Consider the following 116,105-nt stretch of genomic DNA (forward strand, 5'->3'; position numbering starts at 1 on the left):
TTTCATTATAAGGCTCAAATAAGTTTTGCGGCCCCAGGCAGATTTTTTATTTATTATTACTTTTTGATAGTAATGGTTGCCGACCCCTCCAGTAATTTACCAGATGCATGAAAGATTTCAGCGCTGCACTGGAAGAGATCGGATGTGTTCATATTCCTTCCTGACTAGTGTGTGTAAACCTCTATTAGAGTGGATAGAGAGTCATCACTGATATGAGATTACAGTGTTCAAGTTCAAATCCCTTTATTTGTCATATACACATTCATAAGAATAGTAACATATATTCATAAAGATAAATACAGAATAAAAATAAAAATCAATAGTAAAAATAGAAAAACGCAAGTTAGGAGGAAATCATAATAAGAAAATGTGTTCATCACTCAGAAAGTTTGTTTTAAAATTTGTCTCAGGTCTTGGATGGACAAACCAAAATGTCCATAATCTGCTCTTCAAACATGTCAAATGTTTTTTGTGTGTGTGGCGGTTTCCAGATCTGTGGATTATGGAAGCACCTATTCCAAACTCAATGACAAAGTGGGTTCAAGGACGGTTCTGAGCTACCTCTACGTCTGCCCCACCAACAAACGGAAGGTCGGCCATTTCTCTCTTTCTCTCTTTCTTTCTTTCTCTGGCTCATCTTTTATAAGATTAGTCCTGACATCAAATTGCTGAATTTCAAATAGCTGTAAAACGACAGCATATTATCTCTATTCTTCTCTCTCTCCCCTCTCGCTCTCTCTAATACTGTATCTCTCTTCTGGCCCTCTGTACTTTAGATAATGATGCTTAGCGACCCAGAGGTAGAGAGCGCTGTTCTCATCAGTTCAGATGAAGGGGCGAGCTTTGAGAAGCATCCCGTTAACTTCTATATCCAGAGCCTCCTCTTCCACCCTGCACAGGAGAACTGGATCCTGGCTTACAGTCACGACAACAAGGTAGCAGGAGAGTGAATCTTTTACATAGAAATGATCAAATATTATATGTAACCTGCTCTGTTTTGCCCATCCCCCCCCCCCCCCCATTCTGCTCTGGATCTGATCATAAGCTCGGTGTTCATTCACATTGAAGCGTTTAAATGCACACAATAAACGGATAACTGAGAATATTCAGGTAACTAGCAATAATCTGATATCCGTGTTTACATGCATTTAGTAAATAGAGGGAACTCACCTCAAAGTCTGTGAGTGGACATTTGACTGCAATGAATAAACCTGATGTTTCAGCAGAAACCTAGGTGTGTTAATCGGTTTTCTCATAAACTGATAATGGCCGTTATCCGGTAAAGGATGCCGTTTACATGACACTGGAATAATCAGGAAACTGTAGAAATCCGATAATAAGCGGTTTATTAGTGTGCATGTAAACACACTTGTTTCTCTCCGGAGAATGTTCCCCTGATGGTCGGTGCCCTTTCCTGTTGCAGTTGTACAGTTCACTGGACTTTGGGAGAAAATGGCAGCTGGTTCATGATGACGTGATGCCAGGGCGATTCTACTGGTAGGATTATGTGGATTCTACTCCTCCATGTGTTTTCTGCATCTGCGCGGTGATTGATTGTAATTTGCATAATTATAGCGTTCATGACCTTCTGCTGTCAAAAGGATCCCCGCGATCTCTTGTCAGACGCGCATCTTTTCCGGAGACAATCAACCATAAAAGTGCCTGCATGGTTCATATCCATGTCACGTACAGCCTGAACAAATATTGTGCTGCTGTTTCTATAGCGCAAATATGACATGCTGTTTTTGTTGCCGCTGTCATTTGGTAATCTCAGCCGCTCGGGCACAAGGCAGTGAATATTGATGCGCGCCCGTTTATCCCTGTTTGCCACGGTACATGTCAAGCCTAAGTGCGTTTTGAGCGGAGAAAGGAAGGACGTTGTTTGGAGGACATCTTCTCCACATGCACAGCAAGACATTTGATAAACAGGAGCAGCATGGCTTGCATTGTGGCACTTGCCCTGGAAAACCAATGCTTAGATGCAATATTTCCAATATTATTAATATATATATATATATATATATATATATATATATATATATATATATATATATATACAGCTATATATAGCTATACAGTATATATATATATATATATATATATATATATATATATATATATATATATATATATATATATATATATATGAAGAGTTGTTGATTTGCAAAAACAGGTATCCCCGTCTGTATTATTTCATTTTATATTATATATTGATGTATTCATTTTGTAATCCATTTATTTTTGGTACACACACACACACACACACATACATACTGTATATATAAGGAGTATAGACCTTATTTCGCTAACCCCGGACAGCGCCATATTGTTGACATACCGTCCTGCAGCTGACAACTATAGTAACGGCCTTATTGTCGTTTCTGTTCCATTACAAAATAGCGATAGTGATGACAGCAATAAAAAACCCAGAGTTGTTGTTTGTATGCTGCCGTTAATGCCTGTAATAATAAACAAAAGAAAAAACGAGGTGAACAGACTTTGCTGTGAGGAGCTATCAGAAAGTTTCACCTGTCTCTCCTAACTATCCACACATCTCCTGTGCTGCTGACGTATCCTCCGTCTCGCTCCCTTCACGTCTGTGGACGGTAGAGATAGAAACAAACCACGGGGACTTTATTGCTGTCATTACTACAGCTGTGTGTAACGCAGGTCACCATCCGAACACAATTGGAACGATACAGGTAACGCTAACGGCGGCTAGCTTCCTATAAACGCTGCTCTTACATAGGCTGTCACTTAAAGCGGCTGCGCTATGTCAACAACATGGCGGCAGTGGGCGTGCCCGTACGTGAGTGACGTCAATCGAATAAGGTCTATAGGACATCATGACAGCAAAAAAGTAGAAAGAAACTAGTATGAAATAAAGCTGAAAAGCTATACATCTTATTGCTTATATACAAACATGCTCATCCATCCTATCGAAAACGTGCAATTTCCTAAAAATGTACGTTTGCTATAGTAGATATTTTGGGGAATTGCTGATCTCATTTTGTTTTCTAAATCCACACCCCTCTCCGCTCCTTGTCATTTTATGCTCTTACAAATTGAGATTAATTGCCGCTGGTGGCACAAATTCTATGTCCAATACATTGAGCGATTCACAAGAGGTTACAGCTTATAGTTCTGGCTTTCACAGAGCAGGGAAGCCCAACCTCACCCTCCTCTCTCAACTGCCTCTCCCCCTCTTCACCTTTGCTCTTCCTCCTCCTCCTCCTCCTCCTCCTCCTCCTCCTCCTCCTCCTCCTCCTCCTCCTCCTCCTCCTCCTCCCCCTGCTCCTTCAAGGGCGGTAATGGGCCTGGACAGAGAAGCGGACGTGGTCCACATCGAGACGCGCATCGCCAAAGGCCGTGAGTTCTGTAATCCAGTAGCAAGACCCAGAGGACCCCTCGCCTCTCATTTAGAGCGAGGTCACTGGGAAGATGAGACTTGTTCTGCTGGTCAGATTGGTCCCAGAAGTCTTGTAAAGGAGAATGGGTGTCTCCTGACAAAAACGGGGAGTTATAATGGGTTGATCGATGTTTCTGCTCCTTAATCTATCCCCGGCGTCCCATAGAAGAACCTCAACTCTCCCATCCAAAACAGAAGACTATATTCTGTCAACGCAATTATAGGGTTTTCCTAGATTCCTCTTGTGGTGAGGAAAAGCTATGTCTGAAGCAGCCAAACAAATTTGGTCTTGCATGAAAACGTTCTTTTCCTACGTCTTTATTGTCTCTCACGGTGTGTTATATAAGATCTTCTGTTTGTCTTGCCGAGGATCTGCTAAACTAATTTAAATTGTAAACGACTGTTGTGTTCATTAGGGCGCCAACATTTATTTTCTTCTTTTTCTTTTATACAATTGTCCAACCTTAACGTGATTAAAACCTGTGAGCTTAAAGTCCCAGTGAAACCCCATTTTGAGAGCATCTTGCCTCCTTAATTTGATGTATCTCCTGTGGAAACAGGATGTTGGGGCGGGACATGAGGCGGGGAGGGATCGTTCAAAAGTGTCAACCAATGCAGGGCGTCCGGGTAGTGTAGCGGTAGATTCCCTGCCTACCAACACAAGGGTCGCAGGTTCACATCCCCGTGTTGCCTCCAGCTCGGTCGGGCGTTCATACAGGCACGATTGGCTGTGTCTGCGGGTGGGAAGCCGGAATGAGGGTATGTGTCCTGGTCGTTGCACTAGCACGACGGTTGGTGCGCCTGTTCTGGGCGGAAGGGAACTGGTGGGAATAGCATGATCCTCCCACGTGCTATGTCCTGTCGGTGAAGCTCCCCGCTGTTGGGTGAATAGAAGCGGCTGGCAACTGAACATGTATTGGTATGGTGCTAGTCTACGACTCTCCCCAGATCGGCAGAGGGGGGTGGGGCAGCGACCGGGGCAGCAGGGGGAATTGGCCAAGTACAATTGGGGAGAAAAGGGGTGGGGGCCGTCAGAAAAAAAACAATGGAATATCAGTTGGGGAGAGAAAGAGAATTGTATTTGACAGGAGGAGCGGAGGGGCGGGATTCTTCAAAAATCTGATGGTTTTATTGGAGTTTTTATTTATGCCTACTGGTACAGCATGAGGTCACTCCTAAAGATATACTGTTTTCCGGGGATTTAAACTAATGTGATTTCTATGTAAAAAATGCAAGAAAATTGCACACACACAAAAGGGAGTGTAGTCGAATATAAATTATCATTTCCTTGTGCATATTGCATATTGAGTGACTCCAATGCATACAAAGTACTGTTTTAAAGTAAAGTGATTGTAATTTACTGCCGATTGATTTGCCTTTGCCCTTTTTGCAGGCGCGCAGTATGTGAAGTGCCGAGCCCAGCGGTGTGCAGACGCCCACAGGCAGTACCTCTTCCCCGGACACGTCGACACCAACTCCCTGGTCGTGCAGGACGAATATGTTTTCACACAGGTTTGCCTGCTCATAACTTCGTTATGTTTTCCTTTCAGCTTTTGTAAGTCAATACTTGATCAAAATTAGACCACGTGTTTTCATCTCTCCCCACAAAGGCTGCGCTTTCCGTGATCTTTTGATTTGCTGGTTTTCTCCCTCGTGCATCCAATTCATGCTTTTCCATCAAAACTTGCATAATGGCTTTTTTCCCAACACACCTGTGCACCACCGTGCGTTTTGATGATGGCTTATTTTCCTGCTCGTGCACACTCTGACTCTGTATTGGAGCCTCTGCACACACACACACACACCCCCTGGCTGTAATGTGCGTGTGCATGGCATGGCAGGGAAACTGTGAATAGACAGGTTGGTGTCCTTATTACCATTCACATCGACTTTGACTCCCATTAGACAAGTGTCATTATCAGAGATTTAATTTCAAGTGCCCTCTGCTGTCATTGATTTTCATCTACAACCCAGTCGTTTTTCTGTCTGTATCGGTCAGCCTTGATACAGTGCATTCCCTGAGCTCTGTTAGGCTTCTAGTCCAAATAAGTTTCACGAAAAACAATCAAACCGTAATCTTTTCTGGGTTTGTCGTGAGTCACGCTGCATGCACTCCTTCGTCGTGAACTGTACGTTTTCTTTATTTATTTATCCATAGATTGAATCTTTTGATATGATAATATAATATCAAAACATCAAATTATGATGTTGCTCAGCAGCATAATACTTTAACGGCGGTGACCCAGTTTTACTTTCAACACACTTTCAATCCACAGACTTGATTGGAATGGTTTGCAATTTATGAATGAAAATGTATGAAGGGGGGGAAAAAAAGCACACAGTGCAATTTAAAAAATAAATAAATAAAATGTCCAAATTGAATTGACAGTAGCGGAGATGAGATTGAGGCAGGCACGAGGAAGATGTCGGTGAGAAGAACTGGACACATGCAAGCCAGTGTGTCGGCAGGGAGCTGTGGCGCGGTGGCACAGATGACTTTCTTGTGACTTTCATTGCTCGGGGCAGTTGGATTTAACTTGACAAAGAGTAATGAGGTTATCGATTGGGCTACAACGAAATAAGCAGTCCTCAACACCTCCAAAGTCTCTTGGGAGAGAAGGAACAGCCAAGTGCAACATCCTCAAAAATGTGGCCTGGGAAAATGCAGCTCATTGATTTTCGATAGATTATTCCATTAGAGCCCTAATGTAGTGTGTTGGGGGACAAACACCATCCTTCTAGTTGATTAGAAAATAAGCAATCAAGGAGTGTCGCGCGATGCCCCATAAGTGGATGGGAAAGTGGTAGTGCATTAAGATCTTCCAGACGCATTGTAGATAAAGCCAACCCAATGTTGTCTTTAGCTTCATTTCCTCGATTACAATAGGATTACGTGTTGGACCACGGTGTCTGGCCTTCCATCCGCGGTGTTTGTTTTGTTTCAAAGAGCATGGTCTAGGTTAGAGACCACTTTGCATTAATATGTGGGACTTGTATGTAGCAATAGGATTCTCTTTTGTTTTTTCTTTCCCCCCCACACATAGCTGCATCTAGACTGTTTTTTGTAAAGCAGCTGGCACCCGTGCCTGAAAACCCGCAAATCAAACATAACACGTGACGTTCCCTCGGATCACTACCCCCGTCCCCGTATGCCGAGTGTCTGTTATCCGCCTCAGACCAGCCTGGAGTCGGGTTCTGTCAGCTGAGATGGCCGGTCGGGTGCGCGGTCTCTGGTCCTACAAAATTATATATTTCCAAATAGGCGTTATTTTGCTAAACCGATTGCATATTGGGGGTCTACTAGTTACGTTTGTCTACTAACACTTCATAAAGTGCCATATTAACCATAGATATTAACCCCCAAGTAAACAGTTGCCTTGGGGGAAAAATGGCGTCACGGATTTTTCTCTTGCTCCTTCGTTGCCGAAATGCATTCTGGGCAGTGTTGAATTATCGTACCAGAGGATCAAAATGATCGTTGTTGGAGGTAAATTATCGTACAAAATACGATAATTATCGTATGTCTGGTGTTTTGGAAGGTTTTCTGCTGTACACATTGACTGTATTATTATTACAGTAGATACAGTAGCCTGAGTGATGCCACAGGTGTTATCTGTCCAGATGTCTTTTTTTAGCACGTGCATTATAATGCCACCTTTCTCTCCATATGTCTGCCCTGGGGGCATGTTTTAATTTTGTTTTTGTCTTTTGGGGGTATTTTCATAAGAATCTTGAGCCAAAAAAATTAAAAAAGCACCACGCTCTGCATAGTTCACAGTCTATGTAGCCCTTTAGAAATAATTTCATGCCCATGGGACCAATCAAAATCAAAATATTAAATTCAACCTAACCAAACTGCTTTTCTGTGTTTCTGTACAAACAGTAGGTCTTCTGTTTGATAAAGCCTCTCTGACTTCATTGTACAGGTGACCAAGACGGGACGAGCCAGCTACTTTGTGTCCTACATGAGAGAATCATTCAAGCGGATGAAGTTACCTAAATACTGTCTACCCAAGGTAAGTTACCTAAATACTGTCTACCCAAGGTAAGTTACCTAAATACTTGTCTACCCAAGGTAAGTTACCTAAATACTGTCTACCCAAGCTAAACACCTAAATACTGTCTACCCAAGGTAAGTTACCTAAATACTGTCTACCCAAGCTAAGCACCTAAATACTGTCTACCCAAGCTAAGCACCTAAATACTGTCTACCCAAGGTAAGCACCTAAATACTGTCTACCCAAGCTAAGCACCTAAATACTGTCTACCCAAGGTAAGAGTTACCTAAATACTGTCTACGCAAGGTACGTTACCTAAATTCTGTCTACCAAAGGTAAGAGTTACCTAAATACTGTCTACCCAAGGTAAGTTACCTAAATACTGTCTACCCAAGGTAAGAGTTACCTAAATACTGTCTACCCAAGGTAAACACCTAATTGTCTACCCAAGGTAAGAGTTACCTAAATACTGTCTACCCAAGGTAAGTTACCTAAATACTGTCTACCCAAGGTAAGAGTTACCTAAATACTGTCTACCCAAGGTAAGCACCTAATTGTCTACCCAAGGTAAGAGTTACCTAAATACTGTCTACCCAAGGTAAGTTACCTAAATACTGTCTACCCAAGGTAAGCGTTACCTAAATAGTCTACCCAAGGTACATTACCTAAATACTGTCTACCAAAGGTAAGAGTTACCTAAATACTGTCTACCCAAGGTAAGTTACCTAAACACTGTCTACCCAAGGTAAGAGTTACCTAAATACTGTCTACCCAAGGTAAGAGTTACCTAAATACTGTCTACCCAAGGTAAGCACCTAATTGTCTACCCAAGGTAAGAGTTACCTAAATACTGTCTACCCAAGGTAAGAGTTACCTAAATAGTCTACCCAAGGTACATTACCTAAATACTGTCTACCAAAGGTAAGAGTTACCTAAATACTGTCTACCCAAGGTAAGTTACCTAAACACTGTCTACCCAAGGTAAGAGTTACCTAAATACTGTCTACCCAAGGTAAGAGTTACCTAAATACTGTCTACCCAAGGTAAGCACCTAATTGTCTACCCAAGGTAAGAGTTACCTAAATACTGTCTACCCAAGGTAAGCACCTAATTGTCTACCCAAGGTAAGAGTTACCTAAATACTGTCTACCCAAGGTAAGCACCGAAGAAACAAAGATTGACATATCGCAAGCCAACATGAAGCTCGTTTTTGTTCAGAACGGTTTTGAGTGTTTTTTTCTTCTCCTTTCTTTGGCAGACTGGTGTTCTATTATGCAGAAATGTCGCCATTTGTTAAACAGCGCATCAGCAGTAGATGGCCTCTCTTTTAAGTATCTTTTTCTGTCTCTTTTGTGTTTGCTTGCTTGTCCTTTCTTCTCTCTCTCTCTCTCTCTCTCTCTCTCTCTCTCTGTGCCTGTCACTGTCTCTCACTCACACATTCGTACAGGACATGCATATCATCAGCACAGATGAGAAGCAGGTGTTTGCGGCGGTTCAGGAGTGGAATCAGAACAACACTTACAGCCTGTACATCTCAGACTCCCCTGGGGTCTACTTCACCCTCTCGCTGGAGAATCTGAGGACTGGCAGAGGACCCTCAGGCAACCTTCTGGTCGACTTTTATAAGGTGCATATAATCAGTTTCTCCTTTCGCTCTACACTTTACTACCCTCTTAGTGCAAACAGTATGAGGTTTCACAGTACGGTACGGTATCTATCAAAATGCCACGGTGTGCAGTATTTCACAGTATTAATACCCCCTTTTAATTAAACATATGATCCCCCCCCCCCTCCTGTTTTTTTTCTTTTTTGCACAGTTTTGTCTGCCCTGTTGCCGATTGCAACCCTGATTTCATTGCTTACTGTACAGCCAAATTAGCATGTCCATATGTGCCCGGCGTCGTGTTGACAGCGCTGGCAGCAGCCCATGTTAAGGGCTTGGCCAGGGGGAGCGGGATTCCATTCACCGGCCTCCCGCTTGCAAAGCGCACGCACTAACGACTATGCCAAGAGAGCTCGCTCCCTTAGCAAACCTACTGTACTCTGCTACTCGCTACCGCTCGGGACTCATGAGGAGTCAGTCAGCATGTGCTGGGGATGAGCATGAGCATGTGCTGGGGATGAGCATGAGCGGTTGAGATGTGGGGAAATAAACCTGAAACCAAACCTTGTTGACTGAACAATGGAGATAATAATGACTGGCTAATGACCGATTGTTGGCCCTTTTCACAGCAGCCATGTTGTGTCTAAAAGACAGGGTAAAGACAGGTGCAACCAAACATTAATGGGGGTTTCCAACTTCCAATCGATTTAGGTGCTCCAGTGCTGGGGCCCTCTTTAAAGGTCCCATTCCGTGCAAAAGCTGTTTTTACTTGTAAATGCGTATATACTGCTGTCATCCCTCCCTGTAATGAGTGGTCACAAGCTCAGAACTGCCACAGTTGGATTTGTCCCTATCCAGCTTCCCCCTGCAGTCTCCTTCAAGCCACGCCCCCTAACGCTCTGTTCCCCCAGACGGGTTAATGTGACGTCAGTCGCTTCCTCAAGCATACTGCGCGCGTCTCTCTCACACAAGCTACCTGCACCATTTTGTCTATAGCCACAAAATTAACACTTCTAGCTGGAGCGACGCCAACTGTACGTGATCCAGCAACTGCGGAGGTGCATTTGGTAAGTCTAGGCATTTTGAGATGTCCTCTTTAGCGTAGCAACCGTTAAGTTAGCGATAGCTCGTTGCTAACGTTAGTTGTGGACACAACCTAGCGTGCTGGTCCACAGACGCTAATCTGATTGGCCGCTGGGAGCCTGGGGCGGGCTCTCCCTCAGCAGCCAATGGGAACTGTTAGTTCTGAATATATTATAGAAACAGACCATTCTTGGGACGCAACGAGATGAGGAAGTGACAACTCCATCACAACAAACGGGGTTGCTATATTTTCGACAAATTAATCCAGAATCATGTTTTATGGACCAGAGACACACGTTTTTAAGAGGTTACAGCTGCACGAATTGGGACCTTTAATGTTTTGGTTGCACCTGTGTATACTGTGCGTTTTAGACACAAAATGGCTGCTGTGAAAAAGGCCCATTAATAGGAAATCACTAATATGCCCCACCCCAGTTCATTCCCATCATGTCAGGTGACACTGACAATGCTATGACGAAAAAATACAGGCAAAAAAGATTTACTTAGCCTACTAAATAATTGTATTGTCATTGTATACTTTGATTTCATGACATGCTTTCTGTGTGCATCCCCCCCCCCCCCCCCCCCCCCCCCACACACACACACACACATGCACCAACCCTCTAAAACAATAAAAAATAAAAATCATTTTTGTTTGCCTTGATGGCACATGCTTTTATTTTTCTGTTTTTGGCTGAATTCCCAGAAAGAAGAAAGTGGGTCTAGCTAGCAGATTAGCTGTATAGGCTATTGTAGGTGCTAGTAGTAGACTGAAATAATTACGCTACTTTTCTAAAACTAAAAAAATATTTACAGAGAAGGAAAAGGTCAGTCTGGACTCTTCCTGAGGTGGAGTAGGACAGTGTGGACCAGAGCTGCTCAGCAGTGAAGCCGAGTAGATAACGTTAAAGGCTAGGAACAATGTGAAGATACAGGTGAGACTGACAGCACAGAGAGATGGAGCAGGCAGAGGGGCGGAAAATACATTTCTCTCTAAAAGGGGCCTCATTTCTAGACAAAAGCAAGCAACAGACTGTGCACTGTTTATATTTTTATTAAGTGATGTTATCTTAGACACAAAGTACATGAAAGGGAGCACCTACTTCAGAGTTATTTGTTTGACAAATGGAACTATTTAAATGGCATAGTCGATTACTTTTAAGCCATGCAGGTATCCTTTATTGATAATAGCCTGTACAGTACAAAAGGCAGGAATGTGTGTATGTCTGTGTTTCCTTCGCATATCTCGAGAACCGTTCGTCCCGTCGACTTCACACTTGGCGGAAGTGCATGTCGAATTTGGTGCAATTTAGATATGTTGCCAAGTTCAATCATACATTTTGACTCCGCAGCGTACGCAGTGTACTGTCCCCCCCTCCCCTCCCCTCCCCTCCCCATTTTAAAATGTCATAAAAAAAACAATATAGAACACAAACATAAAAACAGAAACACACACCAAAGACGTCAGCTATCAATTTTTTGTTCCATTCAGTTCTGTATTGTACTCTGACTGCTGTAGGCAGGGTTGCTGCTTTCAGCCTGTTCTGTACTCGATGTGCATACGAGTGCTGTCAAATACAAAGGCTAAAATGATCACGACTTCTGCTATTATGTCTCTGCTTTGATTCTCTGTTGTTTCTCCTTGCTAGGTTGAGGGGATCAATGGCATGTATCTCGCCAACAAACTAGTGGATCATGAAGTGAAGACCTTCATCACATACAACAAGGGGCAGACCTGGGCCCTGCTGCCAGCGCCTCCCACTGACAGAGCGGGAAATAACCTTCACTGCATTCTGGTGAGATGGAATCAATGTTCTTCTTCATGGGAAATTAAGCTTTTGACAAGAGCGTGTGTCATTCATCAAATGTTTCAAACCCCATCGGCTGCACTTTGGAATATTCCTTGATTTAGAGCCCATATTTTGCCCAAGGCCGGCTGCCAGCTTCAGCACCGGTTTGCCTTTTTAGTTTCCCTCAAGGGCCAAGGAAATGCTCAGCTGAGAATGTTCTTATTTTAAGGTCTACGCCTTTAGTGTTGTCACGCTTAGCTTCGAGGGTTCAGACTTTCCATTAACCCCAGTGATTTCAATTTAGTACCTGCAGTCACTGTCGGCATCGTACTAATGAATGTTAGATGACATTGAATTACAGTAAGTGGCGCATGTTGTTATGCGGCAGACATGTTTAATATTCACCTACCACGCTAATCCAGTCAGCATGTTCTTTAGAGACTGTGTTTGCACAAAGCAATACAAAAATACTTTGCATTGCTAGCAGGTTACAAGATTCCCCCCCCCCCCCCCCCCACTGACATACAAATGTCCATTATGCTCTTGGCCCCCTCCAGCCTTCGCCGTTTGAAAAAGCCTTATTGATGTGTTCAAAGTGCTCGAGTCGGAGAGATGAGTCAAAATGATTTGAATCAATTTTGCCAGATTTATCAGCGATCGTTGGGAATTTTAATTACATGCCTTGTTTGCTTTAGAATGAAACAATTCAAATGCCCTCCTTGTCCTCTCAGCCATTTTCATTTTGCTGGCAGAGGAGATGCGGGAGGGGGGGGAAACGCATCTTTGTTTTATAAACGCTCTGTGAATATGTTGGCACTTTCCTTTCAAAAGGGAGAATACTTTGAAGGCCGAGCCAATTAAAATTGCGTCTGTTAAGATCTGTCTGATTCGTATTGTCTCGACTTGTGCTCGATTTGACTTGATTTTGTTGACAGCCATTTTGTTCGCTGCATCTGCATTTGGAGATGTCAGAGAACCCCTACACGTCCGGACGCATCTCCAGCAAAGACTCTGTACCTGGGATCATCGTGGCTACAGGTACAACTGCCAAAAGGTCATGGAATCGCAGGTGTTATTGATCAGACTTAATCAGTTAACTGAGGTAAAGTGTTAACTTAATTTAGCATCAGCAGAACTATCCTTGGTTTCTCAGGTTAAGTGCATTATGTGCACCAAGTGCAGCCACCAAAAACGAATCAGACCGCGCCCTGTCGCTGTCATGCTAATTTGAAATGTAGCTGGAAATTTGATCAAATCTCATATCTTGGGTTAGATGATTTGGCTGCAGTCAGCGACAAAGTTGTCCTCCAGCGGAGGAAGAGGACACGCACAAATTCACTAAATAGCTAAACGACTCTTATCAGATGACGCGGGTGCACAGGTGTGTTACAGCTCCCCAGTTAGCAGAGTCTTTACTATGTAAATATATATGAAATTATTCATGTTTTTGTGCTCAGGGAATATCGGAACAGAGCTGTCCTCCACCAACCTTGGAATGTTTATAACATCTGATGCGGGGAATAGCTGGAGACAGGTGAGACCCCGCTGGGCTGACAGAATACCGTTTGTTTACGTTGAACAGATTATATGCATTCATATTGAACGTGTGCTATTATTAGCGGAGCAAATGTGTTTGATGTTTATCAAATGTTTATCAATGCAGATTTTTGAGGAAGAGCACAACATTTGGTTCCTTGACAATGGAGGTGCTTTGCTGGCAGTCTTACACGCGACGGCACCGATTCGACACTTATGGTAGGTGTAGCTCCTGTCAAGCAATGGTTGATTTCATAATTAGGTGTGCAAAACATGCCAGCGAATCTGTAGTGTGGCAAATTACCTGCAGACAATCCATTTCTGTGCGGTTGTATTTTTTCCCGGCGTTGATGTAGCATGCGATTACACTTACACGCGTTTTGAAATGCAGATGGGATAAGTTGCATTATTACTGCATCGGCACAATGGCTTCAAACCGGTCTGAATCATTTCCAACAGAAAAGTGTCTTTGTGCTCTTGGTGGCTATGATGGTTTGAGTGCTTTTATGTAAATGAGGAGTGGAGCATGGTGGAAATATGAGACTCTGAAGGTCCCAAGTCCTCATATCGTTGGTAACACGATATACTTTGATGTGCCCACACACTACAGCCCTGTCAAAAATGATTAAGCTCTATATGCCAGATGATTTGAAATCTCTCAAATGTCCTGCGATATGAGTCATACCTCTGTTTTTGGTTTTTGGTTTGTCGCCTTTAAACATTTACCACAGGGAGCGTTGATTATATTGTTGAATGTGTTTAGATGTTTAGATTGTTCGCATTAAAAAGTGTCTGGGATGCATTTTATTGATTTGATTTACTTTATTGTCCATACTGTGATAATACTGATAATACTAAATGACATGAAATGGATGTTTTATTGGCTTTCTTTGTGTTTTGTTTTCCATTGCTGAGCTGATGAATGTTTATTTAAGTTTATACCTGCAGAATATATATGTAGCCTGTACATTGTGGCTCACCAGGTAGCACGTGTACCACGGAGGCTCAGTCCTTCGTGTGGCCGACGCGGGTTCGAATCCCACCCGAGGTCCTTTGTTGCATGTCATCCCCTCTCTCTCCCCACTTTTCCTGTCTGCCTATTGTCCCATCTAATAAAGGTGCCAAAAAAATGCCCAAAGAATAATCTAAAAAATAAAAACTAATTATATATAATTATGTAGGTACTACATTATGAAAACATAACTAACTATAAACCTTTTTTAGCAGTCAAACAGGGATGGATGGATGGATGGATGGACGGACAGAGGGATAGATAGATAGATAGATAGATAGATAGATAGATAGATAGATAGATAGATAGATAGATGTGCATTGTTATACTGTATCTCAGGCACTAACTCCTTGTTTTTTTTGTATGCCGTATAGGATCAGTCTAGACGAAGGGAAGAAATGGGAGCGCCACAGTTTCTCCTTGGCACCTCTGTATGTGGATGGAGTTTTAATGGAACCAGAGACAGAAAATCACATTATCACGTAAGTAGAGAGAAAACGTAGTCCGGGAGGAATAAAAGAAGTATCAAGCTTGAGGAATGAGGTGTACTGTTGGAATAAACAGAGAAAGGTTGGCATGGTTCTGCTTTGTGTTTGGTCCCCAGTGAATAAACCCAGTTCAAACTTCTCATCGGAGGCAATGCTATCTTGTTTGTCATCATGGATATCACATTTAAGGATTGCCGGTCTTGTTGTCAGACTATCGTGTCAGATGAACGTCTATATCCCCTCGTCGTTTCTCATGAATCTCGCATTGTTCTCTAATCTTCTCTCAGTTTCTTCGGACACTTCAGCCATCGGTCAGAGTGGCAGCTGATCAAGATAGACTACAAGGGCATCTTTAACAGGAGATGCATGGATGGAGATTACCAGACGTGGCACCTCCACAACAAGGTAGCAGACGTATTGAACGCTATTGATTTCTTGTCAACATCAAGGCATGCATGTTTGGCTACCGTCAACTGTAAACACAGAACACTCACATATATGCAAGAATCTGTTTCTCTCTTTCTTGCTTTGTTTCTCTAACCCCCTAGGCCATTGATCTGCTAACAAACCAGGCTGTTGTGGTTTGTTTTTGGTAGGACGAAGCGTGCGTGATGGGTGAGAAACAGATCTATATGAAGCGCAGGCCAGGCATCCGGTGCATGCTGGCCCAGGATTACTCCAGGATCTATTCCTCCGAGCCGTGCCCCTGCACAGCCTATGATTTTGAATGGTAATGACTCCTTCTGTCAGCCTTCACACCAGGGAATATCTCGCACGTACTGTATCCCCAGCCTTCCTTCTCTCCTCTCATTATACATGTTTACCAGATACTAGCCCGTCTTCTTTGAGCATCTCATTTAATCGTATTTAATTATGGTCATTTGCAGGCGTTTTGTCATCAAAAATAGAAGTATCAGTTTGCTCAACTTTCGAAATTATAACTTGCGTCGTCGATGCGAGCGAGGGACTTTTCATAGTGCCACTGCAATTTGCATAGCGTTCAAATGACTTATTAGAATTCAATTAATAATGAATGAATTGCTAAATGAATTTTAAATGTCTTTTACCCATCTGTCGGAAATTCTGTTTGATCCCGCTTGTCTGACAATCATGTCTCTAGTTATGGCTTTGAAATATGTCATGAAGCTCTGCCGGGAGGCATGTGCCTGACTACAAAAGCCTGTTGCCGATATTACTTGAGTAGTAACAGTCTTAACCATTTGATGCACGGTGGTGTTTTGGCAGTGACTACGGGTATGAGCGCCAGGCGGATGGGAAGTGCTCCCCTGCTTTTTGGTTTAATCCAAATGGCGCGGCTAAAAGCTGCAGCAGCAGCCAGAGCTTCCTGAACAGCACAGGGTAAGTGGCCCCCACTGCTCCATCCATCACAAAACAATATCCTCCCTGTCCTGCTTGTTTGCTGTGTAGGCCAGGACACATGCAGGAAATAGCGCTTTACCCGCTCGTCGCTCTGATTGGAGCAGCATTGCTTACACTGACTCGTTGTGCTTGGAAGGTATCGGAAGGTTTTGTCCAACAACTGCAAGGAGGGAGGGAGGAACCTGTACTCGCCCAGGAGGCAGGCGTGCCGTCCCAGACCGCCCCGAGGCCTCCGCTTGTCTACGGGGCACGGAGAGCTCACCGCTAACATCGGAAGCAACGTTACTTTCCTGGTCTATCTGGACGATGTGAGTCGTGTCACCTAAGGGCACTGTGCATCGTAGTCGACTAATTGTTCATCTGTGGTTTTAGGAATAAACAATTATCAGAAAGGAGAAAAAAGGAGCTTCTTGGATACTTATAGACAGGTTTTAATTTACGAAGTAAAGTACATGTCTACTACAATAGTTAAACAAGCAATGTACATCTTCAATGAACAGGGGCACAAAACGCAACGCGTTTCAACCTCTCTGGTCTTCGTCAGGCTGTATCTATCTATAAGTATCCGAGAAGCTCCTTTTTTCTCCTTTCTGATTCACTTTTGGCCTGCTGACCTTCCTTGTGCTACATTTTTACTTCTTCCAGGAATAAACAATATAAATAAATAGATAAATAAATTGAACATAGATTTGTTTGAACGATCATCTTCTACATTATGCCATGCCAACATAATTGAAGGTATTTAGAGACGTCTATGTTGTCGCTATCTCCAGCTTAGACAAGTTTCTGGGGTTTAGCGGCTCATTTGTAAACAGCCTCTCAGAGCCAATCAGGACTCTGCTATTTTCACACACCCCCAGGTTGGTCCCGCCTACATTAGTTAACCCTTCACTGGCTGGTTTTGAGACCTTTTTGATGAGAACACATCAATATGATATCTCTCCTTACTTTTTGGGAGTAGTTGAGCACTAAACTGCAGTAGTGGTGAATGCCCACTAAAGAGCGGCCGGCTTCATTGTTATTGGAAGCAGCAGCAGGAGCTTGATGATGATGGCATTTAAAATCCCCATGAAATGAACTGTCATTACTTTGTGTGACTAGCAGACGTAAATCTAAACGTCTTACCAATAAAACCATCAGCTTTTTTTCAAACAATCCCGCACCCCTCCCCATCAAATGAAATTGCCTTTCTCTCCCCGACTAGACTTTTGAATGATCTCTCCCGGCATCACATCCCACAATACCATCCTGCTTCAGGTGCCATTTCATCCGGTCTTTTTTTATTGTTTGTTTTGAAGGATCTTATCAGATGACAAGATGTCCCCGCAATATGAACTGCTCCTTCCTCGTTTTGGACAGGTGTACTTCCTCACAGACTGTCTGGCTGTCTAGCTCTACAGTTGACTTTCTCCTCCATCGTTTCTCCATCAAGCGTCTTTCTCCTCCTCCTCCTCCTCCTCCTCCCGTTCTATTGTGAAGTATTTGTGACATGACTTTTACAAGTAGGACATGTGACCCCGAGCCCGTTAGCCGACCGCACCTCGTATGCCTCGGTCTCGGAGCAATATCTTGACCTAAGCCATCTTGACATATTAGAGTATGCCATGTCTTACCTTTCGTCCGCAGGGAGACTCGCTGAGGACCAATATCCAGCTCGACTTCGGGGACGGCATCAAGATCACATACTCTAATCTGAGCAGGACAGACGATGGAATCAAACACATCTACAGAGCGACTGGGATTTACCGAGTGACAGCTTATGCCGAAAACCTCCAAGGATCTGACAGCAGCTCGCTGTTTTTACACATCACTAGTATGTGAAGAAGAAATGCCATTACCCACTTCCTGCCACAGTGCATGCAGCATGAAACTCTTGTCTCTTACGCACACGCCGTCTCCCGGCTCTGTGGAATTCCATTTCATTCATGTCACTAGTAGTAGCCTTTTATCACTATCATGCGTTACCTGTACAGTAGTTAATGTTTTAGCTTCAAAACAAAAACACGGCCACAAAAACACGCAAAACCGTAGAACTACATAACAAAATATGTAGCAGCTGAAATCAACAAAACTAATAACTATTATTATTATTATTATTACTACTATCAGTATTTGCTAAATACTCTCTGTGTGTGTGTGTGTGTGTGTGTGTGTGTGTGTGTGTGTGTGTGTGTGTGTGTGTGTGTGTGTGTGAGAGAGTGCGTGCTTGCATGCATGCAAATACTTGGGCGTGTGTGTGTATGTGTGTGTGTGTGCATGCCTGCGTGTGTGAATGTGTGTGTTCTGGTGTGTGGTGATGCCGCCTCAGGTCCGGTGGAGCGTGTGTATCTCTCAGCTCCTATTGTAGCCATCAGGGGGAAGGAGGCTAATCTCACTGCAGTGGTTTGGCCGAGCCTCTCCAGAACGTTGACCTTCTTCTGGTGGTTTGAAAACAGCTCCGAGGTGAGATGCTTCCTCCTCCTCCTCCTCAGTCTCCTCTTGCTCAGGCTATAGTTCCACACGGACTCGTTTTTTTTGCTCCTGATTACTGCAATTATTCTCCCCCCCTTTTCTCTTGACGTCCTTGTGTTGTTTACACTCTAAAAATGTTTCAGGCAAATCATGTAAAAAAGCGTGCTGCAATCCACCTTGGATGGCTGGTCGCATTTATTTATCACGTTGATTGTGTTCCCCGCATAACCCATTATTATCCAGTATGTCAAGGGCCCTATGCCAGTACGGCTGAGAGGATGCGGATTTCTTCAGTGCAATTTTCTGTATTTTTCTCCCTTTTGAAAACCCAGCCCATCATGACCTTGGAGGGAAGCGTCTCGTACACGTTTCTGAGAGAGGGAGTAAACAAGGTCACGGTCCAAGTTGCTTCTGGGAGCTCCGTGATGCAGGATTCAAAAGTTATCACTGTTAAAGGTGAGTTGGGGGAGGCGGTCTTTCTTCACAACATTAATTGGTAGGATGTATGTTACATTAATATGCAATATGCCAGTTGAGGGGAGATGCATCTCGGTCCACGTCAAGCGCTGCCACTTTGATGCCGACTTATCGAATGAATATACTGTAAGTCGCTTTGGATAAAAGCGTCTGCTAAATGATGTAATGTACACTAATATAAAATGACACGATCTAGAGGTGCAATTAACTTCAAGTGTTCTGCTATCAAATGGAAAAAGACGTAAAGCGACGACACGCCAGATTAATCAAAAGCGAAAATAGTGCCTTCATATCCTAACAGCCGGCCTGTCATCTTTTCCCAGAGTTCTTCAGGTCGCTGTTGTTATCATTCTCACCGGCTCTTGACGAGCACAACCCTGACATCCCAGAGTGGAGGGAGGACGTGGGGCGCGTGGTGCGGACAGCTCTGTCACAGGTACAGGACGTCCCCCTTGCTCCGGGGTGTGTCCCCGGAGCCACCGCGGGCCAGCAGCCGCTCGCTAGCCCATTATATTTTCATACCATGCAGCACGGCATGGCTGTCTGCCTGCAGTGGAGATACAGCATTCATGACGTTTTATGGTCAATGTGAAAAATGTGTTCTTTTTTTTTATTGACCTATGAAGACGGGATAGGACGGGAATAACTGGACACATGGTATTATATGAGTTGAACCCAATGTCAAAACGTTTGCCACGTGACAGTTTGAGATTTATGTATGAAATCTACCTCTGGATAGCCTAAAGTTTATCCTCCATATAGACAGTCTGTTGTCCCTGACCTGTTGTTGCAGGTGTCGGGGTTTCCTGAAGACCAGCTGCTGGTGTCTCTGTATCCTGGTCTTCCCACTGCAGCAGAACTCTTCATCTTGCCTGATGTACAAACTCCATCTGAACACAGGAGGAGGAGTGAGGAGGCACTGGAGAGGGTAAGAACCACAGCAGCTCACTCATGGTGTTTAACCTTCAACTGATGTTGAACCTTGGTTGTACCTTGGGTTGTGTGGTTACCTGACCATGATCTGTTGCTCCGCGGCTCTGGTAGAGGAGATTGGATAATTGCATTATTCCCCCATTCACTGTCATTATGTGGCCAAACAGGTCTGAATATCACATTTCTGGCACATAAATGAATGTGAGCAAAGCGGATTCTGACAATTCAATTTACTTGAATTGCTTTCTTCATTGTGTGTGTTTTATACAGTAAAACCTAAAGTGTGTTGGTACAGTAACACGTCCAGGAGTGAAGATAACACGTATTGTGGACTGTCCACAAGTGTGGACTGGAGCACAACCTAACACTACCAAAGTTCAACGTCACGTTAACTTTCAGATATTAGTGTTTACTGTGGCATATAACGTGTCATGTTTTGTGTCAAACATCTTAAACAGATATCAGACATTTTCGTCACTGCCCTGAACCAAGACTCGGTCCAGTTTGAGTTGAAAGCTGATATTCGCATCATTGTGTACATCACGCAGCAAACTTTGGGTAAGTTTTTGCAATCGTAACCAGTTAGTTTTGCTCAGTTGGAACGATATAGTTTTGACATTTAAAGGCCTTGAGCAGTAACTATTAAGAAAAGCAGAAAAACAGACGGAAAGTGTAATTTATTCCAGCTTAGCTCCACAAAAGCACGATGCATTAGTTCTGCTTTATCTTTGCCTTTGTTGATGAACATAAGATAAGACAGGTGTCTTGATGATTTGACATTCTTTTCTACCCATACTGAAATGATAAAACAGGAGATAGTCAACAGAATTCCCTGGCAGCGATTTAATCATACTGTATACCACAAAATTTGAATATCTTTCCCGGCGCATACATTTTGTAGCGAGCCCGAGCTCAGGCTGTTAGTTCTCTTTGAAATTAGCCGATCGATGAGATGATTGACAAAGAAGGTGTTTTGTATGCGCTGAGTAAGAGCGGCAGGGTCAGTGGGATATTAGCATATCGCAAAAACGTGTCCATCAACCCGACATGGCTTTACCCTTTTCATCCACCCTCTGATCCGTCTTCATTTGTGTCTACATACAAAGGTCTGGGGTGCCTTTAAAATGATCCGGAAAGGTCAGATACTTCATAGGCTTCTTACTAAAGGAGAGATGGGTGGCGACTCGCGAGCGGCAATACTTTGAATATTGCACCTCAGCATTTACAAAGCCATGACTAAGCATAAACCACCAGGATATAGAGACCAGGAGAGACAGCAGGACCTCCCAAAGGGTTCTTCTAATGCCCCGAGGGAATGACAGACAGGGGAGCAGAGTATGACATAGAGTGGGTTAATGAAATTCATCTCTTAGGTTTGTTCAAATATGAAAAATCGCCCTGGAAAAGTAAGGCAGTGATTCAACACATTTCTCTTCGTGATGCTAAATATTATTGTTGAATTATGAAATGCGTCTCATCTCTCTGTGTGTTTCTCCAGCACCACTTGTGGATTCAAACTCCATCCACAGCGGGTCGGCCATGCTGATGCTGCTCACTGTGGTGTTTGTGGGTTTAGCGGCATTCTTCATCTACAAGTTCAAAAGGTAGAATATTTTTACTCAAGTCGAGGATGTTGTGTTGTTATCAATTTCACCAAATATCGCAAACTGAAAACGATTAAATTGTAACATCTGTGTACAGTACTTGCATTCATAATTGAAAGTAAAAGTAACAATACCATTATACTCCAGTAAAAAGTCCTGCATTCAAAATTGTACTTAATAGTATTAGCAGTAAGTATCAAAAGTACTCATTCTGAAGAATGGCCTCTTTCAGAGTGTTAAATTACCGATGCATTAACGTGTAAATTGTAAATGTTGTACGTGTATCGGTCTATGTGGCGATATGTCTAACTAATTTGTATCCTGTGGGGGAGTTTAAACTCTAACAATGCATCATATTTTATGAGCGTATCGTATTTTTAGTACAAAGTATGTCAACCTTATCCTCCTTTTTATATAAAAGGGAGTAAGTGGGTTCTGGATTTTGGTCACACTTGGGCAATTGTAATGTCAGTGATGATGTCATAGACATTGTGACTGTCACTCGAGCAATTGGTGATGTCATCATGTCCATGACATCATCAATGATGTCACTCGAGCACTCGATGATGTCATTAGTGGGCTGTCTAATGACATCATCTAAAATCTGTCTGTGATTTTGGTTGTGATGTCGTCATCAGTGAGTGATGTCATCAGTGATGCGAAGTTCAGCAAGCAAATAGAGCAGGCGAGGCAGCCGAGATGCGGGTGAGGCCGTGCAGTGGCTGAGCTGCGTATGTGAGCTGCATGGCCAGCTCAGCGAGCTGCAGGGCATGCAAGGCCGAGCTAGTGATCGAGTGCGCGAGATGCCTAGTTCTGCAAAAAGTAGAGTGGAGTGAAAGTACAAAATCTCACAAATTGGACATACTTTCCCCGCCCGACATACTTACCCCGCCCCCATATAACCATAAGAGTACAAAACCCACATACACCTACATAAACATACATTCGAAAATATATACCAACATCCAGATCTCCATCCCCCCACCAAACCCCCTCCCCCCCAACCCACAGCCCCCCCGAGAGGGCGGGGGGAATCACTTCAAAAGGTCCTTCAGTGAGCCATCTTCCACATGCCAGTTGTTCAGGACGGGCTCAGTAGCCCCATTAATTCTGGCAGTAGAGAGATCTCCAAATAAACAATATCCACAAAAGGTGAGGACCCAGCAGTGTCTGATGGAACAGGAGTGAGGAGGCTTCCACCGCAATGCAACCATTTTCCTTTTGCAGCTGTCAGCCAGCGGGTAAGATGCGCCATGTGAACTCGGTGACATTAAGCTCCGACAGATCGTTCAGCAACAGGGCGGCCACATTCACTGACAACAAGGCAGACAATGTAACTGCCACAGTAAAAAAATAAAAAATAAAACGCAGAACGGGTGGACAGTTCCACAGCATATGAAGAAAGGTGCCGTCAGCCATAGATTGCACAAGGGATCACTAATCAATTTCATGCACTGTCATCTGCGTGGGATGGGATAGGTTCTATGTGTCAAATGATAATGAATTTGTTGGTGATCCCGGTTTTGCGGGAAGCCTCCTTGATACTTTCCCAGAACAGGTCCCAGTTGAAACCGGGGTCCAGACCTGGACAATCGGACCTCCATAATCTGTCCAATGGTGCAGGCTACTGTAGGCAGATTTCAGGATCAAATAAGATACCAGACCCTTGTTATTTCTCTGTGTAATAAATAAACTATATAGTGGGTGAGTGGGGAGAGGTTGTTCCAGTGGGACATCATGCACCTTAAGGGCACATGATAATAACAGAAAAATGTGGAAGCCTGAAAATTAAAAGCTTCTTTGATGTCTTGAAAAGAACGCAAAATGGAAATACTTAAGTAAAGTGCAACTATCTCAAAGTTGTACTTGAGTACTGTGCGTGAGTAAATGTACTCTGATCTGTGGTAATGTGTGTTGACTGTTTTCATGACATGGATGCTCAGAGGTCTCCTTGCCATTAGGAAAATCCCGTGGAACCATGTGGAGACGGAGGACAGCCACGAGAAGCAGCCGGAGGTGATCAGCACAGTGGGTCAGAACGACAACATGTCCAAGGTCAAGCTCGGCGAGATTTCCTCTCACAAAGAACTGCTGGAGAAAGACCTGGAGGCCAGGAGCAGAGGTCAGTTGGCTCACATTCTCTATTTACCACAGCCTAGAATCAGTAAGTAGGTCTAGTTGTTCAGTGCAGCTATTTGTATCCATATTACATTTTACAACAAGCCTGTGCAACAGCTGAGATGCAGTGTTTAATGCCAAGAGTCAATGGAATACAGATGGTTCATATCGGACTCTATCTGGGATTTGAAGCCCATGATGTTACTGAGAGATGTAACAGAATTGTATCCAATTCTGGACACTCTCGGTCACTCGTGTAATTTCCGGTGTTTACCGGCAGTTTTATACGGAGTTCCTAACCGAAAGCTAAGTGACATAAATTCATGCGTATTTCGCTAGCTAGCTATCAAATGTAATAAATATCTATACACATTTAAGCATATAAAACATGAGGTTTGCGAACGAGAAGCAGGAGGAAACCTTAAATCCCTTTGGGCGACAGTCACTTTGCGTAGAGTAGATAATTGCTATTGGCTGATAAATGGAAGAATGAGGGCTTTGAGTATAGCTGCACTTCTTACAAGTGTCTCTAACATTGTAAAGGTACAGGAAGGGTTAATAAAGCATTAATATTAAGTATATAAATATAACGACACGGATGATGAAAGTAAGTGTGCAAAATTGGATGTGTATTTTTAATCCATTTGCAGGGAGTGGAAGGAAATTACTTCCAAGTTAAGGTAAAAAAAAAGGACAGATGGAGGATTGTTAATTTATGAGAAACTTCAGTGAAAACAGTACAGGATGAAATCCATTTTTGTGATTTTTTTGGGGGTCATAGCTGTCTGGAATTGGACACCCTGACGCTAAATGATGATGTCACGGTGTCTGATACTGAGGGCAGACAAGCTCATTAACGTTTTATTGCCCCGAAAACAGCATCAGTGAGGAACCCGCTTTGAACAATTGATTTAACTGTGGTGGCAGTAATTGAATTTAATGAGATGAGCCGTGCACTGCAGTTACATTGTTTCAGTCTTATTTAAACAGTGTCAATGTTTGTACAAGCGAGGCTGCCTATAGCATACTACATTAAAGTCCACTACACAATCCCGCTATCTCTTTCTTATCAATGCAATTGGCTGTACTTTTGCAACTGCTGAAGCGCGTCGTGCTTCTGCTGCAGCAGCTGCACACTAAATAATGAAGTCTTCAGATATCAGTCAAGATGACAAGTCAACGTTTTGATTGCCATGGTCGACATCCATTGTGATGTCTTCTAAATGAGAACTTTTCGGGCCCCTGCAGGCAGCGGGGTGCGTTGCGTTTGACAAAAGTAGCATTGCAGTGCTCCTGACACAGACATGTGGGCTGCGGGCCTTTTTTCTGGACACTCAGCACTTTGGCTGTTCTTCATTTCTCAGCTCTTTCTACCTTTCCGAGACCTTTGCTGATCCGAAACAAATTAACTCCTTTTTGGTCGCCATCGAAAGTGTTTATTCAGTGAGGGCAGAGTAGCATCGGGGCCTTTGATTAGGCCTTTACGAGATTAAATGAATTTACAACCTGCTGCTAAAACATTTCATGATTAGTCTGAGGCTCGGCGCAGTCGGTGTCTGCCTTGGATACAAATGATCTCACAGAGCTGAATCTACTGCATCCAGCATCAGTCCATTCAGATAGGTTTACCATGAAGATCTTAGACAGTATAGATCAACACATGTCAAAGTAACCCGCTTCGCAATGAGACTAGTGGCGATCCCTCTGTCCATTTTGAGAATGTTTTCTCTGTGTGGACTGGAGACTTGTTTGGGTTATTTGTGGAGTTGCCTGATTTGTTCACAATACACTTGGCAGGAGAGGCGAAAGCGCCCACTCTGAAGACCTCCTCTTCCTACAGTGTTGCACTTAAAAAAAAGAAAGAATGAGATTAGTATTAAAATAGATGATATGAACAGCATGTTTTTGAACAAGTTTGTGAATTGCAGCAATGTTCATTGACTAAAAGTGGGAGGAGGAAGATGCCCCCAGCCGGAGGTTAAATGCCAGTTGGGGGAATATTAACCAAATTAATGCTGGAGTGAGTCCATCCATTTGATGTCTTTTGTGTAGGTAACAAGCTGTAACAATGCTAAATGGCTTTTTAAGTTCCAAGAACCAGATTGGTCATAAATGGGTAACACTTTACTATAAGGAACACTAAATGAATGGTTAGTTAATACCACTAATAAGCATTAGTTAATGTTTATTAACTCTAACCCTAACCATTACCTCACCCTAACCATTAACTAACCCTAAGCTATTAAATAATGCATGATAGCATGAACACCATTAGTAAATGATTATAGACACATTACTTAACTGTTAATTAAGGGTCTTATTAAGCAGTAACTTATTAACCCTCATTGTAAAGTGCCACCCATAAATGTAATCTAATTTCATCAAAAGTTGTCATAGATGTTAGTCATTAGACTTTATGACAAGAGATTGTGAAATAATGCACCAGACATTTTTTGAAGATTTTAATTTTAACCACCATTTAAAAACCCACTTTAAATCTCAAAACAAGTTTAGATTTCACATAATATAGTGATATTTCTTTTCAGTATCATCTACCGTAACTGAATACAGGAGGCTTATCGTTTTTTAATGTACATAAACAAGTTGCACGGGTTAATATGAAAGTTGTCATCTTTGAAAACAGATCACTGAATTTAAAATACGGACACAATTCACAGATCACTGAATTTAAAATACTGACACAAATTCACAGATGAAACTGCCACCTCTGAATGAGGCGGCGTCTGCACAGTCTTAATGAGCCCACTTGTGGCGGCGCTCACATCTTATCTACTCTCCACCGTTAACTCAACCCTGAATACACGGATCATGAATTTGAAATGATATGTAAAGCCATGTTAAACATCAACTTGTACCATTTGTGTGCAAGTTGTGTGTGTGTGTTTTCAAAGTCGTTTGACTGTCCCTGTATTTACATATTTAGCCTATTTTATTATTTGTTTGCATATTTTTACAGGAGGAATTGGAAGAAATGTGGAAAGAGTTATAACAAGGGAATTTCCAAACTGTACTAATGTCTAAGACGTGCGCTGTATTACAGAGTAAGTACAGATTGTGGTGTTTCAATTGTGCTGATATTGTTTGCTTTGTTGGCATTGTTTCTTTTCACGCTGATAGCTGCTATCGTTCAGTCATGTTTTTAACACATATGGATAGACTAAATATGTATTTTACAATACTTTATGAAAATCTATTTACAAAGCCACACTCTTTCAGCTGTAAATATATTGAAATCGGGGAAAAATGACCCCTGTGGATGAGAAACTCTAATGGAAAATATAGTAAGTGATGCTACGTTAGATAGCATGGTGCTTTCAACTTGACTGTTTCTCAGATGCTGTTAGACACTGAATACATGTGATGGCCATGGATTTCAAAACAAAAGAGGTGGAGATATTGAAAACATGTACATAGAACAAGATGGAATGTAAATCTATACTGGAGCCTACTTCTTACTTTATTGTAAAGTCAATCCACTGAAAAGGCAGAAAATATTTCCATGACCTTCTGTTTCACAGTACAGTCTGTAATATGCCCACCTTTTTTTACAGTAGCATGCCCAAATTAATAATAAATAAATAAAAACAAAGGAGAAAAAAACACATAAGACTACGTTAGGGTAAGTGAGCATATATCATGATTTTAAAGTTTACTTGACACATTACACAAATTATTCTATACTTTGTCTAAACGTGTAGTTGTGCAATTGCCAAAAGTTCTGCATGATCTATGATATTGTTCATTCTATGTCAATGATATGAAAACCACTTTGTTTCAAATCATATTTCTTACTGTGAACAAATTACCATTTTCAAAATGTTCAAAATAAATGTATTTTTATATGGAATTATGTTCTTTTTTTCCCTATCACACATATGCCCACTGTATGTGTTATGGTAATATCATTTTCTGTTTTCCCTCATAGAAAATAACTGTTGATCTGTTGTTGGCAGCAGTAGAGAAACACTAAATGGATGTCTCTCACATAACCTTGTGTTTACACAGGGTCATGAAGCTGTTTTCACACATAGTCTGACCTGAAACACAGCTACCAGGGTGTCTGGGTAGTGCAGAGGTAAAAGCACTCGCCTACCACCACGGAGACCAGGGTTCAATTCCTGGCAGCGGTACTTCCAACTTGGTCAGATGTTTCTAAAGACACAATTGGCTGTGTCTATGGGTGGGAAGCCGGTCCGGTATGGGTCCTGGGGCACCTGTTCGGGGAGGAGGGAGTAGCGTGATCCTCCCACGCGCTATGTCCTGCCATTGAAAGTCCTCGCTGTCAGGTGAAAAGAAGCGGCTGGCGACTGCACATGTATTGGAGGAAGCATGTGCTAGTATACAACTTTCCCCAGATCAGCAGAGGGGGTGGAGCAATGACTGGCCAAGTACAATTGGGGAGAAATCCAAAAAAACTTGATAAACACAGTGAAGTGCAAATTAACACTTTATAATACCTGCACACTATTAAGCATTAGTGAATACTTAATTAAGTAAGGCTTAATGCACGATGAGGTGTCCATTATCAGAAATTAATGGACGATGCGGACGGTTGCTTCCGCGAAGTTCATTCATTTCTGATAATGGACACCTCGAAGTGCATTAACCCGCTTATACCATGGTCACTTGCCAAAGAAACAAAACAAGACCATTAATTTATATTTTCATGCATTTTGCAATCAAAATCTAGTTTTCATAACCTTGAATATGAGTTGAGAACCGGCGAGACAAAATAGTCCCCTCGGCTGCTCAAGATTAGGCTATCATTGGATAAGATGGCCGCTTAGTGCCTGCACCTGGCACAATTCTAGAGTCAAGCTAACTAATAATTTGTCTAATTGTATGTAACAACATACAAAATAAAACGGCAATGTCTAAGAATGCAACACCATGTAACTGGCTCGTTTAAACTCACATTCCAGGGAATTACGGGTCTTATCGTAAAAGGCGCGTGCCACACTCGGAGTAGACTGAAAACCATCTGAAGCTTTCAGTATGTTGGAGTCCTGTATGTTTTGTACAAGGACGTCTCTCAGTGTGTTGCTGTTAACTGCCCATTTCGTTGATTTCTTTTTGTTGATCTCGTGTTTTTCCTCTTCGACTTGATTTGTATCAGTGATAAGAGGCAGCGCACGCTCTCCCAGAGCGCCTGGCTGCTGGTTGCTGCAAGTTGTAAACAGAGGGTTTGACAGTTGACAGCTGAGAGCCCGGCTTCTGTCAGCTGACCAGAACGAAAATCAGATTTCTAAATAGCCGTTATTTTAATAAACTGAGCACACAGGGGTAATCTAAATACCGTAGTTACTTTGACCGACTCAATTTTTTTTTCTAAACTTATAAAAGTGCCATATTAAGCGTTAATGGTGGTATAGAGCTCAAACGGCTCTGATCCTGGCGCATTGATATGAACGGTGAACAGACCATTTAGCTAGGTGTACATTATCACTGTACATTATCACAAATTAATGGACACCTTGCAGCCAATCAGAATCGAGTATTCACCCAGACCATGGTATAATCATTTATAAAGCATTGCTCATACAGTACATTACTAAGAATTAGTCATTCCTAAACACAGATGAATAAACTAATCTATAATGTATTTAATCTCATTTATAAATGCTTTGTAAGGCATAGATAGTCCTCACTTTAGATGAGGTCACACAAAATACTTAACTAACAACTTCCAAGTACCTTAATTACATGGGCCGTTTCTCTGATTGATTGCCCCCCCCAGGTGCCGCTCCAAAATCCTGAGGGCGCCGGCGTCTGACATGACTGTCTTTCAGAGGCTGTAGCGTAGCGGGCACATTTTTAAAGCTACTAGGAATGGAGACTCTGGGGCATTTGTGTTTTCACCTGCCCTTTTTTCTCTCCACCGCAATTGAGTTGAGATCCTGATGTATGAGTGCTCCTACTTCCTGCTTCATTCTGATGAAGATCCTTATGATCGAAAGGTCAATAAACTGACCTCGAGCTTGACACTTCAGTGTAACTTTATAATATAAGGTAGTAGTTGTTAGTTAAGTATTTTGTGTGACCTCATCTAAAGTGAGGACTATCTATGCCTTACAAAGCATTTATAAATGAGATTAAATACAACCGTTAAATACATTGTAGATTAGTTTATTAATCATTCAGGAATAAAACATTTACAACTGTGTTTAGGAATGACTTCCTAACGGTGTTGGGCAAGTTACTTTTAAAATGTAATATACTACATATTACTAGTTACTTTCATTTGAAAGTAATAAGTTACTTTACAATATTACTGTCTGTGTAGAGTAACTCATTACTTATTACACTACTTTTGCATTACATTCACCAAAACAGCAGCAGCAGAATGACATCGCTGCCACGGAACCATCCAGAAAAATAATGTCAACCGCCTTGAAGTCAGTGTAAACAATCAAAAATTCGAAATGTTATTCTTTTCCTTTGTTATTGTCATCTATAGTGGTTATTTGCATAAAAACACACAATTTTATTAGGAAATGATTGTATCTTTATTCGTATGTGCTCTGATAAAAAAAAAGAATAACCCAAATTGTAACTTGAGTTACTTGACAAAGTAACTGCATGGTATAATATTACTGAAATAATAATAATAATAATAAGTAATAAGTTATGTCACTGAGTTACTGCTAAAAGTAATATATTACATGTAACATGTTACTTTTGTAATGAGTTACCCCCCACACTGCTTACTAATGCTTAGTAATGTATGAACAATGCTTTATAAATGGTGATTTAATTATTTACTAATACTTAACTAATGCTAAATAGTGTGCAGTTATTATAGTGTTACCAAACACACACACAGCTACCTTGTATTAGGCTAGGACACACCGCTTGGTTATGATGGTGGAAAGAGCTAACACCCATCCATCTGACACTGACACTGCCTGGCTAGCCGACTGTCCGGCCTTCAGTTTCCCTCTTTCACTCAAGTTGCCAATTACAGATGATTTGCATTTAATGAATTTCATTATTGAGTGTGCAAATGGACAATTGCGGAGCCTTGAGCAGAATGATGAGAAACAGATTATTGTGGCAAGCAAAGCTACCAAGTGAGAGTGTTTGCATATCCTCTCCTTAAGTCAGAGAAAGAAACATGTACAATATAGTGGTTAAAGAGACAGGAAGGTCAGAGGAGAGAAACCGTGTGGGGACGCCTGGCTGAAATCACTCCTCAGGCAAACAAAGCTGTAGCAACGCGCTCGTTGTTTCCTCTGTTTTACATTTTCCTCGCCCGCTTCGACACGTTGATATCGCACACACCAATCTTCATCACTCCAGGAGCCATCAGCTCCCAGAGAGTCTGAGAGTGTCTGGGCTGCTCTCAAGTCTGAGTGAATACCAGGGCCTTCCCCTAACTGCCCTGGGAGCCTCTGCGCTACACAATCAAATTGAACAGTGACAATCACTAATGGATGATTCGCTGCAGCCAGACGCTGTAATGCAGCACTCAATGAAAGGAAACACGCTCATCAATTTCACACTGCGGCTAACACAATATTGCTGTGGGCTATTGTTGTTGTGGGACATTTTTCATTCAAGGTGCTACCCCTGTCTGTGAAAGTCCTCCTTGATTGTGTGTGTGTGCGTGCGTGCGTGCGTGCGTGTGTTGATTTCCTAATTAATTTGTTGCACAGTGGGAGAGCCAAGGAACCAACCAGCCCATTAGAATCACTCCAGGCTACTTGGTACTTTTCATTCTCCCAATCGGCTCTATTAACTTTGGGCATGTTGAACGACACTTGTTGCAGACAAAAGCAATGGATTAGAGAGCAGACAAACTGAGAGTGCGCCCTTGCCAAATGTGTCCCATTTTTCTTCTTCTCATTTCATCTCGCTGACAAACTCGCTGTCAACTGTGACAAATTGAGATTCACCATTTTTGTCCTCCGTGAAGTCTGTTGATTGACTTGAATCAAAGGCCGAAGACAACTGAAATCTCCAGTCAAATCCATGGATTCCGACAGGTGGAAAACAGCAGAAATCAATTGTTTATGGTTTTGGAAGTAAGTGTTTGTGTGTGTTTAACACGCCATACTGCATGAGCTTTTGCATTTCCACTTTAATCTACATCCGCTGTTAGCAAGATAAAACCAAAAACACAATAAACAACCCACAGAACAATCACGTCACTTGTAATGAATGAGTTGTCTAGCCTCTGGCAAACGTACAGCAAAATACAGCGGTTCACATTTGTCACATTTCATTCCTCCTATTAAAAGACTGGCTGTAAGTATCTTAAGGGAGAATAAAACACCATGCAAATATGTACACAATCCTATTCACAAATTGCTTAATTAAGCTTAACAAAATGTTTTGTATAAATAACATTACAGAATAAAAACAGATCTTCTGATATTGGTCTTGAGAGACAGAGTTTGTCTGATGAGGAGTATGAGTCTATTTATGCTTCAGGCTCCATCTGAGGATCAGAGAGGAGAAGTATGGAGAGGCCTCTAGTCGATTTGTCTTCCTGACACATGATGCTGACAACACTTAAAAAGAAAAGTTTGATGAAGAAGAAGTTCTCTACTTATCCCAAAGAGACAGCAGCTGACCAGAGCACTGCGCGTAGGCTGAGCCTTGTTGACAGCAGATATGTCTTCTCTATCTCTGTGTCCCTTGTAGCCAAGGAGATGAGCAGATCGCGTTTTGCCCGTTGAGTCCTTGGAGGCAAACCAAGAACAAACTCAAGGCTATATCCTCTGTATTACTGTAAAGTGAGAAAAGGGCCGGTAAAGAGATGCTGGTATATCACAGTAGATAAGCAGCCCAAGAATGAGAGTAACACTGGTCTTGAGAATAAAACGATGTGTGTCCCTTTGGAGCCCATTTAGAGCGCATGTATGCCATGGTAGGTCCTTTAGGACAGTGGTTCTCAAACTTTTCCACGTGAAGGACCCCTAAACTGACACAATTAGACCACGGACCCCCATGTGACGAGATTTTCCCAGGGTCCCCCATCTGATTTTGCTTTTCGATGTTTTATTACAGAAAGTGTATGAAACCTATGACCAAAACAGTCCTACATTCTGTCATTGTGTTACTTATGGATGGAATTATAGTGAAAGTAAACTATTCTCCTTTTTTGCTGGGGACCCCCTGGAATCCCCTCAAGGACCCCTGGGGGTCCCCGGAACCCACTTTGAGAACCACTGCTTTAGGAAGGCGCCATACTTATATCACCAATATTGATTATCTTTCACACATCTTTACAAGTTGAAAGAAAACCTCAAACAACAAAAACATTAGAATTACTTTCTATCTACTGTGTGCCAAGGAACATAACAAGAGTCTTGCACTAATTTTGTTTGCTATCAGACATGGAAGCTTGCAATCGGGGGAACAAATTATGATTCATAAAAAAAAAAACATCTTGAACTGGAACTACAACACAGATGGAGCTGTTATATCTCTATGGATGGAGCAGTGTAGCACTTTTTACTGCTCACTTGCTGCACTGGAGCTTCCTTGTAAGACAGAAGATATTCAGGAAGATTTACATTTTATTCTCTCTTCAGGCACCAGAATGTGCAAAGATGGATCGACCAACCGCTCAAATGAGACACGGGTTTCCTGCTTATTCAGACTGACTTTGAAGCAATCAAATATAAAGCGTAGTGGCCACTGCAATAATAGTAATGTATTATCTCTATTTGATATAAGACTTGTGCAGACAGTGCGTGATCCATTTGAAGGACAAGCTTAGACATTCATCATGTTAGGATTCACTCCCGTGGAACAGTATGAATTATTGGAGGCCCCTAAACAAGGGGGATTGCTCACTTGCTCATCTATATACCTATACTGTATATATCAACTTTAATCATCTCTTATTTTTGTTATGACATGTAGAACATTTTGAGTTCCAACGGGACAGGCTTGATGGAATACACAGATGTGGAGCTCAGATAGAGCCCTCCTTCATCTCCTGCATATTGCAAGCTTTCATTTGATGAGAATCTCATGTGATAAGATTTACTGATCGTAAGCTTAATGAATCTGCCTCCCTCACTGTCTTACTCAGATAAGCTATTTCCACATAGTTCAACTAAGCACACGTCCCAAACACAAGCCCCACGACCAGAGATACAAGCCTACTTTGAAATATTATTCGACAACACTTTCCATTGTTTCTATATCTTGTAGCAGACGTATTTGCTATAAGCAGCTGAGACAAACAACTTTTGACTTCTTCCACCGTGGATGTACATTATTTACATAAAAAGATCAATGTCCTTGCAAAAATACAAGTATTCTCAGTCAAAAAAATGCCCCTTTTTCAAGAAGCAAGTATAAATCTGTACAGTCTCCTCCGAGGGATTATGCTGCAGCACAGTGTGAACTGGTCCATCCATGCATGGGTAGCAAAACACTGGAGACCATTCATTGAGACCATGGTTTCATAGCTTGCTGGAAGTAACTGCCAAGGAAGATGTATTGCTTTCGAGTCGCTCATAGACTCTCAACATTAAAACACACGGGGCGCTTCATCAGAGAGCTTGATGTCTGTGTGAGATGGCAGGTAGCCTGGCAAGGGAGAGGTAAAGAAACAGACAGAGGAGGGATTTTATGCAGCTATTTGCATAAGGGGGGTATTTTTTGCTTGCAAACACATTTATCTGGGAGGGTAGGAGGTAGATTGTTTCGCTATGGGTGCAGGTAAATCAACTAGAACTGCAGAGATATTTCTTAATGAAAGCGCTTGCACCACTCCGCTAACTGTGATGTACTAATTCATTTATAGGGTCAAAGACATTTACATCACTTTGGCCTGCACTTCACTTACCTGTGAATGCTAACAACACAGCATTACCAAAGCAAGGTGGCAAGTAGATTCAAATCTGGCAACCCATATGAGTGAAATAATACAGGGGGTGGAGAAAATAACAAATAGCTCGCAAGTCACAATATATGAATAAGTATCATAAGTAGGGCCAAATCTGTGTTGGAAGTCCAGGTAGTGCACTGCAGCGGTAGATTCCCTGCCTACCAACACGAGGGTCGCACGTTCGAGCCCCCGTGTTACCTCCGGCTTGGTCGGGCGTCCATACAGGCACAATTGTCCGTGTCTGCGGGATTAATTATTATATTCATTATTAGCCGGATTAAGAGTACGTGTCCTGTTCGCTACACTAGCGCTTCCTCTGGTCGGTCAGGGGTGCCTGTTCCGGGTGGAGCGAAACTGGAGGGAATAGCGCTCCTCGTTGTCAGGTGAAAAGAAACGTCTGGCAACTGCACATGTATCGGAGGAAGCATGTGCTGGTCTACAACTCTCCCCAGATCGGCAGATGGGGTGGAGCAACGACCGGGACAGCTTGGCGGGAAGGGGAGGGGGGGGGGGGGGGGTTTGGGCAAGTAAAATTGGGGAGAAAATCATGTAGTGGGAAATCGGACCTTTCCTCAAGAAGGAAATCCTCCAGTTCTTTGAGGGATAAAGGAGGAAATCTACTTTGAACCCTGTGCTGCAGAGCTGATCAAGGTTCAGAGATGCTTATATCCGCTGACTCGCGAGATCAAGGAAGGTGTTTGACTTCATCCTGGTGGTGAGAAACCACTCATTTGTTTAGCAGCGGGGGCATCGCCATCATCTTGGAATAGGGCAGCATCGTGATGGAGCAGTTTGTTGCCATAGTGTGCACCTGGTGCTACGACCATGCAGAGAAATCACACTATTACAGATCAAGCACCATGTGGCAGGTGGCAACAGACACAGTGATTTGAAGGCAGCATTTGGCTTTCAACCTAGAACCATGTAGGAAAACGGCTGAAGGATGACTCATTTTTCCACCGCTCGTGGCGCCAGGCGTCGTGCTCCCCACACCGGTTCTGCGTCTTTGTGCGATGGCCTTGAATACAGATGGTTCCTGAATGACATGACTGTGTCACACAGTTGATCCAATTCGGTGGGGTAATTTGATCCTCAGGAATGTGGATATAATAAGCAACCAAAAAGGTCATCAGGGATCCCAGCAGGATTCAGGATGTAACAACAAATAAGGCAAATAATAGAACAGCTAGAACAGTCTGGTAAGTTTTGAAAATGATATCACTTTACTGTAATGCATGCTTTAAAACCAGGGAACTCTTATGCCATGCTTTCCAAAATCTAAGATGATATTATCTAGTCTCATTATATCACATTATCAATATAATATCGATGTATTGCCCAGCCCTATTTGGATATCATGCTGTCATGCTTTTTGAAACTACTGTCTTTGCCATATTCAACTAGAAAGGTGCACTCAGTAGAGTGCAGATCTCCGCCAGGCACCGCTACGTCTAACAAGGAAAATAACTAACGTGCATAAGAAAACATGTGTCAACACATCATGTAATGTGTTGTTTGATCTGCCAGAAGCATTTTTCAATCAAAGGTGAAACAACACAGATATTATGATGGTTTATAGTGGGATTTTAAAAAAAAATGCTCCACCCACCAAACTTTGGAAGTTGATTATATGAAAACGGTGCAGACTTTCAAAAAAGACTGACAGAGGTTTTGTGCAGGAGGACAGTCCAGACATGCTGTGTCGTGGTTGGTTCTTCCCAAGTGGAAGAGTTGTACAGGCTTCCACTGTTCAATGGGATGGGAGGAGGGGTAGGGTGTGATAGCATTGCAGAGACTTGCGTAGGTGGATGTAAGTTCTATTGATATTGCAATTCCCACTGGTTGCCAATAGAGGCCGATAAAGGACATGGATCGCTTAATGGCCCCTTCAGAGTAGACTTGATATGACTCATCTGTGTGGCTGGCTGCCTTTGTAATTGTGATTAATTTACTTCAAAGTCAAAGTCCTTTTTTTTTTACGTGATGTTTATGTTATTTTCTCTACCCCCTGTATATGTAAAGCACAGCAGAATAAAACAACATCAATAATAATAATGTAACTTCATTGTCTAAGTTAAGTAAGTTCTACTTTATTGTCCCTGTGGGGGAAATTCATCTGCCCTCTACTAGGAACCTTCCTAGAACTATAGGAGCAGTGGACAGCTGCAGTGCAGCGCCCGGGGGAACAACTCCAGTTCGATTGCCAAAGTGCCTTGGTCAGGGGCACTGACAGGAGAATTAACCCTAACGTACTGTACATGTCTTTGATGGTGGGAGGAAGTTGCAGCACGAACACGGGGAGAACAGGCAAACTACACACAGAAAGGACCTGGGACGGACCGGAGTTCGAACCCGGGACCTTCTTGCTATGAGGCGACGGTGCTAACCACTGAACCACCTAGCAGAAGTAAAAACAAAAAATAAAAAATAAATCTGAATGAGGCTTGTTTGATGTGGATTCTTGAGGATTGATTGGAGCCTAAAAGAATAAATAAGACACTATTATACAATAATAGTATTAGTATACTGTAGTATAATAGTATACAGTACCTCTGCTTTGTGAGTCCAACTTGATATCCACATGCTCCAGTGAGGTCACGACATCGCCCTCTGGGTTCGGGAGGACTAGAGAGGTCACAGTCGGGATCACCTCCTGTTCTTTGTCTGGCTGCTCCGCTGTGTATGTGTTGATGCCCGGGATCTTCCTGTAGTTTGTACAGAGAGTGGGGGAAAAATGAGAAGAAAAGAAAAAGTAAATATTTGAAAAGGCAAGTTGATGGAGTGGAGTGGAGACTTACCATCAGTCTCACTAATGCATTTCACTAAGCATAATGTGAGTAATACACTATTTAACGGTTAGCGATGGCAGAGAATTGCTTGAAAGCAGGAAACTGGGCCATTTTGCATTCCGCTGGGCACCGCACTCTCACATATTGTTCACCTCCATTTTCAATCAATTTTTCATTCCCCCAGATGCACCCCAATTCTACTTAAGACTAAAGTCCTCCGATGCTAATTTCATATCCTCCCATAGCGGTTTGGTTCTGCAGCTGCTGCTGTGACATTTAGAACGCACTTTGAAACTCCAAGTTTATTTACTGCTGTGGGACTTTAGGATGTTCTCTACAAAACCATAATCCCGAAAGTTTCACATTTTATTTCCAAATGAATAAGACGCCACAAGCTACGGTGAAGCTAACACCATTTTCCCACGATAGGCAAGGGGGTCTCACTGCAGCAAGAGGATGCTATTTACTGTAGGTCATATGACCCTCACTGTATAATATATGTTGTCTCAGGACTTATCTCCTCAACCTCTCCTGCCATTCTGCCAGTATGCCTGCGCCTCTCCTTGAATGGCCGTGTTTAGCATTTCCAAAAGGTCAACTCTCACATTGTCGGATAGATGAATATTGATAACTGCAGGACTCTGCCACCCATTCAGCACTCGAGGAGGATTGATTAGACTGTCATTCCCAGTAATATTCTGCAGATTGAGACAGAGGGGAATTGTCCTATTCCTCAGGCAATTATTGTGTCGCAGATGTCCATAACTCAAAAATATAGTGAGTCGGAATACTTTCTGAAAGTTTTCGGAGTTCAGGAGTGAGGTGCCTGCTGCTTAATAATGGGGCCAACTCTAACCAGTGCCATTATGCAAAAAAATTTTTTTTTATCTTATCGATATTCGCAATGATGTCAGTGTGAAATATACCCCGATTGGTTTTGAACGATTAAGACGTGTCCTTTTCACTGCGCTCTCGGTGTCATTACATTGTATTATATTTAAGATAACGTACCTTTTGAACTTATATATTATGAAGACTGCCAGGCCCATCAGCACGACTGACACGAGCATGATGACTGCGGCGCCATTGTGGCCACTGTCACTGCTGTCGACAAGAGGAGCTTTGAGAAGGAAAAAGAGGGAAATGTGAATTTCAATAAGGATTTACACAGATGGTAAGTTAACATTACATCACACCTGTTTTACTTCCCTGACAATGCTAGAGAATTATGATTATTATTGGGCAGGGCTAATGGAAAATGTCAAATTCACACTTCATTTCCCAAGCGGAGGACTTGCACATGGTCTGATCTCGCATATTATGACAGACAGCTGAAACAATGACTTGAAATATTCCCCCTGCAAATGGACTGAACAGCCATTTGAGAGTGCTTCAATCACGACGATCTACAGAGGGCTGACTCACCTGGAGACAGACGTGTGGCGTACACGTTCACCTGCACGCCCGGTCTGAGTGTGAACTGGATCAGGTCCTGGTTCAAAGCGCTCAGCAAGACCTGAGACAGCTATGAAGAGAGTGAGAGGTGGAGACAAGCTCCGGTTAGCTGCGGTGGCGGCAGCGCGGCAATATTCCCCGGCCATCAATATTTCAACCTCAGTCATTTCATCCACCAGCCTGAATTATGAATCAGAATTTTTGCCTCCTTCTAAAGAGGAGCAAACGTTGATATGACATGGAAAACCAAACGCTAATTCAATTCCTGGCAGGCTTATAATGACGATGGAAGCCCTATACCAGCTAAAAGGGCTTTCTGCTGGAAGGGCAACAATAGTGACATTTAAAAAGAATAGTAATAATCTTTTGCTATTTCTCCCACAATTGAGTCTCCTTCACCTAGATGTTTCTTTGATACCCTTATTATTATTGAGTCTGCTTCACCTATGTTTCTTTGATAGCCTTCTTATTTCCAAAGGAGAGCGAAAACGCACAAATGATTTAGAGGTTCAGTGACGCAAAAAGTATTGGAAATCAAAGCATGTTCTAATATCGCGAAATTGCCCTTTTAATTTCTCTCCCTGAAGTGGCCCCGAGTAGCCCCGCTTTTCACACCTAGATGAAGCAGTCATTTAACAAGAGACCCAAAATGTTGTCCCAGAGCCCATTTTGAGTCCTTAGCCATGCCTCGCTAATTCCATCTCGCTCTTTTCTCAAATCTTTCCACTGGTTAAAATTAGACTGCTTTACACAGTATGAATAATTACTTTTTATTCTAGTGGCATATCAGGGTCAGTAAATCTATTACACATTTTAATAAGCTGCTGCACACACACACACACACACACACACACACACACAGCCATGCGCGGGCACGTGGTGGGCGTGCACGTCGCACACTCGCCCCGTGCATACACACATCGCACACCAACTCATTCACCGGAGATGAGGAAGTGAGCTGAAGATTTATTACCCTATTGTCTGTGAGGTTCTGCCAGGTAATCAGACGGGCTTTAGATAAATACATCTATTTAATTCCCAATCCAGGCGGCCTGCCCCACAGTTTGTCGCCTTTCTAGATGATGCCAATTATATGATGCATCAATGTAATTAAATAGCTATTAACTTAGTGCAAGACTCACTGCGAGCCAGCCGAAGTATGTTTACTTGTGTGATACATCGAGGTCCTATCTGTCATGATGAACAAATTAGCTTCGCCTGCCTAGTATTTCAACGACAACTCTGTTTTATTGTTCCACATACATATTTCATGGCTTTCAAAAGGCATGGGAAGAGATAAAACATTGACGGCACTACGGGAGATCCAGAAATGCCAACGTTGCAAAAGCCTCAGTGTGCAATAACACAATAATGCACATAAAGAATGATGATTTGAAATGATTATGGTTATGACATGACGGAGTAAAAGTTTGTGCAACTTCTCAAAGGTGACAGTAAGGTTATGTGTGTGGGTGTGAGTAATAAAAGCTCTGGTGCTCTGATGGATGGTGCTTTACTGCATCAGGTCGTGTAGGCGGGAAGAGATTGCCCTCTAGTGTTGAATTCATGCATTACTCTTGAAGAGATTCGAAGGAGCCTGATGTGCACATGCGGAACTTCTCTTGTGTATGATTTAAGCAATGAGGAGAGAAAACTAATTATTCAAAAAAAAACATGAACCACTGTGATATAATGGATGCAATCAAGGAAACGATTTTCTTGTTAGGTGGCTAAGTAAACAAACCTCAAATTAGCAATTTCAGTCACTATTGCATGATTAAACCAAATCATATCACAAAAACAATTAGAATTGGTAGAACTATAATTTCTCACTTGATTCACTGACCATGCAGGATAATATATATCAATAATATCTATAATCAAAGGCTTCAGTGGATCTGAGAATAGGCAGGTTGTTTATCTGTGAACAGTGTCCATACTGAGCGATGACAGATGGCTCTGTCTTTGGTCTGGTGGTGATGTGTCATTGTGACTATGTGGCCCTTAGTGAACACATTCATGTCTTTTCCATCATGTGATGCGATGGTCAATTATAAACATCGGTATAGTTGTGTGTCTTTGGGTTACTTAAAGTCACAATGAAACAGTATTTTGCATGCATCTTGCTTCATGTGATGTTACTCCAGCTGAAACAGCATAATTGAGTGTGTATATATATATATATATATATATGGCAGAAACTGGAAACTGTCAAATTGGTGTGTGGTATGTTAGTTGAATGAGCTGAAAAGGTGAAAAAGTCATTTTTCACTTCGGTGTGAATCTAGGAGGAAGGCATTGAAAACAGAAGCAGGCAGACTAAGCCACCTTCCCAAGAAGCCTGAGATAAAAGAAAGTATCCATGCGATATCTGCATTTGCATAATACTAAAACTACAGCCGATATAGCCCTCAGGTAAGAGAAACATGATTAAATATTCTCTTTAATGAGTACAACAATATTTTACTTTTTCTTTTTAACTGTTTAAACAGAAAAAAATCTATATATTTACTGTATGACACTAAGGTAAAGTCAATGTTCCCAGACAATCTCATGAGTACACACTGCTCAGCTTACGCTTGTGCAGATTTAATTGGGGAAAGTGCCTGGCCCCCGGGGCCGTTCCAGAGCTTTTCTGATGCCGTACCTGGTCTAGGTGCGCCCACTTCTCCTCTGTGGCTCTCTCTCTGGACCTCTTCTCGGGCACGAGGAACAGCTCTGCTGCGGTGGGTACACCTGGAAGCACTGTGACCACAATCTGATGCTCACTGATTCCTGTGACCTTTCACAACAAAACACATCATTGAAAAAAGCACGTTAATTCACACCGTTTTCACTGATCTTCTTCTATCTCCGGCCCTGGAACATCATTCTTTGCGGGCTAACGATATGAAAGACTAATAACGTTGGCTCTCTGCTTCAAATATCGTTTGCCTAAGTACCAGTCACTGTCAAGATATACTGCACAGATCTACTGAAACATGCAAGCTCCATTTGACAGTCTTTGGTAAAGTGGTAAAGAGCAGGGCTTTTAAGTGCATTTGAGCCGTAACCAGAGGTCTACTGTCAGTTTCCTGCTGTAAACCATGGTCCTATCTGACAAGACAGAAGGTCAAAGTGAATGTTTCATACGGAGGGCTACTGTAGGATATATATAGAGCTCAGTATCCAGGTCTTTTACATAACTTGCTGCTTTTTGACATCCTCAGAGTCTGTGAGGGGAAACCAGGGCCACTTCACCACAAAGTTCCCCCCATTTAAGGTGTTGGTGTTGAAGAGCAAATGGCAACCATTGTAGTTTTGCTTTTACTGCCAGAATCCGAATTAGAATGATCGTATTGTCATTATACTCAGGTACAGGTGTCATTATACTCGGATACAATGAAATTTCGCTCGGCTTCTCTCAGTGTAGTTAAATAGAGCAGTAGTAGAAAAGTAGCAGCATACTGTGTGCAAGGCTTGTGCAAGTGCAACTTAAAAATAAAAGATAAAATAAAAGGCACTGGTGAAGTAAAAAGGTTACCAGGGTTGAGGATACATAATACTGGTACCACTAATGGTACTGGTACCACTAATGGTACCGTTACAACCGGTCCTACCGGCATCAAATTGCAACGTAGAATTAGGTGCCTCATTTCGGTGCCGTGCCCGAGCTGCTGAGTGAATTATCCGCCCTCCGGTGCTCTGAAACCATTTAGTGTTTTCACAAGTTCAGCTGAAGCATGTACTGCTAATGAATATTTACGACGATGTGCTATGTCAGAGTGTGGAGATTAATAACTAATAACACAGCAAGAGAGGTTAAAGATAGTGCATAGTGGAGTCCAATATTCAGGGCACATCGTAAATATAGCACAACCAAGAATGGGAATTTTATTGCTAAATTGTCATTACTAGCCAGAATTTGAATGAGGACTGATGGACTTAACTACATAACATCCCTGATCATGTCAACACATTTATAATAGCAGGTAGCAGCAGCCAGAGAGCTGACCTGAACCATGGAGCTCTTCACCACTTTGCCGATGTCCTCTCTCCACTCAGCCACCTCAGGGTTCAGCTCATCCAGATTAGAAGAGAAAGCCAGAACATGAGACCGGAAATATTCTGAAACACAGAACAAAAAGAACTACAAGCAACTCCAAACCATTTCAATCACACAGTAATATCAAGAAGCTGTTGGAAATGAATTGACCAAAGCAGGATTGTGGGTCAAATGGCCAAATGTGCCTCACCATCAGTGTTGGGCAAGTTACTTTCAAAATGTAAGATGCTACATATTACTAGTTACTTTCATTTGAAAGTAATAAGTTACTTTACAATATTATTGTCTGTGTAGAGTAACTCGTTACTTATTACACTACTTTTGCGTTACTTTCACCAAAACAACAGCAGCAGCAGAATGCCATCGCCGCCACGGAACCACCCCGAAAAAGAATTTCAACCGCCTTGAAGTCAGTGTAAACAATCCAAAATTCTAAATGTTATTCTTTTCCTTTGTTATTGTCATCTATAGTGGTTATTTGCATAAAAACAGACAGTTTGATTAGGAAATTATTGTATCTTTGTTAAATATGTGCTTTGATTTAAAAAAATCTTTACTCAATTTGTAACTTGAGTTAGTTGACAAAGTAACTGGTATAATATTACTGAAATCCTAGAAGTAATAAGTTATATTACTGAGTTACTGCTAAAAGTAAGACATTACATGTAATATGTTACTTTTGTAATGAGTTACCCCCAACACTGCTCACCATAGACCGCCACAGTCTTCTTGTCCTGATGCACAGTGTTGCCAACTGAAGCCTGAACAGTCACAGTGTGACTTCCCTCTTTAGAGAAAGTGAAGGACATCCTACCGTCCAAGGTCGTCACCGGCTAACAGGCAGAGAGAGAGAGAGAGAATCAGCTGTAGCTTGCAAAAGTGTAACATTTAGCGAAGAAGCAATAGAGAGGCAAAGTGACCGCCTACTTCCTGCTTCAGCACTGTACCAGAGATTTTCATCTGCCATTTATTTTCCCATAGACATTTCGTAAAATGCTTATAAAAAATAGTTTTACTGGTTCAAACTAAACGGTTCAGATATATTTAGAAACAGGAGAGACCACATAACATTTCACTCGGACCAAAACGTAAAGAAATTGCAGATTTAAAGAAAATATCTTTTCAGTGTAGTTTTTTGAAGTTTCGGTCCGAGTGAAATATTCTATGGTCTCTCCCGATTCTAAATATAGCTGAACCGTTTGGTTTGACGAAGTACAACTATTTTTATGAGCATTTTACAAAATGTGTATGGGAAAATAAATGGCGGATAAAAATCTCTGGTACAGTGCTGAAGCAGGAAGTAGGCGGTCACTATGCCTCTCTATTAGTAGAAAGAAAGTAAGGCTGACCTCCATTTTGTTATCAAACCACCAGTAATAGGTGACTGTTCCGACATTGCTGGGGCGCAGCACTGTTGCGAGGTGAACCGCTTGGTTCTTGACGACCACAGAGGGCGCTACGAGTTGGACGTGTTCAAGTCGACCTGAAGAGGCAGAACACAAAAAGTATCAACCCACACCTTGCAGCAAGGTTGCACAAATGGAACGCGGCATGAAAGAACTTGCTAACATGTTCACACACAGCTGCACATAGGGCTCAAGACAGGCAAATAATTAGATAGATAGATAGATAGATAGATAGATAGATAGATAGATAGATAGATAGATAGATAGATAGATAGATACTGTAGATAGATAGATAGATACTCTAGATAGAGAGATAGATAGATAGATAGATAGATAGATAGATAGATAGATAGATAGATAGATAGATAGATAGATACTGTAGATAGATAGATAGATAGATAGATAGATAGATAGATAGATAGATAGATAGATAGATAGATAGATATATAGACAGATGGATAGATGGATAGAGATAGATAGATGGATGGGTGGATGGATAGATAATACATAGATAGATAGATAGATAGATAGATAGATAGATAGATAGATAGATAGATAGATAGATCATACATAGATAGATAGATCATAGATAGATTAAATTGCCACAGCAGTAAGATTAATGCTTACAATAACTTCTGTACCGTTCTGAAAACATGTTCCAAATAGTTTCCTGATAATAAACCCCCAAAATCATTATGGTAAATGGTAAATGGACTGCATTTATATAGCGCTTTTATCCAAAGCGCTTTACAATGTGCCTACATTCACCCATTCACACACCGAGGGCGGCTAGCTGCCACGCAGGGTGCTGGCACAGCCATCGGAGCAATTTGGGGTTCTGTGTCTTGCCCAAGGACACTTCGACATGCGGACTGGAGGAGCCGGGGATCGAACCACCAACCTTCCGATTAGTGGACGACCTGCTCTACCTCCTGAGACACAGCCGCCCCATCGCATTAGACCATGCATCGATTACATCGTACTATTGTTTATCCTCTTGACAGCAACTGGTGAATCATCGATCACTGAAAAGTTGAAAGGTCATCTTGACTCACAGGAGACATGGAGGTAGAGGATGACCCGGTCAAAGCCCAGGGTGTTGCGTGCTGTGGCGGACACTTGGTAGATGCCCACTTTCTTGTACATATGCTTGACCCCGTCCTCGATGGAACTGATGTTGACGTAGGATATCGCCGTACCGTCACCAAAGTCGACCGTTAGACTTGTCGTGGAGCCGAGACCCTACAATCAGAAAAACAGACAAAATCCTGTCACTCTCGCTGTAGCCGCCCACAGGTGTTTTTCACTGTCCTTACTGTACAACGATGTTCCATTCCTCACGTTCCTCCATGTTTGTGACCAAAATCAAAGATTTGTCTTGCTGACACCCAAGGGACTGGGAGTACCTTCTCCATAACATCAATGGGAAGAACATCAAGTGCTGAATCATACCACTGCATATTTAATGGGTGTGCCGCAACTTCAGCCTTCATGCTACATTTCTGCATCTCAGTATACGGGTACCACACCAAATCATCTCAGTATACAGGTACCACACCAAATCATCTCCGTATACAGGTACCACACCAAATCATCTTAGTATACAGGTACCACACCAAATCATCTCTGTATACAGGTACCACACCAAATCATCTCAGTATACAGGTACCACACCAAATCATCTCAGTATACAGGTACCACACCAAATCATCTCAGTGTACAGGTACCACACCAAATCATCTTAGTATACAGGTACCACACCAAATCATCTCAGTATACAGGTACCACACCAAATCATCTCAGTGTACAGGTACCACACCAAATCATCTCAGTGTACAGGTACCACACCAAATCATCTCAGTGTACAGGTACCACACCAAATCATCTCAGTGTACAGGTACCACACCAAATCATCTCCGTATACAGGTACCACACCAGATCATCTTGGTATGGTACCACACCAAATCATCTTAGTATACAGGTACCACACCAAATCATCTCCGTATACAGGTACCACACCAAATCATCTTAGTATACAGGTACCACACCAAATCATCTCTGTATACAGGTACCACACCAAATCATCTCAGTATACAGGTACCACACCAAATCATCTCAGTGTACAGGTACCACACCAAATCATCTCAGTGTACAGGTACCACACCAAATCATCTCAGTGTACAGGTACCACACCAAATCATCTCAGTGTACAGGTACCACACCAAATCATCTCCGTATACAGGTACCACACCAGATCATCTTGGTATGGTACCACACCAAATCATCTTAGTATACAGGTACCACACCAGATCAAATGAAGAAAGACATTGGACACAGGACACCAGCCAGCGTCACCACACAACACACACTACTGTTGGTGTTGGTGAGTAAAGCCAGCACCTTGGGGCGTCTGGGTAGTGTAGTGTAGAAGCGAAAGCACTCGCCACACCGCAGAGACCTCGGTTCAATTCCCGCTAGCTGTACTTCCGGGACAACAGGGACAGCAGTGGCAATTGGCCAAGTACAATTGGGGAGAGTATTAAAAAAAGGGAGAGAGCAAAACAAGTCAGCACCTCTTCCAGGAAGACTAAGAAGGTGACGTTCATTCCCAGTGTGGCCACCAGGGTTCCTTCACTGGTGAGGAGCTGGAGGCCTCTGGGGGCCTGGCTGGGACATTTCTGTCGTCTGGGGCTGTACTTCAACAGGGTCCCCGCCGTGCAGTTATTGGACAAAGCCCTGCGATATCTGTAATATGCACCCAAAAAGACACAGGTGAGCACCGCACACTAAAAAGACACAGGTGAGCACCGCACACTAAAAAGACACAGGTGAGCACCGCACTCTTGTAGCAATAAAGTGTATGCAAATAAAAATGTATGCAAATGCATGCAGACATAAAAGGTATAATATTGAATAATAACTCTGCAAGCACGGTTGTCAGCTCAGATTTATTTATTTTTAGTTTTGAAAGTGAAGAACCTTTCATGGGTAATGTATCTCCCTAACCTTTTTATCACAGCGTGCAGAATTCCAAGGTAGCTGAGATTGACTGTTTGAAGAGATTTGTGAACGCACACACCCTCTTCTCTCTTACATACCCTGTTGTGTTGAGGAAACTTTCCTCAGTGATGCAGTCTCTCGATGCTGCTGAGGGAACGAACCAGAACGATGGAGTACACCTCCCGTCGCTCTGCCTCTCGAACCCGTAGTCGCTGTTTGAGATGGCACACGAGCACAGAGAAAGACACACTGGGGTGTTAAAACAATTCATTATGCTTTTTTATCTTTTACATTTTTATCAAGTTTTTTCGGATTTTCTCCCATTTTCTCCCCAATTGTACTTGGCCAATTCCCCCTGCTGTGGCGGTCGTTGCTCCACCCGCTCTGCTAATCTGGGGAGAGCCGTAGACTCGCACATGCTTCCTCCGATACATGTGCAGTCCCCAGCCACTTCTTTTCACCTGACAGCCAGTAGTTTCACCGGCAGGACGTAGCGCATCGGAGGATCACGCTATATTCCTCCCAGTTCCCCTCCCCCCAAACAGGCGCCACGGCCGACTAGAGGAGGCGCTAGTGCAGCGACCAGGACTCATACCCCACCGGCTTCCCACCCGCAGACACGGCCAATTGTGTCTGTAGGGACATCTGACCAAGTCGCAGGTACCGCTGACGGGAATTGAACCCGGGTCTCAGCGGTGGTAGGTGTGTGCTTTTACCTCTACAGACGCCCGTTCATTATGATTTATTAAACCATATCAAATATCAAAACTAATCTTAAACAAAATTATAAAAAATAAATGTAGATCTACTGTGAATAGAGGTATTCTAGACTAGAGTACACAGCACACCAACCCACAGTACTTGACAGTATGCGCTCCAGTGCCATCAGGGCCGGTTCCAGAACAAGATGACTAGGGATGCATCCTAGATAGGAAGGGGTGCACATTTATTTTTATTTTTTTACTTTTCAACTGAGCATGCAGACAATTAAAATAAGGGTGCAATGCGTGCTTTTGCACCCCTGTAAAACCGGGCCTGAGTGCCATGCTTTGGATGAAGGCTCTCCCCACAGTACTTGAGATTTGATGCTATAATGAAACTCCCAACTCCTTAGGCAGAAGAGACACTGCATTCGTTTACACAAACTGTAATTATCCCTTGACAAAGTCCCCCATGTTTGATCCTGGAGAGATGTAGGATCACTTCATCATAGCCTTCTAATCAGAGGTGATCAGTCTCAGAAGCCAGGGGTGAAAAGTTTATGATGGAAATGACGAGGTGATAAACTTGATAGATACGGGCCAATCCATGTCACCAGGCAGCGCTGATCATTTGCCAGCGAGGAGGTCAGAAACATAAAAGAAAGTAGGAAACGCTGTCCATCACGGACTGAAATGTTGTACTCCTGACATGAGGGATGATCAGACAGACAGAATTAATGTCAGATAGAGTGCTGCTGTGAGTCATTAGTGTTTGTCATTATGCAAATGAAAATGTATGACACACTTGATGTAAACAGAGACACGAAGCACCTGTGTACCGCTTCCTCATAGCCCATTGTTTTCCTCTGTGTTTTCTGTGTAATTGTAGCACGGTTGATGTGAAAAGTTTTGTTTCAGAATGACATCCCGCAGTTGAAAAACATGATATCTGCAGTTGCAAAATTATTTATAGCAAAACATTTCAACACATTATGGTATGGTTTTAAAGAATAGTGGATAGATTACATCCTAACAACTTTTTTTTAAGGAAAATATGTAACAGAACTCAATGTAAATGTAACAGAACTGCTGTGCCTCAGTTTGACTTGATGGAGATTGCTGAAGTGTTTGGATGTGGACTTAATGAGAATATGATATATGAGAATATAAATGAAGAATGAGAATAGGAGCTGCATAGCAGCGCGCCGCTCACCACTCAAAATCTGCCTCTGTGCACGGACACGGCTCTGACATCTGCCAAATATGCTGATCTCTGGTCTTGACACATCTGGCATTTGCTTTCAGTTTCTGGAACATTCTCTTCACTCCCATGACGCACACTTCATCCTGTCATGAATTATGCATCAAAAACAATGATAAACATGTATTTATTTATTTATTTGACTGTTTAGTTTTCATTATGTGAGTGCACCAACGAAGCTCATTCCAGTCCAATAAAAGACTTGACAGAATATGAATGTTATCAACAGTAATAGCAGTGTGATCTTCTTACTTCATTGTGTAACTGCCACGTGAGATAATCTTCGGCTGTGCACCGATGATTGAAGATGAACCGGAAGTCCATTTTGACAAGCTGCCACTCAGAGCGATGGCTGAAATGTCCAAATATTCTGCACAGACAAGTGAATTCAGAAAAACATGAAGTGAATTCAGAAGAATTCAGAAAAACATGAAGTGAATTCAGAAAAACATGAAGTGAATTCAGAAAAACATGAAGTGAATCCAGAAAAACATGGCATTCAAGTCTAGAGAATACAGTATATCACGGTTGTTGCGTGAAAACCTCGTAACTCTGATTATTGTGTTTTCACTTGCTTTATGTTGAGAATATTCTCCAACCTCTTGGGGCTTACGAAACCCTTTCAAACCCATATTGGATTAATTAAAAAATACAATGGAGAAACTAGGGTGACCAGATGTCCCACTTTGTGTGGGACTGCACAGCATATCCATGCCTTCTCCCATGTCCCACATATTGAGAGTGTCATATTTTGATTGGCTCTAGTTTTCAAAAGTCAAACCACTGCTACAGCCTGACGAACACCAGCAAGGTTGAAGCACGTTGTGTTTTATTGCCTCTTTATTGTTTATTATTTATTGTTATTTTGATTGAAGATGTACATTGTTGGTCAACTTTTTCAGTACACTTGTACATTACTGCTGTATTAAATTGTGCTTCTAAATATCCAAGAAGCTCCCTTTTTTCTCTTTATTATTCCACTTTGGCCTGCTGTCTGAGCTTTCTTGTCCCACTTTTTAGATTATTACATTTTTACTATTGTTATTGAAGAGACCAGAGTAGCCTACATTGTACATTCTTCCAGTAGAGAGAAAAGTCAGAGTCAATATTGTCAACAATATACTGGGATACATCTTTCCAGATTTTGTTAGTGTAGCGACATTGCCAGAACATTGTTTCTGGGCACATTTTCAATAGATCTAACCCCAATGCAAATTGCAAAATTCGAACCTGCGACTTGATGTCTTTTCCTTCTTAATAGGTTCCCTGCCTGCCGTTTGAGGAGTGGGCGGGGCGTGTCTATCCTTTTGGATATCGTTCACAAAAGGAATCACAACTAGTCCACATTGACATTCCACTGAGGTAAATGTCCATAACAGTTGTAGCTGCTGTTGATGCTCTTGACCTGCAGAGGGAGCATACACCTTGAAGCCACTAAACGACCGCAAAGCACAAAGCAGAAGAAACGAATTGTGCAGCCAGGACATCTTCACGTGATGGCGGCCGGTGTGGCGTAAACGTGCTCGCACGCAGATTCTTTTCTTTCAAAAGTCTAGTTTACAACTTTAATTGACTAACAGAATACTATGTAGGCTCTGTAGGGTGATACTATCGTGGATATTATAAATTGGAGCCGTTTACTTAGGTAGCGTAGGAAGAAGAAGCTATCTCTCTTGGACTCAGGTGAATGGTTTAGCTTAAGCTAACGTTAGCTCGAGCTAGTGGACTGAAGTGGGCTAGCTGACAACAAAGTTTGTCAGTCAATACTAGTGGATGAGGAAAAGTTGCTGTGATTGTGTGAGAATGTCTAAAGTCCAGAAGCTGAGAGCGGTGGTGAAGCAGCGACTAACTGCAGCTGTTGAAGAGATACTTGTGCTGATTTAAAGAATAATGGCAGAGTACGAGGAGGAAGCTTCTAGTTTAAAACGGCAGATCGACCCACAACGAGAGCTGCTGGACGCTGTTTTAAATCCTGAAGTGTACTTACAAGGAGCAGGTTGGTGACATTTAAATGTTGTTTAACATTAATCACACACATTTTATGATATTGCTGTTACACACAGTTTATGATATTCTTTAAATATGGGGTGGACTAGCCTCAACACGAGACTGTATGATGATGGACATACATCTACATCATGTAGATGTATGTCCATTGCATGTACAAGTAACCTAATTGTACAACAGGTGGCGGTAAGCACCTTGAAGGTGTCAGCGACCTGCCTATAAACCAAGAGAAGAAGAAATCTGCCGTTAGCTAGCTGTTAGCTCTGTCCAATATGTGGCAATAAAACGCCACTGACCAGTTTGATATAACGGTCAACCAGTTCGAGTCATGCTCTGTTGGCTAGTTGTTGATATGGCTTAATTTTTCAGCTGCGGAGGTTGCCCCTTGGGTCCACCCCAACCCCATTGGTGATACCTATGGATCTCGTTAAAATTATGAAGTAACGGTAACAAGTTTAAGTACACTTCCCTTCACAGTTTTCCTTAATGTGTGTATGTCTGTATTTCAGCCGTATCAGACCTCCTGTTGGAGGACCCAGAGCCACCACACATTAAAGAGGAACAGGAGGAACTCTGGAATAGTCAGAATGCAGAGCAGCTTCAGGAGGACCCAGAGCCCCCACACATTAAAGAGGAACAGGAGGAACTCTGGACCAACCAGGAGGAAGAGCAGCTTCAGGAGGACCCAGAGGCCCCACACATTAAAGTGGAACAGGAGGACCTCTGGGACAGTCAGACTGTAGAGCAGCTTCAGGAGGACCCAGAGCCCCCATACATTAAAGAGGAAGAGGATGAACTCTGGAGCAGTCAGAATTCAGAGCAGCTTCAGGAGGACCCAGGGTCCTCACAAATTAAAGAGGAACAGGAGGAACTCTGGATCAGTCAGGTGGGAGCGCAGCTTCAGGATGGCCTAGAGCCCCCACAAATTAAAGAGGAACAGGAGGAAGCCTGGATCAGCCAGGAGGGAGAGCAGCTTCAGGAGGACCCAGAGCTCCGACACATTAAAGAGGAACAGGAGGAAGTCTGGATCAGTCAGGAGGGAGAACAGCTTCAGGAGGACCCAGAGCTCCGACACATTAAAGAGGAACAGGAGGAAGTCTGGATCAGTCAGGAGGGAGAACAGCTTCAGGAGGACCCAGAGCTCCCACACATTAAAGAGGAACAGGAGGAAGTCTGGATCAGTCAGGAGAGAGAGCAGCTTCAAGGGCTGGAGGAGGCCCATATGACAGAGTTCCCATTCACTGCTGTCCCTGTGAAGAGCAAAGATGATGAGGAGAAACCTCAGTCCTCACAGCTTCATCAAAGCCAAACTAAGGAGAACAGAGAGGCAGAGCCTCTAGCCAGCAGCTCAAAGGAACAGATGAAAACAGGAGTTGATGGAGAGGACTGTGGAGAACCAGCCAGGGACTTCGATCCAGCTAGTCATTTACAACCAACTAGGGCTGGCAAGACTTCAGACTCTTCTGAAACTGTGACTGAAGACAGTGATGATGATGATGATAGGATGGAAACTGGTGAACCTCAGTCAGGTTTAGACCCACTGAAAAACTGCAACGTTGTTGGGAAGAAACACTTCATTTGCTCAATTTGTGGTAAAAGTTTTGGTCGTAAACATGTCTTGCAGACACACATGATAGTCCACACAGGTGAGAAACAATTTAAGTGCTCAGTCTGTGGTAAAAGTTTTGGTCGTAAAGAAAACATGAAGAAACACATGATAGTCCACACAGGTGAGAAACAATTTAAGTGCTCAGTCTGTGGTAAAAGTTTTGGTCATAAACATGTCTTGCAGACACACATGATAGTCCACACAGGTGAGAAAGAATTAAAGTGCTCAGTCTGTGGTAAAAGTTTTGGTCATAAACATGTCTTGCAGACACACATGATAGTCCACACAGGTGAGAAACAATTTAAGTGCTCAGTCTGTGGTAAAAGTTTTGGTCGTAAAGAAAACATGAAGAAACACATGATAGTCCACACAGGTGAGAAACAATTTAAGTGCTCAGTCTGTGGTAAAAGTTTTGGTCGGACAGGACACTTGCAGAGACACATGATAGTCCACACAGGTGAGAAACAATTTGAGTGCTCACTCTGTGGTAAAGGTTTTGGTCATAAACATGTCTTGCAGACACACATGATAGTCCACACAGGTGAGAAACAATTTAAGTGCTCAGTCTGTGGTAAAAGTTTTGCTCGTAAACATGTCTTGCAGACACACATGATAGTCCACACAGGTGAGAAACAATTTAAGTGCTCAGTCTGTGGTAAAAGTTTTGGTCTTAAAGAAAACATGAAGAAACACATGATAATCCACACAGGTGAGAAACAATTCAAGTGCTCAGTCTGTGGTAAAAGTTTTGGTCTTAAAGAAAACATGAAGAGACACATGAAGATCCACACAGGAGAGTAAGCATTTTAATTGCCGTCTGTAGTCAAAATGGAAACTTGAACAGTCACATGTTACCACACAGGAGATAAACTGTTAATTGCTCAGTTGGTGTGTTTATATACAGTAAGATGTATTAATTATATAATTCTGTTCTGTGGTTTATTGTTGATTACCGGTAGTTAGAACTTGGTAGGCTCATTCTCTGCAAGAGCGGTTTTGTCATTGTTTATTATCAGCTTGTTAAATGTGAATATTTCCTGGTTTCTTTAGTCTTCTATGACAGTAAGCTGATTATCTTTGGGTTGTGGACTGTTGGTCAGGGACAAAAGAAGACATTCGAGGACGTCATTTTGGGCTTTGGGGAAAAAGTGATCCACATTTTTCACCATTTTGTAACATTTTATAGACCAAACCACTAATCGATTAGTCGATAAAATAATCAACAGATTAATCGATAATGAAAATAATCATTAGTTGCATGTCCCATATTGTCCCACACAAACATACTCTTGTCGCACATTTTGGTTTGTGGGGATCTGGTCACCCTAGGAGCAACATGCTTTTCCCCAGCATTTCAAGAATATAGATACATTCCAGACCCTCATCAGAATATAATGTAATGAACACACTAGAAACAAATAAAGCGACTTTGTTCTTCATATCTTACGTCATTATTAGGGTGTCCTCTCCGGGCTCCCCCAACACCCCATCCACATATAGCGGGGAGGAGGTGAAGCTATATTTATCCCAGTTTCTGCCCTCATCAAAACTCAGCCTGAGGGGGGGGAACGATGGTGGGATCAGAGCCGCAGAGAGAGAGAGAGAGGAATTCATAAGAAGAGCAGCAGCCGACAAACAATCTCACATTCTATGTTGAAGATGCATAATGTTCTCAAATAAGATGCGATCAACTCAAGCCTCACCAAATGTGTCTGATGGGCAGAGGTGTGTGTCGGATGGCCACCAGAGCTCCTCCTTGATTTAGGAACAAAATGCTGTACTCTTCCTCAAAAACCTGCAAACAGGACCAGGGTCACTCTGTCACACACTGGAGGTAAACGGAAGTCCACACAACACATGCCCTGCTTACAATAAGGACCATGCATACCCTCACATTATATCAGTGAAAACTACCAGCGGCACTCTATACAGTTCTCTGTTGGGTAAAAAGTGTCAAGCAATGTGTTTATGCGTCACTCATCAAAGGGTTGCTCTCCTTGCATATTTATGGTATCCATCTTATAGCAATGAAAGAAAATCTATAAGGTCCCTTTGACTAATTTTTTTTTTACATATTAGAGATGTACATGTCTTGTAGTTATCGTGCTGTACCTCTCTCCAAGTGTTGCCAGCATCAGATGTGATGAAAATACTGACATTGGTACTGGTCAATTCAGGTCCAACGACACCTGAATACAGAGGGTACATCATTGTTGTTGTTGTTTTTTTATATACGATATCTACAGAACTAAATGCACAGGCACATCAGTACACTTTTCTTTCAGAATTAAACGCTTAATCATACAAGACAAAGTTAAATATGCGTTTGTTTTATTTTTTCGTTCAAGCAACATGGAACAGATGGTGCGCAGGTAAAGTGCAATTGAATTACTTTGCGGAGTCATTTCAATTGAGATAGAAACAGTCTTACATTTATGCAGAGAACAGAGCAAATACGATGGATTTGGGAGATACTGTGGTAACCAGTGTTAACCCATTGATACCTGATGCAGCATTTGTGTGTGTATCCCTTTAAGACCGCGAACCGCGTTTAACGCGGTTCGCGGTCTTAAAGGGATACGCACACAAATGAGGGATATACACGCAAATGCTGCATCAGGTATCAATGGGTTAAGGGTGAGAGCAAAAAATGATATGGATGCAGAAATAAAACAATCTCCTCACCCGATGCTATTATAATTCCTGGAGCTGAATCTTTGCTGACAATATTTCCCGAGGTATAAGGATTCTCAGACACATGGAGATGCAGGTGTAACGAACAGTAGGGCTGTGAAACAGTGGCATAGAAAAGATTGGCCTAGGTCAAAATATAAATGTGAGGAGAGGTTTGATACAGACGTAGGTTTGCAATAAGCAAATTAATTGGGTAATGACGTCCTTTAAAAAAAAAAGGCGAATTCATCATTAGTCAGTTGCCTTGACAATATTGCATCATAACTGGTAAGAGATGAGAATGACTTTCTGATTACTCAGTAAATTTATCATCATTATTTTTTGGGTAGCTATTATAAAGTTTACTGCAGTTAGTAAGCAGTAAGTAAATAGTTAATAAGTGGCTTGCAAAACATCAGGACAGATTATTTGAATTAATATTAATTAATTTGATACTATTAATTTTCATTACAATAATTCATGCTAAGCAGCTAAATTCAAATATTTAGAATTATTTGCCTAATTGTATTTGACCATGGTATGTTCTGATGCGATTGTGGGCAGATACAGGGCATCTAAAATGTAGATGCCCTGTATCTTTAGGACCTCGTTATTTAGATTCTAGATAACCAATAGGATCCCTGTCAGCGGGCCACTTTCAGTACCTGTTCACAGTAGAGCTTGTTTCCCTGGAGATCCGTTGTGGGAGCCTGTAGAAGACGCCAGTCTCTCCCCTTGTTGTATGTGATGTAGGTTTTCACTTGGTTCTCAACAACTTTATTTGACAGGAACACCCCTTTAATCCCAGCTACCTGCAACATGAGAGACAGAGAGCGAGAAGAGGGGGAAAATAACACAAAGGGGAGGGGGGAGACACAACAACAATCGTGAATTATTCAAACGTAAGTAAAGCTGAAGGCCTAGTTCTGTTCTGAGACGAAGATATGTCTGAAAGTCAAGTTTTTCTGTCAGGGAGCAGCACTATTTTCAAACCATCTGTACTGTAGGAATCTGCAGAAAAGGGAAAAAAAACATGGTGGCACCCTGAGACATTTCTACTACTTTGTATTTATGAGCAGGGAGATGCAGGCACACACACGCAGTTCACATTGTTCTTATATTTAGAATGCACAGATCTCGGTCAGGGAAAGAGTGACATTTTCATCTAGGGATGCCACCCATATGAACATTTTGGCTCGTACTGATAACCGATATCGATATGATCTGTATAAAAACACGTTTCTATGATAATCACATTTTGTACATACTGAAAAACACATGTAAACACTGTGAATTTGAAAAAGTAACATCTTTCTTTATTTCCAAAAACATATGTAAAAGCCCCATAAATCATAGATTTACCACATCGTTTCCTCTCAATGCGACATTTTTGGCTGATACCGATGACATAACATTGCTGTTATTTTGCTCATCAGACCGATACGATATATATATTAAAAAAAAATAACATTGGCCAATCTATATATATACAATTGAGTATGTGGACTTTGTTTGTCTGTCTGTTTGTTTGTTTGTTTCAAATTCTGTGTTCGGCCACAGCTATACCGTCTTACGTGCGATCGGGCTGAAGCCTTGAGGGTATGTAAAGGGCACCCGTGTGGGTGACCTGATGGAGCCGGATTTTTAAATACGGCTAATTAGCTAATGATGTGATGTCATCAGTGATGATGTCATCAATGATGTCAAAAGCGATGTCATAAGGGCGCGCGCACATACACACACACACGGAGGCATTGTGACAAGACTGATCAGTGATGTCATAGGGGGGGCACACACACACACACACACTGATGATGTAATTACGCGCCAATAGGGCAGGCGAGGCCGAGCCTAGGCGTGCGAGATTGCTGATGTATCGTGCATCCCTAATAACATCTACTGGTCAACCACTGCATCAGAATATTTATGGGCATAAAATGTGTATGGATAGAGGTCAATAAGCAGTAAGAGTAATCATTGCTGACAGCTATCTTGACTGTATGATTGTAACGTGATGCTTTTACTGCTGGCTGGCTGCAGATGAGGATCATATAGACTCAGTGATGCACAGTACATGTGCACTCACTGCTTTCTAAGCTTAGTCTAGTTTGACCTCGTCTGTCAACACAGATACAAGATGTTCCAGGAGCGAAGTTCAAGCTGTATATTATCCTACACTTGTGTCTGGGCCTTAAAGTGGCTTCTCAAGACTGCAACTGCTAAATGTTTCAGTTCAGGTGGCTATAATGTCGAAAGGGAGAGAAAGAGAACAGCTAGAACTTGGATGACAGAGAGAGAGAGACTTAAATGCTACAGAGTGAATTACATTGTAGCACCATCTGTCCCATTAAAGTGAGGACATCCAGGACTTCTTAATACTTTAAAAACAAACTCAGCGACACAACAGAGAGTACAGAGTAACCGATCAAATTTAGTTGTTGTTGCCTCATTCATTCCCTGTTCCCATAAGCTGCAGCGGGGTCACTGATACAGTTGGTCCAACTCAGCTTGGCATGAATAACATGAAGGGGGAAAAAATCTAAGTGCGCGCACAACTCAAAGAAAAGACCAAAGGGGACTTGGAACAGAAATAAAAAGCCAGCACTCAAAATGTCCTTTTTTGCCATTTAATACCACCGGGTCAGACCCGACATCACCGCATGTGTTCCAGCACAAAGCCTTCATCAGCGCTGATGAAGGCTTTGTGCTGGAACACATCGTCGGGTCTGACCCGGTGGTATTAAATAGCAAGAAGGACATTTTGAGTGCTGGCTTTTTCGCTCTGTTCCAAGAATAACATGAAAAAAAATGTAATAATGTTAATGTGAATCGAGGACAGCAGCAGCACCCCAGCAGTCATCCTCCTACCTCATACAGGTCTATCATGACATTGCCCTCAGGTCCTCCACTGCTCACGACGTTCTCCAGCGCCAGAGTGAAGAACAGCCCCCTGGACTCAGACATGTACAGGTTGTACGAGTCATTCTGGTGCCAGTCCTGAATCGCTGTCACCACCTGGTTATCATCTGTGCTGATTATCTGCAAGTCCTGGGTATGAAATTCATGTAGATGTAGGTTACTTTCAATAAGGCCTGCTGCACCTTCTCTGTGGAGTGAGGATGATCATTTTTAGAGCTTGCATTAAAAAGGGCTAAAGGCTCAGTCAAAACTTTGCTGGTAGCATTTCAAATTGAGGCATTTAGCTGAAACCCTTATCCAGAGTGACTCACAACGAGCGAGCAGGTAACGTAGGAGGGAGCAGATCAGGCTCCTCGGGGGAGTTTTGACAGGACACATTTGATGGGTGCATGGGTGGAGGAATGTATTGATGGACACGGCACGGGACTGAATCTGGGAATGTGAATCTGACAGCCTCTCTAACTGCCAGACCATCATCCTGCTCTGCTTTTCATAGAATGCAGTGCAGCACACAGATTGGTGGCAAGAAGATTGTGCATTTTTCTTTTTTAAGATTTTTTGGGCATTTTGCCTTTATTAGATCGGACAGTAGGCAGACAGGAAAAGTGGGGAGAGAGAGAGTGGATGACATGCGGCAAAAGGACCGCGGGTCGGGTTCGGCCGCGCGGAGTTCTAATCGTTTGTGGTACGCGTTCTACCAGGTGAGCCACCGGGACGCCCCAGATTGTGCATTTCTCTGATTGAAGACTGATAACTGCCCAATCACAGACCTCATATTTAAAGGAACACTCTGCCCAGTTTCAACCAGCTTTGTATCATTAGAACATCAGTAGTATATCAGAAAACTGTAAACGGTTTTGAAGTCTGTCATTTAATTTGACAGTTATTGAGTGTTAAAGTGTGGACCAGTGACATCACTGGTCCACACTAAATCAAATTAATAACTCATTAACTCAAATCAACTCTCAATAACTGTCAAACTAGATGAATGATGAATAGTTTGACAGTTATTGAGAGTTGATTTGAGTTAATGAGTTATTAATTTGAGTTAGTGTGGACCAGTGATGTCACTGGTCCACACTTTAACACTCAATAACTGTCAAATTAAATGACAGACTTCAAAACCGTTTACAGTTTTCTGATATACTACTGATGTTCTAATGATACAAAGCTGGTTGAAAATGGGCGGAGTGTTCCTTTAAGTAAACAGCTGCCCATATGGATTGGAGGCCAGGTGATTAGAACATACTTATGGGAAAAACACAGAATGTAAAGAGATGATTTTGCATAATTGGACAATGATGTGGAGGGGGGGGGGAAACAAATGTAAGATTTGTCAGCAAACCATATGATTATTAGATGACTAAGAATTTTGGGGGACAGACAGCCCTAGTTAAAATAATGTAACGCACACTCTGACTCTGTCAGCATCAGGAGAGACCACAATGGAATCTGGGGGGGGGGGAGAAAGTGTTGCCCATTATAGCTAATGTTGCATTTGTGTTCAACACACCAAGCAAAGTGTTCTTTCAATAAGCTTACCTTTGGCAGAGTGTACTTAGGAAGCTTCATCGGGAAGAAACCGTTTCTTTTATAGGACACATAATGGACAGATTGCCCACCCATTGGCACCTAGAGAAGCAATATAGATAGTGTGATTTGCAATTCATCAAATTTCAAGTAAATGCTTATAAACTTCATTGTGTAAATTCATTGCTAGCAGCAGGTATCAAACATTTTCAACCACAATGGATGCCTCCGAGTTTACTACTAATTAGGATGTTGTATGGTAGTAGCGACACTGTGATTTCAATTCGATGCCACCGTCCCTTTCCAGGATAACGGCCCCTTTTAGTTAATGAAAAACAGGACCGCACATTAAGATGCAATTCAATGCAGCGGTTTTACAGCTTTTAATTGTCTTTTAATGGAGCTAGACCTCGCAATAAAAAAACCCACCTGGATGAAAACGTACTCGTCCTGAACCACCAGGGAATCAGGGATGATAAATCCGAGGAAAGGCTTGCCCTTGTTTGCATCGGAGCAATTTTGCAGTTTACACGTGATGTACTGCGACCCTGCAGATAAGCATGAAATTAGAGTTAAAAAAAATGTAACAAACGTAAACAAAGAAAAACAAACAACCTTCAGTAGTCCCTCAATCAAGGTTTAACATGCTGACGGTACAAAGTGAGCCATACGAGGGGAAATCGTGGAGGCCGATCCCCGTTCTCACTAATAGATATAAAGCAGAGAGAGCTGTCATAATGTGTTAGCATCAGCTAAATGAGTGGCTCTCCAGGGACAGGGCATTAACACAGGAGGCCTTATGGAAGTGGCCCCGCTCTGCGCTGGGGCCAAGAAAAGAGACAAGGCGCAGGCCGGGCACTTGAAAAATGAATTAGCTTAATAATCGTATGAGGAGTCTCCGTGCAGCCAGTTCAGTTGGGGGGAAGAGAGTTCCGGTAAAGTGCAATAATGAAAAAGCTGTTACCCTTCTCGCCGCACCTCCTCTGAAACTACAGTTTAGAAATGACAATACAGGTTGGCACTATGGCACAAAATGCAATTTTGATTTGGCACCTGTTCTCATTTCAATGGAGAATACCGTCAACTTTAACTGCAACCTGCAAAATTTATGAATGAGAAGGTGGAGGAGCTTTACATGATTTAGTAATATGCTGAGCTTTTCCCCCTCTGTTTACACAATCTACAATTACTTTGATGTGTTTGGAATATGGATGACACAATTTCCTGTTTGCACTGCAGGGTGTTATAGACAGAAGATGGTGAGGCCATGGGCACATCATGTGATTTGACTCACGTCCATTGGAGACACTGATTTCCAGGTGGATGGTCCCTTGCTCTTTGTCTAAACCCATTCTTGACCTGCAACATGACAAACATCTTAGGAACATCTACTGTACATTTCAATTGTGTTTTAATATGTATCTGATCTGCACCTAGACCAAACCCATCTTCATGCATTTTAGAGTGACATTTTTGACATCACATTTTGAGTGATGCATTATGCCATATAGTACATGTATAGCTGACTTGATTAAAGATGATTTGTCTTGTGATTCTAATTTCCCTTTTATTTATTCTGAGCAACAGGTGGCTTGAGTGCACTCAGATCATACGACATCAAGGCATCATGATTTCATCCACCATTTCTTCTGGTGTTCCAAGGCAAATGCGATAGATCGATGCTGTGCCAATAAGTGAACAAACACAAAGCAAAAACAATACGGAAAATTGAGAACATTATTCACACAGCAAAACACTTTTTTCTGCAATCAGTGATCACTTCCAGTTTCCTATTAACATTTACGAGAGCAAAGAAAAGAGCAATATTTGTGACATCTTCCCCATTACAGGCTGGCCCGTCAGGCGCTTGACCTGCACTAGCCTTTATGGGGAAGCTACTGTATATTTAGCCATCTGATTCCTGCGCAATAGAGATTCTTGGTGATAGCGGTTAAGTGAGTGACCACTTGTTGTATTAATAGCAGCTGTTGTGACAGAAGATGGGTTTCTTCTCATTTCCCATCCTGTGTCTGAACTATCATAAAAAAGAGACCCCGTCCTGCTTCCCTCAGCACTCTGTAATTGCCTCCCAGCTCCATCTCTTTTAATGGCCTTTCTGTCAAATACTTCATCCCATTCCATCAGTGAACAGCAGGGCTTGCTCTTAAATAGACCCCTTCTGTTACCCTGCTGTACCCCATGACTATAGCGAACACCCTCCTGTCTCCCCAGGAAGGTTGTCTGCTAACATTGTTTTGTAAATCACGTTTGTCACATTTGTTAGTTAAGATGTCCACATGGTGAAAGTTATTGAAACACTTCCTTAATTCATAGATGGCGTGGGGGTCTTTTTTTATTATGCCTGCCATACATCTGGCCCACTCATCTCCGAGAAGAGAAAAGCCAGTGCTAATATATAGCAACATTTCTGCAAACATATTGTTTGTGATTGATCATCTAAGCCCCCGGCTTAACGATACGGGAGAGGAAAATGCAGTCTGGGACACCGTTCCACACGCATTCCTGTTGACATTACTTAGCATATTGACGAGCAAGATTATAATGCTGCTGCTAAAGGTAAATAATAATGACAATATTCCTAAGGGCAACTGAAAACAATTATAGGGACATGCGCCACACACCAGTACAGAATCACTAGGATCCTTTATAGCTTAATGTGTTTTTCTCTGTTCCAAATATTGCAAGCTAACAGTATATCAATTTTACCCAAAGTTTACGACAAAAATATGTTAGCCACTACTGAAGCAAGTTATACATTTCACCTTGCCCCCAAAGGAAATCAATGTTCCTATATCCCGCCTTCCCTTTGAGGATAAAAAATATCAGCCTCTTTAATAAGAGGCAAACTTGATCTTTATTGGGATGATAAACGGACTCATTTGTGCCTGTCTTTGGCTGTTTGTCTAAATATTCTTTGTGTTTCTGTGTGTTCCATAGTGAAATCAGCGTGAATGTTGAACAGGATTTTTGTAAAGCTGAAATGTAATGTATTTGGCCTAATTGGGTGTAGAAAGGTCAAAGAAAAGCAAATATATAAAGAAACAACACATGAATGTTTGTTCAAGAATATTGTCATTTTGTAACAAAGAGAGTATAATGTCAAGATATACAGCAGAAGAGGGAAGCGCTGCATGGATCTGATGGCTCATCCGACAGGTGCTCATTAGTGGGGCGGGTAATAGTATTAGACAAACAGAATCCAGGAGGTCTTGCTTGATGTCAGTCCCCAGGTTTTGATGCAGACTACCATGGAATAAAACTAAGGCACTCCGTTTTCAAGTAGAAATATATATTTAATCGAGCACAAGTCAAATAGACAGACCAACACATATCGACCTGCTAGGTCTTCATCAGGGTCTTCATGGTAGTCTGCATCAAAACCTGGGGACTGACATCAAGCAAGACCTCCTGGATTCTGTTTGTCTATAATGTCAAGATGTCTGATTGTAATACTGATATATTGGGCCATCATTTTCCTCAGACCAATGCAAAATCTGCTAATTAGATGTATAGCAAAAATATTAAAATCAAACTGTACGTCATTCCAACATCCTTGATTAATTTATGTTGGCCTAATATTGATACTTTTTTAATTCCATTGAGAAGTGTGTGAAAAGAATTTTGTAGCCAACTGCTATAAATAAATCGTTCCTATACCTCCATCCAAAAGCTAATAAGGTTCAAACTCTTGCCCCAAAACTTGCTCACTTCACAGATACCACATCACCAGCGCTGACACTCTGCAATAGAGTTCAATAGGCCCTTTTCACATCAACCGTTTTGAGGTGGTAAAGCAGGTGTAACCAATAACATGAATGAGGGCCCTGGCACTGGAACACCTAAATGGAACGGAACCATCATTAATGGTATTGGTTACACCTGCTTTACCATCTCAAAACGGTTGTTGTGAAAATAAATGAACAAGTGGTGGATATGTTTGTATATGTTATACATGGTGGTATCCCAACAGTTACTATAGTGAGTGTTGAGATCATAATCAACGTTTCATGTGCAGACTGCAATGGGTCCAATATTAAATAGTATGTGTAAACTAGAACCATAGAACATTATCTTAACAAAAAAGAAATGATCCATCCAGTACAGGATCTGCCTACTGTACGAATGCTAGCTTGACGTTCAAGGAAATGGAATGAGAGTGGGCTAGGATGTTTAATTTCCTGCTCAAGATCGGATGGCATTTTATTTATTCAAGGTGAACTTTTAATAAAGACATCACTGCTAATTCCTGTCATCAATTTGAAAGATTTCATTAAATTTCTTCGAGCTATTATGCGAGATAGAGTTGCCGATAAATACAAGCTTGACTTGTAGATAACATTCATTGTTTTGTTGGGCCAGCATGAGAGTTGCATATTAACACGAAGAAGAAGCAGCGTTACTGCAGTATGGCTTCACATATTTCGTGAAGGCAATAAATATATGAATATATGAAATATATGAATGTAAAATCGTTCTTCGCTTATCTATTATTCCCAATATTTCTAGAGGATATGAGGATATTTTGTCATAATGGTAGCGTGTCTCTGAGTCCCAGGTTAGTTTGCAAGTGATTGATTGCCAATCTCACCAGTAGAATCTGTTGGGGACGACATTGTCATGCACAAGCTGCCATCTCCTTCCAAATTCAACAGAGACGTAGAGCTGAAAAATGAGAAGAATGCATTAACCAAATGAGTTAAAAGAAAAATCATTTGTCAAACAGAATATCCAGGAGAATTCCTTCCTGATTTCACATCCACCAGTATGCAGCAGCTGTCAGCTCTCTGACACTGCGGAGTCAAGTTGATAATTAGGGTTCCAAACTAACTTTTCCACTTTCTCAGGTAGTCGCACGGACGGACACGCTACACGCTACTATGGCTGTCAGACGCTGTTCAGTTCGGATTAGCGTACGCAACTTGCTGTCTGCTAATCGGGAGTCTTTGTGTCGTCGTGGTTTTCACACTATTATGACTGAGCTGCGACATCATATTTCACCAAGAGAATCCGCGACCAGTCCACTAACGCAGTCTCACCATAGATATTATATTAGTATAGATGGGTCACCGCAGGCTCCGCCAAATGAAATCCCATCATCTTGGGTCTCTCACACATCTGCTCACAGCTGTATTTCTAAACACACACAACTTATATGGCTCATTCTGCATGAGGGGTGTCTTGTGTGTGTGATGTTTGTATGATCTGTCATGTCGTTTTATTTGTATTTGAATTTTATAACGGTAACTGGCATGGCTGTGTCTGCCTCACCTGCCGAGAAGAGCCTGGTGACGCGAGGTTAGCCTCACCTCGTGCCTTGCGCTCTCATTGGCTGAAACGATAGGCTGAAACACGTTAATGGCTCTCCGGACACGACCAGATATTTAGCAGGCTAGATATCGTCGAGAGCCTCTGAGAGGCTCTGGACGAGCTCCCCGCTCTGTGGACAGCTCACACTTAACAAGAGAGCGCAGATTTGCGAGTGCCGAGCCAATGTGATTTCCCTAGTGGGGGGGTGTTTGTCGCCGAGCTCCAAGAACTGTCGCCGAGGGCTTGGAGCGTCTGGTCTGAAGTAGGCATTAGTCACACCAGCACATGATTTGGTCTAGGGATGTTCATTTTGAAAATTTTCCATAATCGATAATCGGTGAAAATTAACGATCAATTATCGATTATCGATCATATTAATACTTACCGTATATATATATTTATTTTTTTATGCAAATTAACTCAAACACGTCATGCTAAAACTTTTTTTTTTTTTTGCTGGTTGATACTCAGCACTTGGCACACTAGCATCCTCCCAATCACTCTGGCTGCCTGCAGCTACATTTGCTACTGTACCACACAGGTTACCCACTACCTTCTTAAAGGGGCAAGGCTTGATGATTCAAGTCATTTGGTGAAAATTCCTGTATTTTTTCATATCGCAATATATATATCGCAGAAACAAAATATATTATATTGCAATGTCAGTTTTTTCCAACATCGTGCAGCCCTACTTTGAAAGTTCGGAATACAAATAAAATAGAAGAGTTGAACTGTTATGATGCTACTACAGAGAGAGAGAGAGAGAGAGAGAGAGAGAGAGAGAGAGAGAGAGAGAATGACAGAGGGATGGAGGGATGGAGAGAGTGAAAATTGGAGTTGGATTTTGACATACAAGCCAGTTTGTCTTCATCTTTCATGGACGTCTGTCTCTCATCCCTATTGTAACTCAGCAGCATTCCTGCCTAATTGGCAATATAAAATGACTCATTTAACTGTCATCATAATCCTGTCCCATAAAGCTATGAGACAGCCTTTTACTGCAAAGTTGGACTTCTGTCCAAGCACTCATAAGACACGTCGTCTTGCCATAATGATGGAGCGGCCACGCTTCTTCAGCTCCGAGCTTTCCAAGGATTACCATCGTCATCTTGGCTCAACTAGGAGAGACGATTTCTAAAGGACAATCAATAAATTCAAAATAAACCAAATTAAGCTCATTTTTTAATGAAGCCACCGTAAAAGAGGAAACAGATATCCCCACTTTACTTGACAAAGACATACACAATAACCTGAAGGCAAACTGCTCCTGAGCATTTTTATTTGATGGCTCTCAACCAAGCTTTCATCTCCCCCGGATCCCCCCTCCCCCTACGCCATTTATCTCACTTTCCAGCCCCTGACTGTTTTTCTTGCTGAAAATCAAGTCTTCCAATAGCAGGCTGGGGAGGCCTGGTTTGATGTCTGTGCTGTTGACTAAAGTAGACAGCAGGGTTCTCACTGAGAGTAATGGAGTGTGTGTGTGTGTGTGTGTGTGTGTGTGTGTGTGTGTGTGTGTGCGTGTGCATGCGCGCGTGCATGTGTGTGGATTCGTGCTCACAATTGTGTGTCTTTGTGTGTGTGTGTGTGTGTGTCTGTGTGTGTATGTGCATTTGTGCTCACAATTGTGTGTGTGTGTGTGTGTGTGTGTGTGTGTGTGTGTGTGTGTGTGTGTGTGTGTAGTGGGAGTGTGTACACACATGCGCATCTGTGCAAACGTGTGTGTGTGTGTGTGTGTGTGTGTGTGTGTGTGTGTGTGTGTGTTTGTGTGTAAGCTTGTGTATAGTTTGGGGCGTGTCCCTGTCCCCCTTGTTAACTTTGTGCTGTGTTACTGATGGTGCGTTCCTTTATCGCAAAATAACTGGGATGTGGAGGCTAAATGACATCACATCCGTTTTGTTAGCGTTCCATTTGCAGAAAACTTGAGCTGGGAAGTTCACTGTTCATTGGTCAGATCCAGTCGCTAGCCAGGCTAGCCATTGTTAGCCATTGTTAGCAATAAATTTGACAACATGGCATTTCGCGGCAATTTGCGCATACAAACACTGCAGCCTCATGTCCACACAGATAGATGTTAGGCAGTGCTGTGTGTACAGCTGATTTAATGAGACACAAACAAAACAGAAGTGCTAAACAACATTACTACGATTATACTACTACTGTTGTTGCGCGGCGCAGCCATCTTGGATTTTTGAGGTTGGGGCTGCTGAGACTCCTACGAGTTTGGAATGGGACATACCAGCTCTGATGACGTCACCGCCCAGCTCATGACCTTTGAAGTCGTAAGATTACCAGTCCCCAGTTATAAAGGAATGCACGATGAGGACACTGTTTCAAACTTGCGGTCTGCAGGCAGAACTTATGGCTTGTTTAGGGGAGCAGGTGATTAACTGCCTGCTCTGTCTTGGCAGCTGCAGCCTTGGCCTAAGTGGCAGATGTCTCACTCTGCTCATGAAAAGCACGTCCTGAAAGCAAACCACGATAGAACCTTTTCAGGGGGGTCATTTTGTGTCGAAAAGGCAGGGTAAACCACAGGTGCAAGCAAAACACTAATGAGGGTTTCCAAATTCCAATCATGGAAGTTGTGAGAAGGGTCTATTAACAAACTACAGGCTTTCGGCCGTGACAACAGTCAATCTTATGTAACATCTACTGTAAGCAGGATATTAATTTTTATCACGATCCAGCTAGGCTTCATATAATATACAATCTGAGAGAACCAGAGAATGATAAGCAAAGTAGTTAACAAATATAAGTAAAACACATTTGTTAACTTTCACGAGTTAACTCCAACAACAGCAATTACTTAGTGTCAGGCCGCATTGTTTTTGCCGCATTTTCACTTTGATTCTAAGCCATTTCTTTCCACCGAGCTGCCATGTTACCTTTTGGTCGTGGCTGTACGCCAGGATCCAGTCCTCCTGCTCCGGGTGGAAAAGGAGGCTGAGGATATCAAAGGCTAAGCTGTGTTTCTGATAGGACGCCCCCTCGTCCAGGCTAATGAGGAGACTGCTCTCCACCTCCGGGTCCGTCAGTAACATGATCTGAGAGCAGACAAGAAAGGAGACGAGGGGGATCAGCGCCGCGGCCCACCTTGACTGGGCTTAGGTCTGCTCATGCAATTTACTGCATTATAATAACAGACAGCGCATCTGTGTTTCCTTTCATGAGCAGGGGGTTTAAACTGATGACAAAATGTGTTACACAGACATACAAATTAGTCAGCGCAAAAAAGTGAAATGTTAACCATTAAACCATCACAATAATGAAACAAAAATAAAAAAAACTTGGACAGTCAAGCATGGAACTGATTCCACAAATCCACATCTTTCATGCATCTACTGTCATTTGATGTGAACAGCAAGCAATGCGGAGAAATAGTTTTGACAACATTCCATACAGATAGGTATGTTTATGATAACACGTATGTTTATGATAACAGGTGTGTTTATGATAACAGGTATGTTTATGATAACAGGTATGTTTATGATAACAGGTGTGTTTATGATAACAGGTATGTTTATGATAACAGGTATGTTTATGATAACAGGTGTTTTTATGATAACAGGTACGTTTATGTTAATAGATACGTTTATGAGAACAGGTATGTTTATGATAACAGGTACGTTTATGATAACAGGCATGTTTATGATAACAGGTATGTTTATGATAACAGGTATGTTTATTATAACAGGTATGTTTATGATAACAGGTATGTTTATGATAAGCATTTTAGAAACGTACCTTTCTTTTGTTGTTTGGACTCACGTATAAGTAGCTCAGTATGGTTTTTGGCCCAACTTTTTCATTAAGTTTCTCATACGTGGTCCCATAATCGGTTGACCTAAAATTCAATTACAGGATAAACTAAATAGGTTGTGGTGGAGAGTTAAGGAGAATGGAATAATACCTACTACCGGTAGTTAAAATGCTGGTAGTGTCATTAAGCATATCAGGCAAGCAGAAAATTGCAACAGGAAAAGTCATGAAGTAATTTGCTAGATGAATGGAGATGTTTTTAATTAGCAGAATAAACAACAACATCCCGTGTGGCATGCATGGTGAGGGAACCATTACAATTGTACTCAAGTGGTATGATATGTTGTTCTCGCTGTCGGGTGAAAACCTTGTAAACCAGATTTTGCCAATTTTCAAGTTTGAACTTCAGGGTGAAGGATCACATGCTCCTCTATGGGTCCAGAATATTCTACAGCCCTTGGGTTTATGGCACCCTTTCAAAAACAAAAAGATAAACTCAAAAAATACCGTTTGAAAACAAGCCCGTTTTGCAGAGTTGCTGAAAAGTTCACATTTTGAAGATATGAGGTTTTCATCCAACAATATAGTTAAATGAGAGATATTTGTCTCAGTTCCTTAGTGATATTTCAGACATGCTGGTGTTACTTTCTCAGCCTCCCTGGTCAAATCCACCTGACCATAGTAGTACATTGAGCATTTGGGAATAATGCAGCCAGGAATTATCCAAGCCATAGAGTACTGCAGGAATGAGTCAGGAAGTAGCACTTCGGTTCATAGGGGGGAAAGTGAATGGGCTTTTAGTATGGGGATTTCTGTTAAATGCATGAAATAAGGTCTGTGGTGGTTAGAAAAAGTTTATGGGAGTGGAAATTTGTGTTCAGCAGGATAATCTTCACAAACGTGGACCACGTTTATGACTTTTTAAACGTTTAAAACGTCATAAAGGTGGTCCAAAATCCCCATTCTAAAATCTCATAGGCTTTCCCCCCTAAGAACCAACATGGCGGCGATTTCTGGTTAAGCCTACAAAAATACGTCATCCTTTGCGGTACTCTAAATGCAGCATCTATTCGTTCTACTGTCGCTCCCACATTCCCATACATGGAAGACAAAACACTCCGTGAAAGCAGCAGGGATCTTACCTCCATAAAGAACTCTCTGTGACTCTGCCAGAGTTGAAGTCAAAGTATTTTGTCAACATGAGGATCACCTACAAAACAGAGCAAAGCGATTAGGGGGAGGTGGAGGAGTGTACTACTATCATCATCACTTTTAGAAAACTGCAGCAATAAGGTGTCTGAGACAAAAGTGCAGAGCCATCCGTGTCCATTTCATCCCCCACAAGACACGGCTTTAATAAAACTCAGATGCCATGTCAGCCCACTGCCCCGTTTGTTGTAAAGCTAAGCATAGTTCAGATTCTCTCAAAGGATAACGGTGCATAGCATAATATGTCATGTTTTTTAAGATCCATCGGGTTACCCTACACACCCAAAGCAAATGCTACTACTGCTGCTCTATAAATAAATGAATACACAAGTAAACAATGCATGATGTATCCTTCATCCCAGGCACAGCAAGGCCAGACTCGTAAATATCATGGACGTGTTTCAGAAGAGGATCATAAAAACGCCATAGGTTTAAGGTTTATACGGGCCTTTATTTAATACAAATAAAACACCATAAATTTCAAGATGTCTTGTAAATTGCCCAGATGTAAATGAATGCCTATAGTATCTGTGGACTGCTCTTATTTCCCTCCGTTTACTTTAGTAACTGAACCTACATCAAAGGCTGTGCACATGACTTCATTATTGGTGCATTAGGTTCGTGTTTACATATATTTAACTAATCATTTCAATATGAAGATACATAAGCTACTGATGGACTTAGTCCAAAAGAATGCACTTGCCTCAGTCTGGCTCATTGCATTTGGTAACTTCTCAAAGGTCTTTCACACCACTGTGAACGGGGGGATTTTGTGCCCTTCACACTTGATTGTTTGTTTGATTGATTCATTATTGATTGATTGATTTTATTTATGGGTATAAAAGACAACAAAATCCAAGGGATGACATGTAAAAGTGTGAACACTTATTTTTTCCAACATGGTCCCTGGTGTTATAAAAACAGGACACATGACACACTTTACACACATGCCGTAATTGTTCACGTCATATACCCCACACACTATGCAATCATAAAAGTTGCAGATGATAACATCTCTCATGGGAGTGATCTCAGGGTGTGTGAAACACATAGTGAGGCAGTTAGATCTTTTACAGGATGGCGCATGGGGAATCATCTCATTCAATGTGGGGGAAAAAAGAGAAAGAAATTCAAATAAACTCTGGGTCTATCATTATTACCATACAAATACTGTACCTATCACTGCTGTTGATGAAACACCTGACACAATACACCTGACACTATTCTACCAATCCTTTATCCACAGCATCCTCACCTTCTCTTTTACACCTACAGAGTCAATAAATAGACTCTGGTTAACAAAATCTGTGGAAGAATTAAGCATCATCTCATTATTCCATAAAACCTCAGAGTTTTGTGCTTGACAAAACTCTTGCTATACTCAAACAAGGCTGCCTAGGTCGGAACCTAGCATATGGCCAGCGCGAGAACATCGATTTTATATGTTACTAGGGATGTCGCGCACTCGATTCCTAGGCTCGCCTGCTATGCGGGCTCGCGAGAATTGCATCCCCACAATATTTTGGACAGTTTTGACAGGGGGATGCAAATCTCCACTCTGTTCTGCCGAATAATGCATCCCCCTCTTAAGTTTCTTTTCAGACATGGTCAAACTCTGGGGCTGTTTTGACTTGACATTGAGAATTTCATACACTCACCTGGTCTGGGAAAGGAAGGGGATGCAATTCTCGGCAGGTAATGAAATAGTAAATACACATCTGCCGAATAATGCATCAAAACTTGCAACTTTATTTCCCTATGAACCAAATGGTTTTATCATATTTTTGTGCCATCTTGACTCGACAGGATCCAGCACCTCGTGGTTTTGGACTACCTGGGAAATATCGCGATATTTGATCGGCCCAAGTCCAAATCACCTGACAATAGAGTGAACTGTGGTGGGCCATATCGAGGATTTCATTTTCACCTGAATGTGGCCAGTCACCTCTATTGTTCAGTCAATAAGGTTTGGTTCGAGGTTATTTCCCCATAGCCTGGGTGAACCCAGCCTTCAACGTGACTCACAGACTGTGTCTGGGACTGATACAGTAGTACATGGTGGAGGTCATGTGGAGGCTGGGTGCAGGCTAATTTCCCCACATCTCAACTGATTTCAACGATTATTTTTTACAAACAACCCCTCCCCGCCCCCGGGCCCATCCCACCCCAGAAAGCGGCAGACCTCGGGGGAAGCGCTGCTTTTATCCCATAGCAGTTTGGAAAGTAGGACAAATAATGTAATGTCCCCCCTCCTGTATAGAGAGGCAAAGTGAACGTCACTTCCTGCTTCAGCACTGTACCAGAGATTTTCTTACGCAATTTATTTTCCAATAGACATTTCGTAAAATGCTTTTTTACTAAAATATTTTTACTTGTTTACTTTGACCAAAACGTTAAAAAAAAATGCGGGTTTAAAGAAAATATTTTTTCGATTATGTTTTTTTAAGTTTTGGCCCAAGTGAAATGTTCTATGGTTTCTCCCGATTCTAAATATAGCTAGTAAAACTACTTTTATAAGCATTTTACGAAATGTCTATGGGAAAATAAATGGCGGATGAAAATCTCTGGTACAGTGGTGAAGCAGGAAGTGACGTTCCACTTTGCCTCTCTATGGCAATTAACTTTATGCATTTACTTGGGAAGGATCCAGTATAACAGTCAGATTTCATTTGCATTCAGTCGATCAACTGAACAAAGTTTTTTGTGTTCTGAGAGAGGTTGTGTGCGAAATACCCCCGGTGGCACTCGGGGGGTCCCCCTATAGTGCTCTCTGGTGTCTCCTCCACTACGTTTTCGTTGTTCTGATTCAGCTTTTTAGAATTGAATCCAACGTTAGCAAGTAATGAGCTTTGCTTTCTCTTTGACATATTTTAGTCTGTATTTTTAACTGTGTCGATGTCGAAGCAGGTCCATTTGGGATCTTCTCTAAACGAAACAACATTTGGATTTAAACGAGTGTATCACATGCATCAATACAGCGATGCAATGTTCACTTGTAGATTTTTGCTGAGGTTTCCTTGTCACCCTCACAGAAGCCATTACATTTGGTTTAAATGAATCGATTGGACAAAGGCTACATTTGATGATAACACCATTTTATTTTGGCATTATCAGGATTATCCCCCTATGAATTTGGCATAAGGATTGGCATATTTTTTCCACTTTGAATCTCAACAAAGGCGAGACCTCAGTTAACATGTCGCACCATTCACATCTAGGTAGCGCTGAAACATCTCCCAAATGGATTACTTGACATCCAAGAGCAAACAAATTGATTCCCAAGCCCTAAATCCTGTGCAAATTCCAAAGCTTGGAGGAAGAACGGACTGGGATGAATCTGATCATTATGGAGAAATGAATGGGGGCTTAATGGTGATTTAACGGGCTTAGGTTTAAGAGATTACCCTGTGTGAAATTAAGGTGTCGTATGAAGAGAAAAGGGGGGGTGGGGTGGGGGTCTCAAGACACTATGAAAAACAGCTGTAAAAGACAAATTAAAGGCGAGATGGAGTGCACACATTACAATTCATTCCACTCTCACCAACCCATTGATCTGGCCTTATCAGCTGTTGGAATTAAGTTGCTTCATCAATAAAACTGTCGTCACATTTAGCCAGTGCAATTAAACAGATGGATGATTCCATCAAAACAATTGTAACAGGAATTAGTGACTAGAATATCAATAATATAGAAAAATATACTGTACATGTATCAATAAAAAAAACACACAATTAACTTTACATATTTTTGTTTTGGGGTAGTTTGCAGAAAACAATGTAAAAACCTATAGCAATATACAGTATTCGTATAGTTAAACTTCATGGACAGATCTTTGTGTATCTAATGAGATTCTAATGAGTTCTTCTAAGAATTGAGACAAGCTATGGGAGGAGAGTCGTTGCAGGAGAGAGCAACACATGCTTCCAAGGTTTTTACACCATAAAAATGATCACAATGTGATAGTATATAGATGCCTTTAAGAAATGAATGCAGGCTTGAAAAACGCATTGATCGAGGTTTAGATTAGATTAGATTTATTATTGCCCTTTCGGAAATTCTTTTTGCATCTGTGGCAGTCAGACAAAATATATTACAATACAAAACAGTTCAGTGCAATACAATACATAATATACAATATACTGTACATACACAGGTAGCCTGAAAACCCCTCAAGACCCCTGTACAGTGTCCACTTAGGACGTCCTCAGACTTTAGAGAAAAACACATCATTCCTCAGACATCAGAGACTAAAATCCTTCAGTTGTTGGCGAAAAGTTGTCAAGTCTCAGGTCTCCTAGTCAGGTCTGAGGATGTCCTCATATGGACACCGTACCCCTGGGGCCAGAGAACCATAGAGTAAGAACTATAAACCCTCTCAAACACCAGGAAGGCTGAGGAGCACACTGACTCAGCGCGCTTCTCAGCCTCTCTGGCGTTTGAGAGTTTCCTCACTTGTTAAAATCACCACCAGATAAAACAGCATATCTAAACACCTTTACAAAGGAAAGAACTGCCTATTTCTGTTCCAATTGTTTGCCTTTGCAACTGAGGCTCAAGCAAAAAAGCCTGCATGGAAAGCACATGCTGTACTTCAATAGCACCTCGGTTATAAGTGTAATGTACAGAGCCTTTTGTCTGCCACATCAATTTAGCTCCCTTTATTAACAAAGGCAACGTTTCCTAGTAGACCAGATGTTGAGCTGAGGCTGCGTTGTTTGAAGTCAGAGCTGTTGGTTTTCCCATGCATAACAGGTCACTTTAATCATGAGTTAAAAAGAAACTCAACAATATCATATTGCAAAAAAATAAATAAATAAATCATTAGTGTGCTGGATAAAACACCCACAAACTCCAGGGAGTGAAATCGCAGTGAATAAATATTCTGAAGTCAGACATCTTCACATTGGGGAATGTGTATAATGTGTTTTGTCAGTCTTTCCAGCACTTGTATCGCGGTGGGGCGGGGGCCAGTTTTTTTTTTTATGTGATTCCTATGAATAATGAACTTTAGCATGATACAATTCAACCATAAAGTGATTCATGGAAACATTCTGCTACCTTAGCACACACAGCATATCTTTGATCTCTCAACATCAAATAGTCAGCATTTCAAATGGCCAGCAAGCAGATACTCCGCTTTCAAGCAGAACAGACCTGACTTATATTGGCTGCCTCGTGTCCACACAAGTCCTATGTGGATATCGGTTGAGAAGTCATCTGAAACGGTTTGCCTCCACTTTGGACTTTGCTTTTTGCATCATTTGCTGCTTCAGTAACAGTGAGAGCTGAGACTAGCTGAGACTCGTTCAACAGCTCGGGATGTAGTAGCCTGCTAAGCTGAGCCAGAAGCTTCACTGTGCATGAGGGGGTCTGATCAGTGCATGGGCAAGATTCAGCATGGGCATGTTTTTCAACCCAGCCAAAAACAAGTAGCACCCACTGCACAGAGGATGTTTTAGAAGCTTCTTCTAAATCTTCAGTACACTTTCTGAAATGTAGGGGTGCTGCTGAGTGAGATCAAGGATTACACTGTACATGTTGACTGACTAAAAGCTCCCCAGCCTATTTGTTTAATTAGCTGTTATCCTTTTATTATATATATGTATATATATATATATAATAAAAGGATAACAGCTAATTAAACAAATAAAAAAAGTTGGGAAGGATTGTGTCTGACTGACCTCCAGGCTTGCCAACAATGTTTGAAACCTTATGTCAGCCATTCACAGAAACAAAGCATCCCTCACTGTCAACCCAAGAAAAGGATTTCAGAAAGTGAGTCAAAGTCGGCTGGTTTTGACTGGGAGCGCCCAGACAGTGTAGTCTACCTCATGGAGTTCAAGAATTGGGTAGCCACCACCCAAAGGCCAAAAGAGAAACCATTGGCATTTACAAACCAACGTATTTGTTTGTGATGTAAAAAGATGAACCAGCAACCGTAGCTTGACACATGAAACAGAGGAGGACAAATGTTGTACCTTTTACAAAGAAAGCATTGTTATGGTTATTATAGCTGGAGGGTGATGTTTGTGTCAAAACACAAATAGAGCTTTAAAAGCATATTTCACAGATACAAAAGGTGATTTTATCATGTGTCTGGACTTTCCTGATTTTAACACAAAAGTATGTTTGCTGCGAACGGACATGACACTTTGCTGCTGTTTACAGGACAGTGACGGGCACAGTAAGAGCTTCCTATAATGTGGAACTCCCTACCAGCTGAAATAAGAAGCTGCACCAGTTACCACACCTTCACAAAAAGTCTCAAGGCCTGGCTTCTAACAGTTACCACACCTTCACAAAAAGTCTCAAGGCCTGGCTTCTAACAGTTACCACACCTTCACAAAAAGTCTCAAGGCCTGGCTTCTAAAAAGTCAGACTTGTGAGCATTTTTTATCTTATTGTTAATTTCTTTATTATTCATTGTCTCACTCACTAACCCTGCTGCTAACTTGCTTCACTATGTTCCTTCCCCGTTGCCAGGCGGTCAGCTCTGCATGGCTTAGCTATGTATAGTTTATCTACTCGTATTTTACTAAGAATCTGGTAACGTATTCTTTCTTTTTTTTAAGGTCAACCTAGCGCCTTTTGTATTTTATCAGTTTATTGCTGCTCTGAATATCTGCATGCATGCATGTTTATGGTCATTATTGCTTGCCTGTGTGTTGTTTTATGTTGATTGTTTTATGTTGATTGCATGGCTATATGTATATGTGCGGTATGGGTGTTTGCTGTGGCTGTGGCTGTTTTTCTGTATTGATCTGTTGTCTCTTGCTGCTATGCATTGCTTTTTATAGTAATGATGTTTATCTGTTTCCTGTTGCTCTGCATGGCCTGCGATTTGGTTTTGTGAATTCTTGTTCTGTTGCTGTTGGTGTCTTCATGGCGTCTTACTGTCTTGACTGTAAATCCTATTGATTTTGTAGGTTTTATTAATTTGTAGGTTTCTTTGACATCTTGCCAAAAGGACTACAGTTGAAAATGTGCCAGCTGGCTAACACTGGCGCATTTACAGAAATGTTGATTAATGAGTGCTGTCCTTGTAAATACATAAACATAAACAGTGAAGACAGACAGAACAAACACAAGAGATATGTAACAGAAATATGGAACAGCTCAGCATAAGCTGGATTGGAGCGAAGACTCGTCGACACAAAAATTGAGGCATCTCTCATTATGCATCTTTCTAGCCAAATCAACTTTATTTCGGCCTAAAATAATATGTTGTTCTTGTATTTTTTTATGGTATTCGTGCTCCTTAAGACAGCACACAGTGGAGAAGAAAGGAAAGTCAGGAGGTGTCAACAACCACCGTGCTGGGGAGAAAAGAAAATCAAGGCGGGAGAGAACCTCACCATGGGAAGGCTGTGCGCTGGCTGACAGTATTTTCTGTACGGCCAGAAATATGTTTCATTTTCTTCCAAATTCCGTTTTATTTTTCCACAAATTCTGCTTTTTCCATTTTAATTTGAATCTCGGGTTAGGATCGATTTTTTTTTTTTAATGACTTGGCTCTCTCAGACAACCTCTTCGACATGTTCCTCAAAGACACAGACACTAAGACAAATTCCTCGTATGTAACTTGCATACTGTGGCAATAAAAGTGATTCTGATTCTGATTCTGATTCTGAAAGTGAAAACCAAGTTGTGAGGTGACGTGAGGGTCCCTTATGAGCCAAACTATTTCTTTAGGCTTATTTTATTTACAATTATGAATTTAATTCATTTAGGTTACTACAATAATTAGGTCGACTTTTGATTAGGATAATTAGGCTTACTTTTATCAAGTTCAGCCTAATTATGGAAATTCTGCAACATTCCATGTTTTACAATAGTCCCTATTCCATGTTATTTCCAAATTCCTTGACTCCATTCAATTTTGTCTGCATTGCAGACATCCTATGGCCCTAGTGTCTGCCTAGTACTGGGCTTTAACCACTCTATTTATCCATGCAGTATGTATAAAGGCAATGCCATCCATTTATTAGTCAGAATAAAAGTTCACTCATGTTATAACTCTTTATAATGTATTTCATTAATTTATCTATAATTATTCATTCCAGGAGATAACACCACATTCACCACCACCACCCCGGCCTCTCCCCACCCTGTCCATCAGTCTCCCAGGTGAGAAGGGCTTTGAGGGGAGGGGCGGGGAGGGGAGGGGAGGTGTAGGGGGTCCGCACAGGCAAGCAAGTGGGGCCCTATGACAGCATCAGACACCAGGGTGCTGAGAACGCGTGCGAGTCAAACAGACTACTCCAGATGTATCGAGCTGCTGCGGCCAGCACGCAGTTCTTTGCATTGCGGGAGGCAAGGAGGAAAAGGTTTGAGGCCAGAAGCCCTGCAGGCAGAGACAGGCTACTGCAGGCAGCAACAGAGGGAGGGATGAGGTCGAAAAGAATGATATTTGAGACACAGCCTCCCACCACCTCTACAGTGCACTGATGCAGCTACAGCCCACAGACACACCAAGCAGACAGTCTTGTCAGCCGTGTCTTTTAACTTCAACTGGCCAAGTTTTTGTCTGTACTGTATATTGAAGAAAAAAGAGCTCTGGTATCGGAATCAGTATGTATCGGCATTGGCAGATATCCAAATTCAGGTAGGCTATCGGTCAGAATCGAATCGGAACTGAAAAAAAGACATCTCCATTCACTCCAATGGACCAGTTTTTTACTCTCAAGAGCTCCAGGAGGTAAGTGTAAGGTCCTGGATTAAGCAGCACTGTCGAGCTGCAGCAAAATGGACAGTTTGTGTTGTACTTTGAAAGTTTTTTTTTTAATCAAATGTACATGTACATTATCAGCTTTATTTTAGCATTCAAAAGTAGCGGTCCTCCGCTGACGCCACGCTCTCTCTAGCAGGGCCGTAGCCAGGGTTCCGAAATAGGGGAGGTCCAGCAAGGGGAGGCGGATTCGGCGGCGCCGAAAAAAAATTGAGTTTTTTTTCCCCCCTTTTTAAGCCATATTTAGAGTAATATATCATTTTAAATCAACATTAGGATTATACTGTTGTGATGTCATTATTCAGCGTTTGAAGCTCAATTTGGGCCGTTTGAAGCCCAATTTGGGCCGTTTGAAGCCAGATTTGGGCCGTTTGAAGCCCTATTTGGGTCGTTTAAAGCCAGATTTGGGCCGTTTGAAGCCTGATTTGGGCCGTTTGAAGCCCAATTTGGGCCAAGTCCAATTTTACAATGAGATGCACCCACTTTAAACCTGAATAAAGTAATAAAACCACTAGTAAACCAGTAGGCGGCGCCTGGCCTGCTGTTCAGTGAGTGGCCTGGCCTGGCCTGCAAAAAAAAAAAAAAATTTTTTTTTTTTTTTTTTTTGGCAGGCTGAAATATTAGGGGAGGTCCGGACCTCCCCGTCCTCATAGCTAGCTACGGCCCTGCTCTCTAGATCACACTAACCTCTACTATTTGCTGCTGCAAAGACCCGATTTCCCTATAAGTATCATCAAAGTTTCATCTTATCTTATGCAGGAATCCTGAAGTGAAATTCAAGATTTTTTTTATCACCCTTTCAATCAATTTTAAGACTCGATGCCACTTTCGTCACATCAGCGATAAAGATGTAAATCAAACATGTTTCATCACGATACGATATTAGATTCTTTGAACTCTTTGAGTACTTTGAAAGTTTTTTTTTTAATCAAATGTACATTATCAGCTTTATTTTAGCATTCAAAAGTAGCGGTCCTCCGCTGACGCCACGCTCTCTCTAGATCACACTAACCTCTACTATTTGCTGCTGCAAAGACCCGATTTCCCTATAAGTATCATCAAAGTTTCATCTTATCTTATGCAGGAATCCTGAAGTGAAATTCAAGATTTTTTTTATCACCCTTTCAATCAATTTTAAGACTCGATGCCACTTTCGTCACATCAGCGATAAAGATGTAAATCAAACATGTTTCATCACGATACGATATTAGATTCTTTGATATTTGCCGATATCACAAAGTCTGCCACGATACGATTTCGATTTCAATTCAGGGGTCTGCGATCAATATGAGACGATATCATATTCCCATTTAACGCAATAATCTACAAAATTTAACACCTCATCAAATGATGATTTAAACTTTTTAATACTTTTTAAGGGCCTTCATTTTTTAATTGATTTATCAACTTTTAATACTTTTAAAGACCCCACGGATACCCTGTTATCTTATCTTGAATAAACCATTAAAAATATCAATCAAAAAAGCTCATTAAAATGAGTCAAGGCACATTCTTGTAATTAACAGCTTGTGATGATCTGCAATGATGAAGACCATCTTTCAGTCCTTCCTCTTGCTCAGGATTGACTCTTTAACTGTGAGTTGGCAGACTGCATCATTGCACCTTATTTCACTATGTCTCTATAAAAGCAATTGACACATTTATGTGCTGAATGAATGGATATTTAAATTAACACGCAGCAACATTATTCATCTATAAGCATAGTGCGATGAGGATAACTGTGGAGCCCCAACGCAGTTCACTCATATGAGCACAACAGAAATACACTGTAGGGATCGTTAAAGTCAAGCTGAACCCAAAAATGACTTTTCTTTTATTTTAGTTCAAATACCTGGGTATTCAGTGCACCTATTTAATAATGTATGCCAAAAAAATCACTAAAAACCTAATTTCTTTCGTTTTTCACACTTTTTCACATCAAAAGTTAATTTTTCAAGATTTCATTCATAACAGTAATCTACAGTTTGCTGACGTCACCTAGTACTATCACATTTCTACCCGATTTCAACCAATCATATCACGACATGGCAACTGTCAATCAAATCTTCATTTCAGGATAATTTTCTCTTCCAAATGAAGGGGAAAATGGCGCCTAGTGCCTGTCATCTGGCAGAATTCCTAGCCCATAAACCAACTACTAACTTGACCAATTATGCAAACTAAATAAAACGGTAATGTCTAAGAATGCAAAGAAATGTAACTGACTCGTTAAAAGTCGCATTCCAGGAATATTATTTAATGCAATAGCGATAATGGCGCGCGCCTCGCCGTCTCAGAGAGCCTGGTTGTCAGGGGTCCCACCTCGGAGATTCCAGGCCGACGTGCTGCACTCTCCGCTCGGCAGCACGAAGGCAGCTGGCTGCCTGCGGCTCACTGAGCTCCACTCAGCCACTAACCTCGCGTCAGCAGGCTCTTCCCGAGGAGAGCGCTACAACACGCTGAATCCCGCTCGATTTGGAGGTGCACACGCCAGGATTGGCCAAAGCCAAATCCAGTCCCCAGAATTGTCAAATAAAATCATCGACATAATACTATGACCCGCCTCTCAACCTGTCATCTCAGACAAGTTATGTTTTCAGTCTGAAACGGACTGCTACGCACGCGACGAACGGGTTCAGTTCGACTTTAAGGATGGTCCCTCACCTCCTGGTCACTGCACCAGTGCCTCTGTTCGGGGCGCAAGGGAACTGGTGGGAATAGCGTGATCCTCCCACGTGCTACTTGGTGAAGCTCCGTGCTGTCAGCTAAAAAGAAGCGGCAGGCAACTGCACATGTGTCAGAGGAAGCATGGTGCTAGTCTACGGCTCTCCCCAGATTGGCAGAGGGTGGAGCAGCGACCGGGGCAGCAGGGGGGAAATTGGCCAAGTACAATTGGGAAGAAATTGGGAGAAAAATCAGAAAAAAAAGATGGTCCCTCACCCATACGACCCCCATAAAAGAAAACCCCATCGGATCTGGACGAATCACACAAGTCACCCAAATTGACGTAAATAAATCAAAAGCGGCATGCGCATCCCTGAATTGAATTTCTTCCCATTTGCCTCAGACAAATGACAATGGTGCTCCAAAGGGTGAATGTCTGCTGATGGATGGTGGTTACATCATATGTCATTATGTCACGGGTTACACCAATAACAACCTGACATTTGTCTATGGCCATGATGTGCCAATTCTGTTCTTTTTGTTTGTCATGCATTCAGGTGTAGGCTATTGCTGCTACTCAGGGAGGCACTGGTTGACTCTCACTTTCCACAGAACAGTGAAGATTAGCTAGATAATAATTAGGCAACTGCCCCCCCCCCCCCCCACCCCCCCATTAAAACAGGATAGCTGTTTAATACCGTAGACAGGTGATGTGCAAAGAGCTCATTGTCTTTGCATCAGGTTGAGTTCATGTCTGGCATAGTCAATATGTGTTTAGAAACAGCTGGCTTTGAGTCAGATTAATGAGACAAAGGTATGGAGCACATTCCAAGAATTTCACCAGTTCCCTATATTCCTTGCACTTCTCTCTGTAAGTGTGGTTGGCTGTTTATTTTCTCCCCACTGTAAATGTGTCATGCTGTGTTCAGAGTAAGCTAAGGTCGTCTCACACCTCTTTCAAATCTGCTCATAGCACTGGCTGTAATCATTAGGATCAGATCAAGAACAAATCAAAATTTGGCAAATTGGGAAATAAATTCTGATTTTAAATCAAACTCAAACATGAATAATCCCTGATGGCGGTATTATTAGAGTGACCATATATGGTGATCATCATCAGTAAAAAGGCGGTCACAGTCGAAGAAGCCTGCTGGGCAAAAACAACCCTCATCATCACAGCAGTCAGTTAATTAAAAAAACACAAAAACTTGCACGTTTCCTTGGCGACCAACACGTAGAGGAGGGGTGTGGCATGTGACAAAGGTGCGAAGCCACCAAGACACAAACATATGACATCATGTAATGTGATGTAGCCCTCATCTGACTCACCAGGACACGATCACTACATTATTTCATTTTTTAGAAAGACAATAGAGACACTGCAAAGTGCATCATACTTTAAAAGTCACACTAACTTCAAACCCCTATGGTAAAAGAAAAATAATCATTCATATACAGGGAATTAGTACAGAATCCTCAAACTATAAAATAATAGCGTGGATAGATGATCTCCAGACAGATATCTCAGAGGAGGAATGGGAAAAGGCTTGTTATCAAGCACAAACAATATCCATTAATAGTAGATTCAAATTGATCCAATATAATTGGCGTGTGAGAACATATATAACTCCTGAAAAACTCAATAAATGTAACCCTAATGTCCCAAACAGTTGTATAAAGTGTAGAACAGAGAAAGGAACTCTATTTCATTGTATTTGGAAATGTAAACATATACAAGACTTTTGGAAGGAAATAATTGCCACTGGAAAAATGTTTGTGGTCCTTCTTTGAACATGTGGATTAAAGAGCTTTCTTCATGCTTAGCGATTGAAAGACACATATATAATCAAACCGAAAAGCCATATTTTTCATAAAATATGGGATTCGTTTATTGCGTTCTTGGAGTCAAACCCTGATAACCTATCTTTGTAACGATGACATTTACTAAGTGAGGCTGCACACTTTCTTTTGGTTGTTGGTTTGTTTTGTGTGTGTATGTGTGTGTGTGTGTGTGTGTGTGTGTGTGTGTGTGTGTGTGTGTGTGTGTGTGTTTTCTTTCTTTCTTTCTTTCTTTATACACTCAAAATGGTCTACTGATATATATATATATAGGTATAAGCAATCATACATGTGAATGTATGTGGATCCAAATAGATTATGTTCTATATCTATGATTTCCAGTTTGGAAATTGTCACTGTTGTTTTTATATATAATGATGGCTCAGAGGAGGGTGGGTGGTAGGGGGGGAAGGGAATGGAATGTTGTTATATGTGATATTATTTTTTTACTGAGCTTTCGACAAGAGTGGCGCTGTTGAGCGCTGTGACGGCTGGGCTCTAACCCGGAAAAAATGGTGAAAAGAGGCATTTATGAGCAGCGTCGAGCTTTCTAACGCAGACGTCGAGAAGCTATGAATCCTTCTTCTCAAGTAGGTGGCTTTGAAATGTTTCTGTGACACTTGTAAATACGTCCGTATCACTGATTTAGACAGCTTGGGAGCCAGAGTCGCAGGCAAGTCTATGTACGGAGACGGGACTCTTTCCGGGTATGTCAGGAAGTAACCAACCATAACCACCCGCCCCCAGCAGCATATAGGCTACCTTCCACAAGGCTTAGTTCCTGTTACTCACAACATATAATTAAACAACATAAAACACACCACACTAACGTTAGCTGTTTGTTTGTCACCAAGCCGGTGTTGCTATCTGACGTTGTTCAGCAACTGCGTCGGCTCTGTGTAGGGAGCCAGGAGGGACTGTTTTATTACGCGGACGAGTATAATTTCTGAATAACAGCCATTTAAAATGGAGTTGTTTATTCCTTTCATATTGCCATATTTGGTAACCGTTTTATAAAAGCAAAGCCCGCGCAACAGGCGAGCCTAGCATTCGAGCGTAGGGATGCACCGATCCACATTTTTTCACTTCCGATCCGATTCCGATACCTGAATTTGGATATCTGCCGATACCGATATTATGCCGATACCGTTATTTTTCTTGAATATATAGTATAGGCAAAGAATTGGCCAATTAAAGATTTAAAAAAAATATATACCTTGCAAAAAGCAGACAAAATTAAGAACATATACAAGGCAAAGAAGGATACTATTATACATGGGCAAATTACGGCCAGAATTGAAAAAAAAAGAAGAAAAAAAAAAGATTCCGATCCGATTCGTGAATTATGTCAGTATTGGCACCCGATACCGATATTGGATCGGATCGGTCCCATCCCTATTCGAGCGTGCGTAGAGATTTCTAGTTCAATCACAATGAATGAATGGAGAGTGGTGCAGTGATTTCCCGCATGATCGCCTTTATTGATACAATTTTCAACATTTTTTTTTACTGTGATTGGAAGACTTGTAATCAAGCTGTTTTTGGTGTTTTGATGTTGCCTTTTACAAATCTGTATTACTATTATTATTATTATTATTTTTGTTTCTCTGCTTGCAACTTAAAAATGATTCAATACGTTTGTCAGTATTAGAAAATTTGAATGTTTTAAACCTATTTAATATGCACCTAATGGGGTTTCATTACAGTCCTCCAGTTCCCAACATAGCTAAACTTTGTTTCAGAGTCAGTGTGTGCTTTATTTTAAGCTACAGTGTAGCAGACAGTACCTAACCTTCTCCCCAGCCTCGCCTCCCTCCCTATTAATATTTACAGGAGAATGCATACTGCAGTACACTACAGTAAGTCAATAAATAGAAGCATAGATAGAAGGATAGATAGATATATTTCTGTCCACTGGGCTGTTTTGGAACATCAGGTTTCAACCTATGTGTAATGGAATGAGTATTTTTTGCATTCACGAGATAAATAGGGTTAAAGTGAAAAAGTACTTCTTATTTTAGCCATCAAGGCATTAGCTCGCTAGCTGCTGATGTTAGCTACAGATTGTTAACACTACTGCAAGGAAGGGGGCAGGGCTGGGGGAAAGGGGCCACAGCTAGTGATAGGAAGGTCCTAGAGAGCCGGGATTCAAGGGATGGGTAGGGGGACTTGCTGGGGGGATGTGGGTGGGTCAGGGTCAGGGTTCTGATCCGTCTCACAAATTTTGCATATGATAGCAGACTGGAGTATTGGTCTTGGCGGAGGTCTGCACTCTCTGACTGCACTTCTAGTTTCATATTTCACACTATAACTAATCCACCAAAAGAACAGGGTTTTCTGAGTTTTCCCTTTCATCATCATGGCCACGCAGGGCTAGCTTAAAGGCACCACAGAACTTGATGCAGTCTATTATTTTAGACAGGATGTGAGGCTGCTTTTGTCAACCTGCTCATTATGCTTACGGATCCATCTTGTAGCCTTCATCAAGTTGAGCAGCTTGTTTACTTTCCCCAAACATGGCTAGTCGCATTGCATTATTCATGTGGACCTTAGTTTGTTCATGCTTTTGTTTTTTCTGATATGTGCTTTAAATCGTTCAATCCTGTCTGAATCCATGCTTCTGCTTCTGCAGTTCATAACCTGCTGACAAACAGATAGACAGACAGACAGACAGACAGACAGACAGACAGACAGACAGAGACAGACAAACAGACAGACAGAGACAGACAAACAGACAGACAGACAGACAGACAGAGGCAAAAACATAACCTCCAGCCAACGGACATCATGAATAGAACAAAATAACATGAGCTAAGATTACACAGAAGTATTATGTAGCCTACATCATACATAGGGAGGGGTATCATTTCATATTTTTCCGATATCAGTGCTAAAATGATACTTTTAAAATGGTACCGTGCCTAAACGGTGCCTGAACTTGAGGATTTCAAGCATCACGTTCCAAACGATAATGTTAAAGGTATGTGCGGAGCCGGGTCCCTGAGCGGATACTTCACTCAGCAGCTCGGGCATGGTACCAAAATGAGGCACCTAAACCTGCGTTGCAAATTCGGTCCGGTAAGTACCGGTCCTAAAGGTTCCGGTACCCTTGGTGGGTTTCAGTACCCAGCCCTAATCATAAATGGGTACCTATATAGGTCTTTTCATAGGCTGTGAGGAAAAAGGGAGAGTGAATACAGTGAGGAAATTACAGAAAATGTGAAGTCTATATTCTCATTGAGTCCAGGATACTGGATGCAAAAAAAACAAAAAAAATATTATTTTGAATTACTTTTACGATCCATCATTTTTAGTTATGAGGCTGGTCATGAAAAAAAAGTCCCAAGGCTGATGTGGCTCAGCTGATACATTTTTTATGAAGGAATTAGTTCAGTGTTAGTGGGTTTCAAGAACATTGCACTATACTATGCTCACGTACATTAGCACATATTGCAACAGATAAAATGTGAAGGCTTGAGCATCATGCAACACATGTTCAGCATGTAATCTGTGAGATATCCATCTGCCGAATCAGCATCTGCATGGTGTGTGTGTGTGTGTGTGTGTGTGTCTGTGTGTGTGTGTGTGTGTGAGAGAGAGAGGGGGGGGCAGAGGCATTGGGGGAGGTGTAAGGAAAACGAGAGAAAAAGCTACTGATTCCCTTAAAACAGCACATGCAAGCAACACGTGTTCAACTTTACGTCACTTTTCATTTGACAGTCCAGCCCGCCTGCCAAATCAGCTGCTAACCAACAGACAACGGCATATCTGAAGACTGATTCCCTTAAACTACCGTATGCAGCACACGCAACACCTGTCCAACGTGTTTTGAAGTAAAATACAGAATGGATTTTACTCTCCAGGCCAGCCCATCTGCCAAATCAGCTAACCATCATGGTTTGTGTGTGTGTGTGTGTGTGTGTGTGCGTGCGTGTGTAGGTGATACTGAATAGTTTGTAGGCCTACTTCAGCAGCAGCCCATCTGCCAAATCAGCTAACCAAGACAACAGCATCCTTCATCTGTGTGGACTGTGCACGTGTGTGTGTGTGTGTGTGTGTGTGTGTGTGTGTGTGTGTGTGTGTGTGTGTGTGTGTGTGTGTGTGTGTGTGTGAGAGAGAGAGAGAGACAGAGAGAGAGAGAGAGAGAGATTTTTGTCCTTTTTCTTAATGGATGTTGCTTGTTAGTTTTTTTTTACTTATTGCACACTGTTCACATTGTTTATTTATTATCACATTATTTATAAGTCATGTATACACATGCAAATACATTTTTTGAAGTGGCCCATTGACCTGTTTGCATTGTTTTGTCCTGTTCTGAGCACCAACCTCCCTCTGTGGAGGGGTTGAAGCGCAGGAGATTCCTTCTATCATGTATACACATGTTTAAATGCACTTTGACAATATACAAATGTGTACATTTTGCCATGCCAAAATAGGTAAGAGCACCATTGAATATTGAATTGATTGGACAGAGAGAGAGAGAGAGAGAGAGAGAGAGAGAGTGAGTGAGTGAGTGAGTGAGTGTGTGTGTACTTACGCTACTATTTTGGCCAGACCAGTGCACCATGGCTTGGTTGTGAGCCGTGTCGCCGGTGAGTGCGAATGTTGAACTTGTCAAGGTAAACTCAGCCGAGGTGTCCTCCTCGCCGTCAGGTGTGAATCCCGACCAAGTCCCCAGTCCGCTCCGCCTCTGCTCCGCCACTGGAGCGCTGCGCTTATTTCGTCTCCGGCACAGACTCCTCAAACTGCCCACAGGCTTGTCCTCCTTTACCGACACGCCGACCTGCTGCGCCCCATTTCCCCCCCCGGAGACGCTGTTATTTCCCCCCTCGCCGTTGCTATTTTGGGTTAAATTGGCGCTGGGACTGGGAGAAGGGATTGCCCCCGTGCGTAAAGCACTTTGAGGAGACACTTTTGGAAGTTTGTGTTGCCCGTTAACCGCGTCCTTCTCGAGACAAACTGTCTCATTTCCCAACGGATGTTGTAATTTATGTAAACTTTCGGTAAATTCCGCATTGTTCTGCTTTCGGTCCGCGTTGTTGACAGAGTTGGCACCCGCTGACCCCTCGGTAAATCCAACCGCTCCATCGACCGGCGCCTCGCCAAAATCAACCAGATCCAGCGCCGAGAGATCCCGGGGAAAAGCTCTGATACCCGGCAGCTGGCATGAGGGGATGCACCTTACCTCCGCTCGTGTTATGCCCGGGATGGAAGTTAAGGTGAAGAGCCAAATCCACTTAGCAAAAAGGCTATAAAGGCAGCGACCGAGGCGCGTCTCCATTCTACGGTAATTCCGATTTCCAACGTGCTAAAAACATATCATTTGACTGTGTGGGGGCTTGTCTGTCATTAGCTTGGAAAGTCGAGTCAATGCACTGTGTAGGGAGGGAGCGGCGGTGCGCGGACAAGTGTTCCCAAGTACTGATGCAAACGATGCATTTAGACTGTCTGGAGGAGGGGCTGCTGGAGGCTGCATGAGAGGAAGCAGCTCCCCCCCCCACATCTTCATCTCAACCTTGATGGAAATACAATCACTTTTTGGACACTGGCCTATACACTTAAATTAGTTTCTCACTCAAAGTCTATTTATACAGAATGAAGACTTAAGCAGTGCGCAGGCCAGTTGTTCTCAAAGTAAGGTGCATGGACCCCGACCCCACCCCACCCCCCCATAGGCCCTTTTCACAGCAACCGTTTTGAGGTGGTAAAGCAGGACGTAAAGCAGGCCCCGGCACCTAAATGGAATGGAACCGAACCATCATTAATGGCACTGGTTACACCTGCTTTACTTCCTGCTGTACGTACCACCTCAAAATGGTTGCTGTGAAATTCTATTCTATTCGCCTTTTCACTTCCCACCCAATTCACCCATTTTGTGTCTAAAAGGTAGGAAGTAACACAGGTGCAAGCAGAACATTAATGAGTTTTTTTTTTTTTTACTTCAATCCATTTGGTGATCCAGTGTTGGGGTCCTCGTTAATGTTTTGCTTGCACCTGTGTTACTTCCTGCCTTTAAGACAAAATGGGTGAATTGGGTGCGAATCGAAAAAGGCTACTAGACCTACTTTTACCCTGTAGTCATATATGAAGCAATATTTAACTACATCATCATCTTTCCACTTGTAGGCTATTATGAAAAGGTGAACCAAATCATTTTTAAAAAATAAAAAAATAAATATTCAAATCTGGGGATCCCTGGGGCAAAATCTGCAAAGAGCTACTGTGCGTCTGGGGGTATTTAGCCTGCAGACAGGTTCCTTTCTTTCCAGACAGGCCTTTATGGAAGATCCAATGAGGCTGTGCTTTTTCCATTAGCTGAGACTTAGATAATCAATTAACACCATTGGCTGTGTTCACTGTCTATTAGGCCATGCAGGTAATGAGTCTGTTGAGGGCGGGCTGGAAAATGGCTTGGAAATGGTTTCAATTAGGCTACACTCTTGCATGATCCATTCAACACAGCTGAATGGATCAAAGTGTTTCTGCATCTTGTCATAACTTTTAGCTATCATCATATTGTCTTTTGTGCCCTCTTTTCAGGTTACTACAGGGTTTCCTGACAGATGATGATTAGAAGAATCCAAACAAGAGGTATGTTAACATCACATTCTCTATCAATCTATTCTGGTCCACAGTGCTGCCCTAGGCGTACTCTTCTCAGCTATAATAATTGCAACCATAAACTTGAAAGAAAATACAACTATAATGTATGACAGTAACCTTTGGAATATATACTGCTCACATTTCACTCTACTTTGGGCTTTGATCCAGCCAGTTGATGGTAAACCATTAGGAGAACTAGAGCCTGTCCTAACCCTCTGATTACAAGCTATTTCTGGGCAACATTTAGTCAATAAGAGGAGGATGCCGTTGACTGGTGACTGATGCCGAAGAGACTGTGTATATTGAGCTGTTCCCCCCCATCGCTTTGAGCCCCGACGTGCTCCTGTTCCACATACGGGTCAACAGCACAGAGACGTCTTTCATTGGCGGCCATTAGTGATGCAGTGAGCGAGAGCGCTCTCAATCTGTTTCAGTTAGCCCCCCACCAGACAAGAGGAAACCAGTCTCTAATCTAGATTGATGGCGGATCGAGAATTTCAATCATGGAGATCACCGGCTAAAAAGCTCAAGTCATGATCTGTAATGTAAACTAAATGGTTGGACCACTATAGAATTGCAAAAGAGTGTTTGGCGTTTGTAGGTGACTTTTGGATGCATTTTGGAACTTGTAGTTTCTGCTTGCTACAGTGAAAAGGCAGAATGATCATAATGGAGCGAGACCTGTCTACTTCGTTTAGAGACATTGATGGTTGTGCATGCGTGTGCTGTTTGGTTTGTGTACGTGTAACCCGTGTTGTGTTGTGTAGTCCCCCCCCCGCAGCTGGGAAACGAACTCTGGACCTTCGGCATGGGAGGCAGATGCTCTAACAAGGAGGCTAAGACCCATGGGCTCTAGCATCTGTCGCTAGATCAGGGGTCGGCAACCTTTTTGATATGAAGTGCCATTTTCAAATTTGCCTGTCAATCAGTGTGCCACACCAAGATTAATGACTCGCACATCCAAATTTAAATCTCCAACAGATCTGTCATGTTTTTCCATCCAAAATCAGGACATTGAATTGAGCGCACTATACAAGGTACACAGCATGGTCCTTCTCTATCTTCTGCACTGGCATTTTTCATCAGCTTTCTGCTGCCATGGAGGGCAATCAGAGGCACAGTAGAGTGGGTCACAATTGTGCACTTATTGCTATTATGTGCTGCCATGCCACTGGTTAACCCTTCATGTGCCAGAGGTTGCTGACCCCAGCAGCCTGCGCGAGAGCATCTCTTGAGTTTGTTCATTGCCATGTTTGGTCATTGTTTGTGGTGCCTCTGTGTGATAAACACATTTCCCAGACAGAGATTAGTACAACTACTGCTTCTACTAAACTAAATGCTTGTATGAGAGAGAGGTGTAGGGGAACAAGCGCAAATTCACAATAGATACAGTCAGTCTGTGTGGAAACGCTCACAAAATGTTACTACGGCTGGTGCGCGAGTGGGGTAAAACCCCCCATATATCTAAATGGGCTGACTCACCAAAGGACGGTGCTGCGGCTCTACACTACAGGATTGGGGATTCTACAGCAGGTACATAGACGTCTGTTCAGATGTGCATCTACTGCGGGGGTGAAATCCCCGATTGACTCTGCCTGGGCTGGGCTAGCAGCTAAATGCTAACTATGCTGAATGGGGAGAACGGGAGGATTTACCCCACCCTGACGCGTGATTTCGAATCGCACATAGGTTACGCAAAAAACACGCCCTGTGCCCGCCTACGCAGCAGTCAAGCGCCGGGATTGGCCAGGCGCTCATGCTCATGTTGGGCTCTCTGTTATAGGGACACCATTCCTGTGAGAAGCAACAACAACACCAAGCGAGGCTGCAGCGAGGCTGCAACGAGGATATTGAAAGACAAAATCCTACATCGCACCAAAGCATACAATGTATTTTAATGTTATTTGACTTTCTGACCACCCGCCTCAGTGCTTATTATGAGGCCAGAATAACAGATGCTGCCCTTGGCCATTGGGAAGGCTAACCCTTTACTTTTGTTTTTATTTATTGTGTATGATTCAACTTTTTATCTACCTGTGTGGAACAAGGCATCAGTAATACAAAAGAGGAAGATGGTAGTTGAAGTACATAGGCGATACTTTCCTGCCGACTGGCCAAGTACAGGAGGACGCTTTGCGGTGGTGGTTTTAGCGCAACCTATGTGGGGTTTGGCGTAACCTATGTGGGATTCGAAATAACGAAGGTTATGCCAAACCCCACATAGGTTGCGCTAAAACCACCACCGCAAAGCGTCCTCCTGTACTTGGCCAGTCGGCAGGAAAGTATCGCGGGACTTCACGAGACTTGGTGACCGAGATCACGTTTGAGGTAATTTGATCCCTGTGTGACTCCAGGAAACAGCCTTTGGCGAAATATCACTGTGGTGGTTCTTGAGGGATCAGATTATGACGATATTTGGCGAAAACGCGAATAAAAATAGCTATTTAGATGCAGGAAAGACAGGCTCACACTTGGCCCCAAGTCAGCTCCATTTTACAACTGACTTGGACGCTATTGATGTCAAAACAACGCTAGGACGGCCAGAAACGCCGCGGAGATCGCCTGGTGAGTGGCCAAATCATAATTAATGCCAGGAGATGGGTCCAGGTTCAAAAAAAACGAAATTCTCCTTTAAAGAAACATCGGTGAAGGAAGGTGCCCACTTGAAAACCCCAATGACATGCTTCATACTGCTGTTGGCTAGGGTAGGTAACTGGTGATTTGTGTCTTGTTTATTAGTTTGTTAGCCTGTTAGCTTGTTTTATTCTGGATTGGGCTTCTAAATGTGTTTTTCCTCAGATTTTGGCACAAGGGATAGTGACATCTTGTCCTGTGTATTAATTAATATCTATGATTTTATATTATTGCATGTTTTTGTAGATTGTTGGGACTTCACTGGCCTGGAACAAATGGTTGGCCTGGGGGGGGGGGGGGGGGGGGCTAGGCCTATGTGCTGTAGCCTATTGTATTTTTAATTTGATGTTTTTTATATTTTTCATTTGCAGGTTAAACTGCCAGCTGAGCTCTGTTATTGAAGCTTTGGCTAAAGCTTGCGTTACGTTTTCATTTGCGTTATTAGGCTACAGTAATTTATTTTCAATGTCCGCTATCAAGAGCAATTTGGTTAATAAAATCGCTGGGCTGGGCACAGTGTTTGTGGTGTGTGGGAAATGTTTGTTTGAAAAGCTTGTGTGTTACGTTCTCATTAGCGTTAATACACTAATAATTCATTTCAATGTCCCCTATCAAGAGCAATTCAGTTGGTTCATGAAATCGCTGGGCTGCGTGCTGTGCGGTGGTTGTGGTGTGGGAGATTCCAGCTGTCAAAAGAAGAAGACAAAAGACTTGCTCCTGGCCAATCCCGGCGCTGGACTGCTGCCTAGGCGGGCACAGGGCGTGGTTTTTGCGTAACCTATGTGCGATACCCTGACCGGTCTGACCCAGCCAGCTACCCCAGCGTTTATGACGAGACATCGACTCAACCTATACCTGCGACCACATTATGCAAATTTCCAAAACTAGGCATCTCGTGCTACGCGCGCTCGATTCTTAGGCTCGCCGAGGTGGCCCTCGCATATGCAGCTCGGCTGCTACGTGCCTCACCTGCCCTATTGGCACATGCGCAATGTCTCCCTCTCTCTCTCCCTCAGTCTCTCTCCCCCTCTTGCCATCAGTCTCTCCCCCCTCTCTCTTTCTCCTCTTTCCTCCACCTCAGTCTTGCTCTCGTGTGTGTGTGCATGTCACTGATGACATCATCAGTGATGTCACAATGATTTCACAATGCCTATGTATGACATCACTGATGACATCATCACTGAACTATAGCCTCAGCCTTAGGGCAATCAGCCTTCGGGCAATTAGGGCAATTAATCTGCCCTAATTTAAAAATCCGGCTCCATCAAGTCACCCGTGCGGGTGCTCTTTACACCCCCTGAAAGTTTTAGCCCGATCGCACGTAAAACGGCATAGCTGTGGCTGGCCAAAATTCTTGAAACAGACAGATAGAGACAGAGTCCACATTGCCAAATTTATAAGTAGATAGATAGATGCAGGATGGCAGGGGCAGCCCACCCTACTCTGCCACCCTGCATTCCCTCCCCCCCCCCTTTTAGCCAATTGGTATGAACACAAACGCACAACTTCTCACACACACACACACACACACACACACACACACACACACACACACACACACACACACACACACACACACACACACACACACACACACACACACACACCCACCCTCCATGCCAAATTTCAGCCCCCTGCCCCTGCCATTGTGCATTCGAAATTTGCCCCCACCACCTACACCACCCCCCAATAGGCAAGAACACAAAGACACACACACACACACCTGACCTCCATGCCAAATTTCACCCTCCAGGGCGAAAACCATTCCCACTAAAAGGTGGTGAACATTTTGTGGACCGACCAACCAACCGACCGACCAACCGACAGAGTGACTTCGAGCTGCTGGTCGCAGCTAAAAATACAGTGTCCCCTGTTGAGTGAAATAATTCAGCAAAGGTTTGAGAGTCTCCTGTGAAGTTCTTTATTCTACATGCAGGGGTCAGTTTTCAGAGAAATGACTGCAGAAAGGATAGTGTTTTTCTCTGTGTCCTGCAGAGGTAGACTGCTATTTTGAGTTAGCCTACAAAGGGAGTAGGAAGTTGTGTAAAAAAAGTCTTGTCTTGAGAAGTCTGCAAAAATCATTAATACCCTTAAGAACCCGATATATTGTGGGTTTGAGATCATGTGTTAAAATAAAATAAAATAAAATATAATAAAAGATTGATGTCGTTGAAAGAACGTACAAGTAGAATTTGGTATATGCAAAGAGCACAGAAAAGACCCTATCCAGAGAGGATCTCATGAGATGAGCGTGGCTTGTTTTTCTCAGTTTTAACATCTCACTCTGCAAGGTTCTGGATTTGGAGAACAAGAAGTTGTAGCCTGCATCGCATTCGTGTGCACAACATGGCAGCAGAGAGGATTGTCTTTCGACAGACGAGATTGCTGCTTTGCTGGCTGTCACACAGACGGAATACAAACGGCGCTGCACTCCCACAGCTCGTCGTGCCACTACAGTATGATGAGAACTTGTGAGCAGACAGACAGACACCCGGAGCAAAGACAAGCCAGAGTAGTCCGTGTTGCTGGATTGTTCCGGTTTCCTTAATTAAACACAACTAACAATCCAACGGAAGGTCGAAAGGAGCTGAGCGCCGGAGCCCGTCTTTGAAAAGAGACCACTTTCACAACACTCCTGCTTATTACAGTGTTGCTCATGGAGGGGGTGTAACAAAAACTGCATTACACCTCCGAGGCATAAACCCCCAAAAAGGAAAACACACGGGAATTGAGTCAATAGAGAGAAATACAAAAGGCAGTCAGGAGGACATTATTCATGCAGAGTACATTCCCTCACCCTCCTGCTCCAACTGAACAGCTAACATCTGCCTTCAGCGCCGTGACGGCTGGGGAGTGAGCATAAGCTGCTGCTGCATACGTGTGCCACTAAAAACCACACACACTTTCCCATAGTGAGATGATCTCTCTCTCCAGTCTCTCCACTATCCATGATGATGTAGATCTACTTTTCTGCTGATGAATCCAATGTGAAACATCTGGAACTTCTGCACATTTTTTTATTTTTTATTTGGCTTTACATGTATTACTGTACGCCGATGTTGAGTCGAGGGGCCTTCGAGGTAGCAATAGCATGGCTCAATTTAATGATGGACACCCGAGACATCCACTTCAATTAGTGCTGAACACACCTCTGGGGCACCAGAAGAGAAAATTGCCCTTTCAAATAATGATTTCAATTACATTATTGAGTGATACACTGAAATGCAATACAGACAGCCGGTCCTTAAGAGATGCTGCAGGCTATATATGCACTTGATGCCACAAATCCGTTGGTTTCTCTTTTGAAGTGGGGGGATATTTGAGGGGGAGGTTATTAGGGAATCCTTTGTAGTTGATGATGTTCTCAGTATGACAAAGTGTTAAGCTGCTTTACACTGTGTTCATTACAGAAAGGTATCATAGCCTAAATGTGAGGAACACACCTGTACAGCTAAATATCAATGTCCAACCTAATTAATAGGAAATGTATTAAAATGGACAGAAATAGTAATATTACTTATGAGAAGCATAAAATCTAGTTAAGAATTTAGTTTCTTCTACTGTCGTCCTTTTATATCTTCCCGTCTTATTTTGTGTTAAAGTTGTTACAGATGCTGCGTCATTCCCTTTTCAGATCATGTTGTTCGTCGACCTTCAGGCCTGCTGGTTAAGGTCTGATTCTATGAAGCATAATTTATTCAGCACAGATTTTGCAGTTAATGAGGTGGAATTCCCCATTAAAGTACCTTTCCAGCCATTACAACTTTCAAAAAAACTTCAATCATCCACAACTCTATTTTAGGCTTTATTTTATTTTATTTCTTTGCATGGTTTTAGCGGGGGGTTCCTATCTGGTGGAAACTCCAGGGGAGCACGGGGAGAATATGCAAACTCCACACAGAAAGGCCCTTTAGAGACGAGCCCACCCGGGTAGTAGGCACTGAGGACATGGGGATGGGGACACACCGTCAGCATCCCAGGCAGGAATCGAACCCAGGACTTTCTTGCTGTGAGGCGACATCGCTACCTTGTTTTTATGAGTTAGGTTTTATTCTCCCTCTCCCATTTTCTCCCCAATTTTTGTCCAATTCCCCCTCCTGTCCCGGTCGTTGCTCGACCCCCTCTGCCGATCTGATCATCATCAGATTACACTGTAATCAATATATGGGAAACCCTAATAGTCAATTAAACATTAACTATAACTATAAGCATCACCATAACCACTGTGACTAATAACTAAATGTGGGTGTGAATGTCATATGTGAAAGAGTCAATTTCAGCACTGTATGTTGTCTCCTCTTTTTCACAGCCATCCTATACGATCCCAGCTCAGCCATCTGTGGCTCCGCCCCCGGCAGCGCCCCCTGCCTTGGTGCCGGTGGCAGGGCCCGTGACAGCGGACACTGCCCCGTCCCTCACTGACCTCCTTGGGGACGTCCCCTTCACCCTGGCACCGCATGTCCTCGCCATGCAGACAGGCTTCCCCCTCACCCCCGACGTGCTGCTGTCCCGGGACATTATTGTCCAGTTTCCAGTATGACTTCACCCTGGAGAACTCTGTGACCTGTAGCAGAGACGGATCATTTATAGAGACACCCCACTCCAGGCTCCACCAATACATGTAGTAAGAAATGGTACTCTTCAGCTCTCACAAATGGGCATGGTTATCAGCTTGTGATTGCCTGTATGTCAATAGTATCATTGGCTGGCCAGTCTCCTAAGGGGGCGTGGCAGTGGCGAAACAGATACAGGAAGTCACTGGAAGTTGAGGTGTCTCTATATTTAAAAGTCTCTGCCTGTAGTCCCCCCAGGTTCAGCATCAGGACGGTCTTCCACCGTACCTTCACACTGTGCGCAACTTGGTTAATGGGTCACTCTTCTCTGACTGTGGGCGGGGCCAGAGGCTCCGATTGAATCTGTGATGGTCTGTAGTACCTATACGTTTTGAACAGGCAAAATCTTGTAGTTTTTTGCTGCTTTGGTATTATTGCCTTTCATAATGTTACATCGTTTTGATGAGCTAACATAGTTAGCAAGCAAGCAAGCAGTAATTAGGTAGTGTTCATTTGAAATAAACAAAAACATTTCAGAAAAAAGTTTTTTTTAGATGCTTATGCCTTTCAAGTAAAGGTTTCAAGTTAATTGGTCAGGCCTATATATACACCCCTGAGTTCCTCAGTTGCTTTTAGGGTCCTCTGTTCAGTTCAGTTTTCTGTTTAGTTATTAGCTATATTTTGAGCCCACAATGTATGTTTTTCATTGTCTTTTTGTAATTCACATTTGGTTTTGTTACCCCTTGTATTACTTTTTGCATAAATAAAACCCCCAATTCTGCACCTTTTCCCTGTGTCGTCATGCCGGCTTGCTTGGTCCATCACAATGACCAATAGTAAACACTCTTCAGAGGGCTTGAGTGTAAAGCACTCTCAACCGATGAATGCATTTTTCTGATTACTTTAATAGATTATGTTTAGCTTTTGGCTGATTATTCTGGCAAGATATTATATTCATATCATATTCACATTGTGTGCCCTGCAAATAGCCTAGTCCACAATGCCAGTTATAGGCCAATGCAGCCCCTAATAAGCACATGGAAAGTAAACGAGCAGGACAATGATTGTTCAACATTGGCATTCATTATTCACAGCATAAAGAAAGAGCAGCATAAATGTTATACCTTGAGGAAAACCATGGTAATTGCTGTGTTTCAGAGCAGTGGTCCCATGTCAGTCCACTGGGTTGTTTACTCCCACAAATCATGACATAACATTGTATTCTGCAGCCTATCTGAGGTGTCATTCAACTAACAAGGAGGATTTTTCTATATTTTTGCCACCATAAGTCTTGAATCCTTAGTGTTGTGCTTGCCAGTATGTGCTTGGCCGATTGAGCCAAGCCCAGTGTGCTCTCCTGATTTGGACAAAGGGTTAGTAGTAGGCTATTTCTATTTGGAGGAATGAGGCGATATGGCTTCTTCACCTTAGTTAAACTAGTCCCGTTTCATAACAAATTTGATAAGCGAACCAGTGGCAACCAGAAAGTTTGTAAGAGCTCCAAGGCACACATTGATTGCCATATACTGTATTGATTACCAGCTGCAACAACGTTGTGTGTGTGTGTGTGTGTGTGTGTGTGTGTGTGTGTGTGGCTCGCTGAGCTGACCCTGCAGCTGGCATACGCAGCTAGGCCGCTGCGTGGCCTCTCCCGCCCTGCAGCTCGACCGCTGTGCGCGCTCATTTGCTCTTATGACATCACTGATGACCACTGCGCGACGCGGCCTCGCCTGCTCTATGGCATCACTGATGACATAATCACGAATGACATCACTGATGACAATTAGGGCAATAATCTGATTAAAAAATCTGGCTCCATCAGGTCACCCACACAGCCCAGGGGCGGAAGCCATCCCCATCACTTATATAGCCTCAGACTGATGACATCACTGATGACATCATCACTGATGACGTCATCACTGAACTATAGCCTCAGCCTTAGGGCAATCAGCATTAGGGCAATTAATCTGCCCTAATTAAACTAGAACAACCGCAACGCAGACTTATACCTCCGCCATTAGTTCATTCTTGAGTCCAAATCGCCATTTGGGGCAAATTGGAAGAAATTCCGTCAAGGCGCTCCTGTGATGTTGCGTTACAGAGCTTGGAAATTGGGTGTGTGAGGTCACAGTGACCTTTGACCATTGACCACCAAAATCTAATCAGATCATCCTTGAGTCTAAGTCGATGTTTGAGGCAAATTTGATGAAATTCCGTCAAGGCATTCGTGAGATATCGCGTTAACAAGCTGGAAAATGGCGTTTGAGAGGTCACAGTGACCTTGACCTTTGACCTTTGACCACTAAAATCTAATCAGTTCATCCTTGAGTCCAAGTCGATGTTTGAGACAAGTTTGATTAAATTCCGTCATGGCATTCCTGAGATATCACATTAACAAGCTTGAAAATGGCGTTCGAGAGGTCACAGTGACCTTGACCTTTGACCACCAAAATCTAATCAGTTCATCCTTGAGTCCAAGTCGATGTTTGAGACAAGTTTGATTAAATTCCGTCATGGCATTCCTGAGATATCACATTAACAAGCTTGAAAATGGCGTTCGAGAGGTCACAGTGACCTTGACCTTTGACCACCAAAATCTAATCAGATCATCCTTGAGTGTAAGTCGATGTTTGAGGCAAATTTGATTAAATTCTGTCAAGGTATTCATGAGATATCGTGTTAACAAGCTGGAAAATGGCGTTTGAGAGGTCACAGTGACCTTGACCTTTGACCACCAAAATCTAATCAGTTCATCCTTGAGTCCAAGTCGATGTTTGAGACAAGTTTGATTAAATTCCGTCAAGGAATTCCTGAGATATCGCGTTAACAAGCTTGAAAATGGCATTCGAGAGGTCACAGTGACCTTGACCTTTGACCTTTGACCACCAAAATCTAATCAGATCATCCTTGAGTCTAAGTCGATGTTTGAGGCAAATTTGATGAAATTTCATCAAGGCGTTCCTCAGATATCGCGTTAACAAACATCGTATGGACGTACGTACGTACGGACGGACATACGGACGGACGGACAACCCGGATCCATAATGCCTCCGGCCTGGCTATCGGCGGCGGAGGCATAACAATCTGGCTCCGTCAGGTCTCTTTACACCCCCTGAAAGTTTCAGCCCAAACGCACGTAAAACGGCATAGCTGTGGCCGGCACAACATTTTAAACAAAGAACAGAGCCCACACTGCCAAATTTATATATAGATAGATTGTAGCGGGAACTACCACAGAAGCCGTAGGCTACTTTGCCAGGTGTCTGTCGAAGATTGGTGTGATTCGAGCAAGGAGCCGGCCCCTCCCACTTTACGCCCCTGGCCCCTCCCACTTTACGCAGCTGGTGTGATCCCATCGCAAGTTCAACATAGGATGTTTTTGCAAGGGAACATTTTCAAAATACAAAATCTGTTTGACTTTAATGTCTACCAGAATTACCAACCAAGTCATTTACTTTAATACTACAGTTAAATGCAATATAAAAAATGAAATAGTTTAGTCATTAGATCTGGTGGTGCAAGATTTCCTTGCTGACCACCAACAAGGAAATAGATGGAAATGTGTTAGAAAGTTGGAAAAAGTAGTTGTCTTGTAAATGGCAGCACTGGCTTGACGGTGTCGTGACATTGTATACTGTAGGCTACATGTGCAGAGCCTCTAACGGAAGCTAGTAATGAGTCATTCCTGAGGAGATGCTTCTAGAATAGAGATACAGTTGAGTTTCCTTCCCTTTGAAATGGGCAGGTAACACTTTTGCATCACTACAAAACGTCATATTACAGTCCCATTTGTCATTATATTATTAAACAGAAAGCTGGGAGATGTGGTCAGGTGCACTGTATCATACTTTCCTCCTTTTTTACATCAATTAATTGCTGTTGAGTGACTTGAGGTTTCAAAGGAAACCTGGAAAGTCAGCTAGAATATTCTTGACCTTTTCTGACCTCTGTGGAGAAACAGGAGAAACTTCGGCCCTTCATTCAAGACATCGTTGGTACGAACACTGGTGAGACCCAGCGGGACACTGACAAAGCTGGTTGAAAAAAACAAGATGGCTTCTTGTACACAGGAAGTGTGGGATGTGAGGCGGAGTGTGGCTCGACGTGAGCGAGCGACAGGCAGGTGGCAGAGCGAGGTGGCGAGGAGGGCAGAACAGAGCAGACAGGCAGGCAGACGTTCGTGGGCACAAGTGCTGAAATCCCAAAACACGCCGAGCTACATACGACCACGGAGAGCAGAACAACATGGCGACGAGCGAGTGGAAAGACAGCGTAGATGAGCGTGATGAGATTCAGATGCGCGCCCTCAGGGGAAGTGCTCCCCCACAAGGGAACACTGGGAAATGTAGTCCCACGGCCACAGCATCCTGGCAGCCAGCATATCTGGTAGAAATGACTCCTAAAGTCTCTTGAAATAGCGTCTAATTAAGACTTGATCAGATTCCCTCCAGGTCTTTTAGTCTGTGAGACAAAGTAAGAAATCTTAATTAATTTATTACTTTATTTGCTTCTGTTTTTATACCTCCGCTGGCAGGGGTGGACTGGGATCATAATTCAGGCTGGGCATTAGATACCAAGCAGGCCAGGCCGATACGGGCCGACGCGCATGCCGGCGTCCGAAGGGCGGCGGCGTAAAATTTGGGCCGTTTGAAGCTCAATTTGGGCCGTTTGTAGCCCAATTTGGGCCGTTTGAAGCCAGATTTGGGCCGTTTGAAGCCCAATTTGGGTCGTTTGAAGCCTGATTTGGGCCGTTTGAAGCCCAATTTGGGCCGTTTGAAGCCAAGTCCAAGTTTACAATGAGATGCACCCACTTTAACCCTGAATAAAGTAATAAAACCACTAGTAAACCAGTAGGCGGCGCCTGGCCTGCTGTTCAGTGAGTGGCCTGACTGCGGGCACAAAAAAAAAAAAAAAAAAAAATTGCAGGCTAGGCCACCGGGCATTTGCCTGAGGTGCCCGATTATGCAGTCCACCCCTGTCCGCCGGCGATAGCCGAGCCGGAGGCATTATGGTTTTGGCTTGTCTGTCCGTCCGTCCGTCCGTCCGTCCGATGTTCGTTAACGCGATATCTCAGGAACACCTTGACGGAATTTTGCCAAATTTGGCTCAAACATCCACTTGGACTCAAGGATGAACTGATTAAATGTTGGTGGTCAAAGGTAAAAGTTCAAGCTCACTGCTTACGAAGGTGATTTTCTAGCTCGTTAACGCGATATCTCAGGAACACCTTGGCGGAATTTCGTCACATTTGGCTCAAATGTCCACTTGGATTCAAGGATGAACTGATTAGATTCTATAAAAGGGAGCCTTGCTGTGACTATTTATACAGTTTCACACGGCGTTGCAGCGTAGACTCACTATAATGACGAGTTGTGGGGGGTGGGCACATTGAGGGCGGGTACCATTACCAAAAGTGAGTAGAGGAGTAGAGTAGAGTTGCTAGAGTGCAGTAGAGTAGAGGCTACATCATGCGGTACTATTGCGGTCGAAAACTGCCAAAAATGGTGCTCAGATGTGGCCTCCCGAAGCCCCTGCGGTATCAGCTCCAGTGTCCAAATACATTTTTAATCAATTGAACTGAATAAACATTTGGAAAGTATTCCTGAGGGGCTTTAGGAGATATTCTTGACAAACCAAATGGTGCAATGGCTATTTTATTTGTCTATATAATGAAACCATATCTTGAAGATATTAAGAATTAATTAATTAAGAATTAAATACAATATAATGAATTAATTTTTTTTTAGTCATTAGATCTGGTGGTGCATAGACTTCCATGCTGACCAACAAGGGATTACCGGTAGATGGAAACATGTTAGAAATATAGTTGGAAAAAGTCTTGTTTAACCTGCTTGACAGTGTCGTGACATTGGATCATATATAGGCTACATGTGCAGTGCCTCTAACACAAGCTAGTAATGAGTCATTCCTGGGGAAATGCTTCTAGAAAAGAGATACAGTTGAGTTTCCTTCCCTTTGAAATGGCCAGGTAACACATTTTGCATCACTACAAAGCTACAGTCCCATTTGTTATTGTATTATTAAACATAAACCTGGGAGATGTGACTAGGTACACTGTATCATACTTTTTCTCTTCTTCTTCTTTTTACATCAACCAATTGATATTCCGCTGGAGCAGGGATACTCAACTTGCTTTGCCCGGGGGCCACTTTCGTGAAATGATAGAAGGCCAGGAGCCAGTTAATAAACAAACAATATACATTTTTCTGTAGCAGATTGTAGGTTTTTGGGGTGTCAGCCGGAGTTTAGTCTGATGCAGGGCCGCTGCTGGCCATTTGGGTGCCCTAAGCGTAATTGTTTTGTGGTGCCCCCCCCGCAAAACTTTCAATAACTGTCAAACGAAAGACTGCAAAATCATTAATTATGAACGATACTAGTGTATCTCACATTACATTAAATGTGGCAAACAAACAATTGTTAGAATTACTGTACATGTCAGCAAACAAGCGATTGTTAAACTGTACATGCAAGCAGGGGCGGACTGGGATCATAATTCAGGCCAGGCATTAGATACCAAGCAGGCCAGGCCAATACGGGCTGACGTGTGTGCCGGCGTCCGAAGGGCGGCGGCAAATTTTTTGGGCTGTTTGAAGCCCAATTTGGGCCATTTGAAGCCAGATTTGGGCTGTTTGAAGCCAGATTTGGGCCGTTTGAAGCCCGATTTGGGCCGTTTGAAGCCAGATTTGGGCCAGTTGAAGCCAGATTTGGGCCGGTTGAAGCCAGATTTGGGCCGTTTGAAGCCCAATTTGGGCCGACTCCAATTTTACAATGAGATGCACCCACTTTAACCCTGAATAAAGTAATAAAACCACTAGTAAACCAGTAGGCAGCGCCTGGCCTGCTGTTCAGTGAGTGGCCTGACTGAGGGCACCAAATTTTTTTTTTTTTTTTTTTTGGTGCCCTCAGTCACATGATGCCCTACGCAGTCTGCGTACTCTGCGTAATGGGGTGCGGCGGGCCTGGTCTGATGGTCCTTACACATCAAGAGTGATGCGAATATACGGTACAAAATTGCGATGCGAGTTTTGACCCACCTGTCAATCACAGCCACAGATGTGTACACATCAGAAGCGAATTTCTGAAAAATCGACCGTGGTTCGAAAAAATAAACGCTGCAATAACGCTCAGCGAAACTTCGCCGTTGGCATGCACGGTTGCATTGACTGATATAGGTTCGGAAAATATTATTGACGTGCGAATTATTCGCACGAAAAAAACGCTCCCGATGTGTAAGGACCTTGACAGTTAGGTTAGTTAGTTAGGTTAAGTACATACATAAGTGCCTGGGTAGCGAGCAGATGGCAGTATTTGACAATTTAGCAGCTAAATTAGAGATTATTGAAAGATATTCCATATTCCAGACTGAAATGCTATAACAGAAGTGGAGTATTGGCCAGAATGACATGAACATTTGGACACTTATTCAGCGGGTATCTTGCATGTTGCGTTCAGGTGCACTGTAAAAAAAAAAAAAAAAAAAAAAAAAAAACGGGCCACACAGGGGGCGCCCGCGGGCTGCATGTGGCCCTCAGCCGCAAGTTGAGTATCACTGCGCTGGAGTGACCGGCTAGACTTCTTGACCTGCTCTGACGGAGTTCATTCAAGACATCCTGGCTGCCAGCGTAGCAATATCTGTCCTAAAGTCTCCCAAAATAGTCTGAATTAATTTATTTGCCTCTGTTTTCTCTTTGACCTGGTCACCTTTTTGCAACACTTCTGTGAATTACAATGGTGGCATCCAGAAGCCCCTGAGGTATAAGCTCCAAATGTGTTCAAATACATTTTTAATCAAATGCACTGTATAAATATTTGTAAAGTATTCCCGGGGGGCTTTAGGGGATATTCAGGACAAACCTGCTGGTGCAGTGGTTATGTGTTAAAATCCTTTCGCTCCACAAACCAGGTTCTTCTACACACACCTCCTCATCATCCCCACCTGCAACACAGACAGAACCGTGACCCAGTCACCCAGCCTATTAATATTAGAAGTTTCATTTCACCCAGTTTTCTCAATTTGCAAATAAAATATGGTATTCTGTAGCTATATCGATTACACTGTAATAACTCTAAGAAAGATAGAAGACTCAAGTGGGCTGTTCACCTCAACCATGAAATAATCAATGTTAAAGTGCTGAAAAGTGCAGAAACGGATATAAATCCTATACCGGCTGTAACAAACTCAGTCTACTTAGGTGTAGTTGTTCAGTAGATGAAAAGTCTGCAACTTAAGATGGTTATGTGGTTAAGATCACATGAAATCATAGGGAGAGACTAATTTATGATGAATGTATATATTCAATTCCTATATTCAATTCCTCCAAACACATTTTTTAGGCAGAGTAAAGTAATCCCAGTGTGCCACGGTGAATTTTTTAAATCTTCTTTCATGATGTTCCTGCGACCGACCGACACCTGATCGTTCTTACTGGCTGTGGGGGAATTCTCTTCACCTTTTTTACTTTTTTGCTGTTTCCTATATTTCCCACAACTTCCCACAACTGGCAACCTCCCATCCTTATATGTGTATCCATCCCCCTATCATCCCTCCAACCATACAGTCGATGCATACATCACATAGCATGGAACTGAATAAATCAAGCTTTTACTTGGACTCGGCTGGCACACATGAGTTTTGGCTATAACATGCTGCTGTCATTCCTTCCTTGTTTCTAGACCAGCGTTTCCCAATTTTTTTGGGGGGGGACCCACTTTTTTTAAATGACAAACCATGGCGACCCAAATTCACAATCAGTGTTGGGGGTAACGCATTACAAAAGTAACATAGGTAATACATTACTTTTAGCCGTAACTCAGTAATATAACTTATTACCAATAGAATTTCATTTCAGTAATATTATATCAGTTATTTTGTCAAGTAACACAAGTTACAAATTGATTTTTTTATTTTTATCAAAGCACATAATTATATAAAGATTTAATCATTTCCTAATGAAATTGTGTGTTTTTATGCAAATAACCACTATAGATGACAATAACAAAGGAAAAGGATAACATTTAGAATTTTGGATGGTTTACACTGACTTCAAGACGGTTGAAATTCTTTTTCGGGATGTCATTCTGCTACTGCTGTTATTTCGCTGAAAGTGATGCAAAAGTAGTGTAATAATAAGTAACGAGTTACTCTACACAGACAGTAATATTGTTAAGTAACGTATTACTTTCAAATGAAAGTAACTAGTAATATGTAGTATATTACATTTTGAAAGTAACTTGCCCAACACTGTTCACAGTATAGGCCTTCTTATCTAAATTATAAATCACAAGAAGAGCGAATTTGTGAATAAATGAGCGTTCCTGACCATTTTTTACTGCCATTACTGCATCACCTTATATTATCTTGAATTTGTAAACCAGCCATTTCGAAGAGATATATACATTTGGTAAATCATAACTTTGCTTTATGGACGTTATTGAAAACATATACATGTCAAATACTTTATAAATGAGACCAAATAAATGCACTTAGGTGGAGTTAACAGGCCTGTCTCATTGTTTTGATTTCCTCTCAGTAAAACAATAATACACATTTGAAATAAAAGGCTGTGGCAGAAATTCTGCAAACGTATTTGGCGACCCAAATAAAATCCCCTGTGACCCACCTGTGGGTCCCGACCCAGTCTTTGGGAAACACCGTTCTAGACGCTTTTTGCCCAAATGAATCAGTCATTAGAGGGAGACACATATGAGAAAAGGAGAAGGTCATTTTTGTTGTTTAGCATACAGATAGAAACTTCAGGGCACTAACTCTGTCCAGTAACCACTAATGAGGTTAGAACAGCCTTTCCTTAAAGGCCATGGAGGTAGGAGGGAGAGGGGGTGCAGGGACTCCCACACAGTGCATCAGTGATTCACAAAGTGAAATATTCCATCTTGCAGAAGATCCCTCTCATTTTCAGGAACGTCGTGTTTGAGTCTGGGAAAGACATCCTTCCTGACATCAATTATTAAGCAAAAAGCTTATATATCACAACCTCATCATAGTGTAGATCAAAACAGCAGGCTACTACGAGTCCTGCTCTCGCTCCTACTCAGTAAGATACTAGAGGGCATCTCTCTCATATATTTAGCGCTGCCAGAGAAACACAAATCTAAGGCGGAAAGGTTAGGCGTTTGAAATATGACACGAGCGTAAGTCTTTGTAATTTCCCTGACACGTACACGATATGGCAGATGATCACTGTAGGGTATGTGTGGGTCTATCTTTGTACTCGCACTACCACAGAATATGGTTCCTGTGAAAATGAATATTTGATGATATTGCTACCAGGCTATGATTGGGAAGCACAGGAGTAGATTTGCATTCCAAACTGCTTCTTGTGCAGAAATTTCAGCACTACCAACCTTAGATAACATGCAGTCCAAAGATGTGTGGGGCGGAGTTTTTTTTACCGTCTTCCTTGAGGTTAAAAACCACGAGGCAGGTAAAAAAATATTTACCTTTAGGTTAAAAGCCCACAACTCTCTGACTCATTCGAGCCACATTTAGCACTAGAATGGCTAGGTTTCAATTTATGACCAATAGGAGTCTGCAGTTAACAGTCTGCAGCATAGCAGTCTGCAGTTAACAGTCTGCAGCATAGCAGTCTGCAGCTAACAGTCTGCACCATAGCAGTCTGCGGCTAACAGTCTGCAGCATAGCAGTCTGCAGTTAACAGTCTGCAACATAGCAGTCTGCAGTTAACAGTCTGCAGCATAGCAGTCTGCAGTTAACAGTCTGCAGCATAGCAGTCTGCGGCTAACAGTCTGCAGCATAGCAGTCTGCAGCATAGCAGTCTGCAGCTAACAGTCTGCAGCATAGCAGTCTGCAGCATAGCAGTCTCAGTCTGCACTCTGCAGCATAGCAGTCTGCAGCATAGCAGTCTGCAGCATAGCAGTCTGCAGCTAACAGTCTGCAGCTACTGGTGATGATAAAACTACCCCCCCCCACCCACTCTAATGATGAGACACAGTACAGTTGCTATAGCCCTTTTCATCATGGTATATTTCCAGCTGATCCACACACACACACACACACACACACACACACACACACACACACACACACACACACACACACACACACACACACACACACACAAAGTGATTTTAAATGTTTGAATGCATTGAACTTTCTCAGATGTTTTGGCAGCTTCCCAGAGGCAATGAGGCGTTTGTGAGTTTGAAAGGTAGTAACCCTGTGCTGCTTCAAGCGGAGTTGAAAAACGGAGGCATTATCCAAATGAATAATCGTCATCGCTGAGTAAGAAGTCAGGACACTTACGTCACTCTCTCTAAGCCACTCAAACCTATATGTTTATATATTAATTGTGTCGGTTTTAACTGTCCATTTGGGAGCAGGGCTTTCCAAAACAATAAGTTTGGAATATTAAAACAATGTATGCGTCCTTATCCTTGTGCTGTGATGTATAAACGTGTATGTTAGGCCACGCAAAATACCTCTGAAGTTATTTGGAAAAGGGTTGTTTGAATTTAGAAGTGATTTGCCACTGAATCCTGAAAACGCACCGCCGATTAATAATAATCATAATAATCATAATCATAATACATCAGATTTATATAGTGCTTTCTCGAAAACTCAAAGCACTTAACAGCTAGAACAGCACAGACATAAAAAACAAAACACCTAGTTAATAATACAGCAGATCATGCAACAATACATTACAGTGAACTGTGTAGCATACTTGTTGCACTTTGTCACTGTTGTGTATTGGCTGCTGCTTTTGACTTGCCCCAGGGCTCGTTGATAAAGGGTCTGGTTAGAGAAAGGATAAATAAAACAAAAATACTCAACTCTCTCGCAGAAAGAAATAGCCTTGCTGCCTGATGTAGCCTCTGCATCGCTAACCCTAACGCGGCCTGATGTAGCCTCTGCATCACTGACCCTAACGCAGCCTGATCCACAAGAAGCTGTCGCTCGATCTCCACTCGGTCGGTGGCACAAACAAAGTGCCTCGGGGTGCTCCGTTACTGTTTTGCATTTTGTGTGCGGAGTTTGGCCCGGTGCCAGCAGAAGTATATAAAAAGCTCCCACTCCCCAGATATGACGGTGGCCCTGATTGAAACCCCAGGCAGAGTGTATAGAGAGCTCATTAGCTGGAGAGACCTGTGTGTGCATTGTTCCATAAGTCTGCCGAGTCAGCGAGGGAGCCACTCATCACGCCACACACTATCCAGACTACAGCACATCTGGTCTGGCAGCTTCAGGGTGACCTGCAGTGCACACACACGCACACACGCGCACACACACACACACACACACACACGCGCGCGCGCGCACACACACACACACAGACACACACACACACAAACACACACACACGCACACACGCGCACACACACACACACACACGTGCGCACACACACACACACACACACACACACACGCGTGCGCACACACACACACAGACACACACACACACGCACGCACGCACGCATGCATGCAAATGTTGGCAGATGGAAACATAATCTACACAACATACATGCATAATATACTGTACACTGCTATATGCCTATCCTGCTACCAGATTATTGAAAGATTTTACGCATATGCTACACACACACACACACACACACACACACACACACACACACACGCACTGTCCCTTATCCTCAGTGATTTACGGCCAATCTTCCACCCAGCTCCAGTGGCCATCTCCAGCGCTGACCCTGCACTCCAGCTCAGGGCCGCTGGCAGCACTTCTCCAAGAATCCCCCAAGACCGTGCTGTCAATCTCCACTCATGAAGGTTTTAATTTAACGGTTTGAAGGTCCAAAACGCACAGCTTCTTTCATATAGGTCAGTCTCTTTACTGCTATCCCCCAGTTCTCAATTATAACGGAGCGCGCTAGCCTGCACTGCAGCATGTTCTACCAAACTCGAGCTGCAGCCGTGTGTGTGTTCGTATTTACAATGCTTTGGTATACAGAAACTCTCGATAGGCTGTTTCAGAAGTCGGCAGCACGCAGGCTACTGTCATGAATGGCATATGAATACAGAGACAATGAGACTAAGTCAATTCCACACCAAAGGGAGAGGGCGGGGGCCTCAATTGTGAATGTGTCAGTGTGGATCCTATTGACAGACATGCTCTGTTTGGCTATGTCATTCCCAAGACACACAGAGCTCCGAATGGGAAGAGAGCTGAGGAATAAAACCAGGAACAATAGCATATAGGAGGCCATCATATTGACTGTCTGTATCAGTATAAAAGAAAGATCCTTCCACTACTCAGGGCTGCCGTCTCAAAAAGACCAAAGTAATCGATAGAGTCCGTGGGAGCGACGTTCACGTAATGGCTCTCACACAGCGCTGTCATTCCAGATTCAAGCCTCCATTACAAATCAATACTCTGGAGTGTTTTCTCTTCCGATGCCACGAGCGAGATGTTAGCCTGGCAGCTTCACGCAGTACGGCCCATCAGGTACTGTAGGGATGTCCCGATACTAGAATTTCTACTTCGATACCGATAGTCCGATACCCAGGGAAATATCGATACCATTTTCAATACCACGGGAAGGGGGGGGGTTGTTGACGGCACATCAAGAGGCATAAGAATAAAGTTAGACAGATGGACGGACAGACGCACACTTCTCCATAATCTAGTCCTGATCAAACTTTGAACTTAGACAGCAGATTAGCCCTGCTCTAGCCATCAGAACACATTTAGCTTGTTGAAGCAACAGATACCCAATGATAGGGAGGGAAAAATCAGTGATTTTTCATTAAAAGAAAGCACTGATGGTATCAAAACTGTTGCAAATGAGTATTGTATCCATTTCACATTTTTAGTATTGGTACTTATCGATGCATGCTATCGACACCTGTTGCAAATGAGTATTGTATCCGATTCAAATCTTCAGTATATCGATACTTTTGACAACCCTAACCTGAGGTACAGAGTTTTCACTGAGCAAACAGTCTTGTTTGACTCAGGTTGCCTGTTGTTTGTGGGGGAATAAGAATCATTTATTCTCAGACTAATGCTGGGAAAATAATGATTTGCCATAGTGACTCTTTAATTTGTAAAAGATAAAAGAAGTCCTACAGCCTGAGTCACAGTCGGTGTGATGTTCACTAAAGATATTCCGGGGACTAGTGAGATTTGTGAAATTATGTCTCATTTCTAGTTTGCACATTCCCCGCTCGTTGTCTCCTAGTCCGATAAGAATAAATTAACCCGCAGCAAATTCAGGCAAGAAAAGCAGTGCCAATCTCACGTAACCTTTCAATCTCTCCCCACTGTAAACCCTCTTCCTGCTTAGGGCTAAGCTGCGTAGCTCTTCCCCCATCTTACAATAGGCAGGTGTGATTTGTGATGGGTTTACATTATCTGGCAGCGCGCAGCATTTTCAGAAGGGGGGGGGGGGGGGGGGGGTTTAAGCAGCTTGCACAGATGTCCTATAAGGATTATGCCACCCTTGATCATAAAATGTCCAATCAATCACCACAATACTTAACCTCATAATAAGGTTTTCTGGATTATTATCATTAGCAAGCTTAGTATTTATGATCTTTGGTAGATAGGTTTTAACAACTGTAAATGGTGTTCCCTAGCTGTGACAACACCTTCTCAGAAAGCTGCTAATTGGGAAGGCTGTGGCTGCTCTCAGTGTCGGGAAGCAGAAGTGAGCGGAAGGAGAGGAGAACAGTGTGGGGCTGAGACATCCCAGGCTTGACTGTCATAAGCACGACGCTCTGCTGCTCCTGGGAGATTTGCCACTGTGAGAAGCACACACAAAGGCGTACAGACTGAGGTGTGAGAGAAGAGAGAGTTGTCAGGGCCATCAGAAATGTATTCAGAAGCCTTATGTAGGTTCAAATTAGTCTGTGTGAGGAGTCGCATGCTGACGTCGAGCTACTCTACTGATCTATTTATGGAAGTATCTATATTCTATTCACAGTTAGGCGCGATGATGACACTGATACTTTATTTAACCGTGTGACCCGGGCACCATTGAACCACGGCGCCGATACGTTGTTGCGAAATATCTAAATCAAAAGCATGTCGCAAATGAGGTACAAGCAAGCATCTCACATGGGAGACTATCAGAAGTGAGTGGCTGCTCATTTTTGATGTGACAGCATTGGAAATATTGCCGACATCAAAGCTACAGATTTGGGGGCAAACTAGCTCGTGATGAATTTCACTGCTATCATCATCTGGTTCTGACAAAAATTCAGGATCTGAACGCTGGACATAATGACATGAAATACATAACCTATGATTTCACATGGATGGATGCAGTCATTTCCATGTGATATATTATAATTCAAAGATCTATGTGCCTAATTTCAGGATATCAGAAATCCAGACAAAAATCTTCCGAGACCTAAATTAGCCAAAGTTAGAGAAGTAGGCTACACTAATTGTGGTAGATAACAGGAGTGCGACTGATTAAAGGATCCACGACAATTAAAACACAGAATTATTTTTTTCATTTGCAGGAAACAGTCTGAATAGTTAGTATATAATAAATGTCTCTCTCCTCAGTTAGCTTACATCTGATAGAACCAAGAACCGTTTCTCAGATAAAAGGCAGTCAGATATGGTAATTGGAGATGTGCCAAACTTTTCCCATATGTTTTATTAACGCAGATGGAAGTTCCAGAAGGGGATACCCTCAGACTGCACCATAAAATATACCCATTTTTGGATCCGAAGTGAATGTTTTCAAACTTTTAATGTGAAATGGAATAATTAAAGGCAACATGTCTGAAAGAAGGTAAAACTTTTATGAGCACCATCCAACTTTTTTTTTTTAATGCTTGACGTAGGAAGCCTAGCCTTCTCTGTGGCACACTTTTCAGACTTTATGAATAAAATATGACACTCACATGGGGGTGTGCAACAAAAAGAACTGCTATCTGGGTTGTTCTACAGTGGTTTTTGAATAGATCTTTTGTAAGAAGATAAGCTACATCAAGTAATTCTCGCTTTCAAAGGATGTGGTTCTTTGAGTAATCAAAGACATCCCTCTGAAAATTGCTCTGACTTGAAGAAATCCATCAAATTAAGTTTCTTGATGTTTTGATCTAATTATTTTTGTAAATGACACGCCTAACGATGCTTTAATTGCATTGTCGTGGAGTCAAAATTGATTCCTTTGTTTGTTAGATAATAGGCTCATGGTGGAATTGATAGAGCCGTTCATAGGTCGGTAAGCCATTAATTCTGCTCATAAAAGTATCCCTCGTGGCAGCTATTGTACAAAATAATGCTAAATCAGACAACAACAAAGCAAATACAACTTGTTCAATGTCCTGAAGACCAAATTTTAAATCAACAGTCAGTCACAGTTAACTCTGTGTATGTATGTGTGTGTGTGTGTGTGTGTGTGTGTGTGTGTGTGTGTGTGTGCGCGCGTGCGTGTGCGTGTGTGTAGTGTGCGCGCCTGCGTGTGTAGTGTGTGTGTGCAGTGTGTGTGTGTGTGTGTGTGTGTGTGTGAACAGCATGGGTAAGGGATGGCAGCTTTGATAAGACAGCCACCTCTCTTTTATTTTAAATTTGATCTTTATAATTACGTAATGCCATATTTCATTCAAATAATCATAGATTTGCATCATTCAAAACCAGGCTTTCCCAGCCTTTGGGTCAGCACCGTATGCCTCTGTGAAAATGTGCTCTATAGAAAATCCCTGCATTATATTAATAATAATATATTCATATTAATTATATTAATTCATTAAATTATATTAACATATCTTCGTCTGCACCATGCAGTCTGATGAACAGTTGACCACCTCATTGTCTGATGTCGGCCCCCCTGACGGCGGCGTTGTTGTCGCGGCGCTAGCCTGCAATGTGAACAGCCACAATCCTCATCTGTTTCAAACGTGTTGCCATCAAAGGGATTCTCTGCATGTTTAACGAGCGCATGTCATTCTTTGAATGCCAGCGAGGAGCGTGGAGAGGATTCACATCATTAAAAATGAATTCTGTATTAGAGGAAGGCGGTGGGGGGGCGGGGGAATCAATGATTACAACGATGTTTTGTGTGGACCGCGCAGTCTTAAGATATTTTGTGTGGACCCTGCAGTCTGACATCAGGGGGACGCCTCCGTCAGCAGCTGCGTGATGAACTCTCATTAGGATGAGTGAAGCTGGTCTTCAAAGAATTACAGTTCAAATCCCAGAGGCACCAGGCTGACATGAATCAGAGCCAGGATACCGGGGTCATGACCTTAAAGTCTTTCATTTAACCACGCACCTCTGCGATAATGACAATGACAACCCAAGAGGAACCCCGTACAGCACCAAACCTAGGGCTATATTTCACCAGCCTACAGGTTTTTCATCGCTATCTATATTACATTCAATGTATTGAATTACAGGTAAAGATTCCCTCGGGGGGTTCTGCAGAATCTCTCTCTTCACAGCCTTTCACTTTTTCCATCGAGAGCACACTCGGAGTCAGAGAGCAGCTGCGCGCTTTGTCTATATGAAAATCCACCATGGCACAGGAAGTTGCTGTAATACTTTCATGTATTTTAAATGACCCCGGAGCAAAATAGGCAAACAAGTGCTTAAATAGATTAGAGCCATGCAAGTCAGATTTCTGTTCTGTGACACAGTGACAGCCCTTTATGTGTTTTTTCAGTAAAGGCACCATTTCTCCTGAATAGAACCCGAATAAATATCTGAATCTCTTTGTTTTTGCAGTTGGTCCCAGTGTGCATATATCTACAATGCATGCTTTCGCATCGTAAAAAACTGACTTTGGCATGCAGTCAGTATTTCTGTATAGATGAATAAATTCCTTAAATGAATGGTAGAATTAACCGCTATAGTTTTGCAGAGTGCCTGAACAGTTGCAATGGGGTTGGAATGACATGACAGCCTTGCACACTCCTGGCCTGATTGAGTCAGCAGTGCATACAATTTCCATAGGACTCATTATATGATCAAATGCTAAATGTCAGTGGCACACAAAAAAGTCCTTATTTCGCTGCTGGTCTCTCAAAATTACAACTTATGAAACAAAGTAAAAGCATAATGTAATTAGAGCCAGTCTTCGGCCCTAAAGGCAGAAAAAAGTGTTTTCTGAAACATAATTCAGCATTGGCTATTACTGAATTTGACAAATATATTCATAAGGTGCTCTTGCTCACCTTTTGTAAGAGGCGAAGAGAAAACTCAAAATGGATTCTGTCTCAATAATAACCGCATGTCCAGTTCTTCATCAGTGATGTCATGGACAATTTAACTGCGACAACCCTTTGTGAATAATGGAAATTTCCAGAATATTAATATTGGATAGGTTCACACTTAACAATCCTTTCAATGTATATTAAAAAATGAAAAGAGAGGGGCAAAAAACCAGCACTCAAAATAATTCCTTTTGGGTTGTTTTATTTACCTTCAAGCAAGTTGACAATGACAATGAACGTTTCGGCGTGGAGCCTTCCTCAGCATACGCATACGCATACGCAGCGTATGCTGAGGAAGGCTCCACGCCGAAACGTTCATTGTCATTGTCAACTTGCTTGAAGGTAAATAAAACAACCCAAAAGGAATTATTTTGAGTGCTGGTTTTTTGCCCCTCTCTTATTATTTTTTGAGCCGTGCACCGTAACTTTTTGAAACTTTTGAGAGTGCTCACCA

General features: G+C 42.5%; 2 protein-coding genes across 2 annotated transcripts in view; one reads left to right on the forward strand and one right to left on the reverse strand.

Annotated features, from left to right (window-relative positions):
* sorcs3b (sortilin related VPS10 domain containing receptor 3b) overlaps positions 1 to 27,162 on the forward strand; it is a gene marked incomplete at its 5' end in the record, with an annotated part of 55,285 nt that extends 28,123 nt beyond the window's left edge. Inside the window, 25 exons of the mRNA XM_083650676.1 lie at positions 492 to 591; positions 777 to 935; positions 1,424 to 1,497; positions 3,305 to 3,369; positions 4,803 to 4,921; positions 7,336 to 7,425; positions 8,855 to 9,034; positions 11,743 to 11,889; positions 12,819 to 12,921; positions 13,341 to 13,417; positions 13,547 to 13,638; positions 14,806 to 14,913; positions 15,207 to 15,324; positions 15,516 to 15,649; positions 16,165 to 16,278; positions 16,436 to 16,607; positions 17,926 to 18,112; positions 18,608 to 18,741; positions 19,083 to 19,206; positions 19,551 to 19,663; positions 20,021 to 20,155; positions 20,619 to 20,718; positions 21,659 to 21,764; positions 23,726 to 23,886; positions 26,860 to 27,162. Of these exons, the coding sequence (XP_083506802.1) occupies positions 492 to 591; positions 777 to 935; positions 1,424 to 1,497; positions 3,305 to 3,369; positions 4,803 to 4,921; positions 7,336 to 7,425; positions 8,855 to 9,034; positions 11,743 to 11,889; positions 12,819 to 12,921; positions 13,341 to 13,417; positions 13,547 to 13,638; positions 14,806 to 14,913; positions 15,207 to 15,324; positions 15,516 to 15,649; positions 16,165 to 16,278; positions 16,436 to 16,607; positions 17,926 to 18,112; positions 18,608 to 18,741; positions 19,083 to 19,206; positions 19,551 to 19,663; positions 20,021 to 20,155; positions 20,619 to 20,718; positions 21,659 to 21,764; positions 23,726 to 23,886; positions 26,860 to 26,924 (2,977 nt within the window). The 3' untranslated portion in view covers positions 26,925 to 27,162. The remainder of the gene's footprint in view (positions 1 to 491; positions 592 to 776; positions 936 to 1,423; positions 1,498 to 3,304; positions 3,370 to 4,802; positions 4,922 to 7,335; positions 7,426 to 8,854; positions 9,035 to 11,742; positions 11,890 to 12,818; positions 12,922 to 13,340; positions 13,418 to 13,546; positions 13,639 to 14,805; positions 14,914 to 15,206; positions 15,325 to 15,515; positions 15,650 to 16,164; positions 16,279 to 16,435; positions 16,608 to 17,925; positions 18,113 to 18,607; positions 18,742 to 19,082; positions 19,207 to 19,550; positions 19,664 to 20,020; positions 20,156 to 20,618; positions 20,719 to 21,658; positions 21,765 to 23,725; positions 23,887 to 26,859) is intronic.
* Positions 27,163 to 34,392: 7,230 nt separating this feature from the next.
* LOC310789080 (VPS10 domain-containing receptor SorCS1-like) lies at positions 34,393 to 88,961 on the reverse strand (the record flags this gene model as incomplete). The annotated part of the gene is made up of 27 exons (XM_083650677.1): positions 88,209 to 88,961; positions 70,374 to 70,441; positions 69,217 to 69,316; positions 68,358 to 68,516; positions 64,757 to 64,830; positions 61,442 to 61,506; positions 60,577 to 60,695; positions 60,160 to 60,249; positions 58,567 to 58,746; positions 56,364 to 56,510; positions 55,711 to 55,813; positions 55,138 to 55,214; positions 54,729 to 54,820; positions 54,473 to 54,580; positions 49,662 to 49,779; positions 49,362 to 49,495; positions 47,546 to 47,659; positions 47,021 to 47,192; positions 45,503 to 45,689; positions 44,391 to 44,524; positions 43,751 to 43,874; positions 42,991 to 43,103; positions 41,644 to 41,778; positions 38,967 to 39,066; positions 38,553 to 38,661; positions 37,303 to 37,457; positions 34,393 to 34,451 (listed from the first exon to the last, which is right to left on the reverse strand). The coding sequence occupies exons 1-27, from the start codon at positions 88,950 to 88,952 to the stop codon at positions 34,393 to 34,395; spliced, it is 3,780 nt and encodes a 1,259-aa protein (XP_083506803.1). The 5' UTR covers positions 88,953 to 88,961.
* Positions 88,962 to 116,105: the final 27,144 nt, after the last annotated feature.

This window comes from Poromitra crassiceps (genome assembly GCF_964638095.1).
Source record: "Poromitra crassiceps genome assembly, chromosome: 14".
Taxonomy (NCBI): domain Eukaryota; kingdom Metazoa; phylum Chordata; class Actinopteri; order Beryciformes; family Melamphaidae; genus Poromitra; species Poromitra crassiceps.